The sequence below is a fragment of the Lytechinus variegatus genome, chromosome 4 (genome assembly GCF_018143015.1).
Source record: "Lytechinus variegatus isolate NC3 chromosome 4, Lvar_3.0, whole genome shotgun sequence".
NCBI classification, from domain to species: domain Eukaryota; kingdom Metazoa; phylum Echinodermata; class Echinoidea; order Temnopleuroida; family Toxopneustidae; genus Lytechinus; species Lytechinus variegatus.
The window spans coordinates 56,166,185-56,310,363 of record NC_054743.1 but is presented as its reverse complement, the minus strand read 5'-3'; the positions used below and the strand labels follow the sequence as shown (position 1 = coordinate 56,310,363).

General features: G+C 34.7%; 2 protein-coding genes and 1 long non-coding RNA gene across 5 annotated transcripts; 1 reads left to right on the top strand and 2 right to left on the bottom strand.

Moving 5' to 3' along the window:
* Positions 1-2,461: 2,461 nt before the first annotated feature.
* LOC121414369 lies at positions 2,462-5,800 on the bottom strand. The gene is made up of 3 exons (XR_005969851.1): positions 5,695-5,800; positions 4,495-4,604; positions 2,462-3,463 (listed from the first exon to the last, which is right to left on the bottom strand). It is a non-coding gene; the product is annotated as an uncharacterized LOC121414369 (long non-coding RNA).
* A 20,624-nt stretch (positions 5,801-26,424) lies between these two features.
* Positions 26,425-109,020, top strand: LOC121414368. The gene is made up of 17 exons (XM_041607521.1): positions 26,425-26,686; positions 49,954-50,709; positions 64,094-64,257; positions 64,741-65,006; positions 68,621-70,203; positions 74,805-74,990; positions 79,604-79,792; positions 83,457-83,645; positions 84,384-84,572; positions 87,194-87,376; positions 90,517-90,681; positions 101,015-101,182; positions 102,103-102,270; positions 102,944-103,108; positions 105,277-105,653; positions 106,397-106,498; positions 108,626-109,020. The coding sequence occupies exons 2-17, from the start codon at positions 49,969-49,971 to the stop codon at positions 108,642-108,644; spliced, it is 4,854 nt and encodes a 1,617-aa protein (XP_041463455.1). The 5' UTR covers positions 26,425-26,686; positions 49,954-49,968; the 3' UTR covers positions 108,645-109,020.
* LOC121414366 lies at positions 92,727-100,175 on the bottom strand. 3 transcript variants are annotated; one of them, XR_005969849.1, is made up of 7 exons: positions 100,064-100,173; positions 98,405-98,544; positions 97,360-97,444; positions 96,819-96,970; positions 96,058-96,199; positions 95,197-95,351; positions 92,727-93,940 (listed from the first exon to the last, which is right to left on the bottom strand). XR_005969849.1 is itself a non-coding variant. In XM_041607520.1 (6 exons), the coding sequence occupies exons 2-6, from the start codon at positions 98,524-98,526 to the stop codon at positions 93,755-93,757; spliced, it is 690 nt and encodes a 229-aa protein (XP_041463454.1). In that variant the 5' UTR covers positions 98,527-98,544; positions 100,064-100,175; the 3' UTR covers positions 92,727-93,754. The 3 variants fall into 3 exon arrangements, 1 of the variants encoding a protein (XP_041463454.1); XR_005969850.1 differs by lacking the exon at positions 97,360-97,444; XM_041607520.1 differs by lacking the exon at positions 96,819-96,970 and having other exon boundaries at positions 100,064-100,175.
* Positions 109,021-144,179: the final 35,159 nt, after the last annotated feature.

The following is a 144,179-nucleotide window of genomic DNA, read 5'->3' as shown; positions in this document are numbered from 1 at the left end:
CGGTTGTGGTTCTCCAGCTTACTCCCCATTGCTTCCACCACCGATTCTACTGCTTCTTTGACACAAGCACATAAAATGCAGTGTATGAAGTCAGGAATGCCATCATACAAGGTTGAATCCTTGCAAAACTTGTGGATGATCCCTTTGTCTGATAACTGAGACGTTTTGCTCTTGATAATGGGATATAGCCTATGCATGAACACTTTTGCCTGTTTAATGATTGTCCTCTCATCTACTTCCAAACTGACTAATGTACTGCAAGAATCCCAAATGTTTCTTTGGTCGAGAATTCTTCTCCATATTTGTTAGCAAGTTTAACAAAATCCATGTAGCCGGTTAGATTACAGACATTGTTGGTGAGCTCTTGTTCTTCTTCATCACTAAGCAGCCTCTTTTCCAGGTTTGAAACAAGTGTTTCGAGGAAGTCTTGCAGATCTCTACTAGAATTGGTTAAACCAGGCAAGGCATTCTCCTTGTTATAACTGACATTTCTTGTCACATGTCTCACCTTTGGCTGTGTATTTATAGGTGTGCCTGGAAGAAACTTATTCTTTAGAAGTTTTGGCCACATGTTGCTCAAGATTGGCCACTTATCTGCTGGTGGTGACTCTGAAGATTTCATCTCTTTGAGAGTGGTTTAATTTTAGTCAGATGATCAATGGTCTTCTTAACCGAATCCATTTTCTCCCACAGAAAGCTGTTCACCTTTTGCAAGCTGTTTGAGAGTTTCCCCAGCTCTTCATATATATCGACGATCCCAGCCAGGTCAGCCATAGTTTTCAGTGATAAGATTCTATTCAGCAACGACTGAGCTGCAGCTGCATCATCTTTGTTTGTTTCCTTCTGCGCTGCACGCTTCTCTAGAGCAATGATAATGGGCTTCAGATCTAAGACAAATGCCTTGAATACCCTTGCAGAGTAAGATGCAAACCGTGTTGTGCTGAATGTGTCTAATTTATTCAGTAGCTATATTTTTCAAAATATGACAAATGAAATTCATGATGATACATGTAATAAATCTCAGCTTTTCAAACACAAATTAGCTTACATGATACATTTGTACATGTCATATAAACAAGCTTATGCTTATTATTACATGATACATAATATCGGATATAATATATCAGAATCTCAAGTATCAATTAATAGATAAATAACATTGTTTTGCGCCTATACTCAATTTCCTCACTCAGACCGTCCTCACCTCACTGGCACTGTGCAAGTGCAAGGTAAAATATGTATAAAAAATCCAGATTAAGTGTGCTCAGTATTACTGAATTACTCTGCTACGTTTTGCAAGGTAGTCTAGATGTAACTAAATGAATGAAAATATGGCACTTTTTTCTAAGTTTTCTCTTTTCTTCTTTTTTCCTCCTCCTCCTCTTCCCCTTTCTTGCCTTCCTCTTTTCTTTCTTTTCCTCTTCCTCTCCTTCTTTTTCCTCTTCTTTTTTTCTTCTCCTTTTTCCCATTTTTATTTTTTCTCATGAAGGCACAATTTCCTCAATTTCTTCTGTTGCTTCCTGGGAGCGGTGCTCCCCGCTCCCGCACAATTTGACATCCTGCCTCCCATCACCAGGGGGGGGGGGGGGGGTAGTAGACCAAAAACTCTTTCTTGTAAGCTTTTGTTTACAATAGACACATGTGACCACCAGATAAAGACTTCTCGAATATTTGTGCCACCTATACGGTATTCTGTATTTCTATCAATTATGCAAAATTCTTGTAATGGCTTAGTACACAGTATCCAATGTAAATCTGGGGCTAGTACTTTCTCTTATAATCAATATCACATGATTCAATTGAAAAATTGAATATTTTCATTGAATGGTATACTTTTACCTCCACATGTTTGTAAACAAATGTATGCCCTATCACATACACAACCCCATTTTGTTTTTGGTTTTTAATTTAAATTGGTTGCATGTTCGAAGCAACTTTCAGAAAAAAAATATCTTAAAATAAAGTATTGTATTCTAAAAAGATTTCATTGTATTGGGGGTATTGCATATTTGAAAATTGAAATATATTCAGAAATGTCCCCTTTATTGAATACCCATACACACTGTTGATATCTTTTGAACCTCTGGTTTCCCTATGTCTTTATAAAATTATTGACAAAAGTGCTTTCACTCTTAACATTGGTATCAATTACATTTTAAGGCTATAGTCTCAATAGACAGAGATGGATTCTTGGCATATCTTACCATTGTAGCCTGAACTGATGGCAATTTTAATCTATATAGGGAGCAATGTGTCATTGAATTATGTTTATGCTACACATAAAATGCAATCGGGTGTTCTCCCATTTTAATCTAAAAGACTTGACATGACCTCTTGAGAGGGATATCAACATTAAGCATTCTTACAGTTTATAGGAAACACTTTGAAATATTAATAATTGAGTTCACAATTAATACTGGACACTTTTTAACCCTTTTTTATTTGGGGGGGGGGGCAAAATGGGTGCGGAAAAATCTACCATTGTATCTTTCTGGCATCTTAATCAAATAAACAAGTCATTACAATAGAATATGACTATCAAATCTATAAAGGTTCCTCCATTGTAATTACTTCACACAGAGCTCTATAAAACTAGAAGGCCATGATCCATTTACTGGCATGTTACACCATATAACACTTATTCAGTTTACACATGGTGATGGTAATAACAGTTCTCAATTACAACTAAGATCAAAAGAATAAAAAAAATGATATCAATGTAGTTTCCCCCTGTAATGTCTTCAAAGAAACATGCATTCTTGAACAACTTACATGTATGCTCTATAAATGACAATGATCAAAATTGAGTTATAAAAAAGAAATAATGAATTTCTTAAGGCTAAACCTTTTAAAAAGCCTGTTGAAAAAAGGTGTACTAGTTCCTTTTGAATATAAACAATAAAACAAACAAAAAATATACAAATAACAACTAAAGGTGTTTCCCTTTCTAAACAGTGATTGTTTAAAAGTCTTACAAGAGCCATGATTTCTTGGCAATAACACTCCAAGTTAACAGTAATTAAAATGCTTTGTAAATGAGCTAAAAAGCAGCTACAAGGTCTGATAGGCTTTCTTGAGAATCATATTCAGTGTCATTAACGATATCAGCATCTACATTCATTTCAACACGATTACAGTCATCATCACTTGATTCCCCATGACTGCTTACATTAGATAAGTCAGATATGTCAATATGAGGAACTCTATTAGCTTGGCACTGGTCATCAGCGTGAACTGTAGGGGGTTGCAAATGCCCTATGACATGTATGAGGTGCCTTTTGTATGATGATCCACGGCGCAAAATTTCCTTACATTCTACACAAACAAGTTTTGTGCAAGTAGATTTTAGTATACCATGGACTACTTTCAGGTGGCAAAATAGCCCAGAAATTCCTCCAGGAATTTTAGAAAGACATTTGCAGCAGATGAAAGATGACATGTTGATTATTTTTGGCAGCAGTTACTGGAGAAAAACAAAATGAATTATTAAATAATCAAAACACATCCCTGGAGATACATACACTTTGGGATGAGGCAAGAATTATTAGAAAGCAATTTTGTCAGTTGAGAAAATATAAATTCTACGTATGGATAAACTTAACTGTTAAAAGTGATAATGAACTATTGATATTTCTTTTTCAGAAATTTATTTTTCCCGTTTCCTGTTATTTATTAAAATCTTACTACATGTATCATTTGTATTTTTTTCAGTCATGAATCAATTTTTCTTTTGTTGTCTTTATTTAATTCTTATTCATATTCTAATCTGTTTTTCTTTTGGTTTTATTTATTTTCTTAATATCAACAAGGTCTCATCATATCTTTCTAGGTTGAAACAGATTTTACTCTAAAATTCAAATTCAAGAGTTCAGGAATATCAGCAAAGTTGTAATCAAATGAAAAAAACAATACAAACATGTACCTGGTAGGCAATGTTTCAAAATTACCCATCATATTACATATTTTTATTGAATATTTTGAATATCAATGATGATTAAAGCCTGTGTATAGCTTTGGTAAAGGGTCAACAATGTGATTGATAATCAAATATAATTCGATATAAAAGTTTTACTGAAGCATAGAGACCGCTAGATATTTTTCCAACTACCCCTTCTGAGAAAATTTCAAATCTTCAAATTTTGGATATCAGCGCCTTCTCTTGGCGATGCTTGTTTTTAAATTTGAAAAAAATTGTCTTTCAGCATTTATCTAATTTAAAGCTTACATATCCTTAATAACAGACAAAGAATATATCCTGAAAGTTTCAACCCATTCCATGCTCTGAAATAGGTTTTAATTGAAAAACAAAAACATGCAGATATTTTATTTTTATTTGGGCACCCGATCAAATTAAATTTTCATGTAAATCGCAAAATTTATCCTGTAAAATACATTTTCATTTCATATCCTCCACCTCATAACTGTTATAGGGCATATCCATTCATATTAGCTAGCAATGAATTGGAATAGTGTTAGGTGACAAAATAGTCATACCTGTACAGAGAATTTTTTGATGAATTTTAGCCTAGGTCCCATCTTTGGAATAAGCTCTTTAATTTCCTCGCTCTCCAACAGCCAGAAACTATCATCATCAATTCCATTTACTGTTTGTGGAGAAACAAATATTTGAAAAGAAATTAATAATAAGCTTAAATGTAAAGTACTTCACATTTATGATAAACAAGTGGATCCCCTCTGGCAGTTTCGCCTTGATCACATAATTCATTATTGCAGCAGTGCTGACTTTGAAAACAACTACATGTAAAACAGAGAGGAAAAAAAGTACACATGCATGTGATAATGATTATATCATGTTGACTTTGTCCTGAGATCACATTTGTCAATTTGCTGATACTTGATTTATGTGAAAAGGATATAGGGCCTACTTGCAAAATATTCTTCAAAAATTAAAAATGTTATATTTGATTAAGAATAAGATTTCAGTAATGTCACCCCAACATGGACAAAGTTTGACCCTTAATGATCTTTGACCTAGATCATGTGACCTAACACTCATACAAGCTTATCAGCAACACTTAATAACCCTTTAAGCCTCATGAAATATACCCTTATACTTTTAAAGTAATGAACATAAAAAAATGAACATTTTCTAAGTATATTGACCCTGAATTACCTTTGACCTTAAACGTGTGACCTGGAAACTCATGCAGGATGATCAGTAATACTTGGTTACCACTATGTCCAAGTTCATGAATTAGGTCCATATATTGTTTAAGTTATAGCATTTAAAAAAAATCAACATATTTTATGTTTATTGACCCCAAATGACCTAGGCCTAGATCTATAATCTAGATCTAGAAGATCAAACTGTATGAAGTGCATAAATGGTGATGGATAATTTAGTTTTAGACATACCAATTTGTATTGACATTATTGGTTATCCGCCCAATGCCCCCCCCCCCCCCCCCCCCCCCCCCCCATCAATGGCATGCGCCTATAGCCCTAGGCCCGAAAGCTGCCTGGCTAAGGAAAGGTTGGCCCTCGGTACGGTGCCGGCAGCGCAGGGCAGGTTGTCACGGGCGAACGGTACCGTTAACTTCAATGACGTCGTAGGCCTAGGCTACAATCTACGAACGGTAGATTGTGAGTCGGCCAATTGATTTTCAGCCATTCAAGTTTAACATTTATAAAGACCAAGGTAAAACGCTACAAAGAAAAAAAAACGAAACTCACCTTCGAAAGTTTCAATGAGGACTTCATGGTCACATTCTTTTAATAAGATTTGCCAGGTCGCCATTCTGATTCTGGTCAGTCACTCTTAACTTCAAGGTTTTGCGAGCGCTGGGTCTGGGTACCGGAACGTGCCGCTGGCCCCCCGCCGGCCGCCGGTAAATTAACGGTAGCTAGCTCTCGTAAGTATTGCACGTACGTGGCCACGCGCGCTGCGCTGTGTGGTCTCTGCACATGTACCGTCAGTACATGTGCTCAATCGCATGATGACCGTCGCCATTTTTCAAACGGTAGAAAGAAATGTAAAAAGAAAATGTGAAACACCGGGGTAAAACATCTCGTTACTTTTGTTTAGGGGGGGGGGGGGTGGGGTTGGGAAAGCTAACACCTTTTTCCCCTGTTGTTTTTATGATTTGATTAATAAGCACGCATAAATTTAGGGCCTATCCACCTTGATGCACCGTGAAGCATAATATAGCCTAAAATGTCAAGTGATTTACACATGGACTTACAACATTTTGCAATTTGATGATTTGACAACTGAAGTTCGTTGTGCTTAACGAAATTTAGATTACAGAATGCAAATATGTAATACTTACAAAAGAATTAGGCCTTTCATAATTTTTTACATAATAGCCAAAAAATACAAAAACTGAGAAGTGCATAAAGAAATATTACAAAAAATAAATGGGACCTTCTGCCAGTCTATGTTATGGCTCACTAATAGTTTATTGAAGTGGCTACACTGGCTGCCCCCAAAATAAATGTTATTATTCATTGATATTAGGCCTACATAATTAAATTTTATATAATTATGTGCAACGCTTAACCAAAAACCTTGCAAAAGGAAGTTTAAATAATGAAATATTCAGTAAACATCAGAATTTTACATTTTGGCAAGGCATGAAGAATGTAATTCTTACCGTTATTACATAATGAAATTACATTGAAACAACTAAAACATTTACAAAAGGAAGCATACTGAAATATACTTTAAAATTCTATATTTTACAAGACATGTGAAATGTAAGTTTTACAAATATTTCTTAAATATTACTTAATGAAATTGCATTGTCACATTTGTTACATATTTATTAAGCAAAACATTCACAAAAAGAAGTTTACATAATAAAATATTAAGTAAACATTATGATTTACATTTTACAAGACATGTGAAATGTAATTTTTACAAATTTTTCTAAATATTATCTAATGAAATTACATTATGACACTTGTTACATATTTTTTAAGCAAAACGTTTACAAAAGGAAGTTTACATAATGAAATATTAAGTAAACTTTAAAATTTTACATTTTACAAGACATGTGAAATGTAATTTTTACAAATTTTTCTAAATATTACCTAATGAAATTACATTGTGACACTTGTTACATATTTTTTAAGCAAAACATTTACAAAAGGAAGTTTACATAATGAAATATTAAGTAAACTTTAAAATTTTACATTTTACAAGACATGTGAAATGTAATTTTTACAAATATTTCTTAAATATTACTTAATGAAATTGCATTGTAACACTTGTTACATATTTATTAAGCAAAACATTCGCAAAAGGAAGTTTACATAATGAAATATTAAGTAAACATTAAAATTTTACAAGACATGTGAAATGTAATTTTTACAAAAACTTGTTAAATTTTACCTAATGAAATTAATTTGCAACGATTTTTACATATATTAAGCAAAATTTTACAAAAGAAAGTTTACATAATGAAATATTAAGTAAACATTTCTCTGTGTGTAGTCTCTGTTATCATCCATGTTTATGTCGACTCGCTGAAACATTTCAATTCGGTATAATCTATATTGCTTAATGTCTTGTGATTCTTTTCATATGTAATTTATGTTTAAATTGCTGAGTGAAAATAACGCCTGAGGTAAGATTCGATCCTACGACCTGATGATTGAAAAGTAAGAATCAGAACCACTACTTGTCTCTGTTATCATCCAGGGTTATGTTGACTCGCTCTTATATACACAACAAGAAAAGTAAGTCCCCCCTAAATCAAATTGCTGTAACCTTCGAACGTAATTATTTCGAGATATGATATTTCGTAGGTGGTTTTCTACACTCATTAAGCAACTTCTGGAAAAAATGAGATTTATCGGTTGAGTCATGCATGAATAATTAAAGATTGAATTAAAAATGACCATTTTTGAAAGTCACAAGAGTCGTTTTTCAGATTGTGCAAATACAAAGTTGGGCAAAAGTTGTTTTTATGTGAATTTTATGGTGTTAATGCTGTTTTACTATCCATCATTTAGCCAATCCACATACAATTTTGATATCGTATGTTCATGGTTGAGTGAGCACAATATTGCACGGGCCACAGAAGCAGGGGGGGGGGGGGCTGGGTGCCCCCACTTTTTTCAAAAAGCAGGTACAAAAATGTAAAATTGACCATACGATTGTGATTGTTTGCATGGTCAGCCCCCCTTCCCCACTTTTGGCTCAGCCCCTCGAAAACAGTTCCGTGGCCCCTGTATTGTGACATACCTTCATAGGGGTTTTTGGTAGTATCCTCTACAACTTGTTAGGTCTTATTAAAATTTGAAAATGTTGGTGGCTACCCCGATTATAGGCCCCTCCCCCATTTTTAAATTCTGGATCCACCCTGATTTGTCCATAAATTAAACTGATCATGAGATTTTTTAGGAAAAGATTACATTTATGCTGTATAAAGAGTATTCATTCCTAAGTTTTTGAATGTGCTCGCTCAACCATGGAAATGTTAAAAGTTCGGAAAGTGTGATAGAAATGATGGATGATAAACAAACAGCAATTAAAGTCACATTTGAAACCGAATTTGCCCCAATATTCAACTTATTACCCTTTAAAATGAGTCTGTGACATTGAAAATACCCATTTTCCCACTTTGATGCGTGCTCACTCATCCATGGATGCACAAATCGATTTCATTTTTGCACAGAATTCTGCCGAATAGGTTGATAAACATTACTGCCAAATGACATTGCTAAAGACAGCCTTGAAAAAGTTCCACCATATTTAACAAGGGGTTACTTATTCTTAAACATATGCACCCATAATGTACACAAGTCTATGAGAGAGGAAGTCAAAATTGTAACAAATTAGAAATAAGGGTTTGTTTCATGGACGGTTTTTGTTACTTCTGCCAACAGTTATTACATGAAACTTCACACATGACTTCAGGGTAACACTATCAAAAAGGCGCGCGCACCAAACTAACAATTCAATACGGCACAGAGTGGGGCTAAGGCCTTGAACTTTCTTCCCATTTGCATAATTTTCGAATACTGTGTGCTCACTGATGTATTAAACATCGAGATTTTCATAAAAATCAAATCAAATGAACCATGCAAGGAGGTTCGTGACAGATATCCATAGTTACAAATTGCATTTTTTTTCCAATAACGTAAAGAAGAGCTAATCACATTCCACATGTTCATTTAAGCGTGAATGTTTAATTAAACGCCTTTGAATCATTGAAGCATGTTAATTGCTCATGAACATAACGAAAAAATTGATAAAAGATCAGTTTCAGTTACCAAAATGACACAATACTTGCCTATGATATTTGAAAATCGTATTTTTTTGTTTTCAATAAATGTTCATTGATTCATGAAACGATGAATATTGTTGAAGATACTCTTCCCAAAAATAATTGTCATCATATTTGATCATTTCTATTGATAAAAATGTGCAAAAAATCAAAATATAGCAAATTAGGACTTGCGTTTATTCAACCGTCAAATTTAGCCTAAAAAGTTGTATCGTCTTTTAGAAAATACCTTTTACAAGCCTTCTGACTATTTTTCATCATTAGAATGTGGAATCAGTTCCTATAAAATGGAATCAAAGTCATAATATTTGGCTTGTGACTTTTGAAAAAAAGACATTTTTGCCTTCCGATGGTGCTAACTGGAGCATGACGTAAAATACGTCCATAACATTTACTCAGAGGGTAGCTCATAAAATTACCTACACGCTCATGTGAAAATATATCAAAAACTCGCATTGGTTCGAAAATTATTGATGTTTGTTCAAGGAGGGACTTACTTGTTTTGTTGTGTATATTTCAATTTTCTATGTTGCTTTATGCATTTGATTCTTTTTAATTTGTAAGTCATGTGTATATTGCTGAGTGAAAAAAACGCATGAGGTAAGATTCGATCCTACGACCCGATGATTAAATAGGAGGAATCAGAACCACTACTAGTATCTGTTATCGTCCAGGTTTATTTTGCCTCGCTGAAATCTTGAATACTCCATATTGTTTAATGTTTTGTGATTCTCTGAATTTGTAATTCATGTTCATTTAAACATGTAGGCCTACTACTAGACATGATGCTTTGGTAAGATCGATTTAAATTAGAGATTGTGGATATTTTTTTTAGATCTATTCAAGGGCAGAATCATAAATGATTCATTCTGTGGAGGCATATTATAATAGTTAATATCTAAATACATTTATTAATCATGATCGTTCTATGCGTTATATCACAGTGCTAAAAACGGTTTATTGCCTTAATTATCAATTTGTGCCCGTCAATCAAAATCTGTCTTTCTACTACATATCATAAATTAAATGATTACCGATGTGTTACATATTCGTTCTTCATTTACCGAATAAAGAATAAAAGACACAAATAAATGTTCAACATTTTTTTTTGAGTTTGTAAAGATATTCTATGTAATGAGATCTCGCCTCGAATACACATATATCATAAACGAAGAAAACCTACAGCACCATAAGATAAAGGTTGTGTTATTTACGTCATAGCGCCACCTTATCTTGCTTTTGGCTTGTTAAAGTTTCTTACTACTTGTTTTCGATGCAATTCGGTAGTGCCCACGCCTACCTGTTGCGACATTTATGGTTTGACACCTGAGCCATTGGAAACATTTTTAAGGGGGAGCTTATGTAGTTTAGAACCAGTAAAAAAAACGAAAAGAAAGGGGCAGGGGTCAATAAAAACATGAAGTCCATTTTGGACCCGAGAAATTATACAAGAACAGAATTAAAGAAACTAAGAAAGAGAGGTCTCACGACAAAATGAAGGTCACTTTGCTTTTATTTCTCCATTTTGCAACACCTACCAGAATTCCATGTGGTGCTGCCTATGGGGATTAACACATTGACCAGCCCCTGGAAATTTGTGAGGGTGTTTCAATGCTTCACCTCCCTGCTTCCCAGGGCCATGGTTTACACGTGAGAGCAAATGAGATCAAAATCAGAAAGTGCATTTGGATATGACTATTAAGTACAACAATGTAAAAAGAGTGAATGAATATTTATTTCAATAGGGAATAATTGCTTAATTTGCATGACAATTCATTTAGACCACTTCTCCATGATTGAATGAGTGGCATGTTTCTTACATTTTTGTACTGTTTCTCCCATTGTGTGCTTAAATGAAGATGTCTATAAAATTCTGCCTGAGAAAAACATCAGATACTACCGATATCATCAATAATGCTTAAAGTGTATATTCATGTTCGAAGCCTTAGACAAATATCCAAAGGCGTATATCACTAGCCTACTACATGTCCGTGCCCCTGAAATAATATGAATTATAATGAATAAAGATATATATGTTTTTACAATAATTCAATTTTCGATTTTGTATGAAAATCAAAATAAAATTGATATGGTTGTAAGTCCAAACTGCGCGGATGTCCATATCTTACACATTAGTACAATACGCGATATAATGACTGCGGAAAGACGTTCGAAAAACGGAAGCAACCAACAAAAGTTCAAAATGCGACACGTAAGACGTAAGTTAATTCATTTTAAGTTCATTTTATGACAGTAAATCATGATGATTAACAATATTTCCGATTTATATGAAATAAAAATCTAGAAAAATAACCATCAAATTATCGAATTCTTGCCGAAAATTTAGCGTTGATTCTCCCGTTGTCAGATACATGTACATCATTTTGCCATGATTCAACCATAGAAACTAATCGATGTATGTGCAGATACACCTTTTTGCCATGATGTCGCCATAAGCGTTGGACTAATGTGGACAGTTGAATAATTTGGCTATATGGTGTATCTACATAAAAACAGTTATTTTGATGAAAAACAAAAGTTAAATGTTATAAAAACTATTAAGGAAGATGAATTCAATGACATTCTTATAAATCTAACTAAATTCAACACTTGGAAATTTTCTTTTGAAGAAAGACAAAAGCTGTAACTTCAAAGTGATTTTTCTAAGAATGTGCATTTTGCAGATAATCTTGATAATAAGTAACCCCTTATTGAATATGGTGAAACTTTTTTTCAAAACTGTCTTTAGCAATGTTATGTGGCAGTAATGTTGATTAACCTATCGGCAGAATTCTGTGCAAAAATGAAATCGATTTATGTATTTATGGAAGAGTACACACGCATCACAGGGAAAAATTGCATTGTTTAACGTCATAGATAGAGTCTTTTTGAGTTTTAGATATGACTTAATTGCTGTTGTTTTCATCATCCATCGTTTTTATCACCACGCACTCTCCGATCTTTTAACACTTTCATGGTTGAGCGAGCACACTTGAAAACTTAGAAGTGAATGCCATTTATATTGCATAAATGCATTATTTTTAGAACAATTTCTCAGGATCAGTTAGCTTTATGGAGTATTCAGAGATGGATCCAGAATTTAAATATAGCAAGGGGCCGAGGATTTGTGAGAGGAGTACATAATTAACATTTCCCTATTTTAACATTTTTAGTGATAGAGGATATTAACATGAACCCCTAAGATGATACGTCACCAAAAATGCTGGTCACTCAACCATGAACATACTCTGATGGATAGTAAAACGACATTAGCACTCTAAAATTCACCAACAACATTCGCTCGACTTCACCCAATCTGAAAAACGACTCATGTGCCTTTATAAATGGTCATTTATTGTTCACAATGCTGCTTGCATAGTTGTAAGACCCTACATCTAAATAATAAGCCATAATATCAGTAATCAAATCATCCATTGATATCTGTCACAGGGTCTACTTTCAATTTGAACTTGATCCACCTTGTGATGGGATCGTTTTAACTGCAGTGTTATTCCACCCCACAGACGCTTATAAACTTGTTAAACAGAATACCAATTCACACCAGTAATTAGGTTTATGAAAACCTTTATTACAACAAACTACTCTAACAAGGGTTACATATTATGAACGAAGTATAAACATATGAAATATTAACAGTTTCTACAATTCAATGATAATGACGATGCTTAGCTTATTCTTCTTCTTCTTCTTTGATTATTGGTTTCACACTTGAGTTCCCTGACGATGACTATCTGTCTGACGTCAGCTCCTGTCCCCTGGATATAGACCTAGACCAATGATTCCGTCCCCGTCTCATTAACTCCAGTTACAGATCATAAATCTAAACACCCTGTCAAATTAGATATAAATATAACCCACTTCTAGTGATTTGTTCAAAACCCCAAACATTTATAGATATATCAAGTTAAATCTTCTTGACAGGTTAAACATCTTATTTCGAATATATTTATTCTTTTCCAAAAGTATGTTTCCTCACATCCATCACTTTCTTATACATGTAGTAGATGATGATAATTATTAATCAACATTGTAAATGATACACAATATTCTTTACATAATAATGAAACATAGGTATGTAATACACATGTAGTAACATGGAAAGGTATCACAACAATATTCAGTACAGTAACTCAGAATGATTTTATATCTTTTACATTATACAATAACAATGCATAACTTTAACAGTATTATAATATTAAGATAATGTGTACTCACAACTTCTCGTTGGTGTTTACTGATTTATAACGATTCCAATTTTGCCAATGTGGAATCCCAAGACCCGGACTATCAGGTTGTCCTTAACAAAACCTTCCACCGGAGGCTTTCTATTTCCTTCTTATGAATTTCAGCCCCCTTATGAATTTCATTCATAACATTGGAATTTTTACTAATACATTATAGAACATACAATAACATAAATGATACATATAGAAATAATCAAATACATAACATAATTTAACCTTAATTCCTCTGTAACTGCAATGACATACATTTGCAATAATAACATTTCATATAACACATAATATGAACAGTCTTATAATTAATACACAGTTATAATTACACAATAATTATAAACTCATTATCACATGATACGAACAATAAATACAGTCATATCTTGACAATATCATTGGAACGTTGACTTCCCTTAATAAATCAATTTTCATAGGAATGAAGTACTTTACCAATTTACAAGAAAAGACAGGTTTTGAATATTTGATGTTATGAATACAAACAATTTCTTAGTGTTCAACACAACTGGGTATACACACTTGTCAAATATGATACTTTCATGTACATGTATGCTAACACCTCCTCCGTTTCTGCTTCTATATCTTCGGCCATGCGTTTTGAGTTTTGCCAGTTTTGTGTGACGTTTTTTTTTTATTTAAACCCTTGTTTAAAATGTTTATACAACTTCTGTGTGATTCACATATTAAACACTGTTGTTTACTACTGTGTAGTATTTGACGGGACCCATCTGAATCTAGCGAGTCGCTATCAAAATGATTGTCAGGACCCTGGTGTATGTAATCAAACAAAATAAGAATAAATTGTTTGTTTGCTTAACATTTAGTATGGCGTAACATTTTACTCATCTATGGTTATTAAAGGTTTGATCTCCATGCTATCCAAAGTGAATAGACGGATTTAGATAAAAGTTACAAGGCAGTTGTACACATTAGGTCTCCATGACCCTATTTTTCAAGAATGCTAAAGTTATCTATCTTAGGAAGATGTATTCCCCAAGTTTGGATTTAGTACAATTATATTGCCTCTTCCATGTTTTTGGTACTTCCAATATTTCACATTGCCATTCCTTCAGTTAGACTTACATATTTCTTGATAAATGACAATGACAATGATGTTAAATAATTCTGTTGAGGGCTTCCATGTAACGAGGATTTCATTGCTGAAAATTGCCTCGTAGATGTCTGTCCTCTACTCAACATATTTACTGGCTCAAATCAAAACGCATGGCTAGACGCTTTGGCAACCAGAAATATAACATATTTTTAATACATGTAATATATCACTAATTTCATCGAGGTTCTTCAAATAAGCTGACCCCATTCAATTGAATAAATTTTAAATCGCTACCCCCACGATTCCCTGAAATTACCGGAATCGTAATGTGCTTAAAAATAAGAATTATTGATAAAATTGTGTGACTGTTTTGCTTTCCGTTTTTGGATGCAAAGGGTCTTACTCAGCTGAAAAGAGTAAATGTTTAAATACACAACGTGGACAAATCCATTTTACAAAATGTTAAAATAGATCATTGTATCATAATAGGTATCTCTTTAAAACGTTTATAGTTTACTTTCACAAATCTTTGACATATTTGCCACAAAGATTATCCCTACCCCAAAACGAATTTATCCTTAAAACAAAACTTATGACAAAAAAAGTTCATCAAAATGAGAAAAAAAGTGAGATGTATTACAAGGATGTGAATAGACCTGCAACATGGCCATGGGAAGCGGGGATGCCGAAGCACCTCGAATATTTTCCAGGGGATGCGCGTATTATTCTACATAAGCAGCACCCCTGGAATTCTGGAAGATGCGAAGCAATGGAGAAATATAAACCAAACTGACCTTTATTTTCCAGTGGAATACCTCTTTTGCCTTCCAAATTTACGTCAGCATCCCCAGTGAAAATAATCGTTCCCAGAGCCTTGACTTGCAATGATGGAAAATGCAGGAAGAAAAAAATAATACATGTATAAGTAATATATTGCTTAAATTTCCATATAGGTCTAATGCTTTTTTAGCGAACGTAATGAGTTTCTTGATGGAATTTACGGAGCTGCGAATATTTTTACATCCATTAGAGACAAAAAATGAAACAATTTTTTTAAATCCCCGTTCTGTGTTCAAGATTCCAGACTTGTAGTCTATAGCGGTAAGGTCCTCGGAAATTGATATCCTAGTTTTATTCAGTTTTCTTCTGTTAAGGAACGGCAAAGTTTCTGATGCAATTTCGTCTCCAATTTTGTTCCTCTGAATTGCCATCATTTTTTATGACTTAAAATCTTAAATTACCAATTGATTACTTCTGACTAATCATATATCTGTTTCTCCAGGTCGTTCAGCGTTGAATATTTTGAATCTCTGTCAATTTCAAGCACTATAAATTTCATTTTTACATTACCTCCCCTATGCAGATGACCCAGTCCTTTTGGCTGAATGCAAAGAAGATATACAGTCACTTGTAACCAATATCAAATATAGAAATGAACAATTAGACCAGAAAAGAAACATTTAGAACACAAATACGGAATGTCCTAATATAGATAGTGTTATAAAGTGAAAGGTGGTGAAAAAAGATCAATAGAATATATATTTTGGTCAGCAAATAACAGGGGATGACAAATTTGAACGAGAAATTAAAAGGACCTGCCTTGCAAAGAACGCTTTCTCATCAACCGGATTATAAGCTGTATCAGTTAGCACACGATTATGCCTCAATAAATGCTACGTTTGGTCCATCTTAATGTATGAATATTGTGGAAAGAAAGGAAATCGAACGATGATGTCCCGAAACTCATGGATCTCACACGTAAAGAACGATTAATATTATTCAAGGAACACAAATTCTAATACGATGGCCATACCAGAAGACACGAATTTTTGCCAAATAAAATAATAAAGGGTAAATTTGAGGGAACAGGAGGGAGGGGTGTTACACCCACAAATGTAATAATCGCCCACAAATGTAATAACGCCCACAAATGTAATAACACTTTACCCACAAATGTAATAACGCCCACAAATGTAATAACACTTTACCCACAAATGTAATAATTTCACCCACAAATGTAATAATGCACTTTACCCACAAATGTAATAATTTTTGATCGCCCACAAATGTAATAATGACTTTACCCACAAATGTAATAAATTTGAAGGGATTTTTGGCAAATCCGTTCTAAGCTAAAATCGTATAGCAATGCGTTCATTTAGCACACAAGTGCAAAGTCTCATTTCCTGACCCGGTTAATTAACAAATTATAATATAAGTCCAAAGTCTTTATTCCAGACCCGGTTGTTTCAAAAATTATAATATAAATCCAAAGTCTTTATTCCAGACCCGGTTGTTTCGAAAATAATAATATGAGCCCAAAGTCTTTATTCCAGACCCGGTTGTTTCAAAAATAATAATATGAGCCCAAAGTCTTTATTCCAGACCCAGTTGTTTCAAAAACTATGATAAAAATCAAAAGTCTTTATTCCAGACCCTGTTGTTTAGAAAATAATAATATAAGTTCAAAGTCTTTATTCCAGACCCGGTTGTTTAAAAAATAATCATATGATCCAAAAGTCTTTATTCCAGACCCGGTTGTTTAGAAAATAATAATATAAGTCCAAAGTCTTTATTCCAGACCCGATTGTTTAAAAAATGATAATATAAGTCCAAAGTCTTTATTCCAGACCCGATTGTTTAAAAAATGATAATATAAGTCCAAAGTCTTTTCTCCAGACCCGGTTGTTTAAAAAATTATAATATAAATCCAAAGTCTTTATTCCAGACCCGGTTGTTTAGAAAATAATAATATAAGTCCAAAGTCTTTATTCCAGACCCGATTGTTTAAAAAATAATCATATGATCCAAAAGTCTTTATTCCAGACCCGATTGTTTCAAAAATAATAATATAAGTCCAAAGTCTTTATTCCAGACCCGATTGTTTAAAAAATGATAATATAAATCCAAAGTCTTTTTCCAGACCCTGTTATTTCAAAAATTATAATATAAATCAAAAGTCTTTATTCCAGACCCGGTTGTTTAAAAAATAATATAAGTCCAAAGTCTTTATTCCAGACCCGGTTGTTTAAAAAATAATCATATGAGCCAAAAGTCTTTATTCCAGACCCGATTGTTTCAAAAATGATAATATAAATCCAAAGTCTTTATTCCAGACCCGGTTGTTTAAAAAATAATAATGCAAGTCCAAAGTCTTTTTCCAGACCCTGTTGTTTCAAAAATCATGTTATGAATTCAAAATCTTTTTTCCAGACCCGGTTATTTCAAAAATTATAATTTTAGTCCCAAATGAGATACATTCATGATATTCCAGTGAAAAAAAAATGAGAATCGAGCTTAGTCTTTTATCCAGACGCTAATGGTAAATTGAAAATCAAGCATAGTCTTTGCTCCAGACCCGGTAACTAAAAGCTGAAACTTTATAGTAATGTGTTAATATAGCACAAAAATGCGAAATCTTTTTTCCAGACCCGGTTAATTAAAAAAATATAATATAAGTCTAAAGTCTTTTTTCCAGACCCATTTATTTAAAAAATTATAATAATTATAAAAAACAAAGACCCAAATCCTATTTATGTTGAACAACATGGAAATGTAGCGTAGTCTTTCTGTCAGACCCAGTTATAAAAGTCATTAAAACACAACAACAACAACAAAACAAAGACCCTGCAACCATTAAAGGTCAAGTCCTCTTCAGAAAAATGTTGATTTGAATCAATAGAGAAAAATCAGATAAGCACAATGCTGAAAATTTCATCAAAATCGGATGTAAAATAAGAAAGTTATGACATTTCAAAGTTTTGCTTATTTTTAACAAAATAGTTATATGAACGAGCCATGCAGCTACATCCAAATGAGAGAGTCGATGATGTCACTCACTCACTATTTCTTTTGGTTTTCATTGTTTGAATTATACATTATTTAAATTTTTACGAATTCGACGATTAGGACCTCCTTGCCTAAAGCATAAAATGTTAAAATAATAAATATCCACGTGTTGCAGGGAGGAATGAAACTTCATTTCACATGACAATGACGAGAAAATAAAAATGTTTCATATTTCATTTAAGAAAATACAAAAGAAATAGTGAGCAGTGGCGTAACTACGGGGGGGGCATGGGGGGGCACGTGCCCCCCCAATCGGCTGGCCAAAAAAAAAAAAAAAAACGGGAAAAGGAGAAAAAGAGGGAAAAAGGAAAAGAAACGCAGTGGGGGAAAGAAGAAATTGTTGTTTATCATAGTGTTATATTATGTTATATAACATAAGAAGCATTTTCACAACTTTATGAAACATTATTTGCTTAATTGTGTCTTCCTTGTTCCTGGTGCTCGCATAGACTTTTTAACGAGACATATAAAACTGCTGTACTAAAGCCTCCCGTTTTCAAATCAATATACAACAAAATAATATATTTCCTCGCAATTAGAGTTATTATTGTTTTAAGTAGTGATATATTCTTTTTCATGACTACTGAAAGTTATTGCCCTATTTTAAGGTCTTAATATAAAACATTTCCTGTCCGTGCTAACGTTCGCATTAGTGGATTGGTGAGATTTCTGCTCTTCATGAAATCCTAAAATCAGTCCTTAAAATGTCAATTTTTCTGGTCTGAATATCAAAAAATTTTAGCTCGCGCTTCGCGCTCGCATCATTTGGTTAGTGAAATACGTGGGGTCTTAGTGAATTCCTACAAACAAGCCTTGGAATGCCCCTCTTCATGTCTGAATTTCCTAGATTTTCAGCTCGCGCTTCGCGCTCGCAGTATTTCATTAGTGAGATGCGTATGATAATCATGATTACAATGACTTCAAAAAGTGCTCCACGTGTTTAGATGTAATTCTAACAAAATCAGCAAGCACTTGGCACTCGCATTAGATGACTATGGTGAGATATGTATACTCTGACTTAATGGATTCGTATAACTATAGTCCTTAAAATATCCATGTTTTGGGGTCAATATATACAAAAATTTCAGCTCGCGCTTCGCGCTCGCATCATTTGGTTAGTCAAATACGTAGGGTCTTAGAGAATTCATACAAACAACCCTTAGAATGCTCCTCTTCATGTCTATATTTCCTAACTATTCAGCTCGCGCTTTTGCGCTTGTAGTATTTGATTAGTTAGATACGTATGATAATCATGATTACATTACTACAAATGGTGCTTCATGACTGTGTTTAGATGTAATTCTAACAAAATCAGCAAAGGATGGCACTAGCATTAGATGACTATGGTGAGATATTTATACTCTTAATGGATTCTAAAATATAATCCTTAAAATTTCCTTGTTTAGGGTCAGTATATACAAAAATTTTAGCTCGCGCTTCGCGCTCGCATTGTTTGTTTAACGAGACAGTTAAGTATCATGATTACAAAACAATTTGCTTATAATGTCAATTTTTAGCCCTCAATATAAAAAATTTTCAGCTCGCGCTTCGCGCTCGCATTATTTAATCAGTGAGATACATATTCGTTTGATGGCACTGCATGTCCTTAAAATATCTCTATTAGGTCAGTATACCTGACAACTGAGCGCGCTTCGCGCTCCCTAAGTGACCCGAAATTTTTGCTGGTGCCCCCCAATGCCGTGACCCACGGTACGCCAGTGATAGTGAGTGAGTGATGTCATCAGTTCCTCATTTGCATACCGACCGAGATGTACATATAACTGCTTTGTGAAATGAAGCGAAATATTAAAATGCCATAACTTTCTTATTTTACATCCGATTTCGATGAAATCTTCAGTGTTATGCTTGTTGAATTTTTCTCTTTTTATTCAAATCAAGTTTTTGTTGGGGTGGACTTGTCCTTTAAAAAAAACAATTTATTGTATATTCCTTCCTTTTTTCTATGAAAAAACCTAAATAACAAAACATTAAAATACATATGAAAAAAATGAGAAATAAGATATTAGTAAACAATAGGGGGATTACTTCCCGAAAACGATAAAGTTGTTGATTGACGATCTATGATATATTATATAAAAGAAAAACAAGAAGGGATAACCATTCCATTCCATGTTTTTATTTGGCAATAAGTCATAATTGACTATTTTTGCCACCCACTGTATGAGAAGTAGGGTAGCAATTTCATTTAGTATTATTTTTATTACTTCTTTTTGTCTCACCTGCATAGCAGAGTGAGACTATAGGCGCCGCTTTTCCGACGGCGACGGCGGCGGTGGCAGCGTCAACATCAAATCTTAACCTAAGGTTAAGCTTTTGAAATGACATCATAACTTAGAAAGTATATGGACCTAGTTCATGAAACTTGGCCATAAGGTTAATCAAGTATTACTTAACATCCTTTTAGAGTTTCATGTAACATGACCAAGGTCAAAGGTCATTTAAGGTCAATGAACTTAGACCATGTTGGGGGAATCAACTTCAAAATCTTAACCTGAGGTTAAGATTTTGAAATATTATCATAACTTAGAAAATATATAGACCTGGTTCATTAAACTTGGACATAAGATTAATCAAGTACGTCACATGACCAAGGTCAAAGGTCATTTAGGGTCAATGAACTTTGGCCGATTTGGGGGTATCTGATGAATTACAATCAAAACTTAAAAAGGTTTTGGATCTGATTCATGAAACTTGGACATAATAGTAATCAAGTATCATTGAATACCTGGGCAAGTGTCCAGGTCACATGGTCAAGGTCAAAGGTCATTTAGGGTCAATGAACTTTGGCTGAATTGGGTTTTTTTGTTGAATTACCATCATAACTTTGAAAGTATGTTGGTTTAGTTCATAAAACTTGGACATAAGAGTAATCAAGTATCACTGAACATCCTGTGTGCATTTTAGGTCACATGACCAAGGTCACAGGTCAATGAACTTTGGCCATAATGGGGGTATCTGTTGAATTACCATCATAACTTTGCAAGTTTATTGATCTGACATTTCAAACGTGGACATAAGAGTAATAAAGTATCACTGAATATCCTGTGCAAGTTTCAGGTCACATGATCAAGGTCAAAGGTCATGTGAGGGCAATGAATTTTGGCCACATTGGGGGTATTTGTTGAATTACCATCCTATCTCTGTAAGTGTATTGGTCTAGTTCATAAAACGTGGAAATAAGAGTAACCAAGTATCACTTAACATCTTGTGCGAGTTATAGTAGTTTTCAAAGTCAGCACTGCTGCTATGTTGAATCGCGTGATGCAGGTGAGACGGTCAGAGGCATTCCACTTGTTTATTATTATTATCTCTTGTATATTCATTCTTTTTTTATGAAAAAAAACCACAAAACCTTTAAATACATATAAAACAAAAAACTGAGGAATAAGATATCAGCACACAATATGGGGATTACTTCCCGTAAACGATAAGGTTGTTGATCGACGATCTATAGATATTATATAAAAGAAAATCATTCTAACAAGAGGGGATAACGTTTTAACAAGTTCTTCGGTACTTTAAATTTTCAGTGTACCAAACACCATTTGTAGTATATTCAGCATTTTTTTTATTAGTTACAATTCCAAGAATCTCAGTGGCCTAAGATATATTTTCTGGGGTTACATTGACCCGTTAAGTAACGAGAGAGAGAGAGAGAGGATTTATGTGATCAAGAAGTGATAAGATAGGAAAAAAAAACTGATTTGAAATGACTGAAAGAGAGACAGGCAAAGAAAGATGAGCCTCCTCCCACACCCGTACCAGAATAACGGAGTTAGGCTGTCCCGTCGGTGGATTCAGGTCCATCAACATCTTGAGGTTTAATCTTTCCAGGGGGCAAACGTGTGTGTGTGTGTTTGAGTTTTGTCAGGCGTGTCTCAATCAGATATGATTATTTACGTCTGGGACCGACCTTTAACGTCACCATCCGAAAGACGTGACCAGGGCTCGAACCTCTGCATCAATTTGTAACTTCCCCACATAGCTTGGATTACAGGCGCACGCCACAACGCCCAGTCTTTAAATATGGTGTAGTCTTTGCTCTAGACCCATGCAGTTATTTCAAAATAGGAAATTATTAGAAACGATAAAAACAGACAAAAAATATTAACAAAGACGCCACAATATCATTGATGTAGAATAACGTTGTTGTTGTTGTTGTTTTGGGTTTTTAAGGCTCGTACCATTTAGATCTGAATATTTACGCCTTTTATTAATTTGACGTTTTTGTGGTATGCCTTATCACAGGGTTTTATATTTTTGGAGATGCTGGTGTCTAAGTTTTTGGATTAATCTTTTGCTTAATTTGTATTTTAAGAGAACTGGATGTGGAGCAAAGACAACTCTCTAAACCCAAGCATTTTAACTGGGTTTAATTTTAAAGATTGGTCTTAGCTTTGATTTTTTTTTCAATATTTGTTTATCTTATAAATAGCTGGGTCTAGACGAAGGTCTAGGTATAATAATAATGTTATTCAACAGGAATAAGAATATGACAAAGTATTATGTTTTTAAGATTGTTTGAATTAATTTCTAAATGACTGGGTCTGGAATAGAGACAACGCTCTAAACATGTGCTTTTGTACTTGGTCTTAATTTGGAGGATTGTTGGTTCTTAGATTCGTTGTTGGGGGTTGGGTTTTATTGTTTTTTTTATTCTGGAAATAACTGTGTCTGGAGGAAAGTCTACAATCCATCTCCATGTTATTCCACAGTAGTTAGATTATTGGGTATTTGTTTTAGACAATTTTATTTTTAAATAATAACCAGATCTGGAAAATGGACGTTTTCTTTGCAAATGCATAATTACAATGTTTTGTAAGAGTCTTAGTATTATCATACAAAAGAATCTGGGTGTGGGGAAAAGACATATTTTTTACTGGGTGTAACTTTTGAAAACTGGTTTTAGATTCGATTTTCTTTTTTAATTCATTTCTTAGATAACCTGGTCTGGAGGAGAGAGTACGTTTTACAGCTCATGTTATTCCAAGAGAATATGATAGGGTCTTATGTTAGAAGATTTTTTTTCGTAATTTTTGTAATGATTAGGTCTGGAATAAAGACAACATTCTAAACCTCTTTTTAAAAACATGTTCTTAGGTTCAAGGATTGCTTGGTATTAGATTTGGAGTTATTTATATTTTTACTCTTAGCCTTATTTTGAAAAACAAATGACTGGGTCTGGCTGAAAGACTACGCTATATGTCCATGTTATCCAGCACTAATAAGATTATGGGGTCTTAACGGTTTTTGTTGTTGTTGTTGTATTGTTATTTACAATTTTTGAATAACAGGGTTTGGAGAAAAGGCTAAGCTCGATTTTCTTTTTTTCCACTGGAATATCATTATGGTATCTTAGTTTGGACTTATATTATAATTTTTGAAATAACTGGGTCTGGAAAAAAGACTTTGGACTTACATTATAATTTTTGAAACTACTGCGTCTGGAAAAAGACTTTGGACTTTTGTGCTATATGAAGGCATTACTATAGGGTTTTAGTTTTTAGTTTTAAATAACCGGGTCTGGAGAAAAGACTATGCTTGATTCTCAATTTACTCATAGCGTATATTCACAAAACGTTCAGTATAATTTAAAACAACAACAAAGACTTTGATTCCACCAGTTTTAATTAAGTGGGTCTTGAGAGAAGACTAGGCTCGATTCTCATTTTTATTCCACCGGAACATCATTATCGTATCTTAGTTTGGACTTGTATCATAATATTTGAAACAACCGGGTCTGGAATAAAGACTTTGGACTTATATTATTATTTTTTAAACAACCGGGTCTGGAATAAAGACTTTGGATTTATATTATCATTTTTGAAACAACAGGGTCTGGAAAAAGAATTTGGATTTATATTATAAATTTTGAAACAACCGGGTCTGGTGAAAAGACTTTGGACTTATATTATCATTTTTGAAACATTCGGGTCTGGAATAAAGACTTTGGATTTATATTATAATTTTTTAAACAACCGGGTCTGGAATAAAGACTTTGTACTTATATTATAATTTTTGAAACAACCGGGTCTGGAATAAAGACTTTGGGCTCATATTATTATTTTTTAAACAACCGGGTCTGGAATAAAGACTTTGTGCTTATATTATTATTTTTTAAACAACCGGGTCTGGAATAAAGACTTTGGATTTATATTATAATTTTTGAAACAACAGGGTCTGGAAAAAGACTTTGGATTTATATTATAATTTTTTAAACAACTGGGTCTGGAGAAAAGACTTTGGACTTATATTATCATTTTTGAAACAATCGGGTCTGGAATAAAGACTTTGTACTTATATTATAATTTTTGAAACAACCGGGTCTGGAATAAAGACTTTGGGCTCATATTATTATTTTTGAAACAACCGGGTCTGGAATAAAGACTTTGGGCTCATATTATTATTTTTGAAACAACCGGGTCTGGAATAAAGACTTTGGATTTATATTATAATTTTTGAAACAACAGGGTCTGGAAAAAGACTTTGGATTTATATTATAATTTTTTAAACAACCGGGTCTGGAGAAAAGACTTTGGACTTATATTATCATTTTTGAAACAATCGGGTCTGGAATAAAGACTTTGTACTTATATTATAATTTTTGAAACAACCGGGTCTGGAATAAAGACTTTGGGCTCATATTATTATTTTTGAAACAACCGGGTCTGGAATAAAGACTTTGGATTTATATTATAATTTTTGAAACAACCGGGTCTGGAATAAAGACTTTGGATTTATATTATAATTTGTTAATTTACCGGGTCAGGAAAAGAGACTTTGCACTTTTGTGCTATATGAACGCATTACTATACGATTTGAGTTCAGAACGGATTTGCCAAAAATCCCTTCAAATTTATTACATTTGTGGGTAAAGTCATTATTACATTTGTGGGCGATCAAAAATTATTACATTTGTGGGTAAAGTGCATTATTACATTTGTGGGTGAAATTATTACATTTGTGGGTAAAGTGTTATTACATTTGTGGGCGTTATTACATTTGTGGGTAAAGTGTTATTACATTTGTGGGCGTTATTACATTTGTGGGCGTTATTACATTTGTGGGTGCAACAGGGGCGAAAAAGGAAAATCTGGCTTGGGAATATTTAGGAGAGGACAGACAGAAAGATATACGTATGTTGTGAGCTAGCGCTGGACAGAGACAGATGGAAAACCATGACCTCCAACCTCTTTAAGGAGAAGGAACAGTAGTATGGCACGGTAAGATTTTTAGATTCACTTTCTTCTGCAAGATTCGACAACTTTTAGCCTTTATACTTCAGCTCTTGTATTGCCTATATTATCACTTGGAATACGTTATTCCTTGTGTGATATCTCAGTCACGCAATCCTGGTATACGAGTGTTGTTTTTTTTCTAAGCTGAATTATACCTATGGAAAGTCGCATTTAAACTTTTTAGATGTATTAAGTTAAATACGCGAAAAAGCAATAACAACAGGGGTCTCTTTCAGAGAGCTTATCCTGTATCTATATTTCATAATAAATAAATGAAATGAATGAATCCACTCTCAACTTATACACACCCATAAACGCCCACAACACGACACCCTGAGGATCAGAAAACGAATTCCTCTTCCATGTATTAAGACAACATATATCATTGGACACGAACGATAGACATTACTACGTATTATACAGTATTTATTTCTCTCTCTTTTCTTCTCTCCCTCTAATTCCGTCCCCATTTTATCTATTATTTCCATCTACAGTATCTCTATCATGTCAATGAAAACAAGAAAATGCGAAATAAATAATAGAAACACCCACTCTCCTTGTGCAAACTAGAGTTCCCAAAAATCCACAATAACTTCGCACTAACACTATCATGATTATCAAGCTGCACAAAACCTCGTCCCGCGTGATCGAACACATATTTCAATGTCATATTCGTGGTTAAAACTCCTTTATACAATTTACAAACTTTGCTTGCGGGCGTTGATGAAGGTGGCAGTCGGGTTTGGCATTTTGCAGTACATGAACTAAGTTGCAATAATTCACCAGGAACCGAATGACAGGACTCTAAGGGTTGTCCTAACTTTTATGATAGGCCTACCTCACAGAGGAAGGATACCAAGTGACGTCACCTACGCCTACATCTATCTTGAATGTGCTTGAATGTGGAAGATAAAGTGCAATCCAGTCATCATGGATGGTAATATGATGCACCATGCAGGAAATTCTTTTCATCGTTGATATTGGAAAACCCTGTTAAAGGTAAACGCATTACAAACGTCCATGACCACGTATTTTAAATTTTGACCCAGACAAAACGACACACACCTACTTTTTGGGCGGGCAAATTATTTCGTTTTAGGAGCGTGTTTTTAATTTGTACCTAATTGAAGCACTAAGCGATGCATTTGAACTTCTTTTCTCACCCTTCCCCTTATTTAAAATCTTCATTTGGTTATTCTCTTTTTTCATTCTTCGAATCCATCTCTCTCTCTCTCTGCTCTTATTTTTTCCCCTTCACAAACCATCAGATTCTCTTTAGTCTGCTATGCAGACTCTGAATGGCTCGTGAGATGGGATCTTAGCGCGCGAAGCGCGCTGCTGCTGGTTTGCGATGCAAACCAGTCTGAAAGGACAAGCGAAGCGAGCCATTAGACCTAGTCTGCTATGCAGACTTTGTCTTCCTTTCTTTCCTTTTCCCCCTCTTTTCCCCCTTTCATTATTCTTGACTTGTTCTTTTCCTACATGTATGCAGACTCCTTGAATCAGCTGTGGTACAAACACTGCAGATGTTGGTCTAGACTAGTTTCTCTTAGAAGTACAGGAAGCGCCCTGGTGTAGCGGTTCTGACTCTCGCCTTGTAAGCAGAGGGTCATGACTGTGTTCGAATCCAACCATGGCCTAGCGTACTTTTATTGGCAAGGCTTAAATCCACACTTTGCCACTCTCACCCAGGTGTTAATTGGGTACCGGTAGGAAACAACCGTCATTGCGGTTGGTTTAGCAAGTGTGCGCCTAACAGGCTGCTTGAAATGCTTTGAATCCAGTAACCGGGTAATAATAATTGTGAACAGCTTTGAACAGTCGTAGATTGATAAAGCGCTATATAAATGCCAATTATTATTATAATTGTTGATATTATTATTACGGTTAAAATGGGTTCGCTTACAGCACCAAAGAGAGGTGGCAGTGGTTACATATATAAGGGCATATTAACATTCAACGCTTTCAACAGAAATGTTCACAACAAAAACGGACACACAGAGTGCGCTTAAAACAGCTCTATTGTAATCAAATAAAATAATTATAGAAACAAAAGTATTCCAGCGCTCAGTAACGGTTCAAGGTAAAACAATGCTAGAGCATGATTCAATTCCCATTGATGGAGAGAAATCCTTCCTTTTTATAGCAATATGATTTCCTCCTGCGTATTCAGAAAAGATCATTAAAAACGATACCTAGCTTATTTTTTATTATCTGAACATTGCGTAGATAAAATTCATCTCTCTTAAAAGAAATAAGGTACAATAAATCGTCGAATGTTCCATGGCTACATATGGAATAATGTCAGCATCTTATAAAAATACAAACACTCATTTAATAGGTATTCTGAATTTAAAAATCGTTCCTTTATTCATTTAAATATCTTAGATTCAGGATATTTTTGTGATGCAATACGTCGACCACTTCATGGTCACAGACAGAAAACAGAGGTAATATTCTGCACTTTTTTGTATATGCTATTGGGATCTCGTCGTACAAACTTTCATCTAATTTCCTGGATGTTCTCAGTACTTTCTAATGTTTCTGTGTGCTATGTAATAATGTTTGCCGTATGCACATCAGCATGTTCATGTATACACAACAAACGGGTTTTCTTCATCTTTTATCAGCATGAGATTACATCGACCATTTGCGTCAGAAATCTGTCACCTTTTATCTCATAAAACCATTCTTCATTGAAATCTAGGATACCTCTAACGCACAGAGGCCCATGTGAAAATCAAGACTTTCATTTAGTTTTCCAAAATACTTTACTGTGCACAGTATATTTGCTCTTTCGTTTTGAAAAAAAAAAATCGTTTATACCAAGTTCACTGGGTGAAATGACCCGTCTTTTGTTTCTCATGTTTAAATGTTTAACAAGACAACCTGAATATAAGAGAGACTGTGGTATTGTCCTAGTATATTTACCGAATTGGCAATAACTCATAGATAGAGTGCAGTAATGATTTACAATATGGATGTATAGAATAATGAACAAAGCAACTCAAGAACACATTCATAATATTGTGTTCAATCGAAATTAAATTTCCAAACTTAATGTAGAGCTATCTGACCGTGTTCTATTCGTAAAAAATCCGAGGCAAAAAGAAGCTGCTGAAAACTGCTTGTCTAAAAAAAAGAGCCAATGAAGAAAATAAGAGAGTCAAAAGTGGCCTAAGCTTTCGATCCTAGCAGAATCTTCTTCGGAGGCAAAAAAAAATCCGAGTCAACTATTTTAAAAGATCTATTTTTCTGTCAAGGTTTTATTTTCATTCATTAAATAAACTGAAATTTTTGAAAAGAAAAACACTACAAACATTTTTTTTCCACAACATAATCATGTTTTTTTTTTACAATAGGCCTATTGTTATTCGTGTATTGTTATTTGATTAAAACTGACTCACACCCTGCCTCGTTTCGATATCATTATACATTTCTTGCTTATTTTCTACAGTGTATCAAAAAAAAGTTTACACTTAGAAAAAATCCTGTAAAATTATATATTTGTAATATCCTGAAGATTTTTCCACATTTTAACACTGGTACAGATCCATTAAAGCAAATGACGATATAACTGTCGAAAAATATTTCCGCTTGAGCGAGCACCACTTACTTTTGAAAAGTTAGTGAAAAATGATTTGCGCAGAACTTTGAAATAGTTATGCGATAAAAGTAGACCTTAATCATGAAGAACACGTGGAAATTAGCAAGTAAAATTGATGAGAAGATATCTTTTACCTTTTTAAACTTGTTTCCTTGCCCAAACACTTCGAAAAGTGCATTGCGCCCCATCCCACTCCCCCACACACCGAGTCCATCGTGACGATATTTGCTTTACACTGAGCTGTGATTTAAATGAAATGGCTTAGGCTTGATTTTCATTTTGTTAATCATTGCCAAGCTTGGGAAAAGTGTGGAGAAACAAGTATTAAATGAAAATGAAATGTAAACCAACTTTAAATGATAAAAGCTTAGTGAAAATGCTAGAGATGTCTGATATAAACTTTTGTTCAGATTCAGTTATGTCCTCAGATCCAGCTGGCACAAAAAGGGTAAAGGTTATGCTTACTAAGTGTTGAAATTTCAAATTTGGGCGGCAAAATTGTTACAAAATGCTTGAATGTATACGTTTTATTTCAATTGGCTAAAAGTGCTAGGGAAATTTATGAGAAATGCTTCACAGGGTAAGTTTGATTTCGCCCTTTCCCCTTGACACAGCGTGAAAACAAGCATTTCTGCGCAAACAGATTTCTGCGAGCTTTACAAAAATGGACAGTGCTCACTCAATTGTAACATTCTGTAAAAACTTTTACCTTCATTGGATAGAGGAGACCCAAACCCATGATTATATGTAAAAAGATTACCCACATGTTGTATATTTTTTAATTCCCAGGGCTTTTTCAAAGTGTAAACTTTTTTTTGATACGCACTGTATACATTGTATGTGATCAATGTACATCGATATTTTGTTACCATAATGAATAATTCAGTTTTCATGATGGAATGGTCACTTGAAATAAGACCTCGTACCAGTGTGCGAAAAATGGTTCTGATAGACTGGTCCTTTTTGCTAATCTTGATAATTTTTACCATGTTTAATCAAAAAATGATTCTGATTGGGATTTAACCCTATCTAGGCCGGGGTATTTTGGGAGTTCCTATGGCCGGGGGGGGGGGCTCCCAGCCCCCCCCCCTAAGATCTCGGCCGTCGACCGCGTGATCGCGCCGAAAATTGGCACGTGGGTTATCTGGGACATAATCTACAAGATTGTATAGTAATTTATTTCATGCGAATTGCTATTAAGTGATTATGCTAATTTATGCATAATTAGTATGCGAAGTCATACTTTTTCCTCTAACTCCCTAAATAAAGCTCCAAATGTACTAATTTTTGGTATAGAAACTCTTTGTGGTGTCCTTAGCAAGAATATATGAAAAAAATTGTGATATCAAATCATTTTCTTATGTATTATATTGTTTTTTGCAATTTCTTATGTATTTCTCTGGTTTTTTACCTTTTATTTTTCATTGTTTTTTGAATGAAATTTGTTGGGGACTCTTCTGTGATCATAAAAATCATAACATGAATAAATTTAGACTAGCAAAACTAAAAATAATCATATATTTATGAAGTTTGGTTGAAAACACAATTTGCATTGACTTTGTACACAAAATCACGTTTTTGAGCAATTTTCGGTCTGACATGCACTTTCATAATGTTGCGTAATTACGGAACCACGTATCTGGGTGACGCGAAATTGGTCTCAAAAGTTGCGCAAGACTTGCACACCATCAATGAACTGTTTGCAGTTATTTTGAGAGAGGAATTATCAGTTCTCATAGAGATCATCAACATCATCAACCTGTTCAATGAACTCGCTTCATCCCATGGATTGCTGAAATTGACTGTTAATCGTCAACATCGTCTTCACGGACACTTCAACTCGTTACAGTGACTCTTATTATTCATCGTACTTCAGCATCAGTTTCATCATCGCCATCATTAATAAGGAATCTTCCCAGCCTACCTGGAATCTATATCGGACTATCATAACAGTGAACTATAACCATGGATTGTACATTAGCCACTTCAAGAGATTAATGTATGATTATTTGGCTTTGTTGTTGTTTAACTCTTTAAGCGCCATTGGCAGCTATTTGTGCCCATAGGCCACTTATGCCGGTGGCAGCTATTTGTGACAAAGTAACTTTTTTTTGTTTAACCAATTTTACAGCCAGAAAATCAACACCATATTCTGTGTTTTTTATGTTGTTATACTGGCAAGAAATTCACAATTCATTTTATCATATAAAAAATAGTGGTTTACATAGACATTTTTTGAGTAAAATTGTATTTTTGCATCATTATTTTGAAGAGTTGATTTTGGATATTGCCGCGATCTGAATCAAGATTTCCCCTATAGAAACATGTGATATAACGGTTGTGTGTAGCAATACACGTACTTCTATGGGCAGAGCAAAGGCGAGTGTGCGAAGGCATTGAGCTCAGAATTGACCAATGACAGAGCGGTACGATGTTCCTCACCCAGCACTACTCGCCCATTCGCTATTGTTACATGAATATTCATGAGGTATCGATCGGGTCTTTTGCAGGCCGGTATGGTAGTATTCTTGTGTCAAGGCTTTTTTGTGCCTGCAAATGTGCACGGTTTGGGGGAGATTTTTATTTTTTTTTTTTTTTGGGGGGGGGAGGTTTTATACTTTGTTTTTTGCATTCTCACAATATTGTTCTCGTTATGAATATATGAGTAAAGAAGGCTGTCATCCAACTCTCGTCGCACTGCAATCATCACACTCATTGTTTATTTATTAATTTATTATTGTTATTATTATTACCATTATTAGTATGACTATTATCATTATCATTATTATATTATTGTTATTTTAATTATTATTATCATTTTCGATATTTTTCTCCTTCACCTTATTCTTATTATCATTAAAGGGATGGTCCGGGCTGAAAGTATTTATAGTTTTATAAATAGGGCAGGATTCACTGAGCAAAATACCGAAAAATTCATCAAAACTGGATAACAAATAACAAAGTTATTGAATTTTAAAAGTCAATGCGGCAAGGGCGAAATAAAAAGTATGATGTGTGTGATCTTTTATTTACAAAATTCTGTGAATTTCATGCATTTTCCGCAATGCGTTTTTTTTTTCATTCTTCCTCATTTGTTTTATTAGCGAGAAATAATTAATATTAATCAATGTATCATTTCTTCCGATGATCCGCTTTCTTTTGATTTTCCCTTTTTGCCAGCAAAACGATGATGGGTAAATAACCCTACACGCTGAGCTCATATGTCAAATCTGATATCATATACTACTAAATGAAAAAAATAATATATCAAGCAAATTTATACCATTGGGTGACATTTTTTAGTTCAGAGTTGATTGTATTGGCAAGGTGAAGAGGATTTTTATGTGAAAAAAATAAGTTAGAGTCGTCCGCAAAGAGAATGAAAGAAAGAACATCTGATGATCTACAAAAATCATTAATATAGACTATAAACAAAATCGGGCCTAAAAGACTACCCTGTGGAACTCCACAATTATTTTTTTTCATTTGAGAGTTGCATCCGTTTAAAAAGACATATTGCTTCCTATTCAAGAGGTAGCTCCTGAACCACTCCAAGGCCTTCCCACGCACTCCATAATGATGTAATTTGTTTAGTAAAATATCATGATTAATGGTGTCGAAGGCCTTGGAGAAGTCCAGGAACGAACCAATTAAATGAGAAGATTTATCGATTGAATGTGCCGCTTTTTCAATGAAACTCAATAATGCATGTGTAGTGCTCTGCTTTTCCCTAAATCCAAATTGGGAATTTGAAAGTATATTATTTGATTTGAGAAAATTAATAGTTCTTTTATAAATAATCTTTTCTAGTATTTTCGACAATGTAGATAACAAAGAAATTGGGCGGTAATTATTAACATCTAATTTGTCACCCTTTTTAAACAAAGGAATGGCTTTTGCTATTTTCATGCTCTCGGGAACAATGCCGTTAAGAAGTGACAGATTGAATATATGAGTTAGGGGATCCGCAATTGACGATATTACCCCCTTAAGAAGAAAATTATTGATGTCATCATGTCCTGTACTTTTTTTAGAACTGAAATCAGAAACAATATTAATTATCTCCTGATTATAAGTTGGAGCGAGAAACATTGAACTAGAATTTGGTGGGCCTAAAAATTCAGAGAAGTGTTTTGCTGCGGGAGGAATATTACTTGCAAGATTTTCCCCAATTGAAGAAAAGTGATTATTCAGGATATTACAAATTTGGAGAGAATCTTCAAAAATGACATCGCCAGATCTAATTTTTTTAATATTGGATTTATTATTTGATATATTCATTGCTTGTTTTAAAATTTTCCATGTATTTTGCATATCACACTTGTAAAGTTGTAACTGATTAGTAAAATATCTTTTCTTTTCTAAACGTATAATCTTTGTCAGTGTATTTTTATAACAAGTATATTTAAGTTTGGAGTGCTCAGACCGTTTCATTTTGTATCTATAATATAAGTTATTTTTTCTATTTATCGAACGCAAGAGCGATTTAGAAATCCATGGAAGCTTCGGTGATGTTTTGTAGTTAGATGGCTTATCTCTAAGTTTCGGAATATAAGTGTCAAAGTGTAGATTAAAAATATTCCTAAATTTTTCAAAGGACAAGTTAACGTCATTACTATCAAAAACACAAGACCAATCAGCATCGTCAAAACTAGCACCCAGACGAGCTATATTTTCGTGTGTTATTCTTCGTTTTAGTGGACGGCTATTGTTATTGAATCTGTCTTTTAAAGAGAAATTAGTCGAAACAGGGAAGTGATCTGTGATATCAGAGAGTAATATGAAGGAATCGGGTGGGGGAAGAACATTACAGAAAATATTATCAATAAGAGAAGCGGATTCATTGACTATGCGTGTTGGTTTAGATATTAAAGGTAAGTAAGAACCGGATAGAAATATTTCAAAAAAATCTTGTGTAACATTATTTTGTTTTAATAAATCAATATTAAAATCGCCCATTATAAAGCAATTTTTACTATAAAAAATTGGATTTTTAACCAAGTCAGAGAGATGATCTAAAAATGATTTGATGTTCGAACTCGGAGGCCTGTATATAACACCTATGATAATGTTTTTGCTGTTGGGGATAGTAATTTCAATAAAAAGAGATTCAATTGTATCAGTCATGCTGTTAAGCTCGTCTCGAACTACATAATCATATGATTGTGAAACATATAACGCAACGCCCCCACCCACCCTATTTTGTCTGTTGTTAACTAAAAGATCATATCCATCGAGAGCTAATGGAAGGCTTGTATCATGAGAAAGCCATGTTTCGGTTAAACCTACTACTGAGAATGTTTGCATGGTGGGATTATTTAAAAGTAACCGTAATTCATCAAAGTGTTTGTTAATGCTCCTAATATTAAGGTGTATAAGAGAAAAAGATGAGTTATCATAATCCTTAACAACATTATTAAATTGGTTATGGGTGATGTATTCAGAATATGGACTTTGAAATTGGTTATCAGTGTCAAAATCATAATTCAACTCTTGTGACGAAGAATTAAATTTGTCTGTAACATGGTTTTCAAAGGAAGTAATATGAGGATTTATGTCTGATTCACTTTCTACTAAGGATGGCCTAAACAAGTCAAGAAAGTCATCATCGTTAACTGAATTGAATGGTGTATCTACCGAATTTGCCATATTAAAGAAAAATCAGAAAACACAATTTTTTAGTTGACATTAGAATGTCTATAACAGGAAGAGTGAAATCTGAAATACAAGTTCCGGTCAGGAACAGATATACAATAGTCACGTGCATGAATGAGAAGAGGTACTGAAGCAGAAACGAAAAGAAAGGGAACTTACAACATACAAAGCACGATACAGAAAGGCGGTTCAGGGAACCTTTGAGCATGATGAGAGAAGAGGCAAAGGAAGTCCGCTTATTGTGTATTGAAGGGTGAACAAGCCGCAGTTTTGAGCATGTGCATTGTCCGTTGCTTGAGCCCACGAAGGGACCTGTAGAGGGCAGTAGAGAACTCATTCTGATATAATAAAAGTAATCACAACTTTTTCACAAATCGACATTCATTGCTAGCAAATACACATAAGGAATTCACCTAAATGTTAGTGAACAACATTACAGCCATTATCGAATTATCGCCCTTGACAATACTAATTCTCTTCCAGTTGAATTCGTACAAATCTTCCTAGCTACAAGCTTCACCTTTATGTAGAAAATTACAAAAAGTGTACAACAATAGAGAATACCAAGTGCATTCAAATGAAACATATTTTTCATAAAGAATCGGTGAATAAAGTCGTATGATGTATTCAGACCGGATTGTTCGTACGATATTCCAATATTGCCCCATTCCAATGGTTGTGTACGAAGCTTCATGCAGTCTTTCAAAGATATTTGAATATTCACGCGTGATTTGTTTTCTTTTAAAATGGCTTTATTTGACTTGCATCAGACAAGGGACGTCACAAATATTACGTCTGGATCTATCAATGGATAATAAACTACAATATGGCTAAAAATAGAGTTCAATGTGAACACTGGCATGCCCTTAGCATTTGCGAGTGACGATGTATAGTCTCCAATAACGGTGAGTAAGGAAACTAAATTACAGCTTTACGTACATTTGTCTTTATGACTTTTTTTGACTCGACATATTTATATCTCTATATATATACATATCTAATGGGAGATCTTAATGGTTACACCAGCAATGTGTCTGATCAGAATACACCAGAAAAGACAACATAGTTCGATTAATACCACAATATAGAATAGAGAATTATTTTAATGTGATGGATAGAAGAAACAAGGATTGTAGACCCCCCCCCCCAAAAAAAAAGGGGGGGAAGATATGAATTATGTAAAAATGTGTGATCTCCGAATTCTAAATGGTCGTACGTTTGAAGACCCGGATGGAAATGTTTCATGTTATAGTGCAAATGGTGCTACACCGAGCGTTATTGACTATACACTGGCAGATAGTGATTTATATGCATAGGCGGATCCAGGGGGGGCGAGGGGCGCACCCCCCCATTGGCAAAAAAAGAAAAAAAAAGAAAAGGAAGGGAAAAGAGAGGAGAAAAGAAAACAGGCAAACATAAGAGGAGGAACGTTATTGAATAAAATAACATGAGGGGAAGACTTTGAAAATAATTTTTTGAAAATCTATTTGTTAGGATAAAACATTTTCGCTCGCGCTTCGCGCTCGCATTGTCTTTTAGGGGATTTGCATATCTTGATCAATATGGAGCTTGACATTTTGAAGTATTATAAAACATATTTCAGCTGGGAAATTGAACTTTCATTATTTTGTTTGATTTACAAATTGATTTTAAAAAGTGCTCTGTAAAAATGTCTGTGTTATGGTCTGAATATTATCATTTTCAGCTTGCGCTGCGCGCTCGCAAAATTTGATTTGCAGGTTTTACTTGTATTCCATAAAGTTCTCAAAATATCCCTATTCAAGTCATATTGTCAAATGTATCAGCTAGCGCTGCACGCTAGCATTTTGATTAGTGAGTTATGTATATCCCAATATTAATTCTAAATGAAACTACTTTGATGACAGTTTATCAAAAAATTCGGATCGCAATTTCCGCTCGCATTATCATGCATCTTATGCATAATTACAAAAGTGCTTTAAATGTCCAATTTTCAGGCCATAATATTAACAGATTTCGCGCTCACATGCTCATGAAGAAAAATAGGAAGAGAGTAATCATTTTCATATGATGGCATAATGCCCTTATAGAATGTTCCGGTCCTATGTAAAAACTCAAAGTAATGATAATAAAATACATCAGCTCTTTTTAAACTGTGATCCATCACAATTCACAATTTTCCCACAAAGTGTTTGCAATACAGAGCTTAAATTGACCCTTTATAGATCGGAATATCATATACTTTTAGCTCGCGCTTTGCGCTCGCTTTATTAATTTTCATGATAAGAAAAGTACTTAGAATACCCGAATTCTAGGTCGAAATCTAAAACACACGTTTATTTAGATACGCAGATTGTTCTCTGTTTAAATCATTATCCAGTTTCAGATCACAATATCATTGTCTGCTCGCGCTTTGCGCTCGCATTATTTATGTATGAAAATTGATAATAACTTTTCAGTTACAAAACATGAATGGAGTGTCCAGAAGTTTTCCCCTCGCGCTTCGCGCTCGCATAAAAAAGTTTAGTTTATATACTTAGAGTCCTTCCAAGATTACAAAAAGTGATTAGAATTTCCATTATTCAGGTAAAAGAGGTCAAAAAATTTCTTCTAGCTCGCAATATTTGAATGTTGAAATATGTAACGTCTTCATGGCTAAATGCAAGCAGTTCAGAACAGGTACAATTTCGAGCAGTTCAAAACGTATACAAATATTTTCTGCTCGCGCTCTCCGCTCGCATTATTAATGTAAGGAAGATCCCCACTTACTCATCCTTTTCATGATTTACAAAACTAATTGAATAGTGTCTTGTTCAGTAGGTCTAAATCTCGAATGTTTTTGCTCACGCTTCGTGCTCGCATGTTTAATTATATACCTATTCTGTTAAGTTACAAAAAGTGCTAAGAATTTCCATTACTTAGGTAAAAATGTTTAAGAAAATCGGCTCGCGCTTCGCGCTCGCATTATTTGATATCTAAAAATATGTAACGTATTCATGGCTAATTGCAAGCAAGTATTTAACAGTACCTTTTCCATCACTTCATTTCTGCTAACTGTTTACGTTCGTGTAATTATCAACTTGCATACATTTTTTGCAGGAAAACAAACATTTCCAAGAATGTTCAAAATTTTAGGAAAAAGTACATAAGATTATCTAAAAAAATAGCCCGCGCTACGCGGGTTATGGTATTATACATTTATGTTTCATAAGAATAAAGCTAAGAAGTGACCATTAGGACTACCCCTTCAAAGAAACAAAGAATCCCGGCAAAAATCATATTCGAGCGGCCGATCCGGGAAAATAATCTATGGCTGAAAAAAATTCCGCCCCCCCCCCCATTGGCGATAGCTGGATCCGCACCTTATATGGTCTAATCACATTCTTCCATGTATTACCTTTAACGACTCATTCAGACCACTGCACAATAAAGGTATAGATGAGGGCATTGGCGGCGGAAGCCAAAAATTTTAGGAGGGGACAACCAACAAAATTTTTGACAAGCAAAAAAAAAAAGTTTCTCAACCCAAAAATTTTAAAAATTTTAGGGGGGGGGCGTAGGAAAATAAATTGACAAGCAAAAAAAAAAAAGGTCATCAACAAGAAATTTAGGGGGGGGGACCGTTTTCCCCCCTCCTCAAATTTAGGGGGACACGTTTCCCCCCCCCCCCCCGCTTCCGCCGCCCATGGATGAGGGCAAATCATTACAGAGATATACATAAAGATCAATGTGAAAGCAGTGTTAAAGAGTTAAAGCAACCCCTAGAAATTGTTAAATGGCAGGGTCGGTTTAGCAGGGAACAGTCTGAAAGGGCCCCGAAAGAGCCCAAGACAAGGACATGATGAATGCTTTGTATGAAAAGAATTACATGTTAGATGAAAACGGAATAGATACTGCAGTGAACGAGCTGACTGACTGTATTTTACATGTGGCCGATTCAGCTCAAATACCAAGGAAAATACCATCGAAGAAACAGAATTAACGAAGAAAATGTAAACAGTTTCAAAGTGATAGAGAAACAGAAGCACTTAGGAAAAGGTTAAGAAATTGTGTCGGGAAGTATGTAAGAATCCATTCGATTGTCAATTGAGAAATACGTATTATACGTGTAGGAAGTTATTCAAGAAAAAACTCAAAACAAATGTTAGAGAAAGCAGAGAAAATATGTTAACAAGGTTAAAAAAACATGCAAAGCAATAACACAAAAGAATGGTGGAGTATAATAAATTATTTGAATGAACTGCATACTGAAAGAAAGGATATTTCCGGAAAGATTTCAGATATAGAGTGGTATACTTACTTCCGCAAATTAAGGAATAAGGACTATTCACTTACTGAAAATCAACGGGTGATTGAGGGTCAACTAAATGAAGAACATCTGAAAAGAACCTTCAGTTCGTTGGACTTTTCTATATCATCTTCCGAAGTCATGGTATGTATTAACAAAAACTTTAACCAAAGAAAGCACCTGGTTGTGATGCGATTCTAAATGAAATGTTAAAAGCAGGTATATACAATTTTTCACAAGTGTTAGCAAAATGTTTCAACTTGATCCTCGTCAGTGGAAACTTTCCTCAAAAATGGTCAGAAAGTTATATTATACCATTGTGCAAAGCAGGGTTTAAAACCAACCCTGCCAAACTATCAAGGAATTTCCCTTTCAAGCTCCATTGGAAAATTATTTCGTATTATTCTAAATAAACGCCTTGTGAAATATCTCATGGATTATTATCCATGAGATATTTCACAAGGCGTTTATTTATGTTAAATCAAATAGGTTTCAAGGAAGGCCATCAAACATCAGATCACATATTTACGTGAAAGACCATCTTAGACAAATACGTGAGAACGCATAAGATGGATGACAAGTGTAATATATATTTTTGTTTTGTCGACCTGCAAAAAGCATATATGGAGGAATGGTCTGTTTTATAAAATGCTGAAGTATGACATAGGAGGCAATTTTTATGAGATTGTAACTAATATGAATTAAAAAAAACTAAAGTTGAGTGTAAAGCTGAATAAAGGGATTACTGAAACTTTTGGAAGCAATTGTGGTGTCAAACAAGGGTGTACGTTAAGTCTCACCCTTTTCAACCTCTATCTAAATGACTTGCCTCAAGAGTTAGGAATTACTGACACTAATCCAGTTGAGTTGAATGGAAAGTAAGTAAACTGTTTAATGTATGCAGATGACATTGTATTGGTTTTAAAATCAATGTGTGGAATGCAAACAAAGTAAGATAGACTTGGTATTTACTGTGATAAATGGCTATTGAATGTTAATACTGACAAAACAAAAATGATGATTTGTAACAAAAAAATGAAAGATCAGGCTTTCGAGGTACATGATCAGAACATTGAAATTGTTAAACATGCAGCATATTTACGTTTGATAACTGCGGCTCATTCAAAGATACAAGAGTTAATCTGGCAGATAAAGCCAAGAGAGTATTATTCATATTATTTCAATCCTTTGGCTACAATCTTCTAAATATAAAAACCGCATCACGAATATTTGACTCTTTAATAAAGCCAATACACTAATATAGTTCGGAGGTATGGGGGGCTTTCACCATCAACTTTAAAAAGTTAGCGGAGCTGTCTTCGGAATTAACAAAATGAGTAGCCACTTAGCAATACTTGCAGAAATTGGAATGTATCCACTGATAACACAAATTAGCGGAAACTTGGGAAAATATTATGGTCGAATGAGGAGTATAGATGAAGATTCTTTGCTACATCACTCCTTTGAAGAAAACAAAAAAGATAATGGAGAATAATTGCGAACGCTGGCTAGGAAATCTGTAACATCTTCTTATTAGGGATTTAACATATATTTGGATGTGAATAAGAATAGTTTAGAACTAGGTGAGATAGTTGATAGTGATAGAGTAGTAAAAGAAGAAATAAAAAGAACAATTTTCAATCGCCAGTTCTTTTTGGATTTCCGTCATGATCGAGCAAGTGATGCTGAGCAAAATAAATTGAGAACTTATTAACTTTTTAAACAGAATATACAAACAGAAAAATATCTTTTAACTGTAAAAAATCAGAAAATACGGAAAAAAACATCTGTGGATTTAGAATAAGTTCCCATAATTTACCCATTGAAAATGGAAGACAGACGTCCAAATAAAGTACCCTTACATTTAAGAACGTGCAATAATTGTAATTCAGGAAGTGTTGGGGATGAGTATCACACGATAAAAGAATATGTACACACAACAGAAGGGGTGGTGTTTTTTGACAAAATAGCTGAAATGTATAAACATTTTAAAAACCTTAGCAATGAAGACAAATTTATATTCATTATAAAACTTGATAATGAAAACATAATTGATAATTTTTGTAAGTTCTTCAAAGCAATTATAAATAAAAGGGGTGAGTGTTAACATCAAGTACATTTTTCTTTTAAAATTCCATTCAAGCTATCTAAAAGCCACCAAAGCCACCATTACCAAAAAGATATCTCTACCGTACACATTTATTTACTTCCCGATTCGATAATTAGATAACTTATATATATTGTATTATGCTACACCTTCTTTGTGTTAAATTTCAATTTGTCATTTCTCTTTGTATATAGATGTATATCTTTATGATAATTGGAAATCTATCTATTGATGTATTACTGATATATACGACATACAGTGATGAATGTTTTTGTTTATGTTACCATTGTATATATTTTCAAACAAAATACTTATGCCATGTGAATGAAGTTTGCTAATAAATTCAATTCAATTCATATGCCTAATATTTTTTCCTCAACATATATGTAAGGAAACGTGTGGTATGTGATGGAGGATCTCTTATTGTCTAATGCTAGTTCGTCCAATTACCAGTTCGTCCAATTACCAACTCGTGCACTATCAATGGACCTATCATTAGTGGGTCCACCATCTACATTGTCTAATTGCCATTTCATCCACTCACCATTTTGTCCAATAACCATTTGGTCCGATGGCAATTTACCATTTTGCCTGACTGGAGTTGGTGTTGATTGAGTGACATGAATTAAAAGAAATTGGGTATTACACCAACTTGTTATCAGACGAAATTGTTATAGACGAACTGGTGATTAGGCGAAGTGATTATTGGACTAAATGGTCATTGAACCAAATGGTCGTTAGGCGAAATCGTAATGAACAGAATGGCACTAGACCAGGGTCGGCAGAATGTTTTTTTTTTTTGGGGGGGGGCAAGCTAAAAAAGGCACTTTTGGCATTTTGGTGCTTACGGGTATTTTTAATCCTCAGATTATCATCTGCTTGAAGTAGTTTGTGTTGTAATTAAGTTGAGCAAATCTTTTTTTTCAATTGATTTTTGACTGATAAAAATATTAATTAAGTCCTTATTTCTTTTCCGCGAGCGAGCGCTTTGGGAAAAAAATCATTTCATTGAAAAACACACTTTCTATTTTGAAAACGGGCATTTTTCCCCAAGGAGGATTTTTTTTCCGGGGGGGGGGGCAAGTCCCCCCGCTTGAGTGGAAGAGTTGGCAATAGACGAATCGGCAGTCTAGCAAGGGGAATGGAGGATGGTGACAACATTGTGACATGCCACAATGCTGTTTTCCATTGTCATGTTCAATCCCCCCCCAAAAAAAAGAGATAAAAAATAAACAATTTCAACAGTAAATCATCACAAACATGATATACATGTACATGAATGGATGTAAATCGTGTATATCTGAGGATGTTTATACATCTGTTTACACGAAGTTTACAGTTGAAAATTGTATTTAAATTGATCATCAATTGACCAATAAACGTATGGATAAACAAAACTAATCGATTTGCTATTAAAGTTGCTAACTACTAATATCAAGTTTTCGCAAACCTCTGGGACGCGACATTAGGATCCGATAACCCAAAAGTTAACTTTTAATCAAACACTCGATTCTTATAACTGATTGTACAGTATATTTAATAGAATCGAACGTAGAAAACTGTTCTACAATCGTTTCTAAGCTTTGTGTTCCAGACCCTATCGATCTGCTTTTCGTGTGCAAATTTTTTTCATGCGACACCAGCATGCCATTCTAAATTCTTAGAATCTCGCTTTTATGCATGTACGACTGGTCATCATAGCATATCTCACCTAAGCTCGGGGGCGGGGCTGTACTATCATGACTTTGGCAGCTGACTGGAGACATGCGAAACGTAGATTATGACATGGTTAAGTAAGTGGTTTTTCAAACAAATCAAGTACATATTGAGTGAGGAAAAACTTAGACTTCGACTCAGAAACAAGCATTGGAAATATATATTTTTTTCAGTATTTCGAACATCGTTTTTGACATCTTATTACGTTACATAGGCCTATACTTAATGTACTTGCCCTCTCTTTCCTTTTTTACGCGTGGTCGCGCCTCGTATCCACTCGTCAATGGCCCCGGGCGGACTCTTGAGCTCTGGGAGGAACCGAATGTGGCTATGGAAAGTCGTCATAAATCGGATAAACCGCTGTTACCAAAGTAGCAACCATAATTTTGCAAACGAAACGCAAATTAAATGTTTTCGTTGAAGATGCGAAACGAAAAAAAAAATCTGTCACACAACTTGCATTGCAGGGTGTATTGCGACCATGACTACAGGCCCAAAAGTATCTTCTAAAATCAATATGCTGTCGTAAATGCCGTCTGCGTTGCACACCGAAAGTAGGGATTAAGCGAAAAATAGGAGGCACAGTGTATATGCAATACTATTATTAAATTCCTACAATTCCATCCTGTCGGATTGACACAACTGAGCATAAACAAATCGGTATGCAAACGAGGAAACCGAATTATCCATTGCTTGACATTGGGGGAATTGCAGATGTTGGAACACAGTAGTGATTTACCCGAAAGCTTCCATAGTGTCAACTATGTAGGAATTCAAACATTCTGTATTTCATATCATTAAAGTAGTAAGGGCCTGGCATTCCCACATTATTAGCATTCCACATGCGTTTAAAAACTCCTATCAAAATATACGAATACTAGTATTTAAAATATAGCTTCCAGATATAAAAAATGTTGAAAAATTAGGGTTTTTTGCTTTTGTTTGGATAAGGGGAACTTGACATCTAAAGATAAGATACCTGGCTGGTTGGATTTGATGAAATATTACTATCATAGTAAGATTGAACTATCCAGCATGTTCAGCATACCACCTTCACAGATCAGACAGTCAGATCAAACAATATACCTAACATGATATAATGCGGAATTCTATCATACCGGAAATGACATGACGTGACGTCATGTCATCATGTCTCTTCGTGGAGTGTCACACTTACAATCACAAGCTATGTTAATACAAGCGTTGGAAATATGTAGTGGCAAACTTGACCACTTGATGAAAATGTACAGTGCATAGTCAAATCATGAACAATTTTACATGGTTCTAGGACAATTACCCCCCGGACAACTGTCTACCCCCAGACAATTACCCCCTAGGACAATTACCCCCGGAAAACTACCCCCGGACAATTACCCCAAGAGGACAATTACCCCCCGAGGACAATTACCCCCGGACAATTCCCCCCAGACAATTACCCCCCGGACAATTACCCCCAGAGGACAATTACCCCCCGGACAATTACCCCCAGGACAATAACCCCCTAGACAAAGGGAGTGCACAGAATCATAGATCCAGGGGGCCAAGGGGCCCGCCCCCCTATTGGCGGAGCAAAAAAAAATGAAGAAAAAAAGGGAAAGAAAGAAAAAAAGTAAAAGAAGGGGAAAGAAAGGAGGGACAGAAGAGGTAACATAAGATGAGGGAGACGAGTGAAAAAAAAGGGTCAGGGGAAGACTTGGAAAATGATTAAGAAATATATTTCACACTCGCTTCACGCTTACATAGCCTGTTTGATGAGGTACATATCTTGCTAAATAGGCTGATATGTAGCTTAAAAAGTTTTGAAGTCGATATACAAAGCATATATCAGCTCAGACATTATTCATTATTTTGTTTATTTACAATTTGATTTTTAAGTACTCTGTTTAATGTCGCATCGCTTGCATGCGCTATCATAATTTGATTTGCCAAGTTATATAACAAACTACTTAAAACCCCCTTTATGACAGTTTACCAAAAATTTCGTCTCACGATTTGCGCTCGCATTTTGTTTAAAATATATCAACTCACAAATCCTATTCATGATTACAAAAGTGCTTAAAATATCCAGTTTTCAGGCCTCAGTGTCAACACATTTCACTCACTCATTAGGATTATTACATTAATAAATATTTAAAAAAATCATGAATTCTTAATGACTAAATTGTTCCTTTTCAGAAAAGAATATCGACAATATCACAGTTTCATATGTTTCATATCGCGCTAAGGAAGAGGAATAAGAAAGTTGTCACCAGTTTCATATGACAAAATGTCCTTAGACCTAGAATGTCCAGGTCCTAGGTCGAAATACCAATGGACATATCAGCTTGCGCTTCACACTCGCATTATTTATTAAGTGCTTTCCACATCCACTTCACCATCTTCAACCGGAATATCAAGTATTTTCCGCTCGCTCTTCGCGCTCGCATTATTGATTTTCGTGTTAAATATATCAGAATGCCCAGATTCTAAAACATGCGCACAATATTGAGATATGCAGCTTCATCTTTATTCGAAACGTGCTAAAATTGTCTAGTTTCAGATCAGATCGCGCTTTTCGCTCGCATAATTAATGTAGGAAGAACAAAAAATACCCATCCTTTTTCATGATTTACAAACATGATTAGAGTGTCCCATTTTTAAGTCTGAAATCTCTTTTTTTTTCTGCTCGCGCTTCGCGCTCGCATCAATTGTTTGGTTTTATACCTATACTGTTAATGATTAAAAAAAGCGCTAAAAAATCCCTTTTTTAGGTCAGAATTTTACCAGAAATTCAGCTCGCGCTTCGCGCTCACATTAGGTAATAGTTGAAATATGTATCGTTTTAATGGCTAACTGCAAAACCTTCTTAACAGGTCTCTTTTCGATCAAGCCAGAAACCATATTAAAAGTTTGTGCTCGCGCTTAGCGCTCGCAGTAATTATCTATATAGTTACATACGCATCTTGTTTAGCTTCACAAACATTCCCAAAATCGTAAATTTTCAGGTGAAAATATATATTTTTATTGTTTATTATTACTTATTACTTGAACTGCGCTTTTCCCATTAGGCCATAACCGCTTACAATGAATTAATTAAATGTAATATTTTAACAACTACAAAGTACGAAAGAGATTTTGAGTATTTCGCGCTCGCACTATTTAAATAGGGCTTATAAGACAATTACACTTTTTATGTTGTTTTATAAGAATAAAGCGTAGAAATGACTAATACGATATCAGCGTTTTGCCCCCCCCCCCACCGCCCTTATTTTTCACGACTAAGAAAAAAAGACAAAAGCAAAGGGATGAGGGTGAAATATAAGCCTATCATTTTCGAAAAATGTTATGTCAAAATCTATCAAAAACTTTGATTTTTGTGATAAAAATGTTGAAATTTTTGCTCGCTCGCTTCGCTCACAACTTCTTATTAATGTTTACGTGATACGCTGTATTGAGCCCCCTCAACATTTTTGGCCCATTACTCCACAGGGACAACCCCTTCAAAAAACAAGTTAAAATCAAATTTGAGCGGCCAATCTGGGTAAATATGGGTGACAAAAATTTCGCCCCCCCCCCCCTATTGGCAAGAGCTTGATTCGCCCGGCCATCTACAAATCTTTACGAAACCCAGAATTCGATCATAATTTGTATGTCACCATAGCATAAGATCATTCATTTTGCAATCTTCGCATTGGCGTAGTATACGGGGGGCCAGAGGGGTACGTGCCCCAGGCCTCCCTGAGACTTGGTTTGCCCCCTGAATAAAATTGACGGAGCAAAACAAAGGGGGAGAAAGAAAAAAAAAGAAGGGGAAAGATAGAAGAAAAAAGAAGAGGAAATTGAAAGGAAGAAGAGGATTGAATAATATAAGGTGAAGGGAAGATTTTCTTTTTATGTCACTTCATTAACTTTTCGCTCACGCTTCCCGCTCGCATTGCCTTTTCGATGAGATTCATATCTTGCTCAATATAAGCTGATATGGAGCTTAAAATATCAAGTTTTGAAGTCAATATAGAAAACATATTTCATCTCGGATATCGAGCTTTTATTATTTTTAAATTTACAAATTGATTTTTCAAGTGCTCTGTAAAATGTCCGTTTTATGGTCTAACTATTAATATTTTCAGCTCACGCTGCTTGGTCGCATTATTTGATTTGCATAGGCCTACTTCTTTATAAATTCTTACAAACCGTCCTTATATGTATACTACCATGATTGTCAATTTGTATAGAAAAAACACTGTATTTGATTATGTCATAATGTTTACAATTTCGTAATTTTAGTACTTAATTTCCTTCTGTAATGTCTACTTGCTTTCACCCAGAATAATACACACAAAAACACCTTGTAATTTTACCATTTAGGGCCTAAATGGTATAATGACAAGGTGTTCTTGTGTGTGTTATTATCTTTGCATAAATTATTATTTGTTTGGCGTCACCTGTGCCTGGGAGGCGAAAAGCGAACTGAATCACTATGACCCGCAGGTCTCTCCTCCCGATATAACTGATTGGGGGAATGCAGGTGGACCACTACACCGGGGTTTCCCCCTACTCTTATACGAATAGTGCAGTGGGTTCTTAACGTGCAAAGGTGGTGATAGTGCAGTGGGTTCTTAACGTGCAAAGGTGGTGACTCTCCTCTACACGGGGCCTCCATTTCACGTCCTATCCGAGGGACGGAGTGTTTTCCATTGTATCATAGCCTGCATCTATGAAACATGGGAGAGAAGTTTACACAAAACGCACTGGCTTCAGTCATCCGCCCGGGGTGGACTCGAACCCACGATCTTTGGTTCGACGGGCAGACGCGTTACCGACTGAGCCAACGCCGCTCTCTCTTTTACCTTACTGTATTAAGTCATAAAGCCACATGTGCTGCACTCAACCCAGGTGAGGTAAATGGGTACCTGGCAGGAATTTATTTCTTGAAACGCAGCGCGCGTAACAGCTGCACTGCTAAAGCCAGGGTAATTATGCTGCATATACTGTAGAGCGCTTAGAGACTTCTGACAAAGTAAGTGTTAAGTGCTATATAAGCAAGTTATAATTATTATTAATCTGGAATGTGCACCAATTGTTTCATAATTCTTAGCTACTTGTTAGTTGAATTGTTTTAAAATATCAGGTTTATAGGTCCTACTTGACGATGTTAGTGTTGATAGTTGCGTTATCAATATTTCTACCTGTGAAGGTGTCTTTTTTACGTTTTATCTATTTGCCTGATTTCTTTCCTGAAATTAAACCCAAAATAAATATTTTTTAAAATCAGACCAGTTGGAATCAGAGATATTCAGCATTTATGATTATTATGACTAATCGTGTTGAATCTTTCTATGAAAACTTGGTATGAGGGCCACTTTACACATTTTCTGATGTATATATGCATAGCCAAATGGGAGGTTTGAGGTAGAAGCCCCCCCCCCCCCATTTTTCATGATGCAGAAGGCGCCGCTAAAGAAAAAAAAAGGAAAAAAGAAAGTGAGAGAACAGGAGAAAGACCAATATAATAGAGAAAGAAAAAAGTAAAAAGTTATTAACGTAAGATAAAATATTTCGAAAACCTGTGACACCGACCAAAACTTACAATAGGTCCCGCTTAATTCTAACCTTGATGCTGGAGAGAAGGGGGGGGGGGATTTTCTGGGGGTAATTGTTTGGGGGAGGGTAATTGTCCGGGGGGGTAGTTGTCCGGGGGTAATTGTCCAGGGGGTAATTGTCCGGGGGTAATTGTCCGGGAGTAATTGTCCGGGGGTAATTGTCCGGGGGTAATTGTCCGGGGGTAGTTGTCCTCGGGAGGTAATTGTCCGGGGGTTAGTTGTCCGGGGAGTAGTTGTCCGGGGGGTAATTGTCCGGGGGTAATTGTCCTCGGGGGGTAGTTGTCCAGGGGGTAATTGTACGGGGGGTAGTTGTCCTGATCCCTTTTTACATGTATAATGCCGGGCCTCAATTACTTCTTTCCATTTCACTTAATGTTATCCAAACACACAAGTTTGTTTTATAATATTTCAGTTGTTTGTAAGGTTATGTACAACATGACCGCCTGCTCTTACTGATCAGGGATCCGGATGGTATAATAATTCTTAGGATAGTTTTATTGCACGCATTAGTTGGAACCATCTCAATTTTCCATGTTGGGCTGCACTAACAAATTGCAACTAGCTTCCCATAGATTTGCCCCAGACTTATACCTTGTTTTAAGACAAACCGCTGTAATGTGAGCCTATCTGTTGATGTATTTTGTTCGATATTTTAATCATCATGAATTTGCATTCGAATTAAAACAAGGTGGCTCGCAAACAACGAGTTTCGTCTGATTTCGCAATTAATAAAATATGCAACGTAAAACTTGACCCTATCATCGTTATGAACACACATGTGGTTAAGGATGGTTTTTAGCAAGTGTAACACAAGTGATGGAGAAAATTAAGAAATTATACCAAGTTGAACAAAACCCTGACCTTTTGACCCCTACTTGACCTTTTACCAATCTACCTCGACACTTCATGTGATACTACCCAAAGATCATTAGAACCATGTGTGTTAAAATTTGATTCCGAAAAAAAATGAGAGCAAGTTTAACAAAACACTTTTGATCGTCATTATCTTCGCAAGCATACATGCTTTATACGAAGATGGTTTATTTTCAAACAAGGTTAAAGTCTAGGGTAAAACTATAGGAAGCTATTTGCAATTTTTTAGTGCAAAATGTGATGACAAAATGATCATATAATTATGGATAATTGCGTCACATTTGTCTCCCATTAGTGATAACCACAACTGTAGACCATGGTTTATGTTCAGAATTCTGACCACTATGTTTGTATTCGAAAAAGTATATTTTTGAAGTTCAATTATCCTGATTGTTTTAATACATTAATAAATCGATGCGTCAACTGTTTATCAATGTTACGTTCTCTGCTTATGCCACGCAGTTTCCTGATGTCACCATGCCTGTATCTCTAAGTGTCTGGCGTGTTAGGATCGGCACGTATCTTAGGAGGTATCGTCATGATCCACAGAAAGAAACTGAACAATCAAAAGAAAATGACAATAGACGGAATCAATCTTCCAATGTTTCCTCAAGAGGTGAAAATAGCAAAAATGCCAGTGCGTCCTGTCAACAACATCCGTCTTCGGATAATGTAGAAATGAAAACCGTCAAAAATGAATTCCCATGTAACATCAACAGTAACACGGTTGATGTGTGTTCTGAGACTATGTCGACTTCAGCCATTCCTGGTTATGACACCGCCAATGGATCTCCATGTGATATAATAAGCCTCCGTAATATCACTCAACAAGCTCAGCAAGGATCTTTGAAGTGTGCTGATGACCATACGTTTTCAACTTGTTCAACAGAGCCGACAGGGAAGGAATCCATTCCTGCCTCTGATCCTACTGACATCAAGGCTCCAGAGCCTTGTGACCTAGACGAGTTGGACATGAGATACATAACCATTAACGGCGTATCATCTCCTAGCCTATGCGATTTGCTTCAAATACGTGAACCAGACCAACATGATGGCACATCGGAGTCATACTCACAGGTAGCTAGTTCTCAGGACGAGGGCAAACATGGCGAGAAAGATATTACGTCAATACCTTTACGGTCGGGGATACATGGTCTATCGTCGCGTTGTACTGATCTGGATACATCTAGCAACGCTCAGCACATATCGTGTACGGGGGTAAGGCTGATATGATATATCAAGACTTTTGTTTCAAAAGGGGTTAGGTCAACTTTGGACTATTGCATGTTTTTTATTCTCACTTATTGCAATATCCTTATGAGAAACGAAAATGTCACGAGTTACTACCCTATCATGTGAACATAAAATTGGGTATCAAAGAAATCTACCTGTCTCCAATTTTTTTCTATATATTCTTTAACAAATATCATTGTGTACCTAACCTCTTTTGCAAGCGAGCTGAAATGAATCCAAACTATTTTTATTAAAAAATTGATTTTTCTTTGTCACTTTTATTCACGTTAATTTGAAAGTTTTGTTGTTTTCATCAGCGAAAAAATGTAGAGGCTTTGAGACAGAAAACAATAAAATTTATAAACAATGGACCTAACCCCTTTAAACAAATGATGTCTTCAAAAGAGTTTGTTTGCAAAAAAGAGTTAGGTCCACTCCAAGAAATTCTTTTTTTTTAATTCTCCCATATTGCAATAATCTTATGCGAAACTAAATTTTCATGAAACTCAACCATGAGAACATAAAATTGGGTATTAAAGAAATCTATCTGTCTTAAAATTTTATTTTCCCAAAAAAAATCTGTGTGGACCTAACCCTCTTTGCAATTAACTGAAATGGACCTAACCCTTTTGAAAAAAAAGATTTTTCTTTGCCACTTTAGATCACATTTTAATAAGAATTTCAACATTTCTTGGTGTCATCTTATAGAGCTACTAAAAAAATTTAAGACAAAAAAAAATCAAATTTGATGAAATTTGGACCTAACCCTTTTTGCAAGTGAGCTCTTCATATGTATATATATGTATACATATAAATGTGAGAAGTTATACATGTACTACAGCGCTTTGGCAACCCCTTTATTTATATATTGTGTGAAAGAAATTGATGAAGAGAACAATGGTAGGCGTAGCTTAAATCAAGGTTCCCCAGAGCTATCTACCGTTTGGAAAAAAATGGTGATGTCGAAAAAATGTCTCTGCCGAGAATCGAACCCGGGCCCCCAGCTTTGAACGCCGTTGCCTTAACCACTAGACCACAGAGATGGGTAAGTGGCGAGGGCGACGCCGATACGATTGACCGTCAGATAGACAGATTTTCGACACCATACCAATTATAATTTCCTTTGTCGGGCGAAGGTGGGATTCGAACAATGACAAGCCGCCATGCCTCAGCTGGATCAAAGCTATTGCTTTGATACAGTATACGTATGGGAGAAAGTATACAAATGTGTGAAGTTATACATATACTATAGCTTTGGCAACTCTATTATTTATATATTGTGTGAAAGAAATGGATGAAGAGAACAATGGTAGGCGTAGCTTAAATCAAATATGTATGTTCCCAGTCACGGAAGGAAAAAAAAATAATCAAACTAAATGAAGAAAAGTCACAGAATGCCCAAATATATTGTTTGACTATTCTTCATTTAGAGAGTCAAAAGGGGCCTAAGCTTTCGATCCTACCAGAATCTTCGTCTGAGGCAAAATGACAAACATATAAAGTGGAACAACCATAATATAGACCACAGACATTCAACAGCAACACTAGAAACAAGGGGACAAAAGGGGTGAGAAGAGATGACCAATCAGGTTAATGAAGGGGATGAAAGAAAGAACCTCATGGCCTGAAGATCCAAGAGGGGAGCCACTGATTAATCCTTCTAATCCACTTTCCATTTGTGTACACATATAATTTTTCCCCTCAGCTCTTTTAGATTAGTTACATTATAGTTTGTGCCTCTACTTTCCTCCCATATCTCATACAAGCTCAGCTCCAATTTTCCTCCCTTGTTCAGGCGATATAATAATTATATATTTATTTTTTTTCTCTCCACTCACCTCTTAGATTTACCACTTAATTATTTTGCTTATTTTCATGTTTACAATGTTTTTTCTTAAAGGACAAGTCCACCCCAACAAAAACTTGATTTGACTGGAAAGAGAAAAATTCAACAACCATAACACTGAAAACTTCATCGAAATCGGATGTGAAATAAGAAAGTAATGGCATTTTAAAGTTTCGCTTATTTTCAACAAAATAGTTATATGAACGAGCCATTTACATCCAAATGAGAGAGTTGATGACATCACTCACTCACTATTTCTTTTGTAATTTATTATATGAAACATTTTATTTTCTCGCCATTGTCATGTGAAATAAAGTTTCATTCCTCCCTGAACACATGGAATTCCGTTATTCTAACATTCTGTGCTTCAGGCAAGGAGGTCCTAATCGTCAAATTCGTATAAATTGAAATAATGTATAATTCAAACAATAAAAAACAAAAGAAATAGTGAGTGAGTGACATCATTGACTCTCTCATTTGGATGTAACTGGCTCGTTCATATAACTATTTTGTTGAAAATAAGCGAAGCTTTGAAATGTCATAACTTTCTTATTTTATTTCCGATTTTGATGAAATTTTCAGCATTGTGCTTGTCTGATTTCTCTCTATTGATTCGAATCAACATTTTTCTTGACCTTTAATTTACCCTCTGTCTCATACAGCATCAGCTTCTTTATTTGCTTTTACCCTTTTAGGCAATTTGCTTCCCTCCCATATGGACAGGTTTTTTTTTCTTCTACTTTTATAGTCTTCTGTTTTTCCCCCTCACACCCAGCGGATTACAATATCAGTTACACCATATGTATATTTATACATATTTTGTCATATACATTGCTTTTGGATATATTTATATACTTTGATACTTACAGATTCATTTTTACACTTACTTTCTTCTCTTAGCTTGTTTAATGATATATCATACATACTTATGTCCTTTGCACATTATCAGTTGTTCCCCATTCTCCCCCCCCCCCCCCCACTCTTATGCACCAGTTTATTATGCCATTCTATGTTACCTGTCTGACCCAACTCTCACTAATTCTTTTGTTATTCATCTCTTATAACCTCTCACTAGCGTACCTGGGGGGGGGGGCAATCTGGCCCCTCCTGACGAGCCACAGCCCATGTAAAGGACGTGTCCCTGGCCCCCTGACGAGCTTAAAGACCTTTATTGCCCCCCTGACAAACTTAAAGACCGTTATTGCTTGTCAATTTTTTTTCCGGTACGAAATCCTTTATTTGTGATTGAAGACCTTTTTTATTGTCAAATTTTTTGGCGGACGGTTTGCCTCCCCTGTGGCAAATCCTCTGTACACCAGCGTACCCTTTATCAGTGTTTTGTTGCAGATCCTGTTTGATTTTGCTTGCCTCATAATCATCTTAATCTCTCTTGGCTTGAGGTCTTTCTTTGGCGTTACTTACACTAGCTTCCATTTGTGTCTGCCTACTCCTTTTCTTTCATCCCCTTCATTAACCTGATTGGTCATCTCTTCTCACTAATGCCCCTTTTGTCTTCTTGTGGTCTATATTTTTATGGTTGTTCCACTTTATATGTTTGTCATTTTGCCTCCGACGAAGATTCTGCTGGGATCGAAAGCTTAGGCCCCTTTTGATTCTCTAATTTACTCCATTGGCTCTTTTTTTAGGTAAGCAGTTTTCAGCAGCTTCGTTTTGCTATTAATCTCTTTCTGCTGCTGTATCACTCCCATGTGATCCTCCTTATCTAATTTGTCTTGTTTTATCCATATATGTTTTTTTTTGTATTTGTATTTTAGTGTTTTCTTTTTAATTTCTTTCCACAGTTATCTGGTATCTTTGTCTGTTCTAATTTCAACTTCTCTCCCATATTTTGTAATACTTCCTTTCTATCCCAGGGTCCTAATATGTTCTGTGTCGATTTTACTTTTCAGCTTGAATTAATTAATTTTGTGTATTTTTTTCTTTTGGTCCAGTTCAAATTTACTTTACTTTTCTTTTTCTTTATATTTTGATTTGTTATGAATATCCATTTTCTTTTTTTACACTTTTTTTTATTCTAGGTCTCTTTTCTACCATGACTAATCATCTATCGTTATTTCACCAGCTCAGGCATGTCAGGAAGATCAAGTTGAAGGCCCTCTAGACCTCTTTTCACCAGGACAATTACAGATTTTATTCCCTCAATCGCATTATACATACAGGCATCCAAGTTCATTGCACTCGCTGGAACCAGACCTTACATGGAGCTTCAGTTCGACTAATTAACATCCTCTCCGAAGAGTGTTTTTTTCTCTTGATCTATTTTCAGCTGACATCAGTAGCTGGAAAAACAAACTACGTTCTTTTTGTACCCACACCCAGTGGCTTCAGTATAATGATGAAATTGAATCTGATCTCTCTAAACACAGGTCTCTCCTCATTGAACACAGGAACAAGAAAATAGGTAACCTCACAAAGAAGCGACAATGGTCAATCAGGTTTAGACGACATACCAACAACAATGATGCATCCCCCACTTGGTTGTTAATCTCTCATCCTCCCCTCTCTCCCAAGCAGAAACCTCTCTTCTCTCTATAGGGCTCAAGTTTTTCCCAACGCCACCAGAAGTTGAACAGATAGCTCTCAGCCAAGACCTCTCTGCATTCTATCACAGTATACGTCTCAAAGAGTTCTTTTTAGATGAACCCCCTTCTGATACCGAGCCTTTCTACCGAAACGCACATGGACTCCACTCAAGAATAGAGTTCCTTCCCTGAAAATGTACATTCAAGCTGTCTCATCCAAAGTTTGCTCCGCAGATACCCTCGACACCAGAGTACATGACAACCCTCCTCGAGAAGAACGCCAGGCTCTCTCATCACTCAAACAGGTCCGACATCATCGAGCCTGCAGACAAAGAATCAGCCGTCGTCTTCATGGACCGCCAGCAGTACATCGATGAAGCCATGAAACATCTCAATAATCGATCTCACTATGCACTCCTTGATTCTGACCCCTCTTGTAATTTCTCCCTGCATATCCAATCGACACTGAATGACATGAAAGAACACAGACATCTCTCCGAGAAGCAGAGGCGTAGATAGCGGGGGGATGGGGGGATGCATCCCCCCAGAATTTTAGGTGGGGGGATGGTGTGTACAATCATCCCCCCCCAGGTTTCTGTGGGGAAGAAGCAAAACTATACAGTAATAAAGCAATGAATGCTAGTTAAAATCAATCAATAATAATAGCAGTAATAATCATAACGTACAGCAATGACAAACATGATCAAAATTGGACTTTTATTCAGAGTCAATCATCTTATATGTATTTACAACTTGCAAGTTTTAAGTGATAACAACTGTCTTGCGTCGTCATATACATTTAAGGATCGTTATTCAGAGTTTCACCAAGTACATTTCCTTATAATAATTATGTATTTGCAAAGGAGATAAGTTCAAAATATTTAATTACAGATTTAAGAAAGTGTCGCTTAATCACTCCCTTTCAGAGCAATTGCTTTCATAACACATTAACACTGTTCAAACGAATTAATAAGAAATTATCTATACACTTACACTGACCCTTTTCCCTGCTGGCCATGTCCTCAACCCCTACTTTGCAAAGGAAAGGTGAAAATTTTCAGTCTCTAAGGAGCGAATTAGTAAATGAATGATTTTGGAATGAAAGTGCAAATTTTGGATGGCCTCAGTGATATCCGAGGTTTTTTCACTCAATATTCACTCTTCTATATTCACTCCTTGAAGAGTGAACTATTTCACTAATTTTTTCAGAGTACTTTGCGCTTTTCAAAGAAGGTAGAATCATTAAATCTACAGACATGCCTTAATTCACGAAGGCAGATTGAATCAATCCATGGATAAGATTAATTTATGGTCTAAGATCACAGAACAATTTAGCCTAACTCGACCCTCAGCGTGTTCATTGTCGGACCTTTGACAAAGAACATAATCATCTCGCGCATTTACGCGAAAAAATTATCTATACAGTTTACTTCCGACAACCCGGTGAGGTTTATAATAATAATAATGGTATTTATTTCGAGCAAACAGATACAAAATGATTTGCAAAGTACTGGATAAAATTATTAGAATACAAAACATTATTACAATAGCAGAAATTCTGAATTGAAGTAACAATGTTTACACAATAGGTGGCCTGTAACAAATTTCAAATATATATTACAATTAACTATTAAGAAGTATAGGTAGAATAAGCACTTACAAAAGAGAAATAAATTGAGAGGGGAAAACAAACGAATGATCGTGAAAGAAAGTCGGGAGAAAAATAATATGAGAGGGGGGGAGATGAAACAAGATGGAGTGTATGAGAAAGTGTGAGAGAGCGGGTGAATCAAATAAATAAGAAAAAAAAGGGTAGTCAGAGCTATACAAGGTATAAGAAGATAAAGCGAAGGAGGCAGACAATTGCGAATAGAAAACATAATTCTCACAACTGGTAATACAATATACATGTCCATTTGATGGGTTAACTCGTACTGAAATGGATTGTTTTTTTTTTTTAAATGAAGGTCCAATTTATGGGTGAGTTTAATAGTGAGTACATTAAAAGGATCGAGCATTGTTGGAAGTATGTATATATTATTAACTGTCCAGGGGGTCTAAAATAATTAAAATAGTTGTAACATTGACTTTTATATTTCATTTCCATACTTAATTCAATCAAGCCTTTGTAATCATGGTAATTTTAAACAGAGTGTGCTTATCATTTTAGTGTCCGCATATCTGCACGTGGATAAGAAATATAATGTTGAGCTTTTTTTATTTTACCCCTATTACTATAATTGTAATTGATATTTTTTTTAGTTATTTGGCTGTTTATTTGTTTATTCCTTTAGTTGTTGATTCATTCGTTTGATCATTAACAATATCGCTACTTTTAAAAGAGTATACTACTATCATTGACTATACTAGTAAAATAAGGAATACTAGTTATTCTAGATCATGTTTAGCAGGACTGTCATGACCAAGATGATAACTAGACATCCGACAAATGACATTTCTCTTATGATCATCTTTACTCATTGTCATTAATCAAACAAAAGATTACTGCCATGAAAAATGTGCAAGGAAGTTTGTTTATTACTGGATGCCCTGTTTATTGCTGAAAGCAAAGTGATTAAAAGACACACGAGATACTCCATGAGGCAGATCGTGTTATTTTGTTATCTTTAACTCGTCTGCTTTGGCCCATGATATTTTGTTTTTATCGAGTACGTTATCTCCTTCATTCTTTATATTTATATATTAATTTTATATATATATATATATATATATATGTATAAATCTATATAATATATATATATATATATATATATATATATATAATATATATAGATATACATACATATATATATATATATATATATATATATATATATATATATATATATATATATATATATATATATGACCCAGCTAGTAGGAATCATCCCCCCAGGTCTAAGGACCTGTCTACGCCACTGCCGAGAAGGCCCACAAATTCTCTCCCCTACTAATGCTAAACATGCCTGCTTCTATCTCCTCCCCAACATGCCCAAGATCCACAAACCTGGCAACCCTGATCGACCCATCCTCTCAGGAAATGGTTCCCCAACAGAGAACATCTCTTTTTGTTGATTACCACATTAACCCCCTTGTGTCAAGTTCTCCCTCTTACATCCACGACACTCCGGACTTTCTCAGAAAACTCAATGACATTAAGGAACAGATACCCGAGAGTGTGATCATCGGCACTTTGGACGTTTCTTCACTGTACACCAATATTCCCCCACGATGAAGGTATCCAAGCATCATGCGAAGCCTTGGCCGCCAGTGGCCATTTCAGTCCCCCATAGCCGATATAAAATCAATGATGTCTCATGTACTAACAATAAAACAACAACTTCACTTTCATGGACCAGCACTACCTACATAAATTCTGCACAGCAATGGGCACCCGGATGGCTCCTTCATTCGCCTGTCTATTCATGACCAAGCTGGAACAGCAAACGTTACATTCAGCGCCCTGTCGCCCATGGATTTGGTGGCATTACATAGATGACATTTTCTTCATCTGGACCTCCACACATTCATTGACCACATCAATTCTTTCAAAGGACCACCAAATTCACTTCTGATTTCTCCAAACGAGAAACCCACTTCCTTGATGTCACAGTCCAGAAAAAGCCTAACGGTATCACCACTACCCTGTACACGAAATCCACAGATACCACTAGTACCTCCACTCATCCAGCTGCCACCCCCGTCACTGCAAAATCTGCATCGCTTACAGTCAAGCCCTCAGACTTCGCCGTGTCTGCTCCGAGGACCATGATTTTTCCTTCCATACCAGGAATTTGCAGAAACATCACTCTACCAGGGACCACGGGGCCAGGACAGTCCAACTGGCAATCAACAAAGTTAGTTCTCTCCCCAGATCTGAAATTCTAAAACCTAAAAGTGACAAGAGACTACCGACAGAATACTGCCTGTGACCACCTTCCATCCCAATCACCCCCTCTCCGCAAAATCCTTTGTGATAATCACCACACTTTACACACTTCTGATCGTCTCCAACAGGCCGTTCCTGATACTCCCCTTCTACCGACGCCCATCGAATCTAAGCAACCTCATCATTCGTGCTGAATTGCCCTCGCTCACTAACAATTCTTCTCCAATACATCATGGCACCTTCAAATGCACCAGCAACATGTGTATTATATGTGTAATACACATTCACGAGGGCGACACTCTCACCAGCAACTCTACCAGACTTTCTCACCAGACCAAGGGCAACATCAAATGCACTACCACTAATGTTGTATGACTCATCACTTGCAGAGTTTGTAGGTTACATTACGTAGGGGAAACCAAGACCATACTCTAGAAAGGATTCTACGGGCACAGATCCACCGTCAACACATCAAAGCTGGACACTCATTTTGGCCGCCATTTCAACCTTCCCAACCACTCCATCACTGACATGATGCTACTGGGCATCGAATCTTTAGGTACCCGTCCTGACTCAGTCCGTACTAGCAGAGAGAAGTTCTGGATGAGACGACTTCGCACTATCCAACCTCATGGTCTGAACATCCAAGAGGGGAACGACTGATTAATCCTTCTAATCCACTTTCCATTTGTGTACACATATAATTTTTCCCCTCAGCTCTTTTAGATTAGTAACATTGTAGTTTCTGCCTCTAGTTTCCTCCCATATCTCATACAAGCTCAGCTTCAATTTTCCTCCATTATTCAGGCTATATAATAATTATATTTGTTTTTTCTCTCCACCCACCTCTTAGATTTACCACTTATTTTCATGTTTACTAAGGTTTATTTCTTAATTACATCCCTCTCATACAGCATCAGCTTGTTTATTTGCTTTTACCCTCTTAGGCAATTTGCTTCCCTTCCATATATACATGTTTGTTTTTCCTTCTACTTCTACTATGTAGTCTTCTGTTTTTCTCACACCCAGCAGATTACAATATTAGTTACACCATATGCACCTATATATTTTTATATACATTGCCTTTGGATATATTTATATACGTTTATACTCACAGTGTCACGGCCCTGTTAAGGAACCAGTAAATAAGAGAAGGAGATCTTAGGACAAGAGATCAAATAATAGACTTTTAAGACTTTGAATTTATTTTAAGTACATTTAATTCAATTACAAACCAGTTCTTTGATGTCACATATCAGTGAAATTCCATTATCAATGAATTACCTATATCAAATTAAACAATGAATTTCTTTTTGGCAAAATTGATCTGAAATGAAATCTAAATAAACCACCCAAACACTCACTCAATCAAGCACATTCATACAAGGGGAAAACCTGAAAAAGTTCAAGGATGGGCCCGATGTCCATGTGGCATGCCAAAACACAAAAGTCCAACGATATCGATGTCACGCATGTGCGATGTCCTGATCCACCGACGCGACGACTCCTCGACGATTCCGTAGCGTCCCACCGGAGACAGCGCCCTCTGACGTCTACGTTGCGTGTATCGGGGAATGTTCGACTGTCCTTCTGACGTCATACTAACAGCAGTTTTAAACCACAAGTAAAACTCTGTTTGAAAGAATAATTCAAATTTTCATCTAGAAATCTCATTTGAAATCCGCTTTGATTTAACGAATGCCCTCTGAGCACAACCACTCGCATTCATACACATACACACCAATCCTATCTCTGATTAGAAAAAAGGAGAATGTTGATAACACGAATGCAATAAAATTCAATTATTCCTTTGTCATAATGGATCATTTTTCACAATATAACATTTCCAAAAAAAGCTATTTAACCATAAACGAGACTTTCTATCATGCTTGTATAAAACGTATTAATAGATGAATGATTCACAACCTCTAAATACACATTATTTTCTGATACGCAATAAATAAAGAGTTCAATGAACGCTTACCACCGCACGTGAGTTTTCCAAGCAAAAAGAAATGTATTCGAACTGAAGTGTAGGTTTAGTTGTGTCATCTTCGACAACAGAAATTAGCAAACACTGGCTTCAAACAAGAAAACATAAACCATCTTGGCTTTCCTTAAGCTTGCTGGCAAGAACTGAAACAGAACATGTCTGAATAAACACAAGAAACGTAATGACGGGTTCCTAACCAACCGCATGTAGCCTTGCCCGATCTAACGTGACGGGTGTGGCTCGTGACCTTTACCCCAAACTCATTTGCCTAATTTATGTTACCACGGGCATGACGGGCAAGCGGTCATAAAGAATAGAGTTCTACAACAGTGATCACCTATTACAGCAGATAGCTCGCTGCAAAGTACTCGCTTTCACAGCTTTACTTAATCAAATCCTTGAAAATTATTCTAGCTCCTTAAGCTAAATTAGGAATATAAATCACAAAAATGTTAATTTTGAATATCCACTTGTGACACACAGATTTATTTTTAAACTTACTTTCTTCTCTTAGTTTGTTTAATGCTCTCTTGTTACCTGTCTGACCCACCTCTCACCAATTCTCTTGTTATTCATCTCTTCCTCATACCCTCTATCACTGTTTTGTTCCAGATCCTGTTTGAAGTTGCCTGCCTCATATATTAATCTCTATTTGCTTGAGGTATTTCTTTGACCTAACTTACACTAACTTCCCTTTGTCTCTGCCTACTCTTTTTCTTTCATCCATTCATTAACCTGATTGGTCATCTATTCTCACTAATGCCCCTTTTGTCTCCTTCTTGCTAGTGTTGCTGTTGAATGTCTGTGGTCTATATTATGGTTGTTCCACTTCATATGTTAGTCGTTTTGCCTCCGACGAAGATTCTGCTAGGATCAAAAGCTTGGCCCCTTTTGACTCTCTAATAAACTCCATTGGCTCTTTTTGTAGATAAGCAGTTTTCAGCAGCTTCTTTTTGCCTTTATTCTTCATTTATTTTGATTATTTATATGTATACGATACTACAACAAGTAACAATAAAATAACTTGAAATCGATTTCCTTTTTTTATTAAAGGAAATAATTACCAAATATAAACAAATCATAAATGATAATGGTCTTACGTCTCTTGAAACCAGTTCTGGCAGTTATTCCAAAAATAGTATCAACATAAAAGTCCAAGTTGGCTGGCTATAATTCCTTAGGTTAAAGTACACAATGATGGCGATGATGAAACCGATGTTGAAGTACGATGAATGATAAGAGTCACTGTAAGAGTTGAAATGTCCATGAAGACGATGTTAATGATGGTTAACTGTGAATTTTAGCAATTGGTTGAGTTCATTAAAACAGGTTGATGATCTCGATGAGAACTGAGAATTCCTCTCTGTCAAAATAACTGCAAACAGTTCATTGATGGTGTGCAAATAATTCCACAGAAGATAAATATTCCAGGTGGAAATAAAGTCTGCTCTGACATAAAGTCTGGCGTAAAACTCTTAGTTCTGAACTGGTATGATGAAGTGATCTGGTATGATATGATGAAGTCCTTGAAGAAACTGCAGCTTATATATCCAAATTTCAACTTTTCTAGAGGCTTTTAGTATTCACTCTTCTTGTAGCTTCTTGTGTTGTTTTTAAAGGACAAGTCCACCCCAACAAAGACTTGATTTGAATAAAAAAGAGAACATCCAACAAGCATAGCACTGAAAATGTCATCAAAATCGGATGTAAAATAAGAAAGTTATGGCATTAATAAAGTTTCACTTCATTTCAAAAAAATAACTGTTATATGCACATCTCGGGCAATATGCAAATAAGGAACTAATGACATCACTCACTCACTGTTTCTTTTGTAACTTATTATATGAAATATGAAATATTTTAATTTTCTTGTCATTGTCATGTGAAATGAAGTTTCATTCCTCCCTGAACACGTGGAATTACATTATTTTAACATCTTGTGTTTTAGGCAAGTAGGTCCTAATCGTAAAATTCGTAAAAATGTAAATATTGTATAATTCAAACAATAAAACATAAAAGAAATAGTGAGTGAGTGACATCATCGACTCTCTAATTTGGATGTAACTGGCTCGTTCATAGAACTATTTTGGTGAAAATAAGCAAAACTTTAAAATGCCATAACTTTCTTATTTTACATCCGATGTTGATGAAATTTTCAGCATTGTGCTTGTCTGATTTTTCTCAATTTAGTCAAATCATTTTTTGGGAGGTAGACTTGACCTTTAAAAATGCACATTCTGCCCATTTCTAGAGCAGTCTAAATTCTAAAACATTCTTGAATGACCTCGGTGATATCAACAATGTTAACAAAATAGCTTAGCCTATTGTTTATTTCCACTGCCAATGCAAGTCTATTTTAAAGCAGTCTGTATTGTCTCTCTTGGGTCATTCCAGAGATAACAAATATTATTCAAATATTTGTGTCCAACAAAGCTGTACTGGAACTTTCTTGATCATTCTATGCTATACATATCTTTAAAGAGGAAATAACTAAATAAATAAATGTAATTGCTCTTACAATTCTTCATATATATATATATATATATATATGTATATATATAATTCATTGGAAACATCTTTTTCTAAGTAAGAAAGATTAGGAATACATCGTTAGCAAGATAATAAGAAAATAAAATGTATATAAACGTTTGCCTTGCAAACGAAATGTGTATCCACTTTTAGATTAGCGCAACCTAGAATACCTAGAAATCTATGCAAAACAGGTTGATATCTGGACAATATTGAGTTTATCAATAAAATTAATTTGTAATTAGCCAGAAACACTTTTCGGGCAAAAATGGTAAAAAAAAATGAATTGATAAAATAAAGTTAATGTTTCTATATGTTGATAATTTTAGGCAAATGTTAGGTACGTTATCACCGCTTGAACAAAATAATAATAATGCAGTTCTTGTACTGTATTGCGCATATCATATCATGTCATATAACGTTCCTATGCGCTTCCAAAGGACCTGAATATTAATATAATATATAAATTAAGCCGGAAGGACATGAATCCGGTAAAGTTATATAACAGTATGCAAGGTTATCTGTTTATTATTTGAAGGTCTTTCTGTCACGTGTCCTCTTCGTTTTAGGAGATCGCAGAGTTTCATAGAACACCAATCTCTCCCGTGAGTAGGTCATGTTCATCAAGTGGAGACGCAGATAAAGTACAAAGGAATCTTTTCTGTTCTATTATGACTAACGTGCTCCTCCTGAGGTCCGGTGACGTGGAGCAAAATCCTGGTCCAAATACCGAGTAAGAAAATTGAAATAATTCATCATTTTCATCATCATCATCACCATCATAATTAGTATTATCATTTATTATCATTACTATATTATTATATTCTACATTAATACAGCCTACTACATTATACCGTTATGAGTACAGTAAGGGACGATCAAAATACTATAAAGTCAATTTTGCCTTACGACGGGGTGTAAGCACAATCGCAGGTTCGCAATATTTTCACGACGGTTTTGATCCAAAACTATATCGACAGAGTATAGTATACCTGTTGGCTATGTGTAGACATGTCTCAATGAACATGATAATTTATCCAGTTTGCATGGCGAGCTATAGTGCATTTTCTTTACAATGTCATATCTGAAAAATGCCAAATCTAACAGTTTTTAAGTAAAATATTTCTATGATTTAACACATTATATAATTTTCCATGAAAAGTAATTGAAAAAAATATCTCTTTGAGCCTCTCTAGTGTCTTTGTTTATGGTATAGCCCTGGCAATCTAACTGAGTTCGAACTCCATCTCCTTGCTGACGGTATGGATCCATCAGACTTCAGGAAGGTTGGACTAGCTCTAGAATTCACTGAGGCTCAACTAAGTCGGTTTGAGAGAGATAGCATTGGCAACATAATGCAAGCTACCTATAAGATGCTGTGTGAATGGCTGAAGACAGTCCCACAAGTTGAAGCGAGGGAGATACTGTCCAACAAGTTAAAAAACATCAATCTTGTACAGTTGGCCGACAGTGTACAGAAAGGTTAATACAACCACCTTCAATACTGCTATGCAAAGAACGGATAGTGACGTCAATTTTGATTAAAAAGATTATAATGATTGCTAAGCTGACAATTACAATAACGATAGGCAATTATGAAAACGATGTAAGTAATGTTAGTATAAGTTTAATATAAAAATAATAATAGCTGGATTTATATAGCGCGTTTTGCCTGCGGATGATCACTTGCTATTATTACCTCGGCATTAGCTCGAGCTACTAGTGGACCGTTGTGGCCCAGTGGATTAGTCTCCGGACTCTGAAACAGAGGGTCGTGGGTTCGAATCCCCGCCATGGCGTAATTTCCTTCAGCACGAAATATATCTACATTGTGCTGCACTCAACCAAGGTGACGTAAATGGGTACCTGGCAGGAATTTATTCCTTGAAACGCAGCGCGCGTAACAGCTGCACTGCTAAAGCCAGGGTAATTATGATGCATATACTGTAGAGCGCTTGAGAGACTTCTGACAGAGTAAGTGTTAAGCGCTATGTAAGCAAGTATAGTTATTATTACTATCACCGGCGACAGTGGGCCGGGGCGAAACAAAAGTGCGCCAAAAGTAATTTTGGGCAATTTCAAATTTTTAATTTTGTCATGCCCAGCTGAAAGATTACACTTTGAAGAATACTTCAGCAAAATATTTCGTTTCGGAATTTGCAGAAAGGTTGTTAATTTCCTACATGTACCTCAAATCGTAAATTTTGACATTTTGCGAAATGTCGTGTATATGACAACCTAGTTGAAAAATAGGCTATTTCATTAGAGGTTTTTCATTTAGGAATCTGAAATGGCTCCCACCTAATCCTGATATATTCCTTTTTCGTGTGAAAGGGTTCAAAGTAGATAAAAGACACCTTTCAGCAGTCAGGGAAACTCCCGGTATTCCGAGATCGTTTGAAAAGTCCCTTTTTCGAGATAGTTGCGTTCATCGAAGCGTGAATCATTACTGAAAACCTTCGCCCTGTGTAGTCTTTCTCGGCTGTTTTCAGACCCTTATGTATGTGTGCGACACACTCGGTAAGAGCGGTGAAAATGTGTACGCGTGTATACAACCATGGAGCTAACAACCGTGCATTGTTCGGTGCTCTCTTTCCCCATCTCCCTTTCCCTCTCTCTCATTTATTGTCAAGCATTTAATTTGATCTTCGTTCATCACTTACCCTTAATCCGGACGTTAAATGTGCCGTAATTAGACCATATTTTTGGATCCACCGTCATGTATATCCGTAATATCCAACTTTCATGTTAATTCCTGAGCATTCATCTAAAGCTTATGATCTGCACAATCCATGATCAATACATTATAATATTATTTCCACTAGTGCCGGCGGAAGTCATGAAAATTATTAAGTCGATATGCAATTTCAAAACATGCCAAATAGGCCTACAGGTCTGTACGTCGTCAAACAATCATTGGCTGGTTGACGAAGCCAACGAATTCGAAAAAGTATACTGTATTCACCTTCAAAACAAATATACTGCAAAGTATTGGGCCGGGGCTAACGGTCACCAAATAAAGTGCATTATAAAAGTCTGCCTGTCAGCTCGATCCATGTCCAAACTTCCCCCAAACGTCCAGCCCAGATGAGTTAAAAGCAATATCATGATGTCATGTCATGTCATTATGATCATGACCATTCTCCATTCGACATAATCCATGCTAGCAGTGAACAGGTGTGAGATCAATGGTTTAGATTATGAACATTATCGATAACTGCATGTCCATTTTCCATTTAGCCCATGATAGCACTAACCGCCGGAGAGCTGGTTAGAGGCTTATACCATGGGAACGAATATATTTTCCAAGTCTTTCTTATCAGATATTATGTAATGCCGTACCCAAAATAACTTTCAGCATGATCATAGAAGGTCCATGGTAGTACCATAGCTCTATGTACACTTTGTACACACACACACACACCACACGTTCGGCTACAACATGCAGCGGAGTATCGCGGCACAAAGGCTGAACGCAGAGACTAACGTCCTCTTACGAGAACTTTTGCTTGCATTTTCCCATCATAAATGTGTCTTCCTTCTTCAATAGCATCTAAGCACCACGGTGGCGAATTCTCTTTTTTCGAATATAGATGAGAAATTTAGTTTTTTTTTAAACATATTTGAAAATAAAAATCCGCCACCGTGGTGCTTTTTTTATATGATTTTTTAGTGAGGGTATGTCAGAAAACCCCATTCACTTTGTACAGGAGAGCTATTCGGTGAGATCCTAAACGATTACGTCATGCGACCACAAATCCCTGTTATTCGAGATTCTGTCGCTCTCGCAAAAGCGGTAGTTTCCTTGACTGTTCAGGGGGTTTATAGGATGATTATTCCTCAAAATAGGCTGAAAATCCATGTTTTTTTTGCATTTACATTAGAAACGTTTAGATTTCCGCAAATTTCCATCTAAATTCTATAAGCATCATTTTTTCCGATGTCCAAGCTTTAAGTCGATACCAAATTTAGCTGCCCGTTTTTGCCCGTTTTCATGCTAGAGCCGATTTAACTTGAGACAACACCCCCAAAACCTGTTCAAAAACGGTCATTTTTATACCGAGCAGTCATCGTAGCGCACCGTATGGGTATATATTACCGTTCGTTTTTGCACGGCGAGGATGATTCCCTTCCATTCCATTAAAATTACATGAATTCCGGGCATAATGTAAACAAAATAAAAGTTGCTAACGCAAATAAGGGCTAAACCAACAATTAATCCAGAGATAAAACTTACTTGTAGAATAATTTCAGTCAAAAACCCTCCTCATCTACATTTGTGGTGTTATATACTCTGCGTTTTACACAAGTCAACACAGCCTGATAAAGCACGGTTAATATTTTTCAGATTAAAAAAAATCGAATTAATGATCATTTTGATGCCATGAAATTATTTTCTGCATCTCATACACACTTTTATGCATGTGAGAAGCATAAACCAACATTCACTCTGGTTAATCTTAAAGTAGCATATAACACAAAGTTTATATGCTACACATTGTATAACGTAATTTGTCTTTTCACAGATAGGTTTAAAGTAGCCAATCAAAATTTGGTATCAAGGTAACGTCATATCGGCTTTAAATTATGTTCAGTTGATTCTACGCCCAAAATTACCCACAATCAACATGTTAAAGTGAAAATCTAACAGGGAATATACCTTTGGCGCACTTTCAACTCATTCTGGCCCACTGTGCGGCGCTCAGGGCATTCAATGAATTAATCCTGCCGGGTACCCATTCACATCACCTGAGTCGAGTGCAGCACAGTATGGATGCATATCTTGCTGAAGGAAAACAAATACGATGAGATTGATGAGCATGATGATGATACGAATAAACTTATTAATCAGTTCATTCATATCAAAATCTCACTAATGATTACAAGACACCGAAATTGTTCTTCAATCTGACTCATAAGGTGCGAATATAAAAAAACGAAACTTAAAAAAGTACATAAAATTTCAAAAGATATTACATAAAAATTAGATGAAAATATAAAAATGGCATAAAACAAGAACTTCATGTCCTTGAGTATAACTCATACAGGAAGGCATTTCTTTGTAATTGAGATATTTCATTTAAATTTCATTACAGGTAAGGCCGGAGATCACATACCATCAATGACGGAAGATGAATTCCAACGGGTCATCATAGAGGTCAAGAAATATTCTGCCATTCACCACTGTCAAATTCAAGCCGATCCACTGAACAGCGACCTTCTACTTAAATTTAATCGGATTTTCACAAATCTGACTTTGATGGAAGAAGATAAGGGAACAAAGCATAAGACACCGTTACTCTACAAAGACCTACTCAAGACCAAGGTAAACGGGGTCTTTCCTCAACGGCTGCTGGTTGAAGGTGAAGGTGGTGTAGGGAAGACAACTCTCTGTGCAAAAATCGTTTGGGACTGGATTCATGGAGCAAGTTACCAAGATTTCAAACTTGTACTTCTCGTCCTCCTTCGTGAAGTTAAGGATAAGACAATTGGAGAGATTATAAAGTCCTACCTCCCAGATGACAATAAGGTTACAGCCATGCAGCTAAACATGTATGTCTTTTCCCATCAGAAAGACATCCTTCTCGCTCTGGACGGCTTTGATGAGTTTGCTGGCGATCTGGATAGCTATTACCAAATCGCCCTAATCATCCTGAATCGGCTTTTCAAGTCAGGGAAAGTACTAATTACATCAAGACGATGGAGATCAGATGAGATACGGAAAATTACAGAGCTTAGAAAGCTGTATGCTTTCATTGCCGTGGAAGGTTTCTCTGATGAGAATCTCTCTTCCTACGTCACCAAGTTCTTCCATCCTGACACAATTTCGGCTGAAGATTTGAATCGATTTATATCAAATAACGATGTGATCAGAGAGAACATGGCTCCATACCCCATATACACAGCTATGATGTGTATCATGTGGAAAGAATTCGATGGAGCTCGTCGCATAGCAATGTCGAAATTACAAACATTTTCCCAGCTCATTAACGAGATGGTCCAATTCTTGGTCGATCATTATCTCTCAAAGCTCGGTCTGTCCGCAAGAGACGAGGAATGGCATATACAGCGTGCAGAAATACTTCTCCATCTATCCCACATCGGTGGTCTTGCGTTCCAGGGGCTCAAGGAAAGGCGATTGGTGTTCACTGAACAAGAGTTCAAGAGCTGGCCCGGGTGTGTCACAATAGGTTGTCAAGTTGGAGTACTCACTAAACAAGCACCGATCCTTCAGAGGAGAAGCAGAATGTGTCACGCACATTCCGCAGACTCATCTGTGCAGTTTCCCCATAAGCTGTTTCAGGAGTATCTATCAGGAATGTATCTTGCATCTCTTCACAGCTCAAACAAAAGCAAATACCATAGGTCGATGAAGGATATAATCGAAAAAGCAAGTGAATTCCGTGAGCTTCTGTACTTCACCTCGGCTCAACAGAAGGAGGTTGGATTGGATATCATAACTCGTCTCAAAGCATCAACGTCAACACGATCAATGAGATATGGAGATAACGATGATGACTTCATCGTTGATGTAGCATATGAGAGTCAAGACCAAACAGTGTCCAAAACTGTGGCAAATCATTTATCGACTTCATCCAGCAAAACGCTTACGATCGGGAAGGAGATGCAGGGACACACGGTATCAGGACATATCTTCATCATGAATTATCGTAAAGTGGTAAATAATTTCAACAAAAAGTACACACCCTCTTAATTCGAAGATATAATTTGTAAAAGCTTAGATATTATGTTTGTATTATTTTATTTCTATTTTCTACGCGCAATATTCAAAACAAACGAGACCAAAGAGTCCTGCCCCCTCAAAAATATGAAACATTCACGGTACATCACTCGGCCCAATTTCCCTGTTATTTATTTTTATATCTGTCACAAAATACACCCCTTGTCAACGAAATCAAATGACGCAAAAAGAATAATGTAATTTCAAATATTTGATAGCATAAGATAACTATTTAAATACAAACTAAACGTAGGAGGGGTAAAGGTAATACAAAAAGTGTATGTACATGTATTTTGTTTTGTTGTTAAACGTACAAGAGTAAAGCCTTGGGTATGCAGATATGACTCAAATGTAATCAGGGGCGGATCCAGCTTTCGCCAATGGGAGGGGGGGGGGGAGATTTACCCATATTTTCCCCGATTTTTATTTGTTTCTTTGAAGGGGTAGTCCTAACAGTAACTTGTTGGCTTTATTCTCACAAAACATAAATAAAGAATAATCTCACATAAACTCCTCAAAAAAGTTTGGAAATCTGACTTTCATCGATAGTCCCTCCTCGTTTTTAGTAAATATCGATATCTAAAAATACATTATTATTATCATTAAAATGATACCCTACATGATATGATTATGGTTCACATGGAGGTGCAGTGCCGAAATGTGGGGCAAGGTGTAAATTTAAACCTAACTGAATAGTACGAGCGCGAAGCGCGAGCAAATTTTTAAAGGAAATTTTATGTATTTTGTCCTGACAATTCAATATTTTGAGCAACGATTGTGATCGTGAACAAGATGTGTATGTACCTAAATAATCACTGCGAGCACGAATCGCGAGCGGAAATTTCTGATATCCGCTCCAGAAGCGGATCTAGAGGAGGGGAGGGGGGTTGCAGCCCCCCCCCCCAAAAAAAAGAATCCGGGGACCATTTTTAAAAATCTTATCTATTTTGTAAACTTGCAATTTTATTTTAATTCTATGTATTTATTTATTATTCATGTTTTATTTATAACAAATGATAAAATGAGGTGGAGGGTAGTTCGGTTCAGTTATAAAACTGCTTTACAACGAATTGTAAAGCAGTTATTTATTATTATTATTTCTTTTGGGGGAGGGGGGTTGGGTGGGCAAATGTCACAGAGTCCCTTGCCCCCCCCCCATCAGCTTTTTTGAGGACACGGGCCACCGCCGAAGTGAAAAGCTAGGCCAGCATTGCCTGTTCTCATCCCCAAAATCCCCACATTAAAAAAAAAATTGTGCAGATTTGTACAAAAACATCCAATTCGTCTCTTCTGCCAGTTCATCATATTATACTGAGATTTGCCAGTGAGTATCAGTGACAATCTGTTCATAACAAAAGTATAAGGCTAACAGTGTTTATTCCACGGTCCCCAATTCTTTGTATCTGTGTTGTTAACTGGCCTTACATTGCAGGAAAATGCAACTGAATTTGACAAATTTTCATGGGTGTTAATTTGGCAACGACCTCTATACCAAAAATAGTGGTGTTTTAGATGCAAGAAAACGCCATTTTCACACACAGATTTTCAAAAATTTGCCCTATTCTGGGAGGGGGGACACCCTCTCTCCCACACCCTCCCCCTCGCTCGCTCCGCTCGCTTGGACTCGGTCGCTACACTCCCTCGCATGCCACCCAACCACCCTTTATAAAAAGCTGGATCCGCACCTGCGCTCTGGCCTAATGGGAAAACTTACCTACTACTGTTTGCAGTTACCATTTAAAGCGATACATATTTCAACAATCAAATAATGCGAGCGCGAGCTGAAAATTTATGACTTTTCGACCTAAAAATTTGACATTCTCAGCACTTTTGTCATCACAAACAGGATAGGTGTACAAATACACATTTAGAATTAGACCTAAACATGTGACACACTATTCAGGTTTCGTAAATCACAAAATGATGACTAATCTTCCTTCATTAATAATGCAAGCGCAGTGCGAGAAGAAAATTTTTGATATTCTGATGTGAAACTGGATAATTCAAGCACATTTTGATTAATGAACAATGCTTTTGAGATTTAGACCTAGAATCTGGGAATTCGAAATTCCTTTATTATGAAAAGCAATAATGCGCGAGCACGAGCTGAAAAAACCCATTATGGCGATCTGAAAAGGGTCAATCTAAACACTATTTCAAGCATCGTAGGAAATTGAAGTGAAGTGAATATGTATCGTACTTCACAAATGATGCAGGCACGAATCGCGAGCCAATTTTATTCAAACTATTTCTTAGACCAAGCACATGGGGAAATTGCAAGTATATTATTTTTTTTCATCATATGAGAATCACCATTTTCCTATTCCTCTTCCTAAGCGCAAGATGAAACTTGTCGATATTGATGTTCAATTCTGAAAAAAGACAATTTTATTATTAGGAATTAATGAAACTGTTGCCTTATTTATCAATCTAATATTAATGAGAGCTAGAAATCTGTTGATATTAAGGCCTGAAAACCGGAAATTTTTAGGCATTTTTGAAATATTGTTTTACGGCCTACTAGTGCGCATATGGTAATCCTCAAGCAAATCGGCTGTTGATGGAATGCAGGATATCCATGTGCAGGAGAATGTCTTGATGCACGTGTAGTTGCGGTAGCGTAGTTTGCTTACAACTGTGGGGATCGGGCCTGCTGTTACGAGGCCGTAAATTAAACATGGATATTCATTCATTCATTCATTCGTTTATTTCCATTTTCAACAATTACAGTTTCTTCTGTACATGTTGACATATATAGATAACAAAACATATTTCAAATATTCCTGTACAAAAAATTATATTCAAGATTATTACAAATCAGGTTGTAAATGGAGGAGGCTGCTAAAAAGCGGAGCTTGTAGAGTGCAGGCTCCTAATAAATATTCTTGCAGTTGTTTAGCATATAAAAATAAAATAACAACTTATAAAAAAATAAAATAACAACTTGATATGCTACCTCCTTTTTACTTTTTTCTGTTCAAAGCTTTTCTCTCAAGTAAAAAGGACATTTTTTTTGGGGGGGGGGGGGGGGTCCAAACAATACATTACTTTGTGAACAAATCACAAATAACTCAAATATTCATGAGGAGAATAAATTCTAGGGTTATCACCAAAAGTGATTACAATTGAGAAAACTTGGTGTAATCTTATTTTTTCTGAAATATTTGGTAGACCTTTTGCGTTGTAATATTGACAGATAAATTGAAAAACATAAAAATATTTTTACTCTCAATATGATCAATACAACTTAATCAACAGTGAACATGATATAATTAATGGCCCCTTTGGATGATCAACATTATCAGATTGTGAGTAAATATTCTTGCTAGACTGGGAACTTAAACATTGTCCAAAATAAAACACACCATCCCGTCAAGACAAAGAGTTACGGATGCTCTAATTTGAATCATTTAGGTGTTGCTATGTGTGTCAAGCAAATAGTGGAGAGTAGTTACTGACTGTGAATGGATTTAGTATTTAGGGATTGCTATTTTTGTACTTTCATAAAAAAGACGAGGTTAATAACAGATGAGTGAAGAAATAAATCAAAATTTTCTTGCAATGAGGGCCCGTGTCCCTTTTTATGCAAATAGGCCCCAAATCTAGGGATAATGAAAATAATAAAATACTAGTAGTCAACAAATTAGGTTCTTTGCTAGGTTGTCAAAATTTGCGTTTAACGTTTCCTATTGAGTGACTTAATCAGAAGAACTGGGAAATACACGAAAAAAATCCTTGTTTGACTACATGTCATACATTTGATTTAGGATATTAGTTAAAGAAAGTATTAATCATCTGAGGTTATTATGTTTAAGGGTTTTTTTTAATGGTAAAGTTAAATGACTGCGTCGTTATATTGAACATATGAAGAATATTTGTTTTTGTTTTTCAAGCATGCCTGGGGGGTGTTTCACAAAGATTTAAGTATGACTTAGAGTCGCACTTAAATGTCTAGTTGCGCGCAGTATAAAAGGCATGACAGCATTGGTCAGATCATGCCAAGAGGACGCGCACTACTGCGTATTGATCAATAAGATTGCGCGTTGCATATCATGTACGCGTCGACATTTAAGTGGGACCTAAGTCATACTTAAATCTTTGTGAAACACCCCCCTGGAAGTAATTGTCTATTCGTTAATGTATGAGAAGAACCAGTGTTGGGAAAAACACTGACTAACCCAAATAATATCAGAACATCGTGGAGTTCTTAGATTTTGATCTTAATTCTAGAGTGTTGGTAAACTCAGTCATGAAATAGTAATTGTGAAGCGTATCCGTTGACATAATATGACGAAGCAAACCTTTCAATTCTAATATTATTATCACCATTATTATTTTTATTATTCGGCCTTTCTGGCCACTTTCATTTTGGTGTATATTTCATTCACATTGGTTTGGTATATATTTATGAATGACAAAAAATACCGAATTATATAGATTGGACGATATATGATATTAAACTATCAGATGAAACTGATTTTTGGTTGTCTCTACATACTATGGATTGATCTTTTTCTCATAAATACTGTGCATACTAGGAAAATCTTGAAATTAAAAAGCCGTGTGGACGGACTGCTTCAGAGGACCTAGCTGAATTCATGTGCTCCTCAAACACCCTGAGCTCTGTGACGATCCGTATGCCTGACTACCCACATGACCTAGAGGATGCACACATGCATGATGTGTTCTACTCTGTGCTTGCTCGGAACGCCACTGATACAAAGGTACGTTTAACAATGATTTTTTTTCCATATAACAAATTCGTATAATATAATGTAAATTAAAGTCATTTTTGTAATGAATATGTTTTGGTAATATATAATTACATATCATGACCAGGAATGGTGGTAATCATAACTGCGTCTATCTGCATGACATAAATGGAGAACATTACTGATGAATGTTGATCGCTATTTACTATCAAAAATATTACAATCCTCTCGCTCAGGCTACTAATATAAAGATATTTCGGGGATTTTACGTTATTCCACATTCATTTCCCCCTTACTTTCTCCCTTCTCCCTCCGTTTCCCTCTATACACATAATATGATTAATTTCGCTTCTTTCCTCGTCTCTGCCCCTCCCTGGCTTTATTCTCGCTTTTTTTTCTTGTGCAGTTCTTATTTTGTGTGCTTAATTTTACTTGATGTGTTTTGTCCGCTGTTGTATGATTTGTTAAATTCCCGGTCTGGCATCATGCTGTCATTCTTTTATTTATTTTGTAGTTTTCTTTATATATCTTGTCTTTGAAACGTTCTGTTGTTTTGTTTGTGTGACGTTTTGTTCATTGTTGGCCTTTTCATGTGTAGAAGTCAAATCATGTTGATATCCACCCCCATTTTTGTCTCACCTGCATAGCAGAGTGAGACTATAAGCGCCGCCTTTCCGGCGGCGGCGGCGTCAACATGAAATCATAACCTGAGGTTAAGTTTTTGAAATGAAATCATAACTTAAAAAGTATATGGACCTAGTTCATGAAACTTGGCCTTACGGTTAATCAAGTACATGTGTATTACTGAACATCCTCTTAAAGTTTCATGTCACATGACCAAAGTCAAAGGTCATTTATGGTCAATGAACTTAGACCATGTTGGAGGAATCAACATCGAAATTTTAACCTGAGGTTAAGTTTTTGAACTGTCATCATATCTTATAAAATATATGGACCTAGTTCATGAAACTTGGATATAAGTTAATCAATTATCACTGAACATCCTGCGTGAGTTTTATCTCACATGACCAAGGTCAAAGGTCATTTAGGGTCAATGAACTTTGGCCGAATTGGGGGTATCTGTTGAATTCCAATCATAACTTTGAAAGTTTATAGACCTAGTTCATGAAACTTGGACATAAGATTAATAAATTATCACTAAACATCTTACGTGAGTTTCGGGTCTCATGATTGAGGTCAAAGGTCATTAAGGGTCAATTAACTTAGGCCGAATTGGGGGTATCTGTTGAATTACCATCATAACTTTGAAAGTTTATTGGTCTAGTTCGTTAAACTGATATATTATACCCTGAATCTTCCACAATAAATAATCGGTACAAATCTCTTTAAGCAAATGACGATATAACTGTCAAAACGTTTTTCCGCCTGAGTAAGCACTACTTACTTTGAAAAAAATTCGTAAAAACGGTATGCACAGAACTTTGAAATGATTATATGAATACGAGTAGACGATAATCATGAAGAACACATGGAGTTTAGTTAGGTAGATTGTTTGAAGATATATCTTTAGTGTTAACGTGTTTCCTTGCCCAAACACTTCATAGAGCGCAATTGCGCCCCAAGCCCAAAATACCAAGGCCATCATGTTGATCTGATTTATACAGAGCTGTGATGCACATGGAATGACTTAAGCTAGATTTATGCGTTAGCTATTGTCAAGCTTGTGGAAAGTGTAAAATAAATTTTAACCCTCCCCCCTCTTTTAGAAAAAAAGCTTGGGAAAAATGTTTTGGTGTCAGAGATAAACTTTTGAGTTATGTCCTCAGATTCGACTGACACAAAAATGTAAAGGTTGTGCTTACTTAGGATTAAAATTGGGTGGCTAAAGCCGTTACAAAATGATTAAATGTTTATGTTTTATCTCAATTGGCTAACAATTCCAAATACAGAGGAGTTTGATTTCGCCTTATTTCCTTGACAGCATGCATTTCTGCACAAACAGGTTTCTGCGAGTTTTTGAAAAATGGACAGTGCTTACTGAGATGTAATATTCTGTCAAAATGTTTACTTTCATTTGATAGATAAAACCCAAACTCAAAAAGTATGTGGAAAAAAAATATCCCTAAGATGTATAGTTTTCATTTCAATTCTCAGGACTTTTTCAAAGTGTAAACATTTCATTGATACGCACTGTAGAGGGCGTCAAATACCTGAAAGTCTAATTTATATCCAGCCTTACAAACTGTATGCAACAATTATTGGAAGAATCAATCAGATTAATTTCGATGAAAGAGCTTAATGGATCAGATATAAAAGAATGAAGTAAATATTCTCAACACTTTTTACATTGTAAAAAAAAACAATTGCTGGAGTCATGATAGAAAAGCCTTAAACAAATTAAACCCAAAAATTTAACATTTTTTTCTACGACTTCAAATGAAATCAAAATAATCAAACGCATTAAATTGATGAATGTTCGGTGTATTTTCCGAATATTTTAAATGGTAATTTTAGTTTCGAAAGGTCTGTATTCATATCAACTTTAAACGCGCTACTTCGTATACAATCAACTGTTTAATATCCCCTTATATATAAATGAGGAAAAAAGGTTTCTGGCATATCTATATATTTTCTTCCCATATCTTTAGGGTAAAGAATCAAGTGGCATACTTCTTTGATGAGGAAAAACAAACAAATCTTTAAGATGTTGAAATCCAGAATGTATCCGTAGACAAAATAATGTAGAAAATAAAAATCAGTAATAAAACTTCGCCCATGCAGCACATTTTTCGATAAAACATGTTACATTTCGTCTCTGGATACCATTTCTATTTTACTTTAATTGTTTATTGAAACGAACCCAAAATGTAGGAACCGTTTGTCATAATCTTCATTTATAAGGACATGAAATATCAAAGATTTTTGCTCGCGCTTCGCGCTCGCTTTATATATAAAATCACGTGAGATGTACCTTATATTGTTTATAGCAATATAAACTAACATATACTTAAATCTTCAGTCTTTAGTTAGGACTACCCCCTGAAAAACTAACAAAAAAAGCCAGATTGTAGCGGCCAATCGAGAAAAATGTTGATCAAAATATTTTTCGGCCCCCCCCCTCCCCTATTGGCGAAAGCTGGATCCGCCCCTGTCCCTTTTCCTGTGTTGAAATGTGTGCATATATGTGCCCCTCTGATATTGTTTTATCAAACAAGGACAATTCAAACAATGACAAACGTGTCCCTCTAGTAATGTGCATTATGCTTTAATACTTCAATGAAATAGTAAACTATGAACATGGAAGTACCATTCGAATTGTTTCATCAAATCTGTTTGGAGTCTGTCTCTTTTTGGGTTTAAAAAGCAATTTGAACATGTTTGTACGTTCAAATGAAATCGACATTTATTGACATGAAAACAAACTGACCGATTAGGGTAACCTGTTTAATCGGATCCTTCATTGTCGTCGTACTTAGCGCTGAATGCAATAAATAGATAGAGCAAACTCAGACAAAGAGCACAATTTGAGTATATAACCAGACCGGGAATGACGAAGCCTGCATTATATTTGATGAAACAGTTTGAGGCATGTCTTCAATGAATATGCAATAAACATGACGCGTATGCTCATGTCAAACCCTCACTTAGCATTTTTTGTTGTTTGAAATTACGTTTTGAAAATAATGTCAACCGCGAAAGGACAATTGTTTTTTTAACAGCACTTCAGTAATCGTGAAATGAATATTATTGCAACTACTTTTGTTACAAGGGAGACATATACAACATCAACGTGCTTTTGTTTTTTTTTAATCTTTTCCACTACCTTTTTTCATCTTTCTGGCCCAATCCTCTCTTTGTATCTTCTTTTAATTAGCCTTTTCCCTTACTCACCTTTTCTCTGTCTGCCTCTCTTTGCCGTCTCTATCGTTTCCCATCTCTTCTTTTCTTTTACTTTCCATTTATGTACAATGTGCCTCTTTGTATTGGTTGTACAACATTTTTGCGTATTTAACATGTAAATGTTGAATCCAAAGATGATTTTTTCCCCAACAATTCATTTCATTGTATTTTGATATGAAGTACTAGTAATTGTATTCAAATTATATCATTTCATGTTTGTACTGTAAGTATTATTCTGTCATTGTAGATTGGACACAGGTTTATTTTTAATTCCGCCTTTGGCTGCGAGGCATGTTTTAATAAACCATTTTGCATTTAATTGAATTGAATCCACATGTTTCAATTTTGAATTGAATGGATATCATGTTATGTCGAAGGAAAGCTGGGAACTGAAGTCATCAGCACAACTATTGCATACTGCATTCATGACAGCGCGCTTTTGACCGTTTTCACAAAATAAAGCTTAATTATGAATTTCAACCATATTTCTTTTTATTAATAAGATACAAAGGGCAAATTCACAGCCTTCGATCACATAAGCAAATACAGCATGAATAAAACAACAATTTTCCTTTTATTCATAGCTGTTAGAGGCTTTAGAGCAAATTGCTGTGATTTTCATTACATTACATTACGTGAACGTACAAGAGTTATTTCCAATGATTCGATGATCTATATCGAATGTAGAATAGATTTCAATGTTTTAGTCAGGCCCTTGTTTGATGATGTATTATCGTTTCCTCATTATGTCACTATTATTCCAGATTGAGTGTCTTGACATCAATTACATTGATCTCAGTCAACGTCAGTCTGCATCACGTGATCTGGCTCAGTTTATTTGTAAGATGCCTCATCTCAGGGAACTTCATCTCGGTGGTGCATACAGAAACATCGGTCCCTCGTTTCATGACGAGTTCTATTCAACGTTGTCATCATTAGCATCGTCTGCAAAGGTATCTTTTTATATTTTTTTATTTTCGTTCTCTTCAAGTTTCATAGCATTTTTCTCCAGTTGATGCAGTATAAGGTGATGAGAATTTTCACTTTTTAAAACTGAATTTTGTCTAATGTTATATACCAGAGGAATGATATATCATTATGGTTTGAACATTGTGTATAGGCATAAAGTGTTTGGCCCAATTTGTATTATTTTATTATTCTGTGGAACATTTTTAACCATTACCTTGATTTACTTTTAAAGTTATATTATAATCCGTTAGTTATTCCAGGAAACCGAGATAAGCAGACTCTGCTTCAAATTGAATTTCATTTTCTTTTATGTCCTTTATATTTTACTTAAGTTTGTATTGTATTTTATGTTTGAATTGAAAGAGAAGCAGAACGAATTCAGTCAATCTATCATGATATTCTTAATTCACCTTCTTATAGTCACAGACTCCAGCACGCAAAAGTTTTGGAAGCCATATTGGATTTTTGGTCATACCAGACAAATGACTGGCCTTAAAAGGAAATGCCCTTTTTACACAGGATTTTCTTAACCCCGGACTATCGCTAACCCCATACTATCCTTAACTTCGTACTATTTTTTTTCCTCTTCACGCATGCCAAATTGTTATTGCTAACCCCGGATAAGAAATGCTTGCTTTTCACACACGAAACTCGCTAACCCCGGACTAGTGGTTTTTGTCGATCATTCGTAGTACAAGTACTTCACTCGTACACTTTTTACACACGCTACAATTTCCTTAATCCTGTACGATAGGTGGGGCCAAATTGCCATTTAGCCCCACCTATAGTACGGGGTTAAGCTTAGCCCACTTTTGTTTTACACATGCGATCTTAACCCCGTACTATTGCTCTTAGCACCGCAATTGGTGGGATAACCCTGCTTTTTTGCAGGGCCAAATAATCCCGTACTATAGGTGGGGTTAGCCCACTTTGCAAAAATGCTGTGTAAAAAAGAAAGTGGGCTAAGCTTAACCCCGTACTATAGGTGGGGCTAAATTGCCATTTAGCCCCACCTATAGTACGGGGTTAAGGAATTTTAGCCTGTGTAAAAAGGGTGCTAATGTATTATTTGGCCCTTAACCCAGTGGTTTAGACACCAAAACTGCATCTCCCAGGCCAATATGAAATAAGCTATGTCCGCTTTAAATAGCAACAGTCAATTTAGAATCAATTTTTGGAAGCCAACTTAGATTTATTTTTTACCGACCAGGCGACCGACTGTCCTCGTAACTTGCACTAATGTATTAATTGATCCTTGAAACTAGTGGTTTAGACACCAAAATCACATCTCCCAGGCCGATATGAAATAAGCTACGTCTGCTTTAAGTATCAGTAGCCTATTTTTAAGATTAGATCAATGTTGGACTCCATCTTCGATTTTTGGACATACCAGACCATTGGCCGTCCATGAAACTAATCCTTGTATATTATTTGAACCTTGAAACCAGTGGTTTAGACATCAAAATCACATATCCCATGCCAAAATGAAATGAGCTATGTCCGCTTAAGTATTAGTAGCCATTTCAGAATCAATTTTTGGAGTCCATCGGGGAATTTTGCACATACCAGACCACTGATTTTGCTTGTAACTTGTCCCAATGTATTATTTAACCCATTTATCCATGGTATAGACACAAACAATCATATTTCTGGACCTTTAGCAAAGTATGTAGGTTTTTTTTCAGTAGCAACAGCCATTTTCGACTCCCTTTTTGGAAGCCATCTTGGATTGTTGAACATACTGGACCACTAGCTTTCCTTGTAACTTGCTTCAATGTGCATATAACCCTTAAAACCCCTGAATAAAATAAAATAATTTAGATGAATTGTGGATTTTCAGCCTACGGCAACATTTCGGGTGCCATCTTGGATTTGCCTGGTACACTGGAGGGCCTACATGTATAATTCATTCTACCCTTAATCAATGTATAACCCCCTCCCATCATGCCCATACCATGGAATATGAACCGAAATAGGATTATAGGTTGGATAATGAGTCAGTTGTATCCATTTTCAGTGAATGGCGGCCATCCTAGATGCCATCTTGTAAAACTAACCACTTTCCCGGATGCGGTTTTGGTAGATTTTTAGTATATTATTCCTGAGGTCGAATAGTACAGAACACCGTTGAAAAATCATTTGTTGCAATTTGTTCCGGGTAAGGCCGCGTTAAGTCGTATATTGACCCGTCTATATGTTAAACAGAAAAAAAGGAAATCATGTAATATATCATTTAAGGCACTTGCCGGTTTAAAACGAAACTCGAATTTCAATTTCATTTTCTTTTCCCAGAGTGTTTGTTCCATTGAAGACACCGATGGGAAAAAAATCGCGTCGAAATAAAAAAAACCCGCCAGAAATCCAAAACCCAAGCGATTTCACACGCGACCCGAGTGATAGTATAAGCACTTTGAAGTGTTTTGGGCAATAAAACTTGTTAAGTTAAAAATAGTAAAAGATATCTTCAAATCATTTTTTTTTCTTCTTCATTATTAAGGTCTACACTTATTCACCTAACTATTTTAAAGTCTTGTGCAAATAATTTTTCACTAACTTTTTCAAAGGTAAGTGGTGCTTACTCAAGCCGAAATATTTTCTGACAGTTATATCGTAATTTGCTTAAATGTATCTGTACCAATGTTAAGATGTGGCAAAAATATTCAGGATATTACAAATGTCTAATTTTACAGGATTTTTTTCTAAGAGTATTTTTTTATACGCACTGTATATTTCCAACTAATTTTGTTTACAAGAAAGACATATACAGCATCCACGTGATTTTGTTTGCTTTGTTTTGAATCTTTGCCACAATTTTCTTCGTCTTTCTGGCCCAATCTTCTCTCTTTATGTTCTATCTATATATCCTTTTAATTACCCTTTCACTTTACTCACCTTTTCTCTGTCTGTCTCCCTTTGCCGTCTTTATTATTTCCCATCTCTTTTTCGTTTCTAATAATTTCCATATATGTCCAATGTGCCTCTTTCTAGTGGTTATAATTAAATGTGCGTACTTAACATTAAAATATTTAATACAATGTATGATTTTTTTTCAACAATTTATTTCCTTGTGTTATGATAAAAATGCTAGTAATTACATTCAAGTTATATCACTTCATGTTTGTACTGTAAGTATTATTCTGTCATTGTAAATTGGACACATGTTTTTTATTCAGCCTTTGGATGCGGGGCAAGTTTAATAAACCATTGTTTGAATTGAATTGAATCCACATGTTTCAATTTTGAATTGATTGGATATCATGTTATGTCAAAGGAAAGCTGGGAACTGAAGTCATCACCACAACTATTGCATACTGCATTTATGGCAGCCTGCTTGGCTGCTTTACTTATGAAATTCAACCATATTTCTTTTTATCAATAAGAATAAAGAGCAAATTAACAGCCTTCGATTACACCAGCAAATATAGCATGATTAAAAAAATCCCTTTCATTTATTATATAGTTGTTGGAGGTTTTAGGGCAAATTAATGTGATTTTCATAACATTATGTGAACGACCAAGAGTAATTTTCAATGATTCGATGATCCATGTTTGTTCTTTAATCGAATGTAGAATAGAGTTCAATAAAATTAGTCAGACCCTTGTTTGATAACGTATTTTTATTTCAACATTATGTCACTATTATTCCAGATTGAGCATCTTGATATCGAGTACATTGATCTCAGTCAACGTCAGTCTGCATCACGTGATCTGGCTCAGTTCATTTGTAAGATGCCTCATCTCAGGGAACTTCATCTCGGGGATAGATATGGAACCACCAGTCCCTCACTTCATGAAGAGTTCTATTCAACGTTATCATCCTTAGCATCGTCTGCCAAGGTATATTTTCAGTTTCTTAGTTTCGTTCTCTTCGTGTTTCTTAGCATTTTTTTAGTGCAGTATGAAGTGATAAAGACATTCACTTTCTCAAACTGAAAATTTTCTAATGTTATATACTAGAGGAAAGATGTATCATTATGATTTGAACATTGTGTATGGGCATAAAGCGTTTGACCAAATTTGTATTATTTTATTATTCTGTATTTTCCCACCGTGTTTGTCCCATAGAAGACACTGAATTTTTTTCGACAGTTATATCGTTATTTGCTTAACCAATGTAAAGATGTGGAAAAATCTTCAGAATATTACAAATGTGTGATTTTACAGGATTTGTTTCCAAGTGTAAACTTTTTTGATACGCACTGTATACTTGCAACTTATTTTGTTACAAGAAAGACTTATACAGTCTCCGCGTGCTTTTATTTGTTTTTGTTTTTGATATTTGCTAAAATTTCTTCATCTCTCTGGCCCAATCTTCTCTCTGTATTTTTTTTTATCTATATCCCCTTTTGATGACCCTTTTCCCTTTACTCACCTTTCTCTGTCTACCTCCCATTGCCGTCTTTATCATTTCCCATGTCTTCTTTGCTAATGCTTTTCATTTATTTACAATGTACCTATTTATAGTGGTTATAATTAATTGTTCTTTAATCAAATGTAGAATAGAGTTTAATGGTTTAGTCAGACCCTTGTTTGATGACGTATTTTCATTTCAACATTATGCCACGATTATTGCAGATTGAGCGTCTTAATATCAAGTACATTGATCTCAGTCAATGTCAGTCTGCATCACGTGTTCTGGCTCAGTTCATTTGTAAGATGCCTCATCTCAGGGAACTTCATCTCGGGGATAGATATGGAACCACCAGTCCCTCACTTCATGAAGAGTTCTATTCAACGTTATCATCCTTAGCATCGTCTGCCAAGGTATATTTTCAGTTTCTTAGTTTCGTTCTCTTCATGTTTTATAGCATTTTCTTCCAATTAGTGCATTATGAAGTGATGAGGATATTCACATTCTCAAACTGAAATTTGTCTAATGTTTTATACCAGAGGAATGATATATTATTATAGTTTCATCATTGTGTAAAGGCATAAAGCGTTTTGCCCAATTTGTATTATTTTTTATTCTGTTGAACATTCTTTTCTATTACCATGATTTCATTTTAACAGTTTGAAATTTTAATTTCAATCCGGTAGTTATTCCAGGAAACCGAGATAAGCAGACTTTGCTTCAAAGTTGATTTCCTTTTCTTTTTGTCTCACCTGCTTTTTTCGATGGCGGCGGCGTCAATACCAAGTCTTAACCTGAGGTTAAGTTTTTTGAAATGACAGCATAACTTAGAAAATATATAGATTGAGTTCATGAAACTTATACAAAAAGGTTAATCAAGTATCACTGAACATCTTGCATGGGTTTCACGCCACATGATCAAGGCCACAGGTCATTTATGGTCAATGAACTTTGGCCGAATTTGGGCTATCTGTTGAATTACCATAACTGAAAATTTATGGATCTGATTCATGAAACTTAGAAATAATAATAATCAAGTATCACTGAACATCCCGTGCGAGTTTCAGGTCACATGATTAAGGTCAAAGGTCATTTAAGGTCGATGAACTTTGGCCACGTTAGAGGTATCTGTTGAATTGCCATCATATCTCTATAATTGTATTGGTCAACTTTATAAAACGTGGAAATAAGAGTAACCAATTATCACTGAACATCTTGTGTGAGTTATAGTAGTTATCAAAAATCAACACTGCTGCTATATTAAATCACGTGATGCAGGTGAGACGGCCAGAGGCATTCCACTTGTTTGTTCTTTATATTTTATTTAAGTTTGTATTTCAATTTGTGTTTGAATTGAAATAGCAGCAAAATGAATTCAATCAATCTATAATGATATTCTTGATTTCACCTTCTTATAGTCCTTATAGTCACACACTCCAGTCCGCTAATTATACTTAATCCCTCTTTCCTTGGACGTACTGTACTTTACATGTTCTCTCCTGATTGATTAAAGACCATTATAATTTTTATTTCAGATATGTCATAGGTCAGGAGGTAGAGGGTTATTTGATTGTTTATTGAAATGAACCATTATTTTTTTACTCTTTTCCCTTGTTCACAAGTGCGTAAATGATAATAGAACAAATAACGACAGACGCGTCCGTCTAGTAATGTACATAATGTCTAACATATTACGTTCAAATAATAAACTATGAACCTGTAGGTGCCATTCGAATGTTAATTGTTTCATCAAATATATTCGGAGGCTGTTTCTTCTAATTTAAAACAAGCGATTTGAATATCCTTGTGCCTTCAAATTTAATCGAAATTTAAATGAATATGACATATAATCTAAGTGGCTCACAATAAAGGTAACCTGTATGTTCTATTCCTTTATTAAGGCCTTGTTTCATGCTGAACGCAATATAATTTGAATTGATAAAGCTTACTCAGAGAAATCACATGTTGATAATTTGATCTAAACTACATGGAATAAGGAAGATTGCTTTACATTTGGTGAAGCAGTTTAATACATGTCTTCATGAATATGCAATGACCATGATTAAGACGCTTATAATGACATTTCAATATCATTTTTATATTGTATGAAATTACATTAATTCAAGCATTGTCAACAGTGAATGAACAAAAATAAGATTTTTATTACAACACTGTTGTATTTTTCCGACTGGTTTCGTTGCAAGTGGGACATACCATATCCAAATGTTTAATTTTGTATTGATATCATAACAAAAGAAAGCCGGGAACTGAAATCATCTGCACAACAATTGCATACTGTCTTCCTGACAGCGTAATTGACTGTTTTCGCAAAATAATAAGTATTGAAATTCAATGATTAAATTATACATCAGATATTGCCGGAATTTACAGTTTTTGGTCGTTGAATTTCACATTATTTAGATATAATTATTTCACCCCGGGGTACCATTTAAACTGCAAGGAAATATATTTACACTGGCAAAGTCATAGAGAAGATGAGACAAAGGTAGAAAGGATGGTATCTTAGTATTTTCCAGCTGATATAGAAATATGAATATAAATATATTGAAAAACATAAGCGATTTGTAAGAAGGCAGTATATAGGCCGACATATCCATTTTTTTTTACGAGAAGAAATGACCTTAGATGTCTTTTTCAATGTCTTTTTAGAAATTTCAAATGTTGCATAACGAATACATAATACCCGGATCACCTTGCCTATTTAATGAATAATGAATCTTCACGTAACACCGACCAGGTTTTTTCATTAAAAGAAATATGCCAAATTGACAGCCTTTGATTAGATAAACATTATCATGATTAAGAATAGTTATATTTCCATTCATCGTTGTTAGAGCTAATTACAGTGATTCTCATAACATTATGTGATTGACGAAGAGTAATTCACAATAAGTCGATGATCCAGGTTTGTTCATTTAACCGAATGTAGAATAGAGTTCAATGGTTCAATTAGCATGATTAGACCCTTGTTTGATGACGTATTTTTTTCAACGTTATGTCACTATTATTCCAGATTGATTGTCTTGACATCCATTACATTAGTCTCAGTCAACGTCGGTCTGCATCGCGTGATCTGGCTCAGTTCATTTGTAAGATGCCCCATCTCAGGGAACTTTGTCTTGGTGATGAATACTACAGACCGACATCTCATGACGAGTTCTATTCAACGTTATCATCCTTGGCATCGTCTGCAAAGGTATATTTTCAGTTTCTTATTTTCTTCCAATTATTGCAGTATGAAGCGATAAGGATATTCAATTTCTTCAACTCAAATTTGTCAAATGTTATATACCAGAGGAACGATATGTAGTTCGAACATTGTGTATAGGCATAACGCGCTTGGCCCAGTTTGTATTATTATATTATTCTGTTAAACATTCTTAATTATTATAAGTTCATCATAATCCGCTATTCCAGGGAACCGAAATGAGCAGACATAATTGCTTCAAAGTGGATTCCCTTTTCTTTTATATTTTACTTAACTTTGTATTGTAGTTTGCGTTTGAATTAAAAGAGAAGTAGAATAAATTCAGTCAATCTATCAATCAGTCATGATAATCTTAATTTCACCATCTTATAGTGACATAACCCAGCCTGCAACAAAAAAGGGCTTTCCTTCCCCAGCCCGAGAAGTATTCAACGTTAGCCTATTGTCTGCGGTTGTGTGTGTTTGTGGAGGGGAGGGATGCTTGTTTCCAACCAGGGGCGGAAATCTCTCCCAAAAGGTAGGGGGACAAGGGTCTGGAAAACTTTACAAGCAAAAAAAAAAAGAAAAGGCAATTACCTAAAATTTAAGGTCATTTCGACGAAAATGTATTTGACAAGCAAGCAAAAAAAGGACATCTCGTCTCAAAACGCACGTTTTATTCCCATTTTGAGTGATATATCTCTTAGCCTCACCAAAGACCAAAAATAGTAGGGGGACATTTGATATTGTGTCCCCCTACTATTTTGAGTAGAGGGGACACGTACCCCCTGTCCCCCTGGATTTCCGCCCATGTTTCCAACCATCCGTTGAATAGGTAAAAATCAAGCATGTTTTCATCCAACCTTTTCTTAACCTTGCGAAAAGGAAAAGGAAAAGATGGCTGATCGATGTATTATTTGTTTTTTTCTAAAATAGTAAAAGCCAGAAAAACTGACTAAAAATTGCAAATTTTTCTCGTGCAAATTAGATTCGTAGCACCATTTTCCATTGTTTTAATTCAGTCATGCATGCGTTATATAAATGTTGAGGTATCAAATAAAAGAATTGAAGCATATTATTTTTCCATTAATTTTATGAGGAGAAGTTACGATTCTAATGGCAAAAATACATTTATTCCGGTGTCCCTATTTTCGGTGACGCAATGTACTTTACATTTTCCTTTTTGAATGATATTAGACCATTACCATTTTTATTTTAGGTTTGCCAAAGGTCAGGAGGTAGGGGTTTATTTGATTTTTTTATTGAAATGAACCATTACTTGTTAGTCTTTTCCCCTGTTGACAAGTACGTATATAAAAGAAACAAACGATGAAAGAACAAATAACGACAGACGCGTCAGTCTGGTAATGTACGTGATGTCTAAAATATTACGTTAAAATAATCTTTAGCATTATCTGAAAGGTATATTTTTGCCGCTTTAAACCTATTTTTACCTTCTAATTATTGAAGCGTCTAGGGGTAAGCATATAATCATGATCGCCTTGGTTTCGTTTTAATCATGATAATCTTGATTTAATGCTTTCTTTTTTGTGTGTTTTGAAAAAAAAAAATAAATCTAGTTACATTTTGCAAGGTTTATGAAAAAGGCAATTTGTCATTTCAAAGTTAATATACAGCCATCAAGATGCATACAATATTCGAAATGACAAACAATAGTCCAGTCCTTTATTATGTAAAAAAGGCAAATGTTTGATTAGTGCTATCGATGTAAAAAAAAACAGTAATAATTAAAAACGATCGGGAAAAGAGATTTCTTTTAGCACATTCTCTACATTAACAATATGAACCAAAATTTGTATAGGGTAAAAAGCTCATTTCATTTGAATTGTTCATGAGCACGGAAGATGAACACAAAATTCTTTTTTTTCTCTCTGTTCGTTTCTTTCCATTTGTTTCAATGAAACTTTACATGTATATGCATTCGTATCTCATGAAATTATGATGTTGTCTAATTATCTTTTGCATAAGGATTTGTAATGAATGTACCTCAGACAATGGCCCAAGAAGTGAAATTTGCGTCTACTGTTCAGTCAAAACTTTTATTTCTTAGAGTTTATATCAATTTGCCACTATGCTTTATTTCTATGAAATAAAACATAATGTGATAAACACATCCAGAACTGAAGTTGCTTGAGTTAATAGACTCATCCAACATTAACGATAGTCTGTAGTATTAAAAAAAATCATTAATTTCAGTATGATTTTGATGTGGTATTTTTCATGGCGTAAGAAATGAAGATTGTTAGATTTATGCTTTAAATGAAACAAGCATCTTGAGCACAGAACCCGTCTACATAATGATGAAAAAAATTGATAGGTATTTATATAGCGCCATCTATCAAGATATAATCTAATCCGAGGCGCACTGCTAATTATTATTATTACTCGACTTTAGCTATAGCTGCCTTTCAGCGCTTAGAGCGTTTGAGAAAATGAATTCTGCCGGGTTGGGTGCAGCACAGCGTGGATAAATTGCTTGCTGAAGGAAATTACGCCATAGCTGGGAATCGAACTCACGATCCTCTGTTTCAAGACTAATACACTGGGCCACAACGCTCTACATGAAAATTATTAATACTTAAGATCCAACCTTATTATTCATTGTTTCTTACGTTATTCGAATTCAATATAGTTATTATGATAGTTTTATTCATCAGTTAAGATATCAAATCATGTTTTGGTTCCATTGGTGGTATTGTGTTCAATAAACCACAGCAGTTCTTGAAATTAAATGAATAAACTATTTATCAAAACCTAAAATCCTTTTAAAAGCATTTTAAATGTTAGTAACTCATGAACCCTCCAAGTTATTGTGCTATAACCAAACATGTGTTTCATCTGACTAAAAGGACTATATATTTCACCTTAAGTATTTATTGTGTATTTTCAGTTAATAATCGGGCCGATACTATCAAAAACAAGGAGTCTGGTATGTTAGCAGATATGCAAAACGCGATTTCGATTAAGATTTTATATTATGATATCACTTTGTATTGCAATGATTACAGCCATACTAGATTGGTGTGTTGTTTCCTGGGTGCCATAACTTGGATTTTTCTATTCACATTTCTGTCTGCCGATTAATGTACTGTAACCTTGATTTCATCTTTATGTTACTATTATATCAGATTGAGATTCTTCATCACAATGAGATTCTCAGTGAACGTCCATCTGCATCACGTGATCTCGCTCAGTTCATATGTAAGATGAATCATCTGAAGAACCTCGCACTCTTCCGTCAGTATCATGATGACTTCTACTCAACATCATCATCAATGGCATCATCTGCAAAGGTAATGTAAAGTTTTTTACGTGTAAAAAATAGCACTTACAAGTATACCATACAGGTTATGATTTTTGTTCATGCTCCTCATTATCTTGCCATTGTCTAATGGGGCTATGATGCCTCATATCCACTCTAAAAAAGGAATAGTCAAATATGACTGATATCTAGTCAAATCTGACTGGGCGAAAGGGTCAGCTGGGAGCAACTGATAATCAGTCATTTTGACTGATAATTATTAGTTATATTTATTTGACTAGATAATTTGTTAAAAATTCTTACTGAATTTCTAGTAATTTCCACTACTTTTCCGAGTCAGTTTTGACTACGTATATAGTTATCACACTTCCACTGATATTTCAGTCATTTCACTATTCATTTCTAGTCACTTTTCACTCTTTTTATCAGTCAGTATTGACAATAAATATAGTCATTCGACTTTCACTGATATTCTAGTAGATTTTCACCATTCAGACAGTCATAGCATACACTTGCATTCTTTCCTGCACCTCCTTAGTCTTTGGTGTTTGTGCCATCACAGTTCAATCATGCTGTAAGATCAAATCATAAGACATTGCAATCGCAAACCATCTTATACATACATTCAAGGCAACATGCAAATATACACTGTGTATTTGATTTAATAGTTTAATAAAAAAATTTTAATCAAAGTATTTTGAGAACATTTCATTTACATATATTACAGGAGCAAACCATCTTATACATACATTCAAGGCAACATGCAAATATACACTGTGTATTTGATTTAATAGTTTAATCAAAAAATTTTAATCAAAGTATTTTGAGAACATTTCATTTACATATATTACTGTGAAACATTAAAAATCATTATTTTCAACTCCCTTAACCGTAAAAATACTGAGCTATTTTGACCCCCCCCCCAGGCTTTTTAGAGTTGACCCTTATAGACCGAGCATGAGATCTTGGCTGTAGAAAAATTGGCAATTATATCACCCATGACAAAACCTACAATAATATTAGTTACTTTTTCAAAAAATTATATAATTTCATTAATTATGCGAATTTACGCATAATATAAATTATGCTAATTTACGCATAATATAAATTATGCTGGAATCAAAGTTTTTGCTCCAAATGAATTAAGGAAGGTCAAAAACATTATGATGTTCAGTTATAAACCGACTTTTGGCTGGTATCATTGTAAAGCCAGAAATGTTTTTTTCAGAGGAATTGTTAAATGTGATTTGGGAACGTTGTTTGAGATATTAACATTTTTCTGCGCATTTGGGCAGATTCTGTCATTTGTAATATACACATAGGTTGAAAAATCTCATAATTATGCTAATTTATACGTAAAATCAATGCTTCCATTTTTTATTCAGACTCTTTGTAGGATTCTAATTGGAAATTCAATATCGTAATTCTTTTCTTTTGTATTTTATGGTTTTTAAAATTTCTTATGTATTTACTTTGTTTTTCAACTTTTAGTTTTCTATTGTTTTTTTTCTGGAAATCGCCCGCAACTTTATTCTGACCATAAACAAGATAAAACTGAGTTTGATTAGTAAAATGGGAAATAATGATACATTTATGAATTTTGGCTAAACACACAATTTACATTGGATTTGTACAAAAATTCACTTTTTTGAGCAATTTTGGGTCAACATGCATTTATGAAATGTTGTGTAATTTCGGAAGTGCATACCCGGGAGTCACAAATTTGGTCTAAAAAATTGCACAAGACTTGCAAGAATAAAGTCATGGAACTGCGCGGCACCAGCTACAGATTTATCGAGAAAAATGTTGAGGTCAGTCTTTTTAGGGTTAAACCGCCTCATGGTTTGAAATTTTTTTTTTGTGAATTCGGGCCATAGCGTTCGGCCATTGCTGGCATTGTATTCATGCAAAACTAGAGTACAATGAAAAAAAAACATATTCATGAGATGATCATGAATGTCGTTGACAATCTAATTCTGAATGTACCTAAAGCTAAGAAACCACTCTTTTTATATTCATTTATCAAATTCTACTTACAGTGATCCTGTTTTTGAAAAACAATTTTTCAAAAATGCCACATGCCTACCAACCTGTAAACTTAAATATAGGACTGATTCATTTAAAAAATAGGAGTCACAGCATATTTCACATAGATTAGTGTAAGATACCTGGACAATAAGATTTCTTTAACCATATGGTATAATGTATATTAAAATTTCTAAAAAGGAGTAACTCCTTTTAAAAAGGAGAAGTTGGTAGGTCTGATGACAATCCGAGAAATTCCATTTTTTAAGAATTATGTTATTCCTCCAGATGTAGCCTGTTGTCATTGTTTAGACCATTTTCATGAATTTATTCAAGTAACAGCCAGTATGACCTTCTTACCAATTCCTATGTTAAATGGTGAAAGTGGCACAAAAAGGATTTTGCATCATCACACGTAACATAGTATAACTATAACCTGTATAAAGATCATCTGGAAAAATTATTTTGCGCTATTTAAAGAAATTTAATTGGTCTACTTTTCAAAAAAGGTCACTTGTCTCTGAAACATATTTGACGCCTCATATCCCATTGACTTTGTACACAAAAGTTGCTGAGCTTTGTCGTGCCTTGTTTGAATAAGACTTTAAAGGTAGTAGCCCACATTTGCAAAATATGTCAAAACAGTATAGTTTGCTTGGAGTTTTGATATGACTTCAGTAAACATGTACAAGATAGCATTTCAATCTGCATACTCCAGGAACAATTCCCCAAACAGCAGTTTGTTCTTCTTAGGGGGTGTTGCAAGAAAACATTTACAATCAATCACAAATTTTGGTTGAAAAATTTACAAGTGATACAACAATCTTAACTAAAGCAAATAATTTATATTTGTTGACCAGCAATCAATTGCAAATTTGAAATTGATTGTAAGATTAATGATTGATTAGGCCGGTACATGAAAATGACTTGCAATCAATTGCAAGTTTCTTGCACCACTCCATGCCTAGGACTCTATGATAAAAGATTAGAGATGTAAGCCTAAGGGAAATGGTACTAGATGGCGTTGTAAATGACTTTCTGCAGGAAGTCATAAGTGTTGGCTGCCTCCCAAGGATAATTTACCCACAGAATATATAGATGGCCTTAAAGCAAAGGTCCGCTCCGTGAATGAGGGACATTGCTTCCAAGGCAGCACCATCGCAAATAACGAACACTTGCTCTGGCTTGAGGATGTCTCCAAGGGCGAGCACAAAAGGTTGCTTTTGCTGGCAGTTCTCTAGGTACTCTGGAAGGTTTGTCCCCACCTGAAAGAAAGAAAAAATGATGGTGCTCTATCACTTTTCAAATCATATTATAGCAATTACAAATTCTTATAACATGATGAAGCAATTAAGAGTATTTGACAAATACAATATGAAATGTTATTCATTTTTCTTTTCGTTTTGCACATGTCATCCCAAGACAAAAAAATGTGTAAATCATTAATGTTGTTAAACTAATTTGAAGGTATTGAAAGAAAACAAATTTCATTCATTTGTGTGTTTGCAATGAGGCATGGGACAAAGTATTGTTAAATCCCGATCAGAGGCGCATAATTGTGAGATCTTTTTAAAGGGTTCCATTTAAACAATGAGTAAATATTAATAATACCTGTCTTGGGAACAACGCAATATATCTTCAAAGTTTGTTTGTAAAACGGGTTTGATCCATTTTTGTGACTTCAGAGAAAAATGCATTTGTTTGCCAGATTTTGTTCAGGCGTCTACATGTATGTAAGTAAAAGTGAAATTAGGAAATGCATTTCTTCTTAAGTGCTCTAAAAATTAGCTCAGAACTTTTGTTCAAAAGACAGGTACAGTTGAACAATGTTCTTTATATCAATAACTCAATTTCCATAAAAAGTGGATCTCACCCAATTTGCAAACTAAGTCTCCCAGAAATACAAAGATCCTTCAAGTCAATTCATGCCTGTTTGAAAGTTTACAGTAGGGACATTTCCAACAACACAGCAAAAATGCATATTTGAAAATGAACCATGCAGAGAATTAACACGTTAGGTAGAGTAATTGATGCTTATTATTAAATGAATAATAAGGACAATTTAAAGGTATGTAGGAATACTTGCGGTATAAAATAAACTCCAAAGAACCTTGCTAAAACCATTACTATACACATAAATTATCAATGTGCAAATAATTTAAGGCATGATACACATTGGATGTGCTGGAAATAGTAGAACATTGGTAATATAACAATTATCCAAATAAATTATAATAATTTATATTTTGATACAGAACACAGAAATTCATATATGGGACATCTGACTTTTTGACGTATCACGCATGTTTTAACTTACGATTCTAAAAATACTTGGTACATTTGTGTTGAAATGTTTCCATACTACAGTGCAAATATGAAGTATTGTTTGCTGATAATCAAACAAAGGCCAAGTAAACTTTATCAAAATGTTCCACCATTGACCAGTACTCCATGCTACTTTTAAAAGTGAAAAATTAACATGTTTAGAGAAATTTGCATTTCATTAAATTGATTTTCTTACTGGGCTGATGTTGATGAAGGCTTTGGATGATTCTGCCCTGCTGCATCTCATACTACGCTTCCCCACCTTCTTCATTCCTGGAGGCGAGATTTGAGGAAGCGCAAGAAGTGCCATGGTCTCCACTTCTGCTGCAGGACATGTCAAGTCAGAAGATGCTGCACAATTAGGAAGAAAACAAATTAAATAAGATTAGGTGATGCATAATATGGAATTCCCCAACCAATTTAAAACATGGTCCTTAATTGTGAGCTCTGCCCAGGCCAAAATCCTTCCAAATTTAGTATACCTGTTGTCCATGACCCATTGTTGTGCACCTCCAATTTCATTTTCCAAAATCCCTCATGCATGACCGTGCAGCCACCATTTTGTTTATTTCAAGTCCATTTGCATACCATTCTTTCTTCTTTCATATCTCTGTTGTCCTGCATGCTACAGACTTCAAACAATTTGCTATAGATAGTCAGAGAGTTGCTCTATCATTTGAGCCACATAACCTGCCCTTCAAAGTGCCATCTTCATGCAATAAATTTCAAATAGTCTTCCTTTAAAAACTTAATATTTATAGAAATGTAAAGTCAGAAAATCGTAAAATGGCCATAACCTCCTTGTTTCTATTCTTTCACATCTCAAATTTTCAGAGATTGATATTGCTTATTGATTGAAAAACCTGGGAAATCAAAGGCGTCGATGCATGCACATTGTTCTGATACGATTGCAGTTCTAGTTTACCTTTCTTTTTTTTGTTCCTGCTGGAAATCTCTCTTTCTCTCCATTCCAAATATCATTTCTATATTTGCATCATTCCAGCTTCAATGTTGTAAATATTATTCAATTAAAAATGTGTTTTTTTAATATTCTTACCGAGATGTGGAACAGTCAAAGATTCCCGCCATGTCGGGTTATGGAGGTCTGCATACTTCAGTACCAGGGGAGCTATTTTGGGCCACTCTAAGAACAGCTTATCTGCAACCTCTGGATAAAGAATCCTGAAGTCCTGCTGAATCTGGAATGAATGATAAAATGTTACTAGTATACACTTATTTACAATTTGAAAGGGAAAGAGCAATATGGGTAATTCCACAGAAAGAAAAATTGGCAAAACATGAACTCATTTTGTTACGATTACTAAAGGGGAAAAAAGCAGCAGTTTTAAAATAACTACACATATATCACATGATTTCATCACAATGGCAATACAAACAAACATGCACTTTTATAAATTTCAGAACTTGGCAGCCAAAAACTACAGTATCTTACACAGTGGTGTAATAACTACTAAAACAGTGCCCTAGCTGAGCCAAGATCAAAATCTTTCTCAATCAAAATAGTTTTTACCCCCCCCCCCCCCGGGCGCAGAAAGCAACATAAAAGAACCCCTACCCCTAGGTTGAAGAGTATGATCATGCCTTGGGGGAAAATCATATGCACATTTCCCTCTGTAGCACCCCTCCAGTATTATCCTTACAGGGCCTAAGACTATACTGGTGCAGCCTGCACATGGTAATCGGTGGAGGTTCAACAGGCTCAGCGGTACCTGAACACTATTCAAATCGGTGTACACCCAGTAACATTTATACATGTTCAAAACATGTTCTGAGCCTTTATTGCTCGCTAAAAATTACCTGTTAAGTCTCCCATGGTGGCTTTGGGTGTCTTCTTTGGCTCCGATGTAATTGGTGCACTTTTTTGTCCTCTCTTTCGTACATTTACAAGTCGATATTCCAAATATCCAGATGCCTCCCGTAGTCTCCCTAGCTGGAGAATACCATGCTTCCTGAAAAAAAATGAAAATCCCTTTAACTCTCATTACTCTTGTGATTGACAATTATGCAATCCTCATTATCATCCACACTTCCACGCAACTTAATTTCTGGAGAATCTGCCTATACAATTATACTACGAAGATAAAGCTACATGTATTTCTTGACTAGTAGCTTAGTTTTCATCACTCAACCTATAACCCTATCTGTCCCGGGCTATTTCAAGGCAATTAAATATGGAGGAGGGGGGCTCAGCCCCCCCCCCCCCCCTGGGACCTGACCGATTGCCACAAAATTTTGCACATACCTCAAGAATTGTGCAAAGAATACAAATCCATCGTTATTTCTATGTAGATCTACATCGTTTAATTTTATAAAATGCATAAATACATATTTTACTCACATGACCTACTCCTTCAAGGTCCTTTAGCTTGGGAAATTGCGACACCACCGCCTTGGCTAGAGCGACCTTGACATCTGTAGGTGGCCTGAATAATTAATAATGGAAATTTTTTTTGCTTATCGTAAATCAGTTCAGCGATTTTTGACCTGCATTCTCATCAATACCAACACTTGAAAATTTTCTACAATATGATTTTAAGACCTGGGGAGCGTTTCATGAAAGGACTTGTCGGACGTTTTATCCGACAAGTCCCATTTTATCCGACAGTTACCATAGGAACAGTGCCTCTCGGCCAATCATAATCAAGGAAAGATGTCAGATCTGCCAACTTGTCAGACAAAAATGTTGATGAAACGGTCCCCTGGTCACACCGCCCGAGCGTTGTTGGAGCGGTATAGGGAGAGAGGATTGAATTTTGCTCTCAAAATTTGGGAAAAAATAAAAAAAAAACAATCGAAATCGAAAATGGTGAACGGTAGCGAGCGGTGATGATTTTTTTTTCTCTCCGCTCCAACAACGCTCGGACGGCGTGACCAGGCCTTTAATTTTCCCAATTGTTTGTGGCTCGATTCCATATCACTTCGATTTTTTTCTCTTGTTTCTCTTGTTTTTAATATACATGTACACTGTACATTTCAAGTGGGTTTCATATGACTCTGTTGATTTAAAATAGCTAAATTTCTTAATATTTGATTAGTTTAATATTTCTATTATATTAATATACAGGCTGTATTTAATAAAGAAAAGTCATGAATTTCAAGGGAAAACACGAAAAATTAATTCTTTGGTGCAGCACGTAATTGAAACATAGTCTTCACATGATAGGTCAGTGAAGACTTGTCAAAAATGTTCTTTTACAATATGAAAATGTACCGGCATTTGTTTAGCCATTGACATTTTTGGTGGTTTTTGTGTGGTTAAGTAACATATTGATGAACCGAAATCCATGTTATGTATGTAATCAGTCCTTTTTTCATTAAGTGTAAATTTGTTTTGGAAGGTTTAATATGCCATAAAAAGGAAAGACAAGTTGAAGGACACTTACTTGCTTGTAAATTCTTGTATTAACCAAGACACCAGGATTCGCACAACCTTTATGCGAGATTGTACAGAAAGCATTCCATTATCCATTTCCTTCACGAAGTTCTCTCCGTTAAAAGAGTCCATCAGGATAGCTCTGACATCCTATAATAAAAACATATACCGGTATGTACAATAGACAAATCATTTCACACCTAATCATGAATAGAATTTTAAATCAGGAACATAAAAATATTAAAATTCATGCATTTACAAAACTTTGAATTCTAAATAATATTCTTAATCTTTATTAGATTTTTCTCAAACCTTCACCAATATTTTCTCTGCTCTTTTACAAACCAATTGGAACGCCTTTGCTTTGGCATGCTCGCCTGCATCACGCAATTCATTATAGCAGCAGTGCTGACTTTGATGGCTAATGTGTGTTCATTTACCCAAAATGACCTGTAACCTTGATCATGTGACCTGACACTGATGCAAGATACTTGAATAACCTTTTATTCAAGTATCATGAAAAAGGCCTTAAAGACTTTTAAAGTTATGACATTTCAAAAAAAAACCTCAGTCCAAGTTCATTGACCCTAAAAATGACTTTTGACCTTCATCATGTGATCTGGCCGATAACACAAACACAATGCACAAACACACCCGGTGGGCACAGACGTATGTACACACAGAGTACCAACTACCATAATGCAATGCAACACAGGCCTAGATCGGCCTAGGCTATATATGTTTGGTCTAGCCTAGGATAGGCCTAAACTTATACTTAGCAGCTCTCCTATATTAGATTGATTTCTAGGCCTGGCCTAAGCCCTTTTGGCTTAAGTTAAATCTACTAGATCATCTGGAGTAGATTCTAGATCTAGAGTCTTAAACGTTAGACTAGGCCTAGACCCTAAACTAGATCTAAATCATATCGAATCCTACGGGACACAACTGCGCGTGCTTTCCGCGCGTGTCTACCACTCTATGGAAATACCATTGGAAATTTCATGTTTTGTTAACAGTTTTGTCATTCCTGAAAAAAGTTCCCACTTTTATCCCTAGTTCCAATGATTACAATGCTGATGATATCATATTATTTCCATTAAATAATTGAAATTTTTGCAAAGATGTTAATTGCATTCGCGTTTTGGGGTCAAAAACACCCCTTTCATATCAAAATAGGATGAAACTCAACGTAAAATCCTACTTTATGTCACCACAAACGATTTCCCCTCGTTCCAATTTCGCTTGATGGTATCGTACAGCTTACTTAGTTCCCATGAGTCATTGTGCATTTTTTCCAAGCTTTACGATGATGTAAAACTAAAAATTATGTTCATTGGTCAAACTTTGCGTTCGCGTTTAAGCTTTAAATAAACATGTGTCGATCAGACCACAAGCCAATAATGGCAAAAGTTGTCATATTCGGACCGGGCGCGTACTGTATACCTAATATGCAGTGCAGCAGGCAGGGGTCACGGCCGCCGTGCCCTATCGTATAGGCTATAGCCCTAGCGCTAGCCGGGCCGGGCTGCGCTTGTGCGACTGTGCGTGCGCCGCTGGGCATTGACTTGATATGCTAGATCTAGAAGTCGAACTAGACTAGATCTAGAATAGATCTCTAGATCTAGACCTAGATTAGATCTAGATTAGAACTAATACAGTTCAAACTCACCCTTGAAAGTGTGTATTAACTCCTCCATCCCCCATTCCAGCAGCATTTTCCTCACAAAATCATCCATCAAAATCCAGTTGGCCACAGCTACAGCAGCAACCGGTACTTTTTACTCGAACCGTACCATCGCGCTCGCGCGATCTCGGAATCGACCAATAAGCGACCGCGCTTGTTCCCCTGAGCGCATTATAGGAAACCCGTCAAACGTAACTACTTCACTTAGTTATTCGTCGATGACAGACATTATAGTAAAAGGGAGCAAATTAACTAGAAATTGACTGATTTTCAAGTTAATTTCACTTGACTGAGAAATCTAGTTAATTATTTGACTAGACTGTTTTTAGAGTGTATGTAGCGACGTTTTACATATCTTTACTGAATTAATATTCTTGTTATTCTTATTTGATTCTTTCAAAAATGTTTTGGGTATTCAAGTAGCACACCTCTTATTACAATTCATTATAGAGTAACATGAAAATTTTATTCAACAATTCGGTTTCATTGGTGCTATTGTGTTCAATAAACCACTTGCAATTCTTGAAATTAAATGAATAAATCTATTTATCAAAACATAAAATCATTTGTAAACATTTTGAATGTCATTAACTCATAAACCCACCAAGTTATTGTGCTATAACCAAACATTTGTTTCATCTGATTTAAAGGACTATATATTTTACCTTAAGTATTTATTGTGTATTTTCAGTTAATAATCGGGCCGACACTTTCATAAATACGGAGTGTGGTATGTTAGCAGCTATGCAAAACACGATTTCGATTAAGATTTTATATTATGATATCACTTTGTATTGCAATGATTACAGCCATACTAGATTGGTGTGTTGTTTCCTGGGTGATATTCATGATAACTTGGATTTTTATATTCACATTTCTGTCTACCGATTAATGTACTGTAACCGTGATTTCATATTTATGTTAATATTATATCAGATTGAGATTCTTCATCACAGAGAGAATCTCAGTGAACGTCCGTCTGCATCACGTGATCTCGCTCAATTCATCTGTAAGATGAATCATCTGAAGGACCTCACACTCTACTACGGTCTGTATCATGATGACTTCTACTCAACATCATCATCGATGGCATCATCTGCAAAGGTAATATATGTAAAGTTTTTTACGTGTAAAAAAGTAGCACTTACAAGTAAACCATACAGGTTGTGATTTTTATTCATGCTCCTCATTATGTTGCTATTATGTTGTTATTAAGGGCCTATCCACAACAAGCTTTTGCTTTACTTTAGGTCCATCCACTTAGAATCTGCTTTTATATTGTAATTATGCATACTATTTCGGAATGAGTTGTATGTTTTTCTTTGTATTTTGATTGATTTGTGGAAAATAAATGAAATGAAATGCATGAAATGAAAAATTAATTTTTCTAATGGGGCTATGATGCCTCATGTAAAGCGAAATTGTACATATCTATATTGAACTGTTATTCTTGTAAATCTTATTTGATTCTTTCAAATATGTTTAGGGTTTCTAAGTAGCACACTTATTCCAATTCATTATAGAGTATCATGGAAATTTTATTCAACAGTTAGATATCAAATCATATTTGGTTTCGTTGGTGCTTTTGTGATCAATAAACTACTTGCAATTCTTGAAATTAAATGAATAAATCTATTTATCAAAACCTAAAATCATTTGTAAAACATTTTGAATGTTATTAACTCATAAACCCACCAAGTTATTGTGCTATAACCAAACATTTGTTTCATCTGACTAAAAGGACTATATATTTCACCTTAAGTATTTATTGTGTATTTTCAGTTAATAATCGGGCCGATACTTTCATAAATACGGAGTGTGGTATGTTAGCAGATATGCAAAACGCGATTTCGATTAAGATTTTATATTTTATCTTTTTGTATAACTATGATTACAGTCATGCTAGATTGGCGTGTTGTTTCCTGGATGATATTCATGATAAATTTGATTTTTATATTCACATTTCTGTCTACCGATTAATGTACTGTAACCTTGATTTCATCTTTATGTTAATATTTTATCAGATTGAGATTCTTCATCTCAGTGAGAATCTCAGTGAACGTCCGTCTGCATCACGTGATTTCGCTCAATTCATCTGTAAGATGAATCATCTGAAGAACCTCGCACTCTACTACGGTCAGTATCATGATGACTTCTTCTCAACATCATCATCGATGGCATCAACTGCAAAGGTAATATATGTTAGTAGGTTTTTACATGTAAAAAGTCGAACTTACAAGCAAACCATACAAGTTCTGATTTTTGTTCATGCTCCTCATTCGGCTGCCATTAATTTGTCTAATTGGGCTATGATGCCTCATATAAGGTGAAATTGTACATATCTTTACTGAATTGTTATTCTTGTAAATCTTATTTCATTCTTTCAAGTATGTTTCAGGTATTAAAGTAGCACCTTTCTTAGTTCAGTTGATTATAGAGTTTTATGAACATTTTATTCAACAACTTGGTTTGATTGGTGCTACTGTGTTTCATATAGCACTTGCAATTCTTGAAATTAAATGAATAATTCTATTTATAAAAACCTAAAATCTGACTAAAACGACTATATTTTTCACCTTAAGTTTTTATTGTGTATTTTCAATTAATAATCGGGCCGATACTTTCAAAAATACGGAGTGTGGAATGTAAGCAGATATGCAAAACGGAATTTCCATTAAGATTTTTTATTATCATGATTATGATAACAATGTTTATTACCATGATTGCAGCCATACTAGATTCATGAGATTGGCGTGTTGTTTCGTGAATAGTATTCATGCTAGATTTGATTTTTATATCCCCATTTCTGTGTATGTGTTAATGTACAGTAACCTTGATTCCATCTTTATGTTACCATTCTATCAGATTGAAATTCTTCATCACAATGAGAATCTCAGTAAACGTCCGTCTGCATCACGTGATCTCGCTCAGTTCATCTGTAAGATGAATCACCTGAAGAACCTCAAACTCTGCGGTCAGTATCATGGTGACTTCTACTCAACAGCATTGTCGATGGCATCAACTATAAAGGTAATATCTGTTAGGAGGTTTTACATGAAAAATGTAGTACAAACAAGCCATACAAGTTTTAATATTTTTAAATAATACTCATTCTATTGACATCATCTCTAATGAGGCTATGATTAACTGTTCAAATCGATATTGTTCATATCTATACTGAATTGTTAATATATCAATTGTCAATTAATAGTTAACAGTAGCCATGAACCAATTGTATAAGTCTTTCGGCCATTGTTTACATTTTCGTTCAAGAATATAGAACAAACAAGTAAGGGATTAGTGCCCCCTTATTTGATTCTTGAGCTCTACCAAATGATACATAATGAACTGATGTTTTTAAGCATAATGCAATCAGATATATGTGTTTTTTCCTATTAATTTTCGAATCTTATTGTGTTTTGATGAGGGCTTTTTATGCAATGGAAAACTTACAATTTCGGAGGTTTGGACAGCATTTTATCAAAGCTAAATTTCTTTTGAAAACTTATCGAGTATTAAAATTGATTGACCCATTAACCTCGTCTACATTACTAGTATATTCATGATAAATATGTATCGCATGACGAATAGGCCTGTAAGTTTTACCCAATTACGCAAAGTTGTTATCTAAATTGACTTTCGGATATATAACACTTACACTTCGTAATGCACATTAAGGTTTAACACTTAGCAGATTAAAAAAAGGTGTGTTATGCGGGATATTTTAGCAGGATAAATTTTCCCAAAATGTGGTGCGTGACATTTTCGTTCTGGTCCTTCTCTATATAAATCAATTTCTCGTTTTCTTACCTCTGTATTGGGATCTGTGAATTAGATTTGTTTATTTTTTTATTCTAATTTTGATTTCAGCTGTTATGATTAAACTACAATCTTGATACATTGTACACTAGGGGGCATATCAGGCTCAAAAAGAGATGTAGATGTATTCGTCGGCATAGCAATAAAAGAACATCGGATTACAGATGAAAATCACAACATGATTGCTCCTTTATTACAAAGGCAAACAAATTTATTCGCTGCTTTCAATCTATCGTTGGTTTTTTTTTGCCTCTCTTTCCACGCTCGGCCAACTCAAAATATTTGGTTCATTCAGCCGCTAATTGTGATTGCACTGATGAATGTACTAGGGTGTGGAAGAGAAATGCGTTATGTTTTCTAGCCATACCGAGCCCGCATACCATTTTACTGCACTTCGAAAGGTTACGTTGAATGAAAATAAAAATCAAACGAGCTTTCTAGTTTGCTTTAAAAACTGGATGTCAAATGAGATTTTGCTCAAATTCATAAAATAGTTATGTACACATTTTAATTATCAAGCAGATGAGGAAACCAAAGAAGTCACCCACTTACAATTGTATTTTGATATACTTCTCCTCATGTAAAACAAAATTTGTCTCTAATGAAGGTAAATTGTCATTTTTGTAACGTCATTGTGCTTTGATGTAGAGTCTCTGTACTGTAAAAAAATATTGTTTAATTATAACGAGAAATTACGAAATGGATAGTGAATTAGGAGCATCGACTATCTCGTTTGCATATCGGTATGCTACGCATAGTGTGTTTTGTAAAAAAAAATCTATGCCATAAGCTTCTAATTTTAAATCAAATTTTTATGAAATCATCAGTGCTATGCTATTTCTTTCATTTGTCTCGTTTTATTTTATGTGCAATTATTGGTTCGCTGTTCGTATTCATGAAATAATTTGCAAGACATGTTAGTTTATAAGTGAGTTTAGCCTTCAAATTCGAAATAGGGTGCAGGAAAAGTTACTAGAAATCAATCTTAATGCATTTGTTTTTTTTTAATTATGATTAAACTGACAATAATACAAACGTAGTAAAGAAAACACTTCATTGGTGATTTGTTATTGATAATTTGTCATCTTTAGCGTTTTTAATAATTTCTCTCTCTCTCTCTTCATTCTCTCCTCCATTGTGTAAATTATATTGTTCATTTTACATGACCTTGTCTATAAATAATTAATCTGTCTTAATTATTTATTTGCACGGCATGTACACAATTTTCATTTATTGGCAATGTATGAATAATTATACTTTCATATACGTATGCTTATATATTGTCAGTCGATATGGATGGTTATAAATATAATGTTTCCACTAGTATGATGTCTTGTCATCACTTTCGTTCACTTTATTATTTTTTTCATCAATTAAAGGATGACTGCAACACGAGCTCAAATGTGACTGATCTGACCGTTACTGATTATACACTAGAAGAATGGCAGGATTGTGGATCGATGTTTGACAATGTGAAGAGGATCACCATACAGGTACGGTGCACGATCAGATGTGACGTCATCCAGAGGATCCATCTACCAGCAGTGACAGAGCTCACCATTCAAACACATGAGTTTGCTGATGAACCGGCTTCTCTCCACGATGATCACACCTCACTACCCAATGCTCTCCACAAGGTCTCATCTCAGCTTGTCAAGGTCACATTCACAGATCTCGACATTGGTAACAATAAGATAAGAGGCATCATTCAAGCTTTCAGATCATCGGACGACCTCAAACATCTGAGGACCCTAAGGTATGATATATTCAGTTTATTTTAATACTCTGTTGGTCCATGATAAGCGTTTATCGGTTGATAGGTACACTATTTTCAATTTTCCAAAGTTTGGTTCTTTATTGTGGAGAATAGGTGTTTTGCTGAAATTATAATAAGAACCTCTGTTTGGAACTCCGTGACAATGTTACTTTTTAATGTAATACATCATGCATATACAGCGCATGTATAACGTAAAATAAATGCTCATCATAGAGAAGCAAACGAAAATGCGTTATTAGTATGCCACGCTGCTCTTTACCATAGAGATAAAAGCTATGATACTTTAAAATTAAATCCCTCTGTGGCATGTCTGTCTAAAATGTGCAACCCCACGTATTGACATGATTATTATAATTTGACATTTTGACAGTTAAGATCCTACTAAATGTTTTCATACATGAATTACCGAAATGTTTTGTTGTCTTACATTTCACTTTCTGTTCATGGGCAATGGGCATGCATGGGGAAGCGCGCTTCTGGTTAAGGACGACAATACCTTGCTCTAACATTTTATTTCAGTCTGATTTGATTTCATTTGTTGTAAATCTAGTTTCCTTGTAGTTACAATCTAATCCCTGCAACAAATAATTGAACTTATCAGTTTTGTCTCCGCCTTTGCCGGTGTTTTTACTTTGCGTTCCCAAGAGCAGACCGACCAAACACCAGCCTTCCCTCATATAAAATAAACAAAATATTTCTTCTCTACATGTTTATACTATTAGATTCATACGATGTGGGACTGATGAGAGATTAGATTGTTCTAGTATTGATTCCGATGATGAACATAAGGTAAAGGTGGAGATAGAACATGGCAAACCAGTTGGGTAAGTCATAAGACCTCGTTTTATCAAACATTTCACTTTTTCAACATATTCAAGTTTCTTATACAGAGGAATTAGCTAGGTGTTTTTATTTTTCGTCTTTGTTTCTCATGTACGAATTTTCTGTCTCCATTTACAATTGGCCATGATATATGGCGAGCATCATTGCATTTTTTCAGATATAGAACCAAATAGTATGCAAAATAAATCTTATGCTTGCATTGTGCTCTTCCATCTATTCTCCTTGTAATATATATTAAATATTTAGATAGAAAGTATGCCTTCGAATATTTATATTGAAGCAACATATGTGTTTTGGGTCGCGTAGTCTTTAGCAGAGAAATCATATTGTAAGTCTGCATTCGGCGGGGGGGGGGGGGGGGTCAAACATAACACGAGCTGACTTAAGTTTAGAGTTTTTAAAAGAGTTTAAATTAAGATGATCTCCCATACTTTTTTTTGACAGGAATAAAAATATGAACTGAAAATCAATGGCCAAACAAATACCTGGAATCAGCTAAAGAAACCAATTTCTTTTACCCCTGGCATGGCTCCCGCTATTTTCTTACATTATCATAATAATTTAGACATAGTTGAAATTTTCATGAACCTAAATGACCATTCAACATAGAACTTGGCCACAAGAAAATAATAATAACGAGACCATCTGATCATGGAGCTATTAATAGCTCTATGATCTGATGATGCAAAGAATACATCGTTAGCTTACATTGCGGTAACTGAAAATCGAATATGATTTTGTACGTCAGTGATGAAATATATTTATCCGATCACGTTGTGAACTTATTAATGAGTGCCGTCTCAGCGTGGTACACGCTGATTTACTAACACTATGCATACGCTAAATCGACAATAACCTTTCCTAATTAAAATAATCCCCAATCTTCTGACTTTTCCTCCCTTATTTTCTTATTTACGTATTTACTTATTATGTTCGTATCCTGTCTTGGCTTGCATCTTGTTATGTCTTGTCTTCTATGTTTTGTCATTCCTTCTCTCGTCGTTTCTTTTTTCTGTCTAATGCGCAATATATCCTTCATAGCGGAGATCTCTTTGTGTGAATAGCTTTGCATTTGGTCAGTGATTTGAAATATGTTTACATAAATCTGATTTCCACCTTTTTGTTCCTCCTCTTTTTTCCCTTTATAATATATACGCATATATGAATAATTTAATATATATCTATTTTCATTTCCAAAGAGGATACACGCTTTATAAGCTTTGCTTTTAGTGTACCCCCCCCCTCATTTCCATGTATCCTCAATGTTATTTTTTTAACGAAGTAAAAATGTTCATCTGTAAAATTGTATCTGATTTATATTTTTTGTATTATGTTTCGAATGGATATGGGATATTAAGAATTAAATTGAGTATCTGGATAAAAAAAAGCCCAAGTCCAATTTTTGGCAAAATTGAGTTACATATGGGAAGTCGTTCCTTATACAATGAATCATCTTGTTCTTAAATGATAAATCTGATATCATGTCAGAAATGTTTTAAATAAAGGAGAAAAATATGGTATGAGTGTCAGAAAAGCCCAAGTCCAGGACATGGGCTTTTCTAATATTCATATCATAGCGACCTCTTTCATTCCTTTACTAAATCTAAATCTAATGACCCAACTCCATATGATTCCTACAGCGACCAAAGTCCACCAGACAAAATGCCCCGCCAGCAAGTAACGTGAATATTAATGCTCATAAAATGTAAACTTAAATTTTTTAATGATGTTTTGTGATGTATTTTCACAAAATATACATCAATTGCCCAAATAAAAAAAAACATTTTTTTTCCCGAATTTCTCGAAATGACCTCCCAAGCATGGACTTGTTTTTTTAATATTCGAATACTCAATTGAACTGAATATTACGATATCTGTTTAATACCCCCCCCCCTTGAGCGGAAGCTCCCTCTCCCTTGCTATTTGTTTCTTTCACTCTCCCCATCTCTCTCAGACTGTATTACATGCGAATCTCTCTTTGTCTTACTCCTTGACTTCTCTTTCTCCTTTTTCTCATTTTATTATTAGTCTTTTTGTTATTTCCAATACAAAACAACCTTATTAATATGTGTATATTTCTCTATCTTCTCTCACACACCACTATACAGTGAGAACTTTTGGAGTTGAAGTTGCGGCATCAAGGTCATGAATCAGACGAGCTTAATATTTAAGGATGGCAGCCAACAAGAAGCCATGAGTTATTTTATTTCGGAGTACCATAATTGGAACAGATTTACTGATAATGAAGATCCCACACCTCAACCATTTGTTAATGTGTCGGTTAAATCATGGACCTATTAGACATTCAACGCTATCTTTTCTTTGATCGAACGAGATCCGCCGCCCAATGATAATGTGCATCTTAATGAGAACATACAGGTATTTTGACAATAGCGACTACCAAGGCGTATCTCATTATTTTCAAAGCACAACTTTACTGGTTTTAGTTATGTTGGCTGATGCCCTGTGTTAGAGAATGCTTTTCAGTCAACATGCTTTAGATTTGAAGCAGCAAAATTAGGAAGCAGCCGATTTTGTGAATAAATTATATTATCATTTTATCCGCTGACTTCCGGACGCACATAATGACCTCAATCAAATTAAGAGATAAACACTCTCTACATAATATGATCCATGCATTTCTTGAATATTAGGATGAAAAATAAAAATGGGATAATAAATATAAGGCAATCAATCACAATATTGTGTCTATCTTGAAATATGCATAGGGTTAACCAGAACTGTACATTTATTTCTTAGGATTTTAGTGATTTTTCATCTTCTGCGCATGCAGTTTGTGCAATGTCAATGTCTAATCACGAACTGCTTCTTTCACCTCAAGGCCGAATTGACGGTGGAACATGGTAGGATGAAAGTAGAAAACAAATAAGCCGAATGAAATTCAGCAACATTGGCCACGGAATGATTTTGTTAGGGGGTTGAAGCCCCGCCCCTCCCTCACCGCCCCCGCTTACGCAGACCCTGCATAATACTCAGGGAGGGGGAGGTATGCGCATTCTGGTATTCTGGTCGTTATGCAAATGAAGAATTAATACAATAACCGACTCATTATTCCTGTTGTGTTTCATTATCAAGTATTCCTGTATGCTATGTGCCATTGTTGCAATCTATGGTGATTCAGTGACAATTGATATCCTTATGTAAAAAGTCCATGCATTGGATAATACTGCATGGATGTATAACTGTATTGTGGATATAAGCGAGATTCTTTAAAAAGTGTATAACTTATTAAACTTTTATAGATTACTGAAGCGATGACGTCGGTTGCCATGGTGCCATGGCTGCCTGGTTCTAAACAAGTGAACCCGGAAGTATTGCGAACTGTTCATATCACAAAGCACGTGTTTCTCAGGAAAAGAAGGTTGCTATCGGAATTTCATCAACCTCACAATAATGGTAACAACCAGGGACAAACACATCATCATTTTTCAAAATTAGAATGTGTATAAACGATTGTCAGCTGCGACTCTGTTTAGAACCAACCGGTTCATTGCCATGACACCGTGACGTCACAATTCGGTACTGAAAACGTCGGTCCATATTTTACATCCGATTTTGAAGAAATTTCGCTTGTTACACTTGTTTTGCGTCCCCTATTTCATTCAAATTTATCTTCTTGGTGGTGGACGGGTCCTTAAATTATTTTGTGACCAACCGATTCAAAAGAGTCGAAGATAAAAAGATACCCAAACATAACCACTGCAGCTGTAAGACCGTCCTCTACCATGGAAGGTTGTATTTGATCGAATATTGTCAGTTCTATTAGATATTTCATTCTTACCGAGCAGTAACAACCTTAAAACAATAAATGACGTTCCTGCGCAATTGATTTCTAATGCCTGATACGATACTTATTACTCTATTTTTTTTTTTTTTGAAAGAGTTACTTTTCATTGAACTTTTACATTGTTATTATCTTGTTTAGAAACAAGCAATCATTCTAATGTAGGATATGAAGTTGAATCGTCTGTAAATAGGGTAACTACATGATTTAATTGTACCAAACGTAATCTAAGCAGAGAAATGCAAACTTCCTAATATGTTTATTAAAAAACAAATTATAATTTTATATTGCTCATTGCATCATTGGTTCGATGTCTTGTTTTGCAGCATTTTATATACTGTAGAGATTGATGGGATGACCAAACAAAAACAAAATCCGATGAGTTTCTATCATCTCATAATTTCATTTAATTTTTCATATCACTCTTTCCCATTTCCCGCGATGGCATTTAATATTTTGTTTGTTTATCTTGACATAATAAGCAAATACAACATAAAAAGTATTTCAGTACAATCATACAACGTGGTTATGAATGGAGGATGCTGTCAAAGAGTTTGTAGAGAGATTGAATGCATGAGCGCTGAAAGGCAGCTCGAGCTAAAGCCGAGGTAATAATGACATCGATCCTCGGAATGGAATATTTCTAGATAGATGGCGCTATATAAATGCGTATTATTATTGTACAGTGCATCCTTTTTTTTTTGAAATATTGCTGTAAATAATGTGAATAATGAAAAAAAATAAGAAAAAGGAAAAACCTTATTGCCTGCAAATTGCACAAAATTAAAGAGAAATAACACAAAAGAGATCAGGATAACCATTTTTGTCAATACAGGGCAGTAACATGAATGCGAAGTACGTGACAAAAAAGCATGGTAAACCTTAAACTGGCGTGCAGGAAAAGATGGGTAATCACAAATGGTTCGCTATAATGGTATAAGTTTAAATTAAAAAAAACGGATTTTGTTCAACAATCTCTACAAACTCTCAATATTGCTTGTTACTGTATTTGTATCAAATCACATAGTATCTGATGTAAATAGATTAAAAGTGGTGTCTGTATATTGTGTAAATACTATATTACATAACGTAGTTATATTATTTGTTCATTGTTTTTTGTGAATTGTTTTGCATTACGGTAATTATTTACAATGCCCTACCAGACGAAGTTTGAAATGAAATGAAATGAAATGTGGCTCACAAATTGGTCTCGAGGTAAAAATGTGCAGGAAATAATGCTTCCATAAGTCACAAAACATGTTGCCGTGGTAAATACATATGCCATATTTAAAAAAAAATGCCAAAAAATAAACAGTTTGTACTACTTCATCAGTTTATAAGCAATTATCATGATATGTATCTCACACATTAGTCTTGAGGTAAGAATAGTTAAGACATTTATGTTCATGTGTTGGAAACTGTTGACATGGTAACCCGGGGGGGCCACTTACATTGACGAGTGGATACCATGCGCGACCAAAAAAACACGTAAAAAGGATGTCCTTTTCACGATAGGGCACGTTACGTACGTAACGTGAAAAGGGTGCCAAAAACACAAAAATAATGAAAAAAGGGTATCTATTTCGCTAGTAAAATTACGTGTTTAGGGTCGAATTTGTGGGGATGATAAAACAAAATTAAATGCTTTATAAAGGATGTCCTTTTTGCCCCAACACTACGTGTTTAGAGTCCTATACTTGCGCGAGGTGTAGAAGGTGGGGTCGTACTAAACCAAATAAGGTAAAGCCAACAACCAAAGGACCCGTAACAATAAAACATTCCTTTACTTGTTTAGGGGTTCATTTCAGGAAATATTTGCCAAGAGTATCGTTTTGTTTCCAATACTTGTTAAGGGTTAGGTTTCACACGCCGATACTTGTTAAGGGGTGCATTTTCAGAATATGGAAATTACGTGTTTAGGGTGCTTTTCGAGACCCCATGGTCGCGCATGGTATCCACTCGTGAATGGAAGTGGCCCCCCCCCCGGGCATGGTAACGACATAAAGGTGGGGAATTGGTAACCTACATTTATAGTTCTAGTTCCTATGTTGGAAGTCAACAAGGGCACATGACAAAATGTATATATATATTTGTATGGAACTAACCTTACAACGTAAGTTTATTAAATTTGTATATAGTTTGTAAAAAAAAAATTAAGATTCGGTCTCCTCCAGGTATTATAATATATTGATCATCAGGAAGTAACATTAATCTTTCACTAAAGTTAATTTACTTGAGTTATAGTATAAAAATATTTAACGTTGTAAATTTTACTATTCCGAGGCCAAGTTCCGATGTTTAGTTTAATTGAATACTCGAGCCACAGAAACAATGATTTTTTTGCTGTCGAGGCAACATGCATAGAAATCCAATCAAGAGATCTGTATTCTAAGTATGCTTTAAAAGAAAAAGCCCAATATATAACAACTATAAAGTTGGACATGATCGAATGTACATATACTGTGTTTTCTAAGACCTATACAATGTCATGTACTTCTTTTAAAGGGCGAGAAGGGGAAGAATGTTGCTGCAAGATTAGTGTGTTTATGACGTGTGTTACATACTGGTTACTAAGTGCTTATTGTCCCTAACAAACATCATGGGTATTGTAGATAAATAATGATGAGTGTAAATGACGCCTGGATTTAGCCCTGGAATTGGATTCGATACTACGACCTGATAATTGACAAGGAAGAATCAGAACCACTGCCATGACTACTAGTCTCTGTTATCATCCATGTTTATGTTGACTCGCTGAAACATTTCAATTCTGTATAATCTATATTGCTTAATGTCTTGTGATTCTTTTTAATTTGTAATTTATGTTTAAATTGCTGAGTGAAAATAACGCCTGAGGTAAGATTCGATCCTACGACCCGATGATTGAAAAGTAAGAATCAGAACCACTACTAGTCTCTGTTATCATCCAGGGTTATTTCGACTCGCTGAAATATTTCAATTTTGTATACTCTATGTTGCTTTATGCCTTTGATTCTTTTTAATTTGTAATCAATGTTTATATTGCTGAGTGAAAATAACGCATGAGGTAAGATTCGATCCTACGACCGATGATTAAATAGGAGGAATCAGAACCACTACTAGTATCTGTTATCGTCCAGGTTTATTTTGCCTCGCTGAAATCTTGAATACTCCATATTGTTTAATGTTTTGTGATTCTCTGAATTTGTAATTCATGTTCATTTAAACATGTAGGCCTACTACTAGACATGATGCTTTGGTAAGATCGATTTAAATTAGAGATTGTGGATATTTTTTTTTAGATCTATTCAAGGGCAGAATCATAAATGATTCATTCTGTGGAGGCATATTATAATAGTTAATATCTAAATACATTTATTAATCATGATCGTTCTATGCGTTATATCACAGTGCTACAAACGGTTTATTGCCTTAATTATCAATTTGTGCCCGTCAATCAAAATCTGTCTTTCTACTACATATCATAAATTAAATGATTGCCGATGTGTTACATATTCGTTCTTCATTTACCGAATAAAGAATAAAAGACACAAATAAATATTAAACAATGTTTTTAATTGAGTTTGTAAAGATATTCTTTGTAATGGGATCTCGCCTCGAATACACATATATCATAAACGAAGAAAACCTACAGCGCCATATAATAAAGGTTGTGTTATTTACGTCATAGCGCCACCTTATCTCGCTTTGGCTTGTTAAAGTTTCTAACTGCTTGTTTTTGATGCAATTCGGCAGTGCCGCCGCCTACCTGTTGCGACAATGGTTTGACACCTGAGCCATTGGAAACATTTTTTAAAGGGGGAGCGTATGTAGTTTAAAGCCGTAAAAAAACGAAAAGAAAGGGGCAGGGGTCAATAAAAACATGAAGTCCATTTTGGACCCGAGAAATTATACAAGAACAGAATTAAAGAAACTAAGAAAGAGAGGTCTCACGACAAAATGAAGGTCACTTTGCTTTTATTTCTCCATTTTGCAACACCTACTAGAATTCCATGTGGTGCTGCCAATGGGGAATAACACATAGACCAGCCCATGTAAATTTGTGAGGGTGTTTCAATGCTTCACCTCCCTGCTTCCCAGGGTCATGGTTTACACGTGAGAGCAAATGAGATCAAAATCAGAAAGTGCATTTGGATATGACTATTAAGTACAACAATGTTAATTTGTATAAAAGAGTGAATGAATATTTATTTCAATAGGGAATAATTGCTTAATTTGCATGACAATTCATTTAGACCACTTCTCCATGATTGAATGAATGGCATGTTTCTTACATTTTTATCTTACTGTTTCTCCCAATGTGTGCATAAATGACGATGTCTGTACAATTCTGCCTGAGAAAATTATCACATACTACCGATATCATCAATAATGCTTAAAGTGTATATTCATGTTCAAAGCCTTAGACTAATATCTAAAGGCGTATATTACCAGCCTACTACATGTCCGTGCCCCTGAGATAATATGAATTATAATGAATAAAGATATATATGTTTTTACAATAATTCAATTTTCGATTTTGTATGAAAATCAAAATAAAATTGATATGGTTGTGAGTCCAAACTGCACGGATGTCCATATCTTACGCATTAGTACAATACGCGATATAATGACTGCGGAAAGACGTTCAAAAAACGGAAGCAACCAACAAAAGTTCTAAATGCGACACGTAAGACGTAAGTTAATTCATTTTAAGTTCAATTTATGAAAGTAAATCATGATAATTTACAATATTTCTGCTTTATTTGAAAGAAAAATCTAGAAAAATAACTATCAAATTATCGAATTCTTGCCGAAAATTTAGCGTTGATTCTTCCGTTGTCAGATACATGTACATCATTTTGCCATGATTCAAGCATAGAAACTAATCGATGTATGTATGTACAGATACACCTTTTTGCCATGATATTGCTGTATGAATTGTATGATGGATCTACAGATATATCATTTTGCCATAAACGTAGGACTAATGTGGACAGTTGAATAATGTTGCTTATATGGTGTATCTACATAAAAACAGTTATTTTGATGAAAAACAAAAGTTAAATGTTATAAAAACTATTAAGAAAGATAAATTCAATGACATTCTTATAAATCTAACCAAATTCAACACTTGGAAATATTCTTTTGAAGAAAGACAAATGCTGTAACTTCAAAGTGATTTTTCTAAGAATGTGCATTTTGCCGCTGTGTTAATGGAAGTACATTCAAGGATAACAAGGAGAAGACTTTTATTAAAAAAGTTTGATTACTTTTCCCAAAGAATTTTATAAACAATGAGTGCATAATCTCGATAATAAGTAACCCCTTATTCAATGTGATGAAACTTTTTTCGAAACTGTCTTTAGCAATGTTATTTGGCAGTAATGTTGATTAACCTATCGGCAGAATTCTGTGCAAAAATGAAATCGATATATGTATTTATGGATGAGTAAACACACATCACAGGGGAAAATGGCATTGTTTAATGTCATAGATAGATTTTTTTTCAGTTTTTAATATGACTTAATTGCTGTTGTTTTTATCATCCATCTTTTTTATCACCACACACTCTCCGATCTTTAACACTTTCATGGTTGAGCGAGCACACTTGAAAACTTAGAAATGAATATTATTTATATTGCATAAATGCATTATGTTTTAGAACAATTTCTCAGGATCAAAAGTTATGGAGTATTCAGTGATGGATCCAGAATTTAATTATAGATAGGGGCCGAGGATTTGTGAGAGGAGTACATAATTAACATTTCCCAATTTTAACATTTTTAGTGATAGAGGATATTAACATGAACCCCTAAGATGATACGTCACCAAAAATTGTGGTCACTCAACCATGAACATACTATGATGGATAGTAAAACGACATTAGCACTCTAAAATTCACCAACAACCTTCGCCCGGCATATCTTGTTCACCCAATCTAAAAAACGACTCTTGTGACCTTAAATCAATTTTCATAGGAATGAAGTACTTTACCAATTTACAAGAAAAGACAGGTTTTGAATATTTGATGTTAAGAATACAAACATTTTCTTAGTGTTCAACACAACTGGGTATACACACTTGTCAAATATGATACTTTCATGTATACATGTATGCTAAAACCTCCTCCGTTTCTGCTTCTATATCTTCGGCCATGCGTTTTGAGTTTTGCCAGTTTTGTGTGACGTGTTTTTGCGACATGCAAGTTTCGTCTTTTTTTTCAATTAAACACTTGTTTAAAATGTTTATACAACTTCTGTGTGATTCACATAATAAACACTGTTGTTTACTACTGTGTAGTATTTAACGAGACCCATCTGAATCTAGCTAGTCGCTATCAAAATGATTGTCAGGACCCTGGTGTATGTAATCAAACAAAATAAGAATACATTATTGTTTGTTTGCTTAATATTTAGTATGGCGTAACATTTAATACTCATCTATGGTTAGTAAAGGTTTGATCCCCATGCTATCCAAAGTGAATAGTCGGATTTAGATAAAGGTTACAAGGCAGTTGTACATATTAGGTCTCCATGACCCTCTTTTCCAAGAATGCAACAGTTATCTATCTTAGGCAGATATATTCCCCAAGTTTGGGTTAAATACAATTATATTGCCTCTTCCATGTTTTTTTTTATGAAGCAAGCCATTTCCTTGGTACTTCCAATACTTTACATTGCCATTCCTTCAGTTATACTTACATATTTCGTGATAAATTCAAATCTAGGACAACGATGTTAAAGTTATCCGTTGAGGGCTTCCATGTAACGAGGATTTCATTGCTGAAAATTGTCTCGTAGATCTGTACTACACATATGTATACTGGCTCAAATCAAAACGCGTGGCCGTACTTCACTATCTTACATGTTTATCAATAGATCATTAAGCCTAGACGCTTTGGCGACCACAAATATATAATTTTTGCATACATGTAATATATCACTAATTTCATCGACGTTCGTGAACAAGCTGACCCCATTCAATTGAATAAACTTTAAATCCCTACCCCACAATTCCCTGAAATTACCGGAATCGTAGTGTGCTTAAAAATAAGAATTATTGATTAAATTGTGTGACTGTTTTGCTTTCCGTTTTGGTTGCAAAGGGTCTTACTCAGCTGAAAAGGGTAAATGTTTAAGTACACAACGTGGACAAATCCATTTTGCAAAATTGTAAAATAGATCATTGTACCATTACTGAGAAAGATGAACATCTAATAGGTATCCATTTAAAACGTTTCGTATATAATAGACTTTAAAATCTACTTTCACAAATTGTTGACATGATATGCCACAAAGATTATCCCTACCCCAAAACGAATTTATCCTTAAAACAATACTTACGACAAAAAATTTCATCAAAATGAGAAAAAAGTGAGATGTATTACAAGGATGTGAATAGACCTGTAACATGGCCCTGTTAAGCGGGGATGCCGAAGCACCCCCAATGTTTTCCTGGGGGTGCTGCGTGTATTATTCTACATAAGCAGCACCCCTGGAATTCTGGAAGATGCGAAGCAATGGAGAAATATAAACCAAACTGACCTTTATTTTCCAGTGGAATACCTCTTTTGCCTTCCAAATTTACGTCAGCATCCCCAGTGAAAATAATCGTTCCCAGAGCCTTGACTTGCAATGATGGAAAATGCAGGAAGAAAAAAATAATACATGTATAAGTAATATATTGCTTAAATTTCCATATAGGTCTAATGCTTTTTTAGCGAACGTAATGAGTTTCTTGATGGAATTTACGGAGCTGCGAATATTTTTACATCCATTAGAGACAAAAAATGAAACAAAAAATGAAACAATTTTTTTAAATCCCCGTTCTGTGTTCAAGATTCCAGATTTGTAGTCTATAGCGGTAAGGTCCTCGGAAATTGATATCCTAGTTTTATTCAGTTTTCTTCTGTTAAGGAACGGCAAAGTTTCTGATACAATTTCGTCTCGAATTTTGTCCCTCTGAATTGCCATCATTTTTTATGACTTAAAATCTTAAATTACCAATTGATTACTTCTGACTAATCATATATCTGTTTCTCCAGGTCGTTCAGCGTTGAATATTTTGAATCTCTGTCAATTTCAAACACTATAGATTTCATTTTTATATTACCTCCCCTATGCAGATGACCCAGTCCTTTTGGCTGAATGCAAAGAAGATATACAGTCACTTGTAACCAATATCAAATATAGAAATGAACAATTAGACCAGAAAAGAAACATTTAGAACACAAATACGGAATGTCCTAATATAGATAGTGTTATAAAGTGAAAGGTGGTGAAAAAAGATCAATAGAATATATATTTTGGTCAGCAAATAACAGGGGATGACAAATTTGAACGAGAAATTAAAAGGACCTGCCTTGCAAAGAACGCTTTCTCATCAACCGGATTATAAGCTGTATCAGTTAGCACACGATTATGCCTCAATAAATGCTACGTTTGGTCCATCTTAATGTATGAATATTGTGGAAAGAAAGGAAATCGAACGATGATGTCCCGAAACTCATGGATCTCACACGTAAAGAACGATTAATATTATTCAAGGAACACAAATTCTAATACGATGGCCATACCAGAAGACACGAATTTTTGCCAAATAAAATAATAGAGGGTAAATTTGAGGGAACAGGAGGGAGGGGCGAAAAAGGAAAATCTGGCTTGGGAATATTTAGGAGAGGACAGACAGAAAGATATACGTATGTTGTGAGCTAGCGCTGGACAGAGACAGATGGAAAACCATGACCTCCAACCTCTTTAAGGAGAAGGAACAGTAGTATGGCTCGGTAAGATTTTTAGATTCACTTTCTTCTGCAAGATTCGACAACTTTTAGCCTTTATACTTCAGCTCTTGTATTTCCTATATTATCACTTGGAATACGTTATTCCTTGTGTGATATCTCAGTCACGCAATCCTGGTATACGAGTGTTGTTTTTTTTTCTAAGCTGAATTATACCTATGGAAAGTCGCATTTAAACTTTTTAGATGTATTAAGTTAAATACGCGAAAAAGCAATAACAACAGGGGTCTCTTTCAGAGAGCTTATCCTGTATCTATATTTCATAATAAATAAATGAAATGAATGAATCCACTCTCAACTTATACACACTCCATAAACGCCAACAACACGACACCCTGAGGATCAGAAAACGAATTCCTCTTCCATGTATAAAGTCAACATATATCATTGGACACGAACGATAGACATTACTACGTATTATACAGTATTTATTTCTCTCTCCTTTCTTCTCTCCCTCTAATTCCGTCCCCATTTTACTATTATTTCCATCTACAGTATCTCTATCATGGCAATGAAAACAAGAAAATGCGAAATAAATAATAGAAACACCCACTCTCCTTGTGCAAACTAGAGTTCCCAAAAATCCACAATACATTCGCACTAACACTATCATGATTATCAAGCTGCACAAAACCTCGTCCCGCGTGATCGAACAGAGATTTCAATGTCATATTCGTGGTTAAACTCCTTTATACAATTTACAAACTTTGCTTGCGGGCGTTGATGAAGTTCGCAGTCGGGTTTTGCGGTACATTTTGCAGTACATTTTGCAGTACATGAACTAAGTTGCAATAATTCACCGGGAACCGAATGACAGGACTCTAAGGGTTGTCCTAACTTTTATGATAGGCCTACCTCTCAGAGGAAGGATACCAAGTGACGTCACCTACGCCTACATCTATCTTGAATGTGCTTGAATGTGGAAGATAAAGTGGAGTCCAGTCATCATGGATGGTAATATGATGCACCATGCAGGAAATTGAGATTGTTTTCATCGTTGATATTGGAAAACCCTGTTAAAGGTAAGCGCATTACAAACGTCCATGACCACGTATTTTCAATTTTGACTCAGACAAAACGACACACACCTACTTTTGGGCGGGCAAATTATTTCGTTTTAGGAGCGTGTTTTTAATTTGTACCTAATTGAAGCACTAAGCGATGCATTTGAACTTCTTTTCTCACCCTTCCCCTTATTTAAAATCTTCATTTGGTTATTCTCTTTTTTCATTCTTCGAATCCATTTCTCTCTCTCTCTCTGCTCTTATTTTTTCCCCTTCACAAACCATCAGATTCTCTTTAGTCTGCTATGCAGACTCTGAATGGCTCGTGAGATGGGATCTCAGCGCGCGAAGCGCGCTGCTGCTTGTTTGCGACGCAAACCAGTCTGAAAGGACAAGCGAAGCGAGCCATTAGACCTAGTCTGCTATGCAGAGTTTGTCTTCCTTTCTTTCCTTTTCCCCCTCTTTTCCCCCTTTCATTATTCTTGACTTGTTCTTTTCCTACTTGTATGCAGACTCCTTGAATCAGCTGTGGTACAAACACTGCAGATGTTAGTCTAGACTAGTTTCTCTTAGAAGTACAGGAAGCGCCCTGGTGTAGCGGTTCTGACTCTTGCCTTGTAAGCAGAGGGTCATGACTGTGTTCGAATCCAACCATGGCCAAGCGTCCTTTTATTGGCAAGGCTTAAATCCACGATTTGCCACTCTCACCCAGGTGTTAATTGGGTACCGGTGGGAAACAACCGTCATTGCGGTTGGTTTAGCAAGTGTGCGCCTAACAGGCTGCTTGAAATGCTATGAATCCAGTAACCGGGTAATAATAATTGTGAACAGATTTGAACAGTCGTAGATTGATAAAGCGCTATATAAATGCCAATTATTATTATAACTGTTGATATTATTATTACAGTTAAAATGGGTTCGCTTACAGCACAAAAGAGAGGTGTCAGTGGTTACATATAAGGGTATATTAACATTCAACGCTTTTAACAGAAATGTTCACAAAAAAAAACGGACACAAAGAGTGCGCTTAAAACAGCTCTATTGTAATCAAATAAAATAATTATAGAAAAAAGTATTCCAGCGCTCAGTAACGGTTCAAGGTAAATCAATGCTAGAGCATGATTCAATTCCCATTGATGGAGAAAAACCCTTCCTTTTTATAGCAATATGATTTCCTCCTGTGTATTCAGAAAAAATCATTAAAAAACGATACCTAGCTTATTTTTTTATTATCTGAACATTGCGTAGATAAAATGTATCTCTCTTAAAAGAAATAAGGTACAATATCGTCGAATGTTCCATGGCTACATTTGGAATAATGTCAGCATCTTTTACAAATACAAACACTTATTTAGGAGGTATTCTGAATTTAAAAATCGTTCCTTTATTCATTTAAATATCTTAGATTCAGGATATTTTTGTGATGCAATACGTCGACCACTTCATGGTCACAGACAGAAAACAGAGGTAATATTCTGCGCTTTTTTGTATATGCTATTGGGATCTCGTCGTACAAACTTTCATCACATTTCCTGGATGTTCTCAGTATAATGTTTCTGTGTGCTATGTAATAATGTTTGCCGTATACACATGAGCATGTTCATGTATACACAACAAACGGGTTTTCTTCATCTTTTATTCAGCATGAGATTACATCGACCATTTGCGTCAGAATTCTTTCACCTTTTATATCATAAAACCATTCATCATTGAAGTCTAGGATACCTCGAATGGACAGAGATCCATGTGAAAATCAAGACTTTCATTTAGTTTCTTCAAAATACTCTACTGTGCATAGTATATTTGCTCTTTGGTTATTTTTTAATCGTTTATACCAAGCTCACAGGGTGAAATGACCCTTCATTTTTTCTCACGTTTGAATATTATCTTTGCTAAACAAGACAACCTGAATATGTGGTATTGTCCTAGTATATTAACCCAATTGGTAATAACTCGTAGATAGAGTGCAGTAATGATTTACAATATGGAGTTATAGAATAATGAACAAAGCAACTCACCAACACATTTATAATATTGTGTGCAATCGAAATTAAATTTCCACACTTTATGTAGAGCTATCTGACCGTGTTCTATTCGTGAAAAAAATTCGAGTCAGCTATTTTGAAATATCTATTTTTCTTTCAAAGTTTATTTTCATTCATTAAATCAACTGAAATTATTGAAAAGAAAAACACTACAAACTTTTTTTCCACAACATAATCATGTTTTTTTTTACAATAAGCCTATGGATATTCGTGTAATGTTTTGTGATTAAAACTGACTTACACCCTGTCTCGTTTCGATATCATTATACATTTCTTTCTTATTTTCTATACACTGTATGTGATCAATGTACATCGATATTTTGCTACCATTATAAATAATTCAGTTTTCATGATGGAATGGTCACTTGCACGGCGACAGAATAAAGACCTCGTATCAGTGTGCGAAAAATGGTTCTGATAGACTGGTCTTTTTTTGTTAATCTTGATATTTTTTACCATGTTTCATCCAAACATGATTCTGATTGGGATTCAATATTCGTTGGACTGTCCAATCGCCAGTTATTCAGCATTATGAACCTATTTTCTATCACAATTATAGTTATAAGACTTAATGAAAATGTCCAGGCACTTTTCATACCTTACTGCACACTAGTTCGTTGTGTTAGTCATGTTAGTCTGGGGCAAATAACATATCATCGGCCGGACAAATTTATTCGATGTGATACATTGATTCAATATGATTGATAGATGAACGAATCAAGCACATCTCATACATTTCACTACTTTTAGGTTTCAAAGTAAAATCATATATAGCAATGATAAAGAATCAGATTTTACTTCAAACTGTAAAATAAAATCTAAGCAATGAGTTCTTAAACTTTGAAGAGTATATTTCAGTTTTGCAATGTATTTCCTGGTGATATGGTTGTTTATTTAGGAGGGGGAAAATAATGTTTAGAAAAAAAATAGTAATGAGAAATACAAATTAATGACGTGGACAAGAATTTGGACAAGGCCCAACTATACCAACTCATATTTGAGATTCCGAGATCGTGAAAGAGTTCTGAAATCTGCTGCGTCATGTCTAAAAGAAAAAAGAATGAAGGGTAAACTAACATTCATTACAAATGATGTTGCAAGATCAGTGAGAGATGATAGAAAGAAGCTACTTCCAGTAAATAGAAAACTGAGAGAGCAAGGTTTCTTCGCAATTATACCCTTCAATGTACCAGCATACGTACTTTTCAAAACTGAAGAAGGTCTCTTTAGGAAAGTATTCGTCACAGACATCGATAAATACAAGTGAGCTGAATTTTGATTGATCCAGCTGGATATTATTTCGGCCTTAAATTGGATGATTCATTTTTTTTTACTGGGCCTTAAGAATGTATGCGCGTTTCATTCAAGACAAGGGATAGGCTGATATAAACAGACACACAGCCCGAACTCTATTATTTGTTTTCTTCTTTCTTTTTTCCTGTTGTAATTTTTACTTACCGTGCTTGAACTTTCAGGTTATGAAATATGTCAAAAAGCAGATCTCTTTTTGAGACGAATGATAATGTCCTTAATATGTTATCGTTAAATGTGAGATGTATGCAAAACGTAATTAAAAGGAGGAGTATTTTTCATTGGGCGCAAAACCAACACATAGATATTGTAATGTTGCAGGAGACCAATAGTTGCCAAAAGGATAAAAGCTACTGGGCACGTGAATGTGGTGGCAATATACTATTTTGTCATGGAACGACGCATAGCAAAGGAGTCGCCTTCCTTTTTAAAAATGGATTAGATATAAATATTAGACAAATATACAAAGACTATTGTGGAAAAATTTTATGTATCCATGCAGATTGTGGAAAGTTACATTTCCTTATAATTATTATATATGCACTAAATATAGAAAATATGCAAATACAGTTCTATAACGATTCGTTGAATGTTATTAGAAAGGAATGGAATGGTGAAGAACACAGAGTAATTGGAGGAGATTTTAATTGCGTCTTAAACCCCCACATAGATAAAATGGGTGGAACAAAATCTAGTAAAAAAATGATGTTGAACGGATCAAAGATATTCTGATTAATTTAAATTTGATGGATATCTGGCGAAGTATAAATGTAAATAAATCCTGCTTTACTTGGAGACAAAAAAGCCTTTTGTCCAGTGTAGGCTAGATTATTTTTAATAGATTGTGATAGGCAGGAAATTAAGAAAGTTGATATAACTTATGCCCTACGAACACATCATTCTGCAGTATGTATGTCAATAAAGCTGAGTGAAATATCCAGAGGAAAGGGATACTGGAAGCTAAATTCATCCCTATTGCAGGATGACAATTATGTTAAAGCACTATCAGAAAGTATAAAAGAATGGAAAATAGACTTTATGCATATGGATTCAAAACTAAAATGGACTGGATAAAGTATCAAATTAAATCATTTACAATTAAATACTCAAAAAAATAAAAATAAAGAATCTTATTTAAATTATCTGCGAAAGAGATTAGCATTAGGCACTAAAAATAAAACGGATAGTAAGATTTTTTGATGAACGGCTTTCTTCATGTAAAATGTATTTTAATCATTTTATAAGAGAATATGGTGGGCGCTTTTTACTCTATTGTAATTCTGAAAAAAAAGATTGCTTAAAACTAAGATTTGTACCCTCTTTTTATAAAGACGTCTTATATGCCTATTTTGAGTTAAGAGATCTGAGTAACCATGATGCATTTTCTCATGAAAGTATTATTTGGAATAATAGACAAATAAAAATGGCTGGTGTCAGTTGTTTTGTGAAGAAATTGTTCAATATCGGTATTTGGTTTATACAAGATTTATTTGATGACAATGGTCAATTAATCCCTTTTATAAAGTGACAAAGAATTCTTCTTTGGCGTTCAATTGTTTCTGCTATTCCACAAACAGTTAAAGCTTGTTGTTCCGAGAGGCGACATTTAAAAGTTAGAAATTTTTATAGTTTTTGGAAATAAAAAATATTTATATCAAAATTGTCAACCAAGATCATAAATATGATATTAAAAGAAGATAAATACCTAACCCTTATTTCTGAAATATATTGGAGATCAAGGTATGATATAAGTGAAGATGATTTTAGTTGTATTTACGAGCTGCCTTTTGAAGTTATTCCAGATACAAGAACAAGAATAGTTCATTATAAAATAAATACAAGATGCCTACTGGTAAATGGAAAGTTTAAGAAAATGAAAGTTGTAGATAATGAGATGTGTTCTTTTTGTAAACAAGTCAGGAAACAATTGAACACCTGTTGGTAGAATGTTCGCATACTCGAGATTTTGTGAATGAACTTTAAGATGGTGGCATAATAAATTTAAAAAAGAAATTATCCAAGTAAAGGATGAAGAGATTTTATTCGGAATTAAAAACAAGCAAGATGTGTTATTGAATCATTGCCTTATTGTAGCAAAGAAAACTTTATATCTGTGTAGATATATTAATATATCCTTCCTTGTTTTGACTTTTTTACCAGTAAATTAAAAAAGTGTATTGCTTATAGGGAGTCTACAATGTATAGATTTTTTAGAAAATGGAATCTATTAGATTTAGGGTAATGTAGACGAACAGACTTGTATTGCTTCTCTGTGTTTCTAATATTTTCCCTTTGTTGTTTTTGTATATATTTTTTATCAAAATGTAACCTATCCATACTGCACACTGTTATTTCATATTGTTATTAAACCTCTTTGTAATATGTGTATGAGATGGTTATACTAAATAAAAACGTTTCAAAACAAATATCTGTAAATGTATTAAATATATTGATTCATGACCGTTCTGTCATGCCAAGATTGCCAACGATAATAATAATGATTATATTATTATTATCAATTTTATGGTTATGATTGCCGCCATCATTATCACGAATACTGCTAGTGCTACTCTTACTACAATTCATAGGGTTTGTTACAATCATCCGCGTTCGCAGAGCGGGGATCCGGGGATGACCCCACCATTTCGAGATAAACCGGGGGAGATTTTCTCGAAAGGGTGGGTTGAGGAAGGGGAGTCAAATCAACGCACGCTTTACGAACAACCTGGGAGCCTTTCACGAAAGGCTATTAGCTCTCCGAACCAGTTCGTTCTACGACAATTATTAATTAACCAATAACAACAGTTTATTATTAATAGATTATTAGCACTGGCGTACAGATAGAAGGGGTGGGGGGCTGCCTACCACCCCCACTTAATTTTTCAAGAACAAGAAAAAGGGAAAGAAAAGGAAACAGGGACAGAGATAGAGAGGGGGCAAAATTTGACATTCCGTCAAAAATCTGATAGAAAATTGGATTTTCAAACGCATTAATCTTAAAAAAAACCTTCATATTCATAACTTAAACGAAAGAGGAAGTTCAAACGTCGTACCGGGGGGGGGGGGGGCACTTCCATTCACAAGTGGATACCATGCGTGACCATGGGGTCTCGAAAAGCACCCTAAACACGTAATTTCCATATTCTGAAAATGCACCCCTTAACAAGTATTGGCGCGTGAAACCCTATCCTTAACAAGTATTGGAAACAAAACGATACTCTTGGCAAATATTCCCTAAAATGAACCCCTAAACAAGTACAGGAATGTTTTATTGTACGGGTCCTTCGGTCGTCGGCTTTACCTTATTTGGTTTAGTCGGGGTTTAGTACGACCCCACCTTCTACACCTCGCGCAAATGGGACTCTAAACACGAAGTTTTGGGGCAAAAAGGACATCCTATTTAAAACATTTTAATTTTGTTTTATCATTCTGGCAAATTCGACCCTAAACACGTAATTTTCCTAGCCAAATAAATACCCTTTTTTCATTATTTTTGTGTTTTTGACACCCTTATCACGTTACGTACGTAACGTGCCCTATCGTGAAAAAGACATCCTTTTTACGTGTTTTTTGGTCGCGCATGGTATCCACTCGTCAATGTAAGTCCCCCCCCCCCCCGGGACGGCGTATCACCAACTTATGGACAATTAGTGTTTTTGCGCGAGTAACTTCCTCTTTGTTTGTTTCGGATGAATCTGGTTTTCCCCAATTTTTTTTTTTTTGTCAAAAATAAGTTTTTGTCCGCTATCTTTTCAAGCAATTTGCAGCAATAGTCGCACTTTTGGTAAGGAAAAAAATATACGTAACAAATAGCAGAAAAGGGTTATTGTTTTGTACAAGACTCGAACTTTGCAAAACCCTAATAAATATTCCATAAAACATATGGTTAAAGAGTACTGTATTAAAGATAGCAAATACAGATCAGTACTATATTCAAAGGAAAACAAAACTATGTGCTCACAAAACGGAATTTTGTATTGGGAATGACGGTCGCAAGTCATTTGTGATCAGCCCTTTCAAAGTCAACAAGTCCTTAGGTAAAAATCCCATTTGGTTCCTCGCATACATATTAATTTTCGCAGGTCCCCCTCCCACACCGTTCCCCGCTCGGCTGCTTTGCTTCCACGCCGATCAACCCCCAATCATCACAAGAAATCGACTCCTATGGTAGAAATAGTATGAATGTTAACATACATTCTTCCCAATGTTGGCAAATAATATAATGTATTTAAGGGCAGGATTTTATTTGCAATCAGAATAATCATTAAATTCCTTGAGATGGCAACACATTGAATGTTGAAGATCACCATTTTTCATGTAAATTTGAAGTAAAAAAATCGAAGTTCCTAAGTATGTGTGTTGGTTTCAAACACCTCACATTCAATCAGAAGCATGTGGCATTCAAACTGAAATATTGATGTTGCCAATTTGAGTAACATAATATTGATTTAACCCTTAAACAAAATAAAATAATTTATTTTCTAAAGGTGTTATTTAGTCAGCCTGTTCGTACAGCTACAACTTAAACTCTTGTAAATCTAACATGCCTACAAATACGACGTTTGAATAAAATTGAATAAATAATCATTCTTTCAACAACAGCAACAACTTCAGCCACGTTCCCTTTTAACCAACAAAGTACTAAAGAGTTTCATATTCCCTATTGTGCCAGATATTATGCACACTTTTTAAATAGTAAAACATTTTACACAACCTGTACTGTGTTGCTTTTTACCCAACAACAACAACAACCATGTTCCCATTTTACCCAACATAAATACTTAAAATGTTACATTCCTCGTTGTGTAAAATGTATTCTGCACATTTGTTGAGTAAAATACTACGCATTTATTGTGAAATAGTTTACTCAACCTGTGTAGTGCCGTGTTTTACCCAACAACCGTGTTCCCTTTTACACAGCATAAATACTAAAACTCTTGCATTCTCCATTGTGTCACATGTTCTGCACATTATTTAAGTAAAATACGGCAAAAAACATATTCCCTTTTTACATATTTTGTTTTACTAAATATTGAGCAATTATTTTGCAGAGTGTAAATTTGAATTATCGCCCTTGGCAATACTAATCATTTTAAAGCATTGAATTCGTACAAATCTTCCTAGCTACAAGTTTCCTAGCTACAAGCTGTAGAAAATTACAAAAAGTGCACAACAACAGAGAATACCAAGTGCAATAAAGGAAACATATTTTTTTATAAAGAATCAGTGAATGAAGTCGTATCATGTATTCAGACCTGAATGTTCGTACGATATTCCAATATTGCCACATTCCCATGGTTGTGTACGAAGCTTCATGCAGTCTTTCAAAGATATTTGAATATACACGCCTGATCTGTTTTCATTTTAAATGGAATTATTTGACTTGTATCAGACAAGGGAACTCACAATATGTCTGGATCTAACAATGGATAATAAACTACAATATGACTAAAATAGAGTTCAATGTGAACACTGGCACGCCCTTAGCATTTTCGAGTGACGATATATAGTCTCCAATAACGGTGAATTAGGAAACTAAAGCTTTACTCACATTTGTCTTCGAACACGTTAGATATTTATGCGTGACTCGACATATTCATATCATTATATATGTAAATATATGCCTAATATTTTTCTCTACATAATGTATTTATAAACAGACGTGTGTTATGTGATGGGGGGGGGGGTTATTTCCTGTTGTCTAATGCCAATTCGTCCAATTACCAACTCATGTACTATCAATTGGCGTACCATTGCATCAGCAACAGGATTCATACTGATATTGTCTAAATTGATATTTTCAAGCTGAAAAAAATGCTTCGTCCGGTTACGAGGAAACCCAGGTTCAACGGGATCAGCCCAAAACCCTTGTGGGTCGGAGTCGGACGCTGCAGAATCCAACATACCGAGTGATAGAGATGCTGGGCACTCAACTGAATTACGAGCATCGGAGAAAGGAATTCAAAGTAGTTGAAATCTTCTTCAGAAATCTATTGTTGAAGCTGTTTGTGTCGAGGAGACTCGTAAAAGGCTCGTGGCTATTGTTGACGTGATCCTAGACAATGTTACGCAATCAGTCTATGACGCTGTTAAATTGGATCTTGAACATCAAAAGAGCGAAAAAACATCTCTGAGCAAAAAAGGTCGATGAACTTACGAAAGAAACCACGAATCTCAAATATTCATGTGAAATCCAGACACAATATAGTCGTCGAAGCTGTCTCCGGTTCCACGGCATTCCAGAGAAGGAAGACGACAACACAGACGAAGTCATACGACTAGAGGTCACCGAGAATCTGGGCATCAATTTAACATCAACCGATATCGATCAGAGTCATCGTCTCGTTTATATCATAAATTTCATTCAGTTTAGTCAATGTTGAGCAATCAATTTTCTGCATAAGTATTGTATGATTTTGTGAATTTACATTGGTTATAAATGGTTAATTTTTGTTACTGAATTTATCCACTGTATATGATTATGTTAATACCATGACATTTTGTACGATTATTTGTATTATGGATAATTATTTGTCTTTTGTGAAGGGTGTCTTGTTAATATTGAATTGTAATATTTTACAATGTACCATCACTTTGATTTTGAACTGAATGATTAATAAATATTATTATAAAACAAACACGTGATCAAGCCGCAACCACCAATGGGGCTCGCCCGAAGGAGAGAATGCATACACCACAGAGGCATACACAACAAGCTGACGCATCGTCACCTTCTCGCAAACAACGTCAACCACACATCGCGGGATTTCTTCGTACACACACACTGTCACAGTCTGATGAGCAATAGAACACAACAGAGGTAGCAAATAAATGCGACTCAGGAGACAAGACATCGAGCGAGGCAGATCAGTTTCAATTCCCCTTCTCACCTGAAACACCAATATTCCAGGATAGGCCCCATAGAAAATTGACCAAACCTTGTTTTTTTTTACGTATGCAATATTTTTTTATTGTTTCTTGTCAATTCGAGGGTGCTGATTACGAATCTGAATGATGCCACTCGTGTAACCTTGAGCATTTTCCGCAAATTGGCAAAATCCAATGTGGCCGCCAAAATATGCAAATTACACATGAAACTCATAAAATTGTCCTCACTTTGGCTGTGAAATGCATGAAATTTTGTGGCAGGAGTGAAGTGCAATCCTAAAAAAATAATTTTGACAAAATATTTATTTTCCCGATATTCAAAATGTCCGCCATGGGCCATTGTATACACTATCATGAACAATTTGAATAGGGAAAACTAGTTTTTACAAAAATGAGCACTAAACTGCAAAAATCGCGATGTATGAACGAAGTAATATATTGAAATCATCATTACTAATGAGACATATTATTTATTATGTTAAATATTGGAACATTGCTGTATTTTGATATCTAAAATAGCCGCCACTGGCCCAAAGAGTATTATGGACAATGGCAATGGCCGGGGCCAAAAAAATGACATGATTGAGCATTAAAATGCAGATTATTAAGATAAACGAATGGAATACTGACTAAAAACATAATTGTTAATTTGCCATTTATGTGGTAAATGCTGTATTTTGAAATTCAAAATGGCCGCCATAACCCATATATTAATTATGTGCAACGCGAATAGAGAAACTAATTTTCACAAGAGTAAGAAACATAAAATGCATGTTATTATGATCTATGAATAAAATACTATCTGAAAACATGTTTTATAGCAAGAAATATCATTTCTTTTGTCATACATGAGATAAATACAGTATTATGAAATTCAAAATGGCCCTTATAGGCCCTAACAGTATTATCTACAATATGAATTGGGACATATAATTTTGTAAGAATTTGGATTTGCTTGACTATGACATCCATATAATCATGTTGTATGAGTAAAACGTTATTTGAAAACACTTTTTTTCAATCATCGCATTTCTTCTTCCATATAGGTGATAAATACTGCATTTTGACATTCAAAATAACCTCTACAAGTCCTTAATAAATTATGTAACATGCGAACAGGGAAACTATATTCACAAGAGTGACAATCATAAAATGCATATAACTGTGATGTACGAGTAAGGATATTGTTTTAAACATTATTTCTAACTGAAAACATCACATATGGGTCGTGGACATGGTGGAGGTAATAAATGCTGTACTTTGAAATCCAAAATGGTTGCCGTAGGTCTTAAAAGTATTGTGTACATTGTAACATGAGACATATAATTTGGCTTTTCTTGACTGTAATATTGCATATAATTGTGAATTGTGATGTAAGGTGAATTATTGTCTAAAACCATGGTTTCTAACGAGATATATCATAATGTTGTGTAATTAAGGTGATAAAATTCTGGATTTTTAAATTGAAAAATGGCCACCATAAGCACTTATCGTATATATACAATTTGGGTGGAGACAAATGATATTCACAAAAAGGGCATATGACAGCCATTTTGAATGTTGAAATACAGTATTTATCACCTAAATTACATAAGATAATTATATATTTTGTTATAAATCATGTTTTCAGACAATATTCCACTCATACATCATCATTTGACCAAGCAAAGCCAAATTCTGTTCAAATGATTTTTTCCTATTCATATTGTGTATAATACCGTAAGGGACTGTAGTGGCCATTTTAACTTTAAAATAACCGTATTTATCACCTAACTGGCAGAATAAATGATATATCTTAATACAAATAATGCTTTCAGACAATATTTTACTCATAGATCACTATTACGTGCATTTATGGTGCTCGCTGCTGTCAATATTGGTTTCCCACTTTGCATTTAACACACAGTATTTAACACAAACTTGAAACCTGAATGATATATTGCGTTAGAAAATACGTTTTTAGACAGTATCCAGTTAATTTATCACAATTATATGCATTTTAGCGCTCAATCTCGTGATTTCTTTTCTCCAATTCTCATTGTGTATAATAATTTTAGGGCATTTGGCAGCCATTTTGAATATCAGAATACAACATTTACCAAATACATAGCATATTGGTAATATAATTCGTTAATAATTATGCTTATAGTCAGGATTCCAATTGTTTAATTTTCATAATAAGCATTTTAGTGATCACTCTTGAGAATTTTTTTTGCTCCCATTGCAATTGTACGCAATACTGTTTGGGCCAGTGGCAGTTATTTTAGATATCAAAATACAGCAATTTTCCCATATATGACTTTAAAAATTATGTATCTCGTTAGTAATTGTGATTTGCATACATTACTTCGTTCATGCATCGCAATTTTTTGCAGTTTAGTGCTCATTTTTGTGAAAAACTAGTTTTCCCTATTCAAATTATTCATGATAGTGTATAGAATGGCCTATTGCGGCCATTTTGAATTCGGGGAAAATAAATATTTTATTAAGAATTATTGTTTAAGATGGTATTTCACTCCTGCCACACCATTTCATGCATTTCACAGCCAATGTGAGGACAATTTTATGATTTTCAGGGGTAATTTGCATATTTTGCCATATTGGATTTTGCCAATTTGCGGAAAATGCTCAAGGTTACACGAGTGGCATCATTTAGATTCGTAATCAGCACCCTCGAATTGACAAGAAATCATCAAAAGTATTGTATATATAAAAAAAACAAGGTTATGCCTCGTCTATCTTGGACTACAACATCGAAAAAAATCCAACAAAAAACCTCCGAAGCGGAAAAGAAAAGAAAGATCAAACACAGGAAGATAAATTGATGGAAACGAACGAATGAAAAAACGCCGGAAAACTCAACCCTAATAACATAGCCATTAACTCAAAAGTTCTACATTTGATTTCGGTCAATGTGAGAGGAATACGAAATAAAAAGAAACGAGAAAAAAACTTCAAATGGTTAGGTTTTCAAAAATACGATATTGTTTTGATGCAAGAAACTTTTATAACCAAGGACCTTGAACCAATACAGAAAGAAAATGTTCAATATATTTTAACAACGATACCAACCATTCAAAGGGTGTTTTATTGGAATAAAGGATGGTTTACCTATAGATATCATAGAATGTATAAGACAACCCGGTGGTCGTGTGATCGGTTTTCAATTATCTTACAGCAATAAGTTTTATTTTATTGTAAATGTTTATGCTCCGACAAAATTATCGGAAAAGTCTTTTTTTAAGAGTTTTACCTTCATGGCTGAAAGCACACGTACATAAAGATGATTTGTTATTATTGGGTGGAGACTGGAATTCAGTTCAAAGTTCATGCATGGACACCCAAGGAATTAGTTATGCATATAAACCTAATGACCTGTTGCAAAATATATGTAAAAAGTTGAACTTAGTAGACATCTGGAGAAAATGTCACCCGTCACTCAAACAATTTACTTGGCGGCAATACTTACTTGGTTATTATTCCCGATAAGACAACTGGTTGATTTTATATGATTTATATTCATTTGTACATTCCGTAGATATAAGACCCATTCTGAAATGTGATCACAATACTGTGCCCTTAAAACTTACAATTTCATTTTAAGTCAAGGGTAAGGGTGTATGGAAATTTAACAACTCACTTCTTAGAGACGACATTTTTAAACAAACAATCAGAAATATCATAAAGAAAGTAAAACTAGAATATAAGCACTATAATGATCAAATGTTATGGGATTTATGCAAGATTAAGATCAAAGAACATTCGATAAAATACTCAAAGACAATACAGAAGGAAAGAAACCAAGTATATCATATATTGCAAAGTAAACTTGAAATCCTTTCGACAGCAAATGATGCTCACCCGAGTGACCATAATCTTACTGAACTTAACGATGTTACTAAGCAGATTGATAAATTAATTGAAGATAAATATAAAGGTGCCTTTGTGAGATAAATAAATGGAAGAAGGCGAAAAATCATCAAAATATTTTTTCAACTTGGAAAAAAGGAATGGTATAAAGAAACATGTAGACTTTTTGAAACGGGTAAAGATGTAATTTTTTACGAAGAAGCCATTTAAAAAGAAATATATGAATACTACCAAAATCTATATTCAAATAAGAATAATGTTCTTGCAGCAGAAATATATGATTATCTGAATGATGTTGAGTTTACTTACAGAATCCGAATGTTACAAAGCATTTAAGCCAATGAACATAATGAAAGGTAACAAGACTTAAAGTAGTGACGGACTATCAGCAAAGTTTTATCAATGTTTTTTGGCAGGATATAGAATATATGGTTATCAATAGTTTGAATGAAGACTACATAAAGAATACGTTGTCAGAATCTCAAAAGCAAGGTATTTTGATATTGTTAAATAAAAAAGGTGATAGGGGTTTACTTGACAATTGGCGTCCTATATCACTTCTAAACATCGATTTCAAAATTGCAGCCAAAGTCATTTGTTTACGTCTTCAGCGTGTTATCGATAAAATAATTTCTATGGATCAAACTGGTTATCTCAAATTGCGTTCAGCTTCAGAAAATGTTCGTTTAGTTGAAGATGTAATTGATCTTTGTTCGCACCTAAATCTTCCAGGTTATTTCATTTTTTTAGATTTCAAAAAAGCTTTTGATAATGTTAACCATCAATTTTTATTTCAGTTATTACACAAATTGAAATTCAAGGTTTCATTTATTAATTGGATTAAAGTTTTGTCTAATGATGCTTCCGGAAGAGTGATTAATAACGGTAGGATGTCACAAAATTTCAAAATAGAACATGGTGTAAGACAAGGCTGCCCAGTCTCAGCCCCAATGTTTATTAATTGCCGATGTTATGGCAAGGAAAATAAAACAAAACGATAATATTGAAGGAATAATTATTCCAGGAGAAAATGGAACACAGTGTTCAGAAAAAGAAATAAAAATATCACAGCTTGCTGATGATGCAGTATTTTTTGTGAGTTCTGTTAATTCTGGTAATATTGCGATAGAATATATAAGTGCAATTTGCAGTAATTGCAGGCCCTAAACCTGATTCAACAAAAACTCATGCAATGTCCATCTTCCCTCAAGATAAAACCTTAAGAGATATACAATGGACAAATGATCCAGTGAAATACCTTAGAATTTTTGTAGGTACAGATAAACGTAAAAAAGAAAGAATAAATTGGGATACAAAGTTAGTTAAAATTCGATCTATAATGAACATCTGGAAAATGAGAAATTTAACTATATATGGCAAAATAGTAATACTTAAATCTTTGATGATATCACAAATTGTTTACCCTGCAACTGTAATACACGTACCAAACAACCTGGTACGTGAATTAGAGAAAATGATGTATACGTTTATTTGGGGCTCGAAAAAAGAAAAGATAAAACGAAATGTTTGTATTAATTCATTTCATAAAGGAGGATTAGATATGATAGACTTAAATTCAAAATTATCTTCATTAAAACTTTCGTGGATTTCAAAATATTTAAAATACGATGATCAACCATGGATGTACTTGTTTAAATTTTGGATAGCAAAGATAGGACTGATGCCCTTGTGTCTCCAATTCAATGTCAATTGTATGTATGAAAAAGCAAATTCCACCCTTTTATACAGATATATTATGGTCATGGTATGACATACGATTTACTGACTATCATAATATTAATAGTATAAAACACGAAATTTTATGGTATAACAGTCATATAAAATTTGAAAGAAACCTTTTATATTTCAACAGGTGGTTCGACCACAATATATTTTATGTTCACCAATTATTACGTAATCATGCCTGGAAACCTTCCAAGGAAATTTTTGAAACAGTAGCATGTAAATCTCTTTTAGTTGAATTTGAATATTCAAAGCTAAAAAGAGCTGTCCTGGCTGAATGGACTGATAAATGTGACACCTTATCTCCAAAGCTTCCAGAAGATCTTTTTGAAATTAGGGGAGGAGATATTGTAAATTTAAAGAATATGAAATCAAAATATTTTTATGTTTTACTCGTAAGCCCCCAAAAATCCGATCCACATATTATACAATACTGGTAATCCAAATAAGGATTACCAGTAAACTTTGAATGGCAAAATGTTTTTAATTTCAAACTTAAGTATTCAAAGTACAACAAGATTCTACAATACAACTTGAAAATGCTTCAGAATTAATTACCCTTTAAATTAAATTTATGTCGCTGGAAAATAGGTAATGACACATCTTTTATGTTCTGTGAATCATATGAAATTTTTGTTCATATTATGTTAGAATGTAACCCTGTTGATGATTTTTGGAAAAAAAGATAAAGAATTCTTTGCAATTTATGTTTAAAATCACAATTCCTATTGACGAAATGACGTTGTTCATTGGATACACAATTCACGATCGCAAGTTTACTTCAGTTAATTTGTTGATATTTGCACAGTATGCAATATACAAATCCTATGTCTTGTATAAAATGCAAGGAAGAGCTTTAAATATATATTCAATTTGGTATGAGTTCAAGAAAGAGATACTTTTTATGTAAAATGGAGATTTAAATCCAATGTACATTTAATTGAAATGTTTGAAGAGCTTTAACCTTAGAGAGAAAAAAAAAACATTTTTCTATAACAACTTAGCTTATTTAAACAGTTGATGTCTATTACATGTACATGTTTATATGCAACTTGTTATGTAACTCTATACGCCCTGTGTTACGAAAGAAATTGTTAAAATGAGAAAGGAATATGAAGAATAAAGTACCTCTGAAAGAGGAAAAGAAAAAATATATAAAACCAAAAAAGTCTCAGGTCGCGATCAAGAATGCAGAAGGTGCCAAGCCTCGTGTCATCATCGTGAAGTTCGCTCGTTATAACGTCAGGAAAATGATCTACGGTAACAGAGCAAAGTTGAAAGGAACTAAGATTTTCATCCATTAAGACCTTACAAGAAATCGTCAGTCCCTCGTCAACGCTGCTAACAAATAAGATCTGATATCGAAGGTATACACAAGTGATATTACAGTCAAAGTCTCTTGAAGTCAACATAAAGATGGGTAACAGTTACTTGTGAAAACCAAATAGAAAAAGTGTAGACTCATGAAAACCACTAGTTCAAATGTGAACGTAACGCTCAGAATATGAACCTAGCTCTCCCATGCATTTTTTTTTGTAAGAAGTCCGTTGGAAACAATCAGAAAGTTATCCTTTGTGTTAAATGTTCAAAATTGTCTCATTTTAAATGTGGAAATGTTTTAGATAATATTTTCATGTCGACGATCGACTGGATTTGTAGTAAGTGTTTTATGAATGATCTTCCTTTTTACGTTGAAAATTTACCTCAAAAATATATAAATGTACTTTTAACAAGAGAATCTCAAGATAATTCTAACGAAAACTCAAAATTTCAAACACATAAATTCCCAAGAGAAACATGAATTAAAATATCATACCTTAATGTTCACAGTTTAATGAATAAAAAGGATGAATTAGAGTTGTTTTTAGAATCTAACCCATATGATATTTTTTTCAATGTCTGAAACCTAATTGGACAATGATTTTCCCTCTGGAAGCTTACATATAAATGGATATAAATTAGAGAGAAAGGATAGAACTTGTGGAGATGGTGGTGGCGTTGGCTGCTATATTACATGTAAATCAAATATTACATATAAAAGGATAAATGCCCTTGGAAATATTTCCTTGGAATTAATGTGGATAGAAATCCTAATATGCAACCAGAAATCATACTTAGTACGTGTAAGTATTATGTATTGTCCTCCCAAGGCAACAATAGATGTGTTTGAAGAATTAGAATATAACATTGAAAACATTTGTGATATAAGTATTAAAATGCTAATGACACGAGGCATGAATTGTAATATGTAACAGCTTTTTGTTTAGGAAAATCACAGACTTGTGTGACTCTCTTCAGTTTAGACAAGTGATCACAAATACATGCTTCATACAGTGAAACACTATTTGCTCTTTTTTCTTATATCTGATAGCCTGGAATCATTGCCGTGTGGTGTTCAATCGGTCGGTAAAAGCGATCATTCCTAGATATACATAAATCTCAAAGAAAAGAAATTGAAATCCTATAAAAAGATAACCATTATGAGATCTTTTCGTAACTATGATACAGAAAACTTCAAAGGTGACCTTACTTTATTAAACTGGAATGAACTATTTTTAGACAAAGAAAACGTTAATATGATGTGGTTAACTTTTAATAAGTTTATTGAACTGGGTGACAAACACGTGCCTTAAGTTAGTATAAGAAATAAAAGAATAACAATGCTCCATGTATTGAAAGAGCTTAAAAATATCAATACGACTAAATTTTATGGTCTCGAGGACCTTCACCCTCGATTAATCAAAGACGCTGCAGATTTTATTGTGGAACTGTAACCTCTATATCTATTTCTTTTTACTTAGATCTTGTTGTGTTCCAATTGATTTTAAATCAGCCACAATAATACCAATACACAAAAGTGGTTACACGTCACAACCAATGAACTACAGAGCTATATCTATTCTGTCTGTATTTTTTTGAAAAATTCTAGAGAAGGGAATTCATAAACAGCTGTATAAATATTTAAACGACCATTCATTGCTTACTGATAATCGATCGGGATTTCGACCATTTCATTCCACAAATTCTTGCCTTCTTGACATCACTGAATGTATTTTACAAAATATGAGCTCTGGCTACCTAACGGGTGCTTTTTTTAGACATGCGGAAAGCTTTCGATGTGATTCCGCATGATAAACGATAAAAATATGGTTATGGTATACAAGGCACTGATTAAAACTGGTTCCAATCACATTTAACAAATAGAATACAACGTTTCATCATACATATTGATGCACTTGTATAATCAAACTCTCACGTTTCGCTGCATGTATACGTCGAATTCAGATTCATCTAACACAGAAGACAGTAACTGATTTATATCATTCTGTTTGTACCACACCTTGATTATTGCAGTATTTTTTTAGGAGAACCTCAACGAAGCATAATATTACCAAACTACAACGAGTTCAAAATAGATACGCTAGAATGATTTGAATGTCGCTTGATATACACCAACTAAGGTTCTGTTACATACCGCAAACTAGCAACCCGGTCCAACAACGTTTTTAATTCAATTACTGTACAATGATGTAAAATATTAATAACCTTGTACCAATGTATCTAACAAGACTCGTTTCCCATAGACCAATTAATTACTCTACAAAATATGCTGCAACCAATCCTTTACATGTCCCAACACCTAGAACAGTAAATGAAATCAACTTTTCTTATCAAGCAATCGTCATTTTAATACCCTTCCTTTAAAGATACAAACTTGTGGATCATTTGTTATTTTTAAGAAGCATTGTAAACAACCATGTATGCATGTATATACGTATAAATATATTTATGTTATTCCAAACTGAAGGTCATTTTCGGCCCGAGAAATAATGATGTTCATGATTATAATTTTTTGTTGCTTGTCAATTTGACATTAACAATGCCATTCAAAAAATCATTCTTAGGGCCATGTATTTCGATTTTAGAATTAGATACATTTAACAAATATAATCGAAGTTGTAGTACATACTCAAAACAGTGTAGACATTTCAGTGACACTTTATAACATATATAGAATATAAATTACCTGAACTTGCCAAGAAAAGTAATGCTTGTATAAAAGGCAAGTCATTAAACGTAGTTTCAATACTAGTTAAAGATATATACAATAATAGAGACGGTAAAACAATTAATTTACAAAAACAAATCAAAATAAAGCGACTACAATAAATAAGAGAAAGTGATTGAGGTGATAATAGTACGAATATTTTAGAGGTATAAAATTATGCTAAGGAGAAACGAAAAAGGCAAAGGAATAGATTTCGGTATACATTTCAGGAGAGAAAGTTAAGATAGTTGGTAAATCAGATTAAATCATGAGCTCTAAGACCCACCCGTATTACCGTATAGCATATACCATAAAAAGGGGTTATTGTATTAATTGGTGCTCACCAAAATCATTGTTTATTTTAATATATGTTTATCTTGAATAAACTTTCCATGTCATAATAGTGATAAGCCATGCAGCTAGATGGTAATAAGTAAACGGATAAATATATCATTCAGACATTGATGGATATGTCCACCATTTATATTTCGGTTGATACGCTTTAAAAAATATGGCATGCCAATAATGATAAACTTGAACTCAAGAAACACTAAAAGTAAAATGTATAACAAGATCATTAACATTAACAGTTCAATGTAAAAATTGTAGAGGTACAAATTTGACCCCCCCCCCTTGCTATTTTACCCGGCACTCGTTTTGTAAGTTTACACACTCCTGGCGTCTTTACTCTCAAAATTGTCACAGCATATCAGGTAACAAAGTATCCCATTAAATGTCATCGAAGATCTGAATTTGATAAAAATATATATTGGATGATGGGGGGGGGGGGGGGTATTGATTGAGCGTTGAAATGAACTGCCCCTTTAAATCATATTTTTATGTTGTTTTCCTTTATTGATTGATCTTTTGATTTGATTTGACTTTATTTTACATATTTCACAAGTACAAACTAAATTTGAAAACAAAATCAGAAAACTCATGAGAATACAAATCAGACAAGGCATAACAATGAATTCAAATTAAAGAGAATAGCGATTTGGAATTAAATACAAATAAAAGGAGTGAAATATGAGGGAACCTGCATAAAAAAGCAAGGCTTGTTAAGTCTGCAGGATCCAGAAAAAAAATTCGGTCTTAATGAGGAGAGGACAGGTAAGAAATTGATTATAACAAAGTAATGCCAAAATGTGACGATTGTGTAAGGAATACAAAAAAGTAATAAAATAAATAAGTAAAAAAGAGTCCGCCACTCTATCACTAATATTATTTATTACTCATTACTCAGCCAGAGCGTATTAACAAAGTACATGAATATAAAAGTTTACAAAGGGAAATCATAAGAATTGATAAGCATCGCTTTCAATTTACGTTTGAATATATTAAGTGAGGCACTCTGTACCATATCATGGGGAAGATCGTTCCAAAACCTGGGCCCTTCAAATGCGATTGTTCTTTGAGCAAGGAGAGTGCGAGTACGCGGAAGGTGATAGGAGTCACTTAGCCGGGTGGGATATGTGTGGATTAGACTGTTCCTTTGAAACATAGAAACAAATGTATCAGGCAATTCACCTCTTGAAAGCTGAAACATAAATATACCAACTTGAAATGCATATATATCAGAAATTTTGAGTACTTTATTTTGGAAAAATAATGGGTTAGTATGGGAATAAAAACCAACTTGATTAACCACTCTAATTGCTCGTTTTTGTATTGTGAATATTTTATCAATTAAGGTTGTATTGCAATTACCCCAGGCCAATATTCCATAATTCATATGGGATAGAACAAGTGTAGAATATAATGTTTTTAAAATGTGATCAGGAAAAAAATATTTTAGTTTATTCAAAATGCCAGTGTTACGAGAAGATAACTTACATATATAATCAATTTGACATTTCCATGATAATTCATGATCAACGTAAAGACCGAGAAATTTGGTGGAATTAACTTGTTGCAAATTAACATTGTTTATAATTACATGGTCCGGCAAAGAATTCAAAGAGTTACTGAAAAGCATAATTTTTTTTTTGTTTACATTGAGTGACAACTTATTTGCTTGAATCCATGTCTGAACAGACCGCAATTCCCTATTCAAAATGGTAAGTAGTAAATTAGGGTTACGGTGTGACAAAAAAAGGTTCGAGTCATCCGCGAAAAGAATAAATAATAGGTCATTTGATGAATTATTAAAATCATTAATATACAATAAGAAAAGCAGTGGGCCTAGGAGTGATCCTTGCGGTACACCGCAAGAAATAGTTTTCATTTGAGATTTATGGCCTTCTATTGAAACAAATTGTTTTCTGTTAGTTAGGTAACTCGTGAACCACTCCAAGGCCATTCCACGCACACCATAATGTGATAACTTGTAAAGCAAAATATCATGATTAATCGTGTCAAAAGCCTTGGAAAGGTCCAGGAATACACCAACTGTGTGCAGAGAATTATCAATAGCATTTGCCACTTTGTGAATAAAAGAAAGTAAGGCGTGTACAGTGGAATGTTTTTTTTCTAAAACCGAATTGGGAATCGCATAATATATGATTATCAGATAAGAAATTTATCAACGAAAATATATCAATCTTTCAAGAATTTTAGACAGGGAAGTAAGGAGTGAAATTGGACGATAGTTGCTGACAATCCGTTTATCGCCTTTTTTAAAACTGGAACAACCTTGGCTACTTTCATATTTTGAGGAACCAGACCAGTTACCAAAGATTGGTTGAATATAAAAGTCAAGGGAGTTAAAATTTCATTTATGACACGTTTTATGACACAATTCGTAAGTTCGTCGCATCCAGGACTTTTTTTTAGGTTTTAAATTATTTACAATATTTTTAATTTCAAATTCAGTGATAGGAGTAAGGAAAATGGTTTTAGGGTTGGGATTTTTTAGAAAGTATTGGAATCTTTTGTCAGGTTCAGGAATATTATGCAAAGAGTCGCACCAATATCGACAAAATAGTTGTTAAACACGTCAGCCATATCTGCAGGATTTACAACCGTTACATTATTATTTATAATTTCTTTAGTGAACTCCTTCGATTTCTTTGTTTGTAAAACATTATTTATCACCTTCCATGTACTCGATGCATCATTTTTATACTTATTAAATTGATTAGCAAAATACTGTTTTTTAGCTAAACGTAACAGGGATGTAAGAACGTTCCGATAACGAATATATTTTCGTTTTAAATGACTATTTTCAGGATTCTTTTTGTATTTACAATATAAATTGTTTTTGCGATTTATTGACTTCAGGAGCGATTTAGAAACCCACGGAAGTCTGGGTATTTTTTATAATTAGATCGGGAAAATTTTCTTAGTGGTATAGTTTCTTGATAAATCGACATAAATATGTCCATAAACTTGTCAAAACAAACATTGACGTCGTGAATATTGTATATTCCACTCCAGTCAACCAATGCCAGTCTCTCCCGAAATCTAATAATATTGTCATCCGATAAGTCACGAAATGTATGTTTAATATTGTTATCTTTAGAGACTCTATCAAATACAATTTCAACAAATATTGGGAAATGGTCAGATATATCCGATACCAAGATGCCAGATGATATATGGGAAAAATCGTTAACAAAAATATTATCAATTAAGGTTGACCACGTATCTGTAATCCGTGTGGGTTTTGTTACTAAAGGAATGAAAAAGTTGGATAACATCATATCTATAAATTCTTGATTACAGGGGGTATTACGATCTAACAAGTTCAAATTAAAATCTCCCATTATAAAAACCTTTTTATTATTCAAAACATGCATTGACAAAAGACTTTGAGCACGATGTAAAAAATCATGGACACTACCTTTAGGGGGTCTGTATATTTCTCCAACAACTATTTGTTTTTTATCAGGTAATTCTATTTGGATAAATATGCATTCAATAACCTCAGACATCACATAAAGCTCGGTAAGTTCATTGACTTTCAAGTTATTTGATACATAAAACCCAACCCCGCCTCCTCTTTTGTGTTCCCGATTGTTTGTATAAAAAGTAAAACCGTCAATGGTTACGAAGGATCGTTGTTGGTCATTCAACCACGTTTCAGAAAATCCGATAACGTAATATCCATAACAAAGTTGCTCAATGAATGTCTGCAATAGGTCGATCTTTTTATTAATGCTTCTTATATTATGATGGAGGCGAAAGAGTTTATTTTTTGAATTGCGGGAATTTACAACAGTATC

Bases quoted from the DNA above. Each gene is read 5' to 3' on its own strand.
- LOC121414368 (XM_041607521.1), top strand. From the start codon at position 49,969: ATGCCTGTATCTCTAAGTGTCTGGCGTGTTAGGATCGGCACGTATCTT. The intron at 79,793-83,456 runs GTATCTTTTTAT...CTATTATTCCAG, and splicing joins CATTAGCATCGTCTGCAAAG to ATTGAGCATCTTGATATCGA. The intron at 105,654-106,396 runs GTATGATATATT...TTATACTATTAG, and splicing joins AAACATCTGAGGACCCTAAG to ATTCATACGATGTGGGACTG.
- LOC121414366 (XM_041607520.1), bottom strand. From the start codon at position 98,526: ATGGACTCTTTTAACGGAGAGAACTTCGTGAAGGAAATGGATAATGGA. The intron at 95,352-96,057 runs GTAAGAATATTA...CTAATTGTGCAG, and splicing joins TTTGACTGTTCCACATCTCG to CATCTTCTGACTTGACATGT. The intron at 93,941-95,196 runs GTAAGAAAATCA...TCTTTCTTTCAG, and splicing joins CCTTCATCAACATCAGCCCA to GTGGGGACAAACCTTCCAGA.